Source organism: Hyaena hyaena, unplaced genomic scaffold, assembly GCF_003009895.1.
Source record: "Hyaena hyaena isolate Hyena2069 unplaced genomic scaffold, ASM300989v1 scaffold_92, whole genome shotgun sequence".
NCBI lineage: Eukaryota > Metazoa > Chordata > Mammalia > Carnivora > Hyaenidae > Hyaena > Hyaena hyaena.
This window is the reverse complement of record NW_024080723.1, coordinates 3,413,624-3,557,802: the sequence shown is the minus strand read 5'-3', so window position 1 is coordinate 3,557,802 and position 144,179 is coordinate 3,413,624.

Here is a 144,179-nt window from a genome sequence, read left to right as displayed (position 1 = left end):
ACTATTTTAATTAACTCTTTTTGACAGTCATCAGAGCAAAGTAATCTACCCCCAAAATTCTTTTTATATTAACACATAATGCATCAATGGAGAAAAATATAAAGTTATCTAAAAATGTAGAAGAGCCATCCAGAACTCTTTGCTACCTGATTGATTTTCAGATCTGTCAAGAGAAAGTCACCAAAGTCCTTGCATAAGAACATAAGCATTTAAACATCGAAGACAGATCACCGATGTGAGATAGATTCGTCAAGATTTCCCAAGTTAAGATAATATGTTTTTATTACATGTTATGGTTAGTACATAAACCAGGACTTTATAGACCAAAGAATATAGAGATCTTTCTTAGCTATGGGAAAAACGACAACAACAACAGAAACATTGCGAGGGAATGATTCTGATCAGATGACTTGAGTTATAAGTGAGACTGTCTTTAAACTTATTGCTATCATCCAGAATTGTCCCACTTTAAACACATTCCTACTTCTCTGGTGCTGGGAGAGTATAGGTTGGTCCCCCAAAGCCCTACCTCTTGATGATCAGACTCTGATGTAGTCTCCTCCCCTTGAGTATGGACATGACTATGACTTGCTTCCAAAGAGTAGATTATGGAAAAAATTACAGAATCTATGTGACTACACACTTAAAACTGTAGTGCCTCATCTTTTGGAGTCTCTCTCTCCTTTGCTGGCCTTGCGGAACAAAACAACCTTGTTGGGAAACTCCATGGTGTACAGTACTGTGGGTGGCCGCTAGAAGTTGAAGACAGCCTCTGGTTCACAGCAGAAGAAAAGAAAAAAACAAACAAACTAAAGTTCAATCCAAGGAACTGAATTCTACAGCGACTGAATAAGCTCAGAAATAGACCCTTCCCCAACAGAGACTGAGAGAACTGTGCAGCCCTGGCTGACAGCTTGAGTGCAAACTGGTGAGTCACTAAACACAGGAGCTAGCTAAGCCATGTCAGAGCCTCAAACCGTAGAAACAATAAGTGAGAAAATAATTGTGAGTTCTTTAAATGTGTTAAGCTTGTGACAGTATTGTTATGCAATAGATAGCTATACAAAGACTATAGTTTCAGAGAAACAATGATTAATCCCACGACAGGCATTAGCTGGTTGTTCTTAAAACAAATTTTTCCAATCACAGATGGTAATTTTGGGTTTATATTCATGAACCCACTCTCTTTACCTATTTGGTATATATTTAAATTTTATGTATAAAAGAAATCCTCTGCATGTGAATTGCAACTCTCAAAGGATTAAACAGCAATAGAAATGTCTTAGAAAATATGCCCTTTGCCTCCTTAATGAAGTATTTATTTTCCGGATACTGTGTCACTACATGAAACTGTCAAGTTGTGAACATATTAATGACTATAACCTGCTGTGTTTCAATTACTTCAGTTTTTACAAGTTTTCCACTATCAATGCAAAATGGAATAAAGAAATCTATGATCAGGGTAATTACTGCTTCATTATGAAATTTCAGGAGTTGTTAATAATGATGTTCAGCATACTCTATTTCCTAGCCTTTAAAATTTTTCTTTTCCATAGACCAAAAGAAAAAAAAAACCCTTCCCAGCTGTTCTAAAAATACAGAACCAAGTGTTGAATTAAATAAGCTAAATGTCTTCTTCTGATAAATGAATGCTCACTCACATAGAAATTATAAATGTTGCTTAATTGCTTAAGATAAAGATTCCTTTCTGATATCTGATATCTTACTTTAGGCTAACATTTTAATATCGACTATAGTTCTGCCATTTGTCATTCACAATCTTAAAAATAGAAAGACAAACATTTAATATTTTATAAAATAAACTACTAATACACTCATAATTAGAATTATACTAAAGTTATAAAGTTAGAATTATACTAAAGTACTAAAACTTAAAAGCCTTTATTATGACTTCGTTTATGAAAAAAAATAAATGCATTTTTTACGGTTATATAAGACAAAGTAATGTTCAAATATCGGGTTCTGGCTGTGTTTGACACACAAGTTCTATGAAATAGGAAAGGACCCAACCTCAGTATCTTTGATCAGTTCTTCTAAAACCTAAACAAATAGAAGTGTGTGTGTGTGCATGTATGTGTGTGTGTGTGTGTGTGTGTTTTCATTGTCCAATGTGGATAGAAAAGCATAGAATATACACTATGGCAGGAATAAACATAGTTTTTCTGTAAAGGGCAAGATAGGAAATATTTTCAGCTTTATGATGCATAAGATCTCTGCTGCAACTACTCATCTCTGTCAGTGTAGCATGAGAGCAGCTATAAACAATTTTTAAACCATGACTGAACTCCACAAACACATTACTTATAAAAACAGAAGGGAAAGAATTGGCCCTGAGAGCCATACTCTGCTGATACCTTTTGTAAGGGAATTCAAAAGAGAGGATTTTAATAACCAAAAGACCTATTGTCTATCTCATCATTTGATAAATTAAGACATGATAAAAGTTTGAAGGTTGAAGCTGAAATTTTTTGAGGGTCTGGCAGATTGTGAAGTATTTAGAAAAGTTACCCCCAAAAAACAATTCCTCACAACTTTAATACTTTGATAGATGATAGATAGATAGATAGACAGATAGATAGATAGATAGATAGATAGATAGATAGATAGATAGATATAGATATACATCAGAAAGAAAACTGACAAGTACAACATGGACTAAAAAGGAAATTTAGAGATTAAAATATCCAAGGTGCATAAGCACTGGGCAGGCAGTTTCCATGAGTGGGCAAAGGCTTAATATTCCTCAGTGAGAAATAATCTGCTCAAAAACACACACAAAAACCACACCAGATTTGTTCTTGTTACCATTACTTCCTCCCAAGAATGGCTAATAAAATGCAGCCAAATAAAACCAAATCCTCTTTCCTTAATTTCTGCAAAAATTCTATGGGGTCCCATAACACCTTACTTTCCTGGTTTATCCTTTCTTACTGAACTCCTCCATAAATTGAGATGTGCGTAAGTTAATTCTAAGCATGCTTTACTCTCCTTGTTTTACTGCAAAATCATGCTACCAAATATCTATCACATAATCCAGACTAGGCATTAGCAAGAGAGATTATAGGAAGTTACAGTCTCTGAAATGAATATTTAATGGATTAGGTTAAATAGATTTAAATAAAAATAACTTATTTACTCCATACTATAAGCAAAGATGCCCTAGAAGAATCAAAAACCTTTATAATACTGGAATAAATAAATACTGGAATAAATAGTAGTAATAGTAGTAGTAGTAGTAGTGGTGGTGGTGATAGTAGCAGTAAAAATAACAAAAGCACTTTTAATATTTCACATTCTGTTTTTTCATAGATTGGCAACATGGACGGAAATTTTATTTATTTATTTATTTGAACCTGTTTCTCTGGATGTAATTCAAAATGAGAAAACAAAATGCAAGTTCAGTTTCTGATACTTGTAAGATAGAAGACCAAACACTGAAATATGGAAAGATACGGTATAGCCATTATGGAAGAGATCTTATAACCAGTTGTCTTTCCTATATCCCACTACTTATCTCTTTTAAACACCAAGATAGATAATATTTCAGTTTCTAATTTCCAGCTGATCATTTTTATATTAAAGTGTCATCAGAGTTAAATTTCAAAGCCCCTTCTCTTCTTGTCTTTGCTCATATACTTTAACTTCAAGAATCTTCTACAATCCTAATCTACCAAGACTATAACTTTTAAAGTCTGCTAATCTATTCTCTCTTTTAGCCTATGGGAACGTGTCATTCTCTTCCATTTCCCTGCATCATTGGAGCCACTTCTATAACTGGTTCCTGAGATTCCATAGATTTTCAGTAGTTATCTATAGAAGGCCATTTATTGTGGGACAGGGAATAATGACATGGACCTAAATTCTCAACTCCTCAATACAGTTCTTTTGTAATGTGCCTTATCAAAAAGAGAGAGTAGGCATCTCCATTCTTTGACTTTAGTCAGGTCTTGTGTTTTGCTTCAGCTAGTAGAAAAAGAGCAAACCTGATGCCACTAGAAACTTGATAAAGTGTCTTTGTATTTTGGCTTCTTGTCCTGGAGAATGTGCCACCATCAAGAGAACATTCCCAAGCAACCCTGCTAGAATGATATGAGAGACAAGGGGAGAAACACAGTTGTCTATGGTAACACTCTCCTAGACCAGGAAGCTTCAGCCAAACCACTAGCATCAGCAGATAAAATGATGTAAGATAAGTAAGATCAGCGGAGTCTATCCCAGATCAGCAGAATTATACAAACAACCCCTAAACTCAAGAAAATAATAAATTTGGGGTTATATATTATATGTAAATAACTGAATAAAACATTGATAATCCAATGGTCTAAAATTGACGATTTTAAGGTCTGGATAAGGGATAAACATAGGGCACTTATTAGTGTTAAATTTGGTTTATTCTGTTTTAATGACTCAGTCTTTATATGTAAAGATATCCACTTAAACCATGGTTTATTCTACTTTCACAAGTGTAAGAATTAATATTTGATTTAAGAAAACCTAATAATAAGCATTTTAAAATAGTACAAAAAGAGCTCTCTGTCAAAATCTTCCAACTTTCTTTCTTCACCAAGTAGTAGCAGTCTCCTGACTTCTACTTTTCCTTTTCATCCTGGATACCTCTTAGCATAGTGCTAACAGTTAAAATCAACTAGCCCTGATGCCTGGCCCTGTGATTTATGTGAACAGGTCAAGATAAATAGGGTATGCATTTGCAGTGTCTTTTGCTGTAATATGTTCTCAAAACCCAGACTCATTGTGTTCTCCTGATAAACAAGAATCAATACATTTTACATTTGGAGAAAAAGAACTAAATCACTCTTACAATTCTTGATTTCCCTAATCTGTCAACAGATAGATCTTATTGATACTAGTCATGTCACTCTATCAGGCTGAAGTGAAAAGGAAGTGAAAGATACTTTTAAATTTGATTATTTATTTATTTATTTATTTGGGAGAGTGAGTGAATTGGGGAGGGGCAGAGAGAGAGTGGGAGAGAGAATTTTAGGCAGACTCCTTGGCCACAATGGGGTGGGGCTGGGGGCCAGACATGGGGCTTGATCTCACAAGGGTGAGAGCATGACCTGAGCTGAAATTAAGAGTCAGCTGCTTAACCGACGGAGCCACCCAGCACCCCAAAAGTGTTCTTTTTTTTTTTTCCAAAAATGCTTTTAAATTCTAAAAACCTATATAGAGGTTGAAATGACAAGCATAACAAAAAAGAACTTTACCTGAAATCTTTGTAATACCATCGGTTCTAAGTTAATTAATTGTTGTGGTTATAATAGTTTGAAATGTGAAGTCAGGAGCTTAGAGAGTTTTTATAGATATTATGAATACGTTTATGAAAATGAGTGAGTAAAGATTCAGCCTGGTAAATTCAATTAATCTGTTTTAACTTGAATTTCACTTTTCTTATCCATCACTGTAAGATCAGAAGGGTCAGCTAAAAAATAGAAAAAGGCTAAAAGTCTGGAAGGCACTTGACAAATGTCAAGTAAATACAGCAAAATAACCTCCATCACCATAGACAATATTAGAAATGGGCTCTAGCATAGAACCATAAGTACAGGTTTCGGGAGCTTACATTGAATTCTACCCCTCGTTTACCTTGCAACCTAAAGAAAAATAAATTTCCATCTTCTTTATACTTCATTATGTCCCCTTGGAAAGGTAATGCATGTTAATCTTAGTGTGACTGAAATTCCATAAAAGAATGACAGTGTGTAGCATAAATGATTATGATCACCTAAAATATTTAAAAACCTTAGAAAAATAAAGGGATAACAGTAAATCAAAACTTTTGAATTTTTGGCAAGTTCTAAAAATATGTTTCCAAAATGGACCAGGATGCATTTAATAAATGGGGTTTGTCCACATTTTTGTTTAGTATTTAAAGTTTTCCATATGGTATAAAGATATGCATGAAATATTCATTATATAAAAGTTATAATATTCATTATATAAAAGTGCCCAAACAAGACTACAAGTATTTCAATGAGATATTTGCATATGTGTAAACATAAAAATTTTTTTCTGTATTTCTATATGTAAAGGAAAATAAAGTGATCTTTATTGATCACTTTACCAATTATACTTGGTATATATAATTACCAATTATACTTGGTAATTCAAGTATATCTCTAAAAGAAATACAAAATGAAGAGAAAAGCAAATTTCATGGGTCTAAGACAAAGGAATCATTTGAAATAGGCTAAAGATGGGGAATCTCATTTTTCTATTTTCTACAAAGCTTCCATTTTTTCCTTGAATTTTAGACTTTTATATATACTTCAGAAATTATTTCAAGACAGTCAAATAACATGAAAACGCACAACTAGTTGAATAGAATAATAACAAATACTTTTTCCAGTTGAACCCATGTTTTTCCTGTCCTTTTCCTTCAAACCTCAATATTGAATCTTTGAATTCTGTAGGACTGCTTTTTAATTTCTTTGGAGTACTCATTAACCTCTAGGATATAATGAGTGTTGTATATTTTCCAGCTTTTTCATTTACATTCTTCAGTTTCAAATGGAAAATTGAGATGCCCAACATTGGTATTAATTCATTTTTGTAGTGAGCATTCAGTGAATTTTATTTTATTTTATTTTTTTGGTAAATGCAAAAAATGATCACCTGACATATTCTAATTCTTTCACTTTTTACTATTTTCCAGTCTAAACAGATTCCTTGGATTGTCGTATTTTATTTCTAGTCACTACCAGCTGAAAAAACACTGCCTTCTTATGATAATCATTATATAGAAGTGCTACAGAAATGTGAAATGATATTGTTTCCTTGCCATTCTGATCTCCCATCAACAATTTACAATTTTGAAGCAGCATTAGCACAATATAGTAAGAAACAGCTGCTTAATTTACCTTAATTGTTAGGCAATATCTCATTTTATCTCTATAGCAAATTCAGCAGATCATTGAGAACATATGTTTATTGTATTTCTAGTGCTCACAGAAAACCACATTCTGCTTTACTCTCAGACAACAAAGGCTCTAAAGAATCATGCTTTGCAACTAAAAGCCACAACCGCAGACTTTCCCCAATATAGGATTTAGTCATTCATTGTATTACCTTGTGACAGATGCCCCAGATACAAGCAATTGGAAACCAGAAACAATTCAGTTGACCCTGCAAAACTACTGCTTCCCATGTATGATCAAGATTTACACAGTGATAGAGAAAGCTAACCTGATCGCATACATTTGTTTCCATGAACGTTTCTGTCTGTGGCTCTGAGACTCTGCCCTTAGTGAAATAGTGAATTCATTGAGCTTTAAAACCCTCTGAAGTGACTAACAGACATTATTGAAAAATGTTTCAGAAGAAAACTCCTCAACACATTTCAAAAGCATTGTTTTTCTTCCTTTCTTCCAGGCAACACAGATTTTGTGATATAAAAGGTGAAGACTGAGTCATAATTATTTTATTGTGATTGTTTAATAAACGGTTACATTTGATATACTAATATTTTATTTACCTGTGTTCATAAGTAACATTGTTTTATAATTTTCTTTTTACTCACTGTTTTTTTTTCAGGTTTGGTACCAGCATTATAATGAGTTATTATATAGTACTATCCTTCTTTCTTTACTCTGGAAGAATTGTGTAAAATTGGAATTATCTGTTCCATGAATAACTTTTAAAACAGCTGTATGTATGTATGTATGTATTGGTGTGCAGAATTTTAAATATCTTTTAAACTCCTTCAATGGCTTAGGGACTGTTAGTTTTCAATTGTGCTTAAGTCATTTTTGGGAAATAATTGGTAAATAATTTGGACAAAGTTTGGTCATACTATTGGCAGCTTCTATAATCATGCTTTTCTCTTGAATTATTAATTTGTGCTTAGTTGGTTTTTAACATGATCAAATGTGCTATAAATTTTTACATTGTATTAATCTTCTGAATTGACTGTTGATCTCTCTTACTTTATATATATATTTCATTAATATCTGTTTTAATTTTACTACTTAATTTCCTTTAATATTCTCACTTTTATTTTATTGTTCATTTTTAAAATTCTAAAATTCTACATTTATCTTATTAATTTTCAGTTTTACACCTTTGGCAGTATGTGCATTTAAGGCTATATAATTCCTCTGAAATATCATTTTACCTGAATTAAACCATCTGCATGAAACATTTTGACATGTGACATTTTTATTGTCATTTAGTTCTAGGTGTTTTTAAAAATGTATAAGTTACTAAACATGAGTTTTACCGAACAATGGAGGTTTGCATTTAAGTTATCTTTTAATTTAATAATTGCATTGTACTTGGTGCATATAGTTTGTATAATGTATATTATTTTATATTTATTGTGAATATTTTACAGTCTCAAATCTGATAAGATTTCACATGTTCACATGTGCTGGGGTACCTAGGTGGCTCAATCGGTTAAGTGTCTGACTTTGGTTCAGGGCATGATTTTGTGGTTTGTGAGTTCGAGCCCCACATCCAGCTCTGTGCTGACAGCTCAGAGCCTGGAGCCTACTTCAGATTCTGTGTTTCCCTCTCTGTCTGCCCTTCTCCCACTCATGCTCTTATCTCTCTCTCTCAAAAATAAATAAATGTAAAAAAAAAGTTTAAATGTTCATATGTACTTAAATGAATATGTCATCTCTTGTTTTAAGCCCCACTGATAAATGTCTACTAGGTGAAACTAAGTCATTTGGCATCTATATTATATCTTTTGCATAATATATTAATGAAATATTTAGTATATACTATATATTTGTATAATTAATTTAATAGGAGATTTCTTTTTTCCTTTTTTCTCTTTTCCTTTTCTTTTCATTGTATGTTTATAGTTGTTTTACATTGCACCTGAGATACAAATTCCATTCATCAACACAATTAATTATTTTAAATTAGCTGAGAAAATAATTCTATGAAAAGGAAAACTACTTTAGGTAATTATATACTTATTTTTCTTCAATATATTTTGTAATATTTTCCAACATTTATTTATTTAAATGTTTATTTAAAAATAAAGTGCCCTTTCTTTTCACACACACACACACACACACACATATTCAATCTGTCTCTCTGTCTGTCTCTATTCTCCACGTTGTAAGTCATAAGATCACTTTAATTAGTTAAAAAGCATTTTTGTTTGAATGTTGGGCCCAAACTTATTCACAGTCCATTTAAGTGAGAATGTCTTATGCCTATTGTTATTATGTTTCTTAAATAAAAACAAATTTGGTCTTAGTTAAGTAGAGACTATATTTGAAAGGATTACTGATGGAGGTTCTGCAATAGTACTATATGAACTTCCAACCAGGATATCTGCGGGTGTTTCAGTCATCAGGTAGGAAAAGCTTTTCTTTCCTAGAGAGGATAAAACAAAGTGAGAAAGAATCCTTTGTGGGGGACGGATGGTGTAATCAGAGGACCAGGAAGTGTCTGGCTTGTTTTGTAATCTACCAGTTCTTGAGAGAGGCTTTACTTTACAGAGCGGTCATTTTATATTTTGATGCTGGCCCAGGCTTTCAGGGGTGAGTGGGTTCCAAAGTTCATGAACCTAGGGAAGAAGAGAAGCTTAACTCAAGTTTGCTCAGGTCAAATTAGCAGGTGTTTTGTCCAGATTGGTTAGTCATTACAATCAGTTCAGCTAATCATTTATGAGACAAAGAATGGGAATTTGTAGTTTGTATATGATCTTGTCCTAAGTAAATTAGGGGACATCAGTGAATGTTAACTAAGTCCTTGAAGATGAATGGTTCTTTGTAATTAGCCATTTCCTGGAAGACAAAAGAATGGGGAGATGGCTCAGGTTAATTTTTAAATTGTCACTTTAAACTACATTTCCAAGAAGTTGTTTGAATGAAAAACACCCAAGTAATTATATTAAAGTTGTTTAAATTAATATTTTTCATAGCTAAATTTATTTTAAATTTGAAATAGTAAGCATTATATAAGTAATATAAAATGAGAAAGTCATGGGGGATGTAAAGTACAGAATGGTGACTATAGTTAATAATACTGTATTGCATATTTGAAAGTAGCCAGGAGCATGGATCTTGAAAGTTCTCAGTATGAAAAAATAATTTTCTTGTAACAATGTAGAGTGATGGATATTAAGTAGACTAATGGTGATCATTTTGCAATATGCACAAATATCGCTTCATTATGTGTATACCTAAAACTAATATAACCTTGGATGTTATACCTCAACATTATAAAAAACAAAAGTATATTTCAGTATTCCTATCCTTGGTATCATAAAGCTTGACAAATGCATCTGGTAGTTTTTGAAAATAAGGTTAAAATAAGACCACAGATAGTATAAATGTATGCTGATGTGCAGGCCTGTTTTAGATATGAGAAGAGTATGAAGTTCTTACTGAACAACTGTTTTTTTTTGTTTTCCAGTAGGTGATTTCTAAAAGGTTTTTGAGGTCTGAAATTCAAACTTTAATGAAAAATCGGCTTAGCTTTCAAAACATAAATGTACACCTCACGTTACTTGCTGTCACTACCAGTCATCAGATCAATATAGATTTTTTCTGAGCAGAGTTATTTTGTGAAGTGTATAGAAGTTATAAGTGAATAACTATTGGAATTAAATGCTAAAATGTGATATGATTGGCTGATACACACAAGAAGATTTATTTTAGAAAAAGAGTAAGAGCGAAGGGAAACATTGGCTGAAAGCCGGCTGATAGAAATGAACATCAGTTTTTTTTTTCTTAATATGTTGAAATATCCAGTTTAGGTTGGACAATTTCCCTAAGAAATCCTAAATAAGGTGATATTTCAGCAAATTCAGGCATCCAAAAAGACATGTTGCCAAGTAAATGGATCACCTTTAAACTAGTTGAACATGTTTTGAACTCCCAATCACTTAGCTTTAAAATAAATTGTCAAGTTATAAAAAGGAAGTATACTTCTGGCTTCAAAACTTCTCTGAAGACACTAAATTTCAAAATAGATGACCAAATGCTAGCAACGTTTTTCATTACTTATATTTCATATGCTGAAAATGTAATAGTGGGAGGCAATTTAGGAGATAATGATCATGAATTGGAAGGGAATGAAAGAACCAGGAAAATGGACTTTAAAAATGTATGCATCAGCAAGCTCAGACAACTGGGTGGAATGAACGCATTGACAGAAAGTCTATAGCAAAATTGGATACTGGCAGTTTCTAAGATGTAATAATAAGGGCAAAGAAATAAACTATACCCATGAAAATAAAATATCAAAGAGTCACCTGGTAGATGATTTGAATAAGGTGTGAACTTTTATAAGAGGTTTAGATTGGGAAAAATCACAAAGATAAGTATGTCCATGTAGTACAAGAATTTGTGGATGGTGTTAGGAGAACATAAGTCAAAATAAATTGCTGCCAGCATAGGATCTTAAAAGTAAAGAGGAATGAAAATTAAATTAGGCATGGAAAAATAGGTGATTATGTATGGCACCAAAAAAGAAAACCTGCAGTTATAAAATAAATAGCTAAAACTTTTATTTTATTAATGGCTTTATCCTTTCTCCTTATTAAAATATTATGATATATAGGATCAGACACATGAAAATTACTTCTTACAAAGGAAGCATTTAACAATTTATCATCACTTAAACTCTCTGAAACATTGAGTGTTTACATCATATGTTGTGCAATTAAGTGCTAATTTTAAGAACATTAAATGCTTGATGAGGAGTTAAGGTGGAATCTGGGAAAGGCAGAGAATAAAATTAAAACTTAATTAAAGATTACTTCTTAGAAAAAACTGTTGTATGTGGTAATGAAAGATAATGAAGATTTTAGTTCTAATTAAAACAAAACAATTAATAAATGTCATTTGTCATTACATCTCTGTATCGTATAAAGTTATAGGGAGAGCAAATGAATTAAGCTTGTTAATAGGCAATTCATATATTTTTCCTTAGCTATCTTGCTAACTTTAGAAATTATAAGGGCTAGGGGGCATACAAACAGGTTAGAGCCAGGTAGGCAATTAGCAAGGCCATTGTATCCTGGATAATTGATCATTGAGAGCTGACCTTAAAAGAAAACTAAAGGATTGAGGACTCCTTCAAAATAAAGGGGGGGGGGAAACCATAAAAACAGGTAATAAATAACATCAAAGAATTTTTAAGATTAAATTTGATTAAAAAAAAGAAAACAGGTCAATTATCATCAGAATTTTTTTCAAAAGCATAAGATTTAGAGATTTTTAAAAAATGTAATAATTAGAGGACAAATATACTCCATTTCTGTTACCACCAGTGAAATCCAGGCATCAGTTACGTCAACAGACAGGTATCTCTGATTTTAGTGTTGAGTTCACAAAACCATTCTTTTTTTTTTTGTATTTTTTTTGTCACAAAACCATTCTTTACACAAAAGAATCTTTCTAGTTAGCAAATCTGAATTATGTCCTTCTCCTTTATTCTCTAAATGTTTTGTTATATAACACACCTCAAAATAATGTACAGATATTTATTTAAATCTCACATTCCTGTTTCCTATTACAGACCTAAGGAATTAGGATTCTCTGAAATGCAGCTCAGAAATCTACATTTTTAGAAAGCTTCTCAAGTGATTCGTAAGCATACAAACATTTAAGAATCATGATCTTTGAGACAAATTTAAACACTTAGGTGGAATTTGCTAGATCCTGTATTTTCTTTTCCTACATTCCATAAGATTCAACTCTATTGCATTCCACTTTATTGATATCTTTCAATTTTCAAATCCATAAGCCCTGAACTATTTTTCCTCCCTCCTGGAACACATCTGGATCCCTTCCCCCACCCACCTTCACCTTTTACCTCCATTTAACTAACTACTACTCATCCGTAAATAATCATACAGAAAGTACTGTCTTCAAGAATGCCATCTTTAACCAGTAGATTTCAGGTTTTGCTGCATTTAGAATCACATGGGGATTTTTAAATGCTGATGCCCGGGTCTTAAAATGAATCAACTGGTTTGGGGTGCAACCTGGGCATTGAGGTTTCTGAAAACTCCCTGAGTTGTTCTTTCTGTAGCCAGGATTGAGAACCACAGATCTTTTCTGAGTTTGAATTTCCTTTCATGGTTTCCACCTATTATTTTGGCTTATACTTTCCCTTATCAAAACTTTTATTTCACCTCATTGAAATTATCATGTTTCTTTCTTTTAATTAAAAAAAATATGTTTATTTATTTATTTTGAGGGGTGAGGGGCAGAGAGAAAGGGAGAGAGAGAATCCCAAGCAGGCTACTTAGTCTTTGTGGGACAAGAACCAGGAGATCACTACCTAAGCTAAATCAAAAGTAAGATACATCACTGACTGAGCAACCAGGAGCCTTGAAATTAGCACATTTCTATTAATCACTGGGGATAGGAACCTTATAACTGTCCCAGGATCTGCCCCCTATATATGATCCTGTTTATGGAGAGAGAAGGTAGATGTAACTCAAGAAATATCTTTTGAATAATTTATTAAAATGATTCGATTCATCACAAAGCATATTAAATATTATTTTGATTGCCTTTGCCTTCTACACACTTCTAGCATATAAAATTCCAGAGGTGATTGTGTTTCATTTATTTTTGTATCTTCAGAAACCAGAACTATACATTATCAATGAACACTTAAAGAATAAAAAAGAAAGTGAAATGTAGTAAATTGGAAAGTTTAAGAAAGTTAAGATAATGAAATCTCTTCAAGTAATCTAAACTGTATAGGAGCACTTCTTTAGATATTCATTTATAGGCTGATTAACTTTTAATGAACATACATATTCATTATTTAATTAAAAGTACTTGGGAAAACTTGTTTCTAAATATGACTAAGGATCAGAATCATTTAGGGACATATTTTCAAATGTTGATTCTTAGGTCACTGGGTTTAAATTTCAAGATATATGGCCAAGAAATGAAATTTTGAAATGAAATAAAATAAGAACAAAACCACTTTTTTTCAGTATTTCTGTTGGTTCTCAATAGAAACTGCTTTTTGGAAAAAATGACCCAGGACCCTTATATAGAAAAATTTTATTAGTATATTGAAGTGCTTATTTTACTTGAAAAGAAAGCTACTTTGTTTCATTTAAACTGTTCTGTAAGTTTTATTTTTAAACAGCTTTTAATTCCATTGATTCTGTTTCATTTCCTACAAATGAATTTTAGAAAGATTTACAACATCAAGTCTCTAATAGAATGGTTTTGTTTTGCTATCAAGCTTCTGCATCTAAAAAAAAAATTAGAACTGGGTTTTGAGGGGTGGTTAGAAGTTTGCTAAAGAAAAAAAAATCACACTAGAGAGCAAAGTTTCAAATGCATGAAAGAGCATTACATTTTCAGGGAATGTTGAGATGTTCACAGAACACACAGCCAATGGGAAATGGTAGCAAATGAGTTTCCAATAAATTCTGTGAAACCTCTAAGCAGTCATCATCAGACAATATAAGCAAGATTTTATTTAAGGGATTATTGTGTTTATAGGTATAGCTATAAATGTAGGTGATATAGGTATAAAGATAGAGATCTACAAATTAACACTAGATTGGGCAAAATCAAAATTTCATATGTCTTTGTTCAGAAGACTAATTAATTTTATTAGGGCATAAGTAAATTCAGCAGTGAATGAGAAACTAATGACTTTTGATACAGAATGAATTCAGTAGTAAAAGCTAATTAGAAGGGAAATGAATGCCTAAAATATCCCTTGTGTGCATAAAGGAAAAGTGTAAAGATTATTAATTGAAATTAAAATTTAACAGTAGACTAATGTAACACGATATAAAATTCCATCTGTTACACAGCATCCCAAAAACAAAAATACATGGGGAATAGTTCATCTTTCCTAGGTTTTGACTGGTTAATTGCTGGCTAATAAGAATGTATGTGTATAAAAAATGGTGTTGATAGTAAGAATTCCAATAGATATTTTATTTTAATTTAATTCTAGTATAGTTAACATACGGTGTTATATTAGTTTCAGGTGTACAGTATAGTGATTCAACACTTCTATACAGCACCCTGTGCTCATCGAGGAAAATACGCTCCTTAATCCCCATCACCTGTTTCACCCATCCCTCCACCCATCTCCCCTCTGGTAACCATCAGTTTGGCCTCTACCATGAAGAACCTGAAGAATTCCAATATACATTGTTGTAAATTTTTTCTTTCTCCTTCTCCAGCCTAGTCTCTTCTAAGAAAAGACATTCAGTTAGCAAAGTGTAAGGATAAAAAATAGTTATAATATTAGAAATTGCATACTCCCCCATAATATATATACAAATGAATATTACATACATTTATATGCATACATGTGAATTTAATATAAATTTTAGACATAAACATTGAAGATACAAATGAAATTTAATTTTTTTTTTTTTTGTCGTAGACTCTAAGTCTAAAGTTCTCTCTTGGCCAGCGAGAGAGCAGACATAGGATTTAAATAGGAGAAAGATGGCTAATATCGGGGAAAACACAAGATCCCTGAATAAGAGTCCTTGACCCTTTTTTATTAGGATCAGAAAGCTTACACACCTGGTGATGGACGTGCCCAAAGAGACGATGAAACTGTGAACATTCAGTTGAGGACATGAGGGAAAGGGGGTCTTGAAGATATTCAGGGTTAGGAATTTGGGTTAATACACAACAGAATCCTGGCACTGGGCAAGTTGTGCAGAAGGTTGTTTACCGCAGACATGAGGCACCACCTCTATCTTAGCTAGCCTAGGGGATGAGACAGGTAGGGCAAACAACTTCAGTATTAACAAGGCATGTTTTCTTTTGTTAATCATGTCAGCACTGGGCAGATTCAGCTGCAGCTCAGTGCATCAGTCTATAGCTCTATTTACCGTTTACCTAACTTGGCTCTTCCTATCATTGTGAAAGCAGCTTTCTGCTCTAGTACTAAATTGGGGGGTGCTTTGCTCTAAATGCCAAATCTTCCTTGCCTTATATACCTTTGTATTGGGGTGTTTGCACCCCTGTCTGTTCTGGGCCCTTTGCCCTATTCTCTCTATTCTGGGGGCTCTGTACCTCCTCTCTTTTCTGAGAGCCTTTGCACCACCCTATTCTTGGTGCCTTTGCACCTCCCTATTCTGGAGTGCTAATCTTCTTTACTGAAACTTGGCTGAGAGCATCCCATGGCTTTGTACTTCTTTTTGCCTTGTTAACCCATTGCTGTAAGCTCGGGGGATTCCTAAGCTTATTTCCCACATGTTTTAAATGTTTATTTTTGAGAGAGAGAGGGAGACATTGAGCATGAGCAGGGGAGGAGCAGAGAGAGAGACACAGAATCTGAAGCAGGTTCCAGGCACTGACTGTCAGCACAGAGCCTGACATGGGACTTAAACCCACAAACCATGAGATCATGACCTGAGCCGAAGTCAGATGCTTAACCGACTGACCTGCCCAAGTGCCCCAGATTTAAAATACTATCAATAAGAAAAGTATTACATTTTTTCCTGTTTATAAGGCATACATAGATTATTGGAATTAATAGACTTTCTACATTTTTCAGTTTTCCACAGTATCATGAAATATGCCTCAAGTTTTCTGCATTTGCAACATGACTCTAAAGTGTAGCATTTTGTTTTTTTTCTGAATGTATATAATAAACTGTAGAGCAACAATTATGTCTCACTATGAACCATTATGGAAAAATAATCAATCATATTTAGAATCAAGAAATTGCCACAAGATTTGGTGTTTCCATGAAGCACTCACATTACATTTATTTAAAGAGGAAAGTTAATCTTTGAAACTCCACTGTGTTGGACATAAGCAAAGTATATGTTCTAAAACATTAGGCCATATATACTGACACCCATAAAAACATGGCATCAGTTCAGAAACAAAAGATTTAAAGGAAGATAATAGTTATCTCAATATGTTAGTTTTAAGATCATTTATAGCCACTATAAAGAAACAAATAAATAAAAAGAACCAAAACCCAATTAATAGAAGCCCTCCTAACTTTCCAGGTACAGGAAAGTTATTACCTATGTTATTATGCAGCCATTTAAATACTAAATGTTTAAATATGCTAAAATTCTAAATACTAAATCCTGGAAGTAAAAAAAAAAATTAAGCTACCCCATCCTGAATTTTTTGAAATGCAGGAAAGAAATAGAAACTGTACTGTGATTGGAATTGGTATAAGTCACTTAAGTAATATGTTGCAAAAACATGATCCTATGGAATACAATGAAATAAAATGTATTTTGGACTCTACCTACCCCTCATTACTCCGATCTTGTTTCCTTCCCAGTCTATATTTTTGAGCAGTGTTTCAAATGACTCCCAACTTTCATTTTCACATAGTTCGTATTTCTTGCTTTTCCTGATGGTAAGAGTGTACTTTTTACATATAGAATGTTACCTTTCTACCTTTCTTTCTTTCTTTCTTTCTTTCTTTCTTTCTTTCTTTCTTTCTTTCTTTCAACCTACCAGTAGCTGCTTTAACTTTCTTAGGAGTAAATCAAACACAGGTCCTGATTGTCCTCCAAAAGTAGAGAACACACATTATGCTCTCCAGGTGGTCCTGTTGCAGCCTGTCTTTACCTCCACTGGACTTAAAGCAAGGGTAGACACTTCCATACTGTCTGCATTGGATGTGGGAAGCACAGCTTCCTCCAAGGAACCCTTCTAGATAGAGTCCTCCCACCTCTACACATGGATTCATCTTGTACATATCGGTATATCCTTGACCTACCTGAGAGGTAACAGAGTCAGGTAGCTGCCTCTAAAACCTTATGTTATACTTTCTGCACCTCACTTTAGTATTCAACAAGAAAGGTTTTCAGAGATGCTTCAGGGTACTCATGAGGACATACATAGTGAGAGATTAATATCTCTGAGAACTGTGTGATTTCCAGGACTAAACCTTTGACCTACATCTTGTGAATCATTGGACATTTCCTAAATTCCATAGAGTTTTAAGGGAAGTTAGATCCTATAATTTTTTTAACTGGAACTTATATGCTCTTATAATTCAAACGTATGCCTGTGAAAACATAAGGTACCCATTATAATGACAAGAATTCTCATGAATTCTCACAATAGCATTGTGGGTAATCCTGTATGAATAAGAATCCCATTTGCTTTAGAAGATAAACTAGACTATCATAAGGACAAGACATAAGATGACTTATCAGGTGTCATGGTTTTATGTCTGAATTCTAATAAGCATTAGTTGAAGAACAAGGACAAATCAGATAATTACTCTGAATCAAGTGTGTGTACAATATATCTCTCATAATTTCTGTTTTGCCTATCTTAGAGGTTTATTTCAGGTCACAAAAGAAAATGTATGAAAGTGATTTGTAAATTGAATTACTATATAATAAATGTTCCCAGGTATATAATTAATATTGGTTGACAAACAGTATGGAAATAGTATATAATTTAACAGATTTCCAAGTTTAACTAATTTGTCAACTAATATGCTAGATTGATGGTCACCATAATCTACTAGTTCTTTCTTTTTAATTTTGTAAACATCTTCACAAGTGTTTTGAGGATTTTGAATGATGTGGATGGATTCACAAGATTACAAGTTCTATGAGAACAGTGTATTAGCCGGAAACATAGAATTAACAATCTCAGGTAAGAACCACTTTGACTTTGTCAGTCACCAGTTTTCCCCAACACCTAGCATAATGTGCATATGGTAAGTGTTTAATAAATATTCATTAACTGGTTTTAAAATTGATAATAAAACAACATAAAAAGGTTTCCCTTTATCTTTAAGTCTAAGAAATTTTACATACATTTTAGCAGTTTTAGTCTAAATTAACTTTTTTTTAACTCATGAAAGTGTCAAAGTTCACTCTTGAATGCTGACAAAAACTGAGGACTGATGGGTGTGGGGGGGGAGGGGGGATGGGCATGGAGGAGGGCACTTTGGGGATGAGCACTGAGTGTTATGTAGAAACTAATTTGACAATAAACTATTTGTAAAAAAAAATAAAAATAAAAATAAAAAGACATTGACTTCAAATATTAAAAAAAAAAAAAGAAAGTGTCAAAGTTCATAATATTTCATTAAGACAAAATTGTTTTTTACTGAACTACTTTCTTAGAAAGTATTATGTATATACAAATTGCAGTAAATCTACAGACTTTGCCATATAACTTGCCCTACTCTCACTGGAGAGATGGAGTCCTTTGTTCCTTCCTTTGGATCTGTGCTGGCATTGTAACTTGCAATGGCTGTTATAAGGTATCAGAAGTGATCAATGTCCAGTTCTAAGCATAGCTTTCAGAGCTTTGTATGTATTCTCTCTTGTACATGTTCCTCAACATCGACACAAGAGCATGGTTAGGTTGGCCTATTGAAAGAGTTCTCATCACTCTAGGCAGTCTAGTCAATAATCAGATAATAGACAGCTAGTAGACATCCAAACATTAAATGTGTGAAGTAGCCTATCTGAGATCAGAACTACACACTGAGTCCAGTCTATGTGATTGACCTGCTGTTCTTTGTGTTACATAGTTCTTGTTTTAAGCCATTGATTTTAATAGTCTTTTAAAGTTTGTTTATTTACTTAGAGAGAGAGAAAGAGCGACACAGCATAAGCAGGGAAGGAGCAGAGAGAGAAGACAAAGGCTCCCAAGCAGGCTCTTGCCTGACAGTGGACAGTGGACAGCCTGACAGGCTCTTGCCCACTAGGGGCTTGAACTCACAAACCTGAGATCATAACCTGAGCCAAACTCAAGAGTCAGACACTTGGCCGACTGAGCCATCCTGGTGCCCCAAGCCATTGATTTTAGAGTAATAATTATATAGTATTATTGTGATAATAGAGAACTGATACATAAACTCTACTGGTTACTTTTATTTCTCTTTAACAATTTCTTGATATCAATCAGTATCAGTCAAAATATGCATACGCATGAAATTTATTTAAATGAATGGTAAAAAATACATATATATAATATATATAAATACATATATAATGCATTATATATAATATATATATGTGTATGTATATATATGTATATGTATATATATATATATGTACTTATATATATATATACACTCAGTGTTCCAGGGGAATTGGAAAAGCACCCTGCAATAAAAATCATCTGTTCCAAAAGTGAGATAATGAGCTATAGGGTAGCAGACAGTGTGAAATGAATATTCACAAGAAAAAAGATATATATGCTGCTGAGTTACTGCTCATTTTCTTGCTCAAGTTGCAGACATTAGTTCAACCTTTACTTTTCACTGCTGTGTTTGGTTTCATTATGCACAGTTAAGTTCAAATAAATATGCCTTTAGCAAATGATTTTCAGGCCTTCAACTAAAATGCTTTCTTAATTTTGACCTGCAAGGCTTGCAGCTCTGGTCTTTGTAAATACTATTGGAAATGTTTTGCAATATAACATCTCTATGTCTATAGAGTATCGTTTTTCTTCCTTTAATCTACTTATTAAGACAATCATGTAGAACACCCTTGATGATAGAAAAAAGCTAGTAGTTTTTTTTTTTTACCCGTTTCAGTGCTTTTAATTCTCCCTACACTTTGCTGATAGAATCAAACACCTAAAGATTAAATCTGAATTTATTACTACCAAATTTTAAAACCTCATCTTTTGTACATCTCTCAACCTTTCTGGACTTCATTATTTTACTTTTACCTATTTGCTTACTCTCTGGATTTTCTGTCACACGGACATCCACGTAGATTTCATGCTAAGAGGATTTGCTCTGTGGAAAGGAGAGCATTGCAGTTACATGGCAGAGAGGACTTGGCGAAGGAGGAAAAAAAAATGTTAGCCACGCTGTCATCATACTAATTTATGTTTAATTTCAGATCAAAAGAGGAAGGGAAAAGCCAGGGCATGGGAACTAAAGCTACAAGTGCAGTGATCATTACAATTAATGGCATGGAAGCTACTGGTTGATGTTGGAGCTATGCCTCAAGCCTCCTCTTGGCCAGTCACTTGACCTTTCTGAGCCTCAGTTTCTTCATCATTATAATGAGGTGTTTAGCCTTAGAGATTACTAAATTCCCTTCAATTATTATGTAGAAAAAAAGAGCAGAAGATGTGCTTTTTGAGAACAGAAATATGAATATAGCTGGCATAACCAGCTATGTGACCTTGTATAGGTCCCCTTTCCACATTGAGCCCCAGTTTTGTCATCCGTTAAATAGATCAAAAGGTTATTAAAACAGTCATATAATTAAAAAGGTGTCAGGGTGCCTGGGTGGCTCAGTCAGTTAGGCGTCTGACTTTGGCTCATGTCATGATCTCATGGTTCATCAGTTCGAGCCCTGTGTTGGGCTCTGTACTGACAGCTAGTTCAGAGCCTGGAGCCTGTTTGAGATTCTGTGTCCTCTCTCTGACCCTCTCCTGCTCACGCTGTCTCTCTCTCTCTTCTCTCTCTCTCTCTTCTCTCTCTCTTTCTCTCTCAGAAATAAATAAAACATTAAAAAAATTAAAAAGGTGTACTGAAGCAATGTAAGCAGTAGGCTCTGAATAAATATTAATTACTGTCATAATTTCTGTGTTTGAAATGAGTTGAAAATTAGCAAAAGAAATGGTAGCAATTTAATGTGACTCTATTAGTATATTTCATATTCTATGAGAAAAAAAACAAGGTTAAATAAGTAAATAGCAGATTGACTATGACAAATTATCACAATGAAAATAGTGGAGCTAGTAATTTTACTTAGCACTTTTTAAAAAGAATCTTAATTTTGAAGTTATTAAAGACTCACAAGAACTTGCAAAAGTATACTAGTATGTCTAATACTGTTTTTTCTTTTAAAGAATTGTTTAAAAGTTTTTATTTATATATTTTGAGAGAGAGAGCACAAGCAGGAGAGGGTCAGAGAGAGAGGGAGAGAGAGAATCCCAAGAAAGCTCTGTGCTGTCAGCAAAGAACCCAGTGCAGGGCTCAATCCCACAAAGTGTGAGATCATGACCTGAGCTGAAATCAAGAGTAGGATGTTTAACTGAATAAGCTACCCAGGACCCTGGTATATTGTTTTCTTTTAAAATTGCATGTCATTTACTTCATATCCTTCTATAAATTGTAGTTTTGCTAACACTTAATGGAATTCTGCTTCCATGTTTTTAGATGCTACAATATGCTTATAACTGTCACTCTGGCTCCATCACCCTTTCTATGCTCTGATAAGAAAGGCTTGCCTTTTATAAGACCCCCTTAATCATAGGCACAAGGCTTTGGAGAAAAAGTTTGATTTTTAAGACATTCTTCTTTAGCAATAGATATCTTCTACATTGGTTATGATGAGTAAGATTATTATATGTGTAGATTATTGTATGTGAAACTAGACCAGATGAACTCTCTGCTCTTGGAACTTGACCTGTCGCTAAACATCAGCAAACTGAGAAAAAAGAACCATGTATGTGGCACACACGTGCATACATAGACACACACACAAATAACATAGAGAAACTGGTAAAATACACATTTCATTTGCCATTGAAATGTTTGAACTTCTTGTGGTGGAGAATGAGATGGTCATCTGCAAGTTTCTTTAGGAGTGAGCAAGATCCCATATAGGGTTGCTCGCTTCAGCTCTTTGGTAGGATTTCTTGGGGAAGCCAACATCAAGTAAAACCAAAAATATCCTGAAGCTAACAAGGTAATTTTATGTTTTTCTTGCCCGTGGGTAGCAGGAGGCCATGCTAATAGGGCAACATCACTTATAGTTACCTTAGATCCCATGCTGGTTCTGAAAGGTTTTCTCTCTGTTTTAGTGATGTGAGATAAAGGACACACAGGGATCCAAACACACACATATGCACGTGCACACACACACATACACACACACGGTGTCCTTTTAGCAAAATTAAAACTAGGCATTTAGTCAACTTCACTGCCTTCATGGCATTCATTAAGACAGTGTTTTTAAAAATGAGATGGTTGTGTTGGTGGCCGTGGAGGTTTAACTGTGTTGACAACAGCATAACAGAAAAGGCTTTAGTGGTAAAGTCACTTAATGAAGCAAAGTGGGAAGATAAGGAGACTCAGTCCAAGGACACCCTGTTTGTTGGGGTACCAAATTCAGCCTAGGACTTATAATGAAAATTACTTCTCTGTGATAAAGTAAGAAAGGAGTTTCACCAGAGCCTGAGACAAAGGTGTGTGTCTGCAGTTCAAGGATAAGAGGCCACAGGTATACTTGTACTTTTCCCAATGCTTTTCTCCTTTTCACACATACAGCTGATGGGCTGACTATTAAGGAGTTAAAATCCACTGCAGAGATTGCTAAACTGTAATATGCCCGTCCCTTTATACTACCCTTTAATGTGTCTCAGCTACATATAGCTTTGGTCCAAGTGAAAAAAAAAAGTTTCCTTTTTAGAAAATAGTTCCTTATTATCATGTGACTTATTAAGCATTCTATCTAGTGGTGGATACCTTCTCTCTTAGGCCAACCTAAATACACTGCTACTTTGAAACTTCTTGCTAATGCAATTTAGTTCTGCTATTCAAAAACCTGAAACATGTGCCAGAATGAATTTTCTTCTATAATGGAGCTTTGCCTTCATAGTGATGTAGTCTATGATTCATTTCTTATCAGTCGGGACAGGGTTGCCAGATACTGACAAGACTTATCTGTGTGTTTGTGCTCATTAGGTCATTCGAAAGATGATGTTAGCACACTTTCTAACCAAGAAGCATGTGAAGAATGAAGGATAAACAAGTTAGAGGTTTTAAATGTAAAGCTATAGTGAGAATCTGTAAGTGCGACAAACCTAATCATATCCAAGAAAAATATGAAAATGAGAAAAGAAAGGTATGAGAGAATAAGCCAGCATATTTATAAACTAGAAAGACAAAATGCATGAACTGAAGAAAAGTATGTATGTAACTCACTTGGATTTAAATATAATTAAAAAATAAAATAAAATAAATATACCTTTGTAAAGCTTTATAAAAAAGAAAATTTGTAGATATAAAGATGTGTATATATAGATGTAAATATATTCATAATGTTTATGATTCAATCACTGTGTTTGAGCTTAATTCTTGGTTGCAAAGGTCTTGAATGACCATGTTGACTATTTCTTTTTAAATAATATTTAAACTTCCTGGGATTTTTTTTTTTTTTTTTTTTTTTAGGATCAGTGAATTAAAATATTTACTATGGCAGTGGTGGGGTGGCTCAGTCCATGAAGGGTTTAACTCTTGATCTCAGCTCAGGTATTGGTCCCAGGGCTGTGAATTCTAGCCCCACGTTGGGCTCTGCCCTGGGTGTGAACCCTACTTAAAATATAATAAAGTTTAACAACTTAATTTAAAAATTAAAATAAAATAAAATAAAGTAAAGTAAATAATAAAATAAAATATTTACTACTGGTTATAGATCCTAGGAGCAGCACAACATAGGTTGAAAGCATATTTCAAACATAGCAGTGGAAAATATTGGGTACAGAAAACTTAACTGACTTGTTCCATCTTAGTCTTGAATGAGTTTTGAGCCACCTAAGGTGAGCTGATCAGATTCCTCTATCATGAGGAATGACTAAAATAAATATTTGAGTAGAAACTGTTACATTACATCAACAACTTAAAGCAATATTTATCAGGATGACTTTTCAGAAAGTAATTTAATAGTTAATAGAAAGGAAAGACTTTGAGAAGGAAAAAATGTAGTACAAACAACACTTTAAAACCAAGGGTTTGGGGAGGAAATGGACAGGTTCCAATACCATCTCCACTCGGTGCTATTCTGCAGCAGCTTAAATAAAATACATAAGCATTCCTAACTTTGTTTCCCTGTTTGAGGGATCCTTATCTCATAGAACTGTGTGGGAATTAATAAGATAATATCTTTTGCTTAGGATAAGCTCTGATAGATTATAAATATATAGTAGATATTAACTTTCATTATCTAGAAATCAGTTGATTGGATTATTTAGTCCTTTATTCATTCATTTTTTTCCAATGGAATTTGTTGAGTACTATCTACAATATGCTAATCAGTGTTCCAGATTCTGAATCTGGTATCTGAAGATACCAAACAATAATTGAAGCTGCTTTGAAAACAAAACCTTAAAATTGCTAAATAGAAACACATCTGATTTAATCTTGTGAAAAGATGTAATGTGAAAAAAACATTTACTTATTTTGATAAAGCTCAGATACTCTGTATTTATTTAAAAATCTTTTAAATTGATAGCATGCCCTTGATTCAATTGTTTCTTCTTAGAATTTTATTGCGTTAGTAGCTAATTAATAAGAATAGTAATTGCTTTTGATATTATGGGTTTTATTACATTAGTAACTTCAAATTGATGATGTATTAGAAAAGTCATTAATGTATTTGTAAATATTGTTACATTAGAAATAATTAGCTTCTTTTATTATACTATTGATGACAAGCTGATATGTCACCATTATCTGTATTCATCAGTATAGGTACATGTAATTGCAATTCATTAATTTCACATGAGGTACTTATTTAGTATAAAGGTTAAGCATTAGGTATTATAGAGACTATAGAAGCTATATAAATATTTTATTTTTATTATACATTTAATGACAGAACTAATTATATTAATTACATTATGTATTTGAACTTCAAACTCTTCACAGATGAATTTGTTTTTACTTGTTTGTTTGCTTGGTTTTAATATTTTTTCCTTCTTATATTTCTTCTATAGACCCAAAGAATAATTTGGGAGGGTGATAGTTTATGGAAAAACTTAATTAGAACATCTGTCAATCATAAATGATGGCTCGTCCATACCCTTCTTCCCAGTCCTGTTTTTGTTTCGTTTTGTTTTGTTTTGTTTTGCTTTTGCAAGATTAAAGTTTCAGAATATTATACCTGGACTTCATTGTCCCAGCTGTGAAAGATGTTTCTTCCAATCGATTTAAGTAAATTGCCAATGATGCTCTACCGAGGTTCTCCAAAACTCATCAGATTTCCCTCAGAGAATTACCTCTTCCATCTCAATTTCCTGTTGATAGCATGTTTCCCTCACTTACCCAGCCTAGAACCATCTTTGATCATTTCTCCCCTGCCTTCTCTACTTAGATGTGTCAGTCAGACTTCAGATGATCTTTGCACCTAAAAAGTTCCTGTGATAGCACCCAAGCGTAGCCTTCATTCTTGCCTAAATTACTAACTGGTTGCCCAGTCTGTTTCTCCTATTTCAAATCAGCACACTTACAGTTCTAATGAGATCACCTCCCAAATTGAAAGCATTATAGACTCTTCATTGATTAGCAAACTGAAAAGAGCAGTCTCACTATTTATGATCCTCTTGTATTAAATCCATCCTATATGCCCAAACATTTCTTTTCACTTGTTCAAAGAATCTACACTCACCACAAATTTAACTGTTTGTATCTTTGCCTTCCCCAAACAGGCTGTGGATCTTGATCATGTGTATATAATCTTCACTTATGAAAACCCCATTAAGGGCCATCTTACCTGAGTTTCTCCTCTCTTCTACCCACTTAGTGTAATTGCTCTTGACTACATTCCATGTGAACACTATTCTATCACTGACCTTACTATAATGTGAATAGTCACTTGCACACTTATTTAAGCACCTTCCTCCTCCTTTATTTATAAAGGTATTATATTAGCTGGTACAAAATTCATTCAATTTCATGGATTATAAAAATTACTTTTTGAATTTTGAAACAAAGGTCTAGATTATTACTTTAAAATTATTGTCAGCTTATTGTCAGCAATTAATGCACATTGGTTCACTTATGTTTTGAAAAGTTTCATTTAAAATATTTTGAAGAAGCTTAAATACATATGAAAATGATATTGGCTTCCTTTCCCTCTGTTATGTTTTCTCTGAGATCATTTCAGCACTTACAGTTTGGTCATAGCATAATTCTATAGTTACCACTTTGCATTATAGTCTAGACTTATCCAATATGAAGTGTCACTCAGAGGTCCAATTTCATAACTATTATAATTCTGATACAATGGCTAGGTTTATTTTGCTATCAATGCAGATCCTGAAGAAAATAATTGCCAGTTTGATTAGGTACCTAAGTGGCAGACAAATTTTCATATCTGTAAGTATAATGAAATGCATTCTATAAAGTGCAAGAATGACTTTGAGCATTCGGTGTCACTTTAGGCTTTTATATCATTTTCTTATTCTGCCTGATAAGAACTTTGTGAAGTCTGTTACAGGAAATATAAGTCCATTTTGTATCTGTTTATTTAAGTGATATGAGAAATTGAATTATTATCATTAAAATATTAGCTCAGCATTCTTTTACTTTTGAATAAAAAAGAAAAATTATCAAAGGCTAATTTATAAAATGAATCAGTTATATAAGGTGGCATTATAAGGCAAAAACAGAAAGTAGTTTCAGTATTCTGAGTAGTTTGAAACAATCATTTATTCATATATTTGTTGAAATGTAAAAGCAAACCAAAAAAAAAATAAAAACCAAAAGACTAGAAAGTGCTTAACCATTACTTCTATGATAGGACTTCCTATGATAGGACTTCCAAGTCTCTATTCCTACATCCAGTGGAGCTTTTAGATTTTACTTTTTCCACGGGTGGGAACCAAGCAGTAATTACTTTGTATTCCCAGATCCTAACGGAGTGCTTGCTACCTAGAGTCTTCAATCTTCTATTTGTCTATTTGTTTGCTTGCTTATTTATTGATTGGCCAAGATTGAAACTCACTGACAAGTTTTGGCTAAATATTATCAAACTTTTAACTTGACATTATTTAATGTTCTACTAGAATCTCACACTCATTATTTCTACAAGGAAATCTATTTTACCCACACTCTGTACCAAAATCAGTTTCCTTTACTGTCCGTGTTCCCATTAGATTTTCTTTTGTAGTCTTCAAACGTACTATAAATTAGGGAAACTGGAAAAATCAACTCCAAAATTCCCATCACAAAATTGAACAGGATTGTTGTTTTATATGTCTTCTCTCTTCTCTCTCCTTTTTCCTCTCTCTTCCCTTCCCTCCTGCTGAATCATTCTATAGCAAATGCCAATCATTATGTCATGACATTTTACTGATACATACTTAGCACACATCTCTAAAAGCACAGGCTTTGGTAATAAAGGCCCAATTAGATGTATCCACAAAGCAAAAATAATTTATACTGTATACTTCATATTGTATACTTCTTCAGGGATATAAATCTTGTCCCACTTTTGGTTAAAGTTGATCAGTGAATTTAGGTGGTGACATCTGTTGTTGTCCATTATACAGTTTCACATTCATCTTTCAACTAACAGCTTTATACACTGAGAGGTATTACCCAAATCTACTATTAAGGGCTATAAAATGTTGATTTTCTAGTTTAATTATGTCTTCTATATTTATTAGTTGGAATGTAATTACAAAACAGATATTTACTCATCAACTAAGTGATGTTTATACTGTATGACATGGTTTATACTATAAAGACAAAATTAATGCTTTAATTTTTCCACTTAATTGAAAATATTAACTTATGTAGTTATATTTATTTAAGGTGGTGTTCCCTGCATTTCTTGGTTACCTTTTTTGTCTTGTGTGTGTTAATATGAGCTCATGGAGTTTTTTTTTTTAGTTTAATGAATTTTGATCAATTCATTATTATTATTATTTTAATGCTCTATTTTTTAATCATTGGTTCATGAGAACCCCTTCAAATGGACTCAATTTTTAAATTTTGTCCTGCTTACTTTATTTTCTGGTACAGCAAAATGTCCCTGGGTGTCTTGGATATTTCCTGCTCCAGCCTGGATCAGATTATTCTGTCTTGGTTTATTTTAGAGGAAAGCTATAGAGAAAATAATTTCTATGGGAAGAATACACATTGGTCTTATGTTCCCATTGCTTCTAGACTTTTTAAGTTGCTGAAATTAAAATATAGGTGTTTTTGAAAAGAAAACAACTAACATAAATTCCTATGTGAAATTCCTAATTCAAATTTAAAAGTATAGCAGTGACTGGCTGGCTCAGTCAGAAGGGCCTGTGGCTCTTGATCTCAGGGTCATGAGTTCAAGCTTTATGTTGGTGTAGAGATACTTAAATTTAAAAAAATTAACATTACAGTATTTTTCTTGATTTTTATTTGATATACCTTTTCCATTTTTTACTGATGTGTATGTTAGTCCCTATTAATATTACCATAATTATTTATTTATATATTTTTCACTCAGAAAAATATTCATAATATTAGTATTACTTCTAATGATCAGACTAATAAATTAAAGATTTCTTTGCAGTGGTGTTTGTATTTGGAATATATTTTACTAGGATAGATACTTAAAACTATCTAAAGTCATTAATAAAAGTATCTGTTGGTGTGGTTATGTCAGTAATCTGGTATACAACAAAGTTCTTTCATTTTAGTTTATTCTCAATATTATGAGATTGAGATATTCTTTGAGAGAGAGAGAGCTTGAGCAAGGAAAAGGGAGAGAGAGGGAGAATCTTAAGCAGACTCCTGGCCCAGCGCAGAGCCTGAGGCAGGACTCAAACTCCTGGACCTCGAGGTGATGACCTGAGCTGAAATCAAGAGCTGGATGCTTAAGCAACTGAGGGACCCAGGAGCCCCAAGACAGAGATTTCTGTCTTAGGTCATACAACCTAACCTCTGAATGTGAAAAATTATGATCAAAAAAGTAAAATATATGTTAAAATGTATGCAGAAATGTTAGTCTTCCATGCCTGTCCCTTCTCCTTGTTCCTTTTCTTCTGATAAATAACCATTTTTAAATTAGCTTTTATATCCTTTCCCAGTGTGTTTATTTTTATTAATTTATTTTTATAAGTAAGAGAAATGCATATATATATGTATATATGATCACCCTTGTTTTAAAAATGGTAAAATATTACATATACTGTTCTGTAATTTGATTTTTTTTATTTTTTTAACATTTATTTATTTTTGAGACCGAGAGAGACAGAGCACGAGCTGGGGAGGGGCAGAGAGAGAGAGAGACACAGAATCTGAAACAGGCTCCAGGCTCTGAGATGTCAGCACAGTGCCCGATGCGCGGATTGAACCCATGGACCGCGAGATCATGACCTGAGCCGAAGTCGGACGCCCAACCGACTGAGCCACCCAGGCGCCCCTGTAATTTGGTTTTTAACACATATAAATATGTACTTGAGATTTTTCCAAATTATCATATAAACATCTCCCTCTTTTCCTATTACAGACAGGTAATGTTCTGTTGTGTTGATATACAGACTCTCTGATGGTGCAAGCTACTTCTAAACAAAAGATTGAAATAAAATCATCTGCTATAACAGAAGGTGTTAAAACATTGTTAGATGCCTAATAAACAACTTAGAAATTAGTAACACAAACATTGAAAATTCCTATGGGCTAGGGGCATCTGGGTGGTTAAGCTTCCAACTGGTTTAGCTCCCAACTACTGATTTTGACTTGGGTCATGACCTCACCTCAGGTAATGGTCTCACAGTTCTTGAGATCAAGCCCATTTTGGGCTCTACACTGACAGTGCTTAGTCTGCTTGAGATTCTCTCTCTCCCTTTCTCTCCTCCCCACCCGCCCCACTGGTACATGCTCTGCTCTTTCTCTTTCTCCAAAAATAAATAAATCAACTTAAAAAATTCCTATGGATTAAAGATTTCTGAAATTCAAACTAAAAATACTATGAATTAATGATTATGATAACATCATTTTATTATTAGTGATTAAATATTTATGTCTTTTGTTTCATTTAGCGAATAATTTACTATTTGCCAGGTAGTGTAAATAAAACATTTGACCTTGGTTAATCTAACATTTGTCTTTGTAGATATGGAAAACCATATTTACTAAGATACTTAACTATGAATGCTAAATTTCTTAATCTATGAAGCTCACAAATTGCAGTAGAATTCAGAAATATGGACAAAAGACTAAAATACATATTGTCAGTTGGTGGATACTATGGTTAGGATATTTAAAAAAGGCTATGTGAGCAATGAAAGGTGTTACTGATTTTACTAAGGGAGTTGAGATTTGACAAGTGAGTTCTCTCTGCAAAAGATTTCTAGAGTTGTTAAAATTTTTGCATACTTTCACATAGATAAGCTCTATTTAAATATACATATAACACACACATATCATATGACTTCACTCATATGAGGACTTTAAAATACAAAACTGAAGAACGTAATGAAAGTGAAGCAAAAAAAAAATAAAAACAGGGAGGGGGCCAAAAACCTAAGAGACTCTTAAATATGGAGACCCAACAGAGGTTTACTGGAGGGGTTGTGAGAGGGGGATGGGCTAAATGGGTAAGGGGCATTAAGGAATCTACTCCTGAAAGCATTGTTGCACTATGTACTAATTAACTTGGATGTAACTTTAAAAAATGAATTAAATTGAATTAAAACATAAAAATAATAAATAAATAAATACACATATAACCCAACCATCAGTCACCCTTCCTGCCCTTGCTACCTCCCCATTTAAGAGCACTCCATAATCCATTGGGTGATTTGTCTCAGATCCATTCCCCAGTGGAAGTTAATTATGACATTCATACTTTTCCATGCTTCTCCCAAACCTGACACTGGCCCCTTCTCATTTTCCTGCTGGTAATTCCCTCTCCTCATGCACCACGGCTATTTCCATACAGACAATTTCTGTATGTAACTAAAGTAAAAATATAAAGCCAAAAGAAATTGGAGGAGGCAAGGAATAAAATCTATATAATAGATACAACTAACCCATTACTTAGATAACTATCACATGTACGATGTTAACCCTTAGAAAAATCTTTGTAAGTTTTTGTAGACATGGTCTTATAAAAGATGATGAGTGGCCTTTATTTTAGTAGGAGCAAGGAATGAAACCTGTCTGACATGGGTTAAAAAATAAGAATTTGCAGAAAAAATTAAAAAAAGAAGTGTATTAAACTTTTTATTAACTGTTAAGGAAAATGGGAATGGAAAGCAGTAAGCACTTACTAAACACTGATAATATTTCTAAAAATGTATTGACTTGGTTAATTTCTATCTCCAGCAAAGCCTCAAAAGGATAAGGAGTTAGTGTGTCTTCATTATAGTAGATCTAATGCCCAGTATAGCAAATGCATGATACCATGTAAGTGATTCACAAATATCTGTTAAATGAATGTATAAATTATTTACAACATTTTGATGCAATTATATTGTGTTTGATCAATAAAACATTAGTTGGACACAGAATACCTTAGGATTCTTATACTTTAAAATATAGATTTTTGTGTATCCCTGCCTACTTTCTGCTCAAAATATTGAATTGCATGCTTTTTGTTGTCATTGAACAAAAATTAGTATTTCTTTCGGAAGAGGAGGCTTCTGTGCATTAATTTCAACACAATAATTATGTTATATATTGCACAAGAGTTGAAAATGTTTACACTCAAAAGTCCGAATAAAATATTTACTTTGGATTTCATTATTTTTTTTCTTCCTTGTAATTTAAACTTTACCAATAAAAAGAAAAGGTCATCATGACCAAAATAATACTTTCTGTTAGTAGTTTTCCACATTTGGGGCTCAACCATAATCTCGTTTTACTACTCTAAAAATCTTATTGAGCTTGCTTTTGGCAAGGCAGTATGTGCCTTTGACATCATAAATTATATACTAATGGAATAAATAACTTTTTTTAGAAAAACAAAGTGAAGCATGGGATTATATTGGAAATTAGATGCCAAGGGATTCAAACAATATATTCCTGCTTCTACGTTAGACCATTTTTATGAAAGTTTTTAAAAACTTTAAAAGGTAAATAAATACATAAAAATAACCAAACTTCATTTCTACTCAGCCTGCTCACTGTCATGACAGAACTGAAAGCCACTACCTCAAATAAATTCTATTTACCATTATTTCTCATAACCTACCCTTGCTGCCAAATATAAATCACCATGCATGTAATTTACTTGAAGCAAGGATAATAATAAAGTCTCTTAAAATACTGTTTGTTGTGGCTGCTGTTATTGGTGAACAACTGTAATGCATAAAATTGGGGAGAAGTGACATTTGAGTACTTTCAGGTTTCATCCTAGGTCTCAATTTCCTATGTTAACAATGGCTGGCAATGACTTTGACCTTCTTCCCCTCTGTTCTTTATTACTTGGATTGTCTAGATGTGTGTACATTATCTTTTAACATTTCATCAGTATGTAGCATACACCAAATGAAGAGGAAAAGAAGCCAGGGGCACATGGTCATTGTATGAGTGCTGATACCATGGAAGGTCTCTTCTCCTCCCCCAATAGAATCTAATTCCCTTACTGTCCTTTCTTTCATTTTTTTTTAATGTTTATTTATTTTCAAAAGAGTGAGAGAAAGAGAGAGAGGCAGACCACCAGCAGGGGAGGGGCAGAAAGAGGGAAAGACAGAATCCCAAGCAACCTCTATGCTATCAGCACAGAGCCTGAAGCAGGGTTTGAACCAAACCAAAACCGAGAGTCGAAAGCGCAATCAAGCAACTGAGCCGCCCAGGTGCCCCTCCCTTACTTTTCTTTTTGTCAAGATTCATGTCTAAAGGGATGGTTTAGAATGCAGTGTCATTGTTTGCCCATGGTCTCAAATAACAGTCATTATTTAATTAATTTTTAAACATTTATTTATTATTGAAAAACAGAGAAAGACAGAGCACGAGCAGGGGAGGGGCAGAGAGAGAGGGAGACACAGAATCTGAAGCAGGCTCCAGGCTCTGAGCTGTCAGCACAGAGCTGGATGCAGAGCTTGAACCCACAAACTGAGAGATCGTGGCCTGAGCTGAAGTCAAATGCTTAACTGACTTAGCCACCCAGGTGCCCAACAGTCATTTTTGTTAGTAGCGTGGATGCAGGTGAGTTCCCAGAAAGGCATGAGGAGACAGGATAATACCTCCTTCCACAAAGTTCCAGGCTTAGCATTTGAGCCACAGATTTTTGGTGTGTTGCTGGTTATTACATAAGGACAGCAAATACTTCAACATTTCCTTCCCTTTACTTTTCATCTTTCTGTATCCGTATGTCTAGATGTGATTCTCATTAACAGATAGGGCCCAATTTTTCCTTTTTCTCTTTCTTTTCATTTCAGTCTGGTACTTTCTGTCTTTCAGCTGAAGAATTTTGTCCATTTACAACACTGTCATTAAAGAATTGTTTGAGTTCATTGCCAAAACCTTATTTGGTGTTTTGTCTTGGACCTTCTAATCTGCAGTTTGACCCACTCTTACGTTTGTCATTTCACACACACACACACACACACACTTTTTTCATTTTTAAAAATTGCTTATGATTCCTGTTCCAAATTGGGTCCTCAAGAAATGAATACCAAAATGGAGTTTAGGTGTTTTAGATGTTAACTAGGTCTTATCATCTTGAAAGAAAGGGTATGGAAGCAGAACTGGGAGGAGGACCAAATGGACCCGTAATGCGGGCCTGTTGAAGATTTAGCCGGCCTTCATAGGACTTGGAAACAAGCATCGCCTGACAGAATAGGCCACATGGCGCGAGAATGTGAACCTTTACACTCTCACCTCGGCCAGTCAGCTGCCTCGGGGGAACGCAGGCAGGCTGTAACTGCAGGTGAAGCTGCTCTCTGCCGGTGAGCAGACCTCAGCTGAAGGCTGTCTGCTCATCTCATTCCCCACAGGTGCCAGTGAGTCTTCAGAAAATCTCAGCAAGCCATCTCTGTGCCCACTAAAGAAAACTAACGTCAGAGTTGTTAAGTAAACACTCTATTTGTTGTCTTCCTGAGGACTGCAGCCCGGGAAACAGTTTCAGACATCTCTGTGTCCACTAAAGAAAACTAACCTCAGAGTCGGTGAGTGAACACTTTATTTGTTGCCTTCCTGAGAACTACAGCCAGGGAAACAGTCTTTGAGACTGCTTAGAAAAACTGCTCCAAAGTTTGTTAGCCACACGGAAGTGTATAGACAAAAGTGGGGGAATGGTTATTTGTGCCTGCAAACAGTACTCCAAATACTCGTGTGCCACAAAGCGTAATTTGTTACAGTTCTAAAATTTAAGGCTTACTGATTTCCACATAGACACAAGAAAGACCCTTAGGTCGTCTTGGTACATGCCTCTGCTCACTGGTTTTCTGGCTCTTCCCATCTCTGATTTCTTTTGAGGTCCCTTAAGACATCACAGACTCTTCATGACACAGACATCAGTCACTTTTGCTATGCACTGCAGCTTTAGTGCACAATTGTGTCCTCAGCATTGTGCATAGTCCCTTTTTAAAACTTGGATAGTCTCTTGTTCCTTTGTTAGCCATTTCTTTTATTAAAATGTTAATGTTTATTTTTGAGGGGGGTGAGTAGGAGAGAAACAGGGGAGACACAGGATCTGAAGCAGGCTCCAGGCTCTGAGTTGTCAGCACCGAGCCCGACACGGGGCTCAAACCCACTAATCCCGAGATCATGACCTGAGCTGAAGTCGGAAGCTTAACCAACTGAGCCACCCAGGAACCCTGATTTTTCTTTTATTTTTTTTATTTTTTTTTAAATATTTTTATTTATTTCTAGGAGAGAGAGAGAGAGACAGCGTGAGCAGGGGAGGGTCAGAGAGAGAGGGAGACACAGACTCTGAAACAGGCTCCAGGCTCTGAGCCGGCAGTCAGCACAGAGCCTGACGCGGGGCTCGAACCCACGAACCGCGAGATCATGACCTAAGCGAAAGTTGGACGCTTAACCGACTAAGCCACCCAGGCGCCCCTGATTTTTCTTTTATTTTAAAAATCATATTCTTATTTCACTTTTTCAGTATTATAGTTTTTATGGTTATGATACTGTAACTTATGCTTTCCCTTATAAATTGAAGGATGGATTCATTTCTATTATTAATTTGTATTTCTGGAAGCTTCATCTCAGATAACTTTTTGAAGGCTGGATTTGAAATACAATTATTCACCAAGAGCGCTTCTTCCAGAGGCCTGAAGCTAAACACAAGTTTAGGATGAATTTGCTTTGTTTTGGGATCTTTAGGATGGGAGAGGTAGATAAAAAGGTAAGGTAGATCAAGACCCTCACCCATATGAGTGTAATTTGGAAATTCTCAGACACTTTGAATTGTTTTTTAGCTTGACTGAGAAATAAGACCCAGTCTAGTCCATACTATCTTCTTGTGGGGAAGCTTTTTTATCCCATTCACATCTATCAAGAGACTGCATTACAGAGGTCCTGCTCTCTAACTATGCTGGTCTTACTCCTGGATCCTGTTTTCTCTGTCACAAAAAATCCTCTCATCTTTTATTACTTTCATCAGATCTAACAAAATCAGACTTTGAAGAATGTACCTGTATTTCTCAACTATATACAGCATCCCCCTCTAGTATAATATTATAGCTGACCCTAGAACATGTGGGGTTAGGGACACTGAAGCCCTTGCATTAAAAAAATCCATGTATAACTCTTAACTCCCACAAAACTTAACTGCTAATAGCTTACTGTTGATTGGAAGCCTTGCCTATGATATAAACAGTTGATTCACATATTTGCATGTTATATGTATTATATATTGTATTCTTACAAGTAAAGTCAAACAGACGAAACAAAGTTAATTATGAGAAAGTACATTTACACTACTGTACTGTATTTACAAACAAAAATGAATATAAGTGGACCCACATGGTTCACATCCATGTCATTCAAGGGTCAACTGTATAATCTTGTGAAGTGCTCCCTGAATAATTTAAAATATGTGTATGCCAGAACAAAGAGCATGTTAACACAAAATATAGGCTCATGAAGAAAATGTCAATATGCCTTATCTCCTTCAATCTGTGCCCTATTTGCTAAGACTATGTCAAAAATTAACATCTATAGCATGGATATCAAAGCTTCCAAACTTTAAGAATTCCTGTTTCCTATATTTACCCCTTCATTGCATAATCTGAGTTCCAGAAAAAAAAATCACTTTAAAAAGTAAGTATCTAGGGATACCTGGCTGGCTCAGTTGGAAGAGCTTGTAACTCTTGATCTTAGGGTCATGAATTCAAGCCCCATGTTAGGTGTGGAGCTTACCTAAAGTTAAAAAAAAAAAAAAAAACAAGTAAATATCTTGATCCCAAATTTTTATGCAATATTTGCAATTTTTATTATGACTTATTATTTACCACATAATAGTGAGAGTATTATAGCATAAGCTTAAAATCCTGTTTTAGTCAGTTATGGGCTTTGTGGCCTATTCATATTGCATAATCTCTTTAAGACTTCCTTACCTTATCTAAAAAAAATAATAAAAACAGTTCCTATCACTTATTATTATTTAGCTTCAAAACTGGGAGGATATTCAGGTGTAAAATATACTCTGGAGGAAAGCATATACAGTTTCACTGAGAAATTGAATTTGGAAGATATAACAGGACCATAGGTATAAATGTGGTAAGTCACATAAAGCTTGCCCTCACTCATATGAATATGTCTTTTGGAGCAAAGCTTTCATGATAAGATACAGATTTCAACCCTCTTGTAAGTTTCCTCCTTTAGGAGGGTTTACCTTCCCTCGCACGCCATCAGAATTTTACATATTAGCCAAAACTGTCACAACAGGTAGACACTTAAGTCATTTATCTTCTTTGTTCCTAAGAGTGTGATAGGGACTAGTTAAACTGTAGCGATGATCTTAAGGTACAAATTAGTTTACCACTAATCTATCATGGACATAAATGACAGATGTCTAAAAATACCAAAGATAGGAAACTAATGTCTAGAAAATGATGTAACCTCTAACTTCTCTTAGAATAACAATAACTTACTGTGCCTAATGAATTAATAGAGTCACATCTGCAGATGGCCTGAGATGAAAATTATCTATTCAGTGGCAATATTATTTTACTGTCATTGTATTAGGAACAATAATAAGCATTGTTAGATATGCAAGGTTTGCTTTTCTTCTTTCTTTTGAAATTCACACACACACACACACACACACACGCATACACACACACACACAAAGGAAAAACCTCCTATTTCAGTAGCTTCTATAAATACAGGTTATTAAAATAAATTATGCCTCTGTTTAGAGAAGATCACATTCACTTATAAGTAAGAAAGCAATCATTTCATGTTTTATCATCATCTACATTATTGTTATCATGCAAATGAATAAGCCTATACTTTAAATAAATGTAAATGTGCTAGATATTTTATATTTAAAATAGAATTGGAATGCAAACCTACACTCTTTTAGGAGTCCCTCATAATTCAATAAAACCTTATTTCTCTGGAAGATACCTATTCAGAAAAAAGGGGTAAAATAAAAATTATCAAAATAAATGCTCCCATGTAAATGTCAAATGTGCCGATGTCCAGGACGTAGATGACCATTGTTAAAATAGCATTTTATAGGGAATTTTGCTTTTCCCTATAGTTTTGCTTACTCTGAATAACTAATTATGTTTGGTGATAGTTTTGTGGACTTTGTTTAGCGCATCTATCCCTCTGAAAGTAAGTTGGATTTTTATGGATGAGAGAGTGAAATATTCATTACCTAATAGATTTTTAAAAAACCCTCTCTTCCTCTTACGTTATTGATAGTATACTTGTATTAAAGTGTATGTACAGTTTGTGGAAGAAATTATGAGATTAATGCAGCAATTATAATTGACAATTCTATGTTATTACAGTATAATATACTAATAATATAGAATGATAAGCATAAATACTATTATCTTGAGTACTTTAACACAAACTTAAAAGGATTTGTTTTGATGCTATCGCACGTGTATTCTAGAAATCAGTTCCTAGTATTTTTTTCCTTAAATTGCTTTTGCATATGCTCTGTGAGTCTAGCTAAGAGGATAATTTCCTTTCTTGCCAGGGTTAATTCTTACCAGTTATTACTTTTTTGTTATCCAAGTTTTACTAAACCTCCTCTAATGTTCTTTCCCTACTCATAGATATTAGACACATTATCATTTTTCTCATTCCTGTTTTTCTCTACATTTTCAGTTAAGTTCTTAGTATTTGCTCTAAACTCAAAGTTTTTTCAGAATATACTCCTTAACCTTGCTCCCACTATAGAAGATTGATTATTCCCTCAATATCCCTTTCAAAATATGAACAGCTAATTTCTCATCAGTCCAGACATGGCTTTCTGTTGTAGTGAGGTGTTGACCCTCAGACTGGCACAAATCTGATCCTGCTATAATTTGTTCAGGATTTCTGCTCTCTCAGAGCTAAGGAATATTAAATTCCCTTTTATAAGAAAAGGGTTTTTTTTCATAGTGAAGATAAAACCTTGTTTCCTATTATAAAGAATAAGTGTGCAAATTGTTTCCTCTGTTACGGAGGGAAAAAAAATGTGTTCAGAGGCTTCCATTTTTATCAGGTACAAATAACTAATGTGTTTTGAATAAATAACATGTTTTAGGCAGGAAAGTATAAACTTTGTAGATGTTTCTTCTTATAATACTTTCAAATATCTTTAAAGTTAAATAAAATACATATTCTTTCTATAATACAAGATAGGGGGACTTCACTCCCAGAATACTGTGTGCTAAATTTGCATTGATTTTTTCATATTTTATTAATAGGAGGATCCCTGAGTCCTCTGCCCAGTACTTAATTATACTTTTCTTTTTGCTTTTTAAAAATTAATCCTATTTCCTGAAAACCAGAAACATCAAATTAGAAGAAAGCTTGAGGAAGCTGATAAAGTTATGAGATAATGTTAGCTGACCTACCAGTAAGATTAAGAAAGGATATCAGGAAAAAGCATGTTTAAAATGAATTCATTTCTCCACATCCTCATCAGCATCTACAGTTTCCTGATGTATTCATTTTAGCCACCCTGACTAGTGTTGTATATAAGCTATTTTGACAATAAATTATGTTAAAAATAAATAAAATGAACTCATGAGAATAGAAAACATATCACAACCTCCAATTCTTTTTTTTTTTTAACAATTTATTTATTTTTGAGGGAGAGATAGAGACAGCATGAGCAGGAGAGGGTCAGAGAGAGAGGGAGACACAGAATCCAAAGACAGGCTCCAGGCTCTGAGCTAGCTGTCAGAACCAAGCCTGACATGGGGCTCGAACCCATGAACCATGAGATCATGACCTGAGCTGAAGTTGGATGCTTAACCAACTGAGCCATCCAGGCACCCCCACATCTCCAATTCTTTAGTGAAGGGGAAGGCAGATGATATTCAGTAGTTATATATACCATTGCATCTAATATCTAACATCCATTTAATGTTTATTATTCTTATTTTTTGGTCCCAGGCTTAGTGCTTTAACAGTGTTGTCACAATTTAGGCAAACAATTTTTGAAGCAGATAGTATTATTGTCTGCTTTTTACAAATGAGACAATTACAAGATAGAGAAATCAAATACATTTTACAAGGGCATTCACAAAATAATTATTACTACTGACATTATTAATTTAATGATTTCAAAGGAAATACAAAGAGTTATAGACGTTTAGAAATAGACTTGATTCTGCTAAGGTGATGGAAGAGAGGGAGCTTTATGCAGGAGGCAGCTTTTGAGTCAGACCTTGAAGTATGGGGAGACTGGAGATGTAACTAGATGGGTGAAGAGTGAGAAAATCTCATCCCGAGGAAGTTGGAACATGACATTCAATTTCATATCCATGTGTGATATCCCCGAAGTGAATTCTCCCAAACTTTAACTAAAAAAGTAATTTTATAAAAAAGAAGACTACAGGGAGGAAAAATAAAAACAATCAAAGTTTTCTTACGTACATTATTAGAACTTCCTCTTAACGACCTTGCTTTAGAACAGGTGAACAAAATTATCTGTTTTATTTAGTGTAGCATTACAATTATTCTTCTGGCATTCAGGACTTCCCAATATCTTTTGTTGGTAATGAATATCAAGAACCTAACTGGAACCACATCTCTTTAGACTTTCTTGAAGTTATGTGTAGAAAATTAGACACCTAATGAGGTGCATCTCATAAAATATTTGATAGACTTCCTAAAAATAGGAAAGCTATCATGTACAAGTTTGAATCATTTGACACAAAAAGTAACTTAAAAATGTAGGCTCATACCCAGTCTGTTACTCTTGTCCCTCTACACACAGCTTTGGGACTTGAAAGCTCTGAAAAGAAATCAGGTGTGGTACGGCTTTAGTTTGCCTCCTATACCTGATCCTGCCTGATGTCAAATATGGGACTGAGAACTGGTGAGGCCTCTGGGAAATCTGCCTGCCCTTCTGGTCACTCTGGGATGGGAGCGGAGAGAAGAATGAATGGGCATGGAATGAAGAACAGATGTCTCTCATTTAATTTGTGCTATAATAGTTTCTCTATTGATTGTTGCTGTTGATCTGTCATCTGTTCATCCATGCCTATTGACAGGATACCATCAAAATGTCATCTGTCTCATGGGTGTCTCAATCAGATTCTTCAAAAGGTTATCGTTCTACTATGTCTTAGTATAAAGCACAAGTTTTGTCCCCTTCATTTCGTAGTGCTTATTCGGTAATAGCCCCCCCGGCCTCTTGCTACTGAGCAGTTGAGACCATTCATTTACAACCCCATCTCTTTTCTTAACCTCTCTCTCTTCTTAATTCTCTTTGCTTAGGCTAAGCACCCAGCAACCAATAGATTTGCTTACTAGGAACTGCCCAGCTAGAGAATAAATGTGAAATACTCTAGATTATTATGGATGAAAGGAGCCTGGAACCAAGTATCATCTCCAGGACACCAAAAATTTACTACAAGGAGTTCAGTGATGTGAGATTCAGGACCTGATTCAATAAACAGAGCAGAAAAGTTGACTTTCAGTATCATTACAAGGCCTGCTAGCATAAATGTGGGTGGACCAAGGAGACTAATTATGAAGTGATAAAAGTGACAAGGTATGCAAATACCAGACTCTGGCTGGTTGTATATGATTTTGAAATTTCAAGTCTGTGTTCTAGTTAATGACTTACTCATTATTTCTTTAAGAAGCGAGTATCTATTGATGAAGACAGGTACCTCTATTTTCCTTCGGTCTCCCACCTTAAGTTCCATGGCAAAAGTAGTGAGCTTTCTATCTAAATTAGACACTATTTCCAGTAACCTGTGAATAAAATACATATTATTCCTAGTTCTGATACATGTGTGGCTTAAATGCTTGCGTGACTGCAAGTGGCTTAATCCAATTAAGATTTTTTTTAGAATGGTAGAAAAATGATTCAAGTCCTACTTTAAATGTTATTCTCTCAAGAGACTTGATTCACCTCAGTTTCTTTTTAATTATCTCATGGTTTTCCTACATCATACAGATCAATATCCATGTTGCATCCATTAATTTACTTATTCACTGCCTTTCTCCTCCAATTAAAATATAAACCCTTTGAGGACAGACAGATACCGAATCTAATGTATGGACTTTAATTACTCATACTCAGGACAGTGACTCATGTATAGCTGGTGTTCATTACGTTTCTATTTAATGGATAATTATAAGCAGAAATAAATGGACAAAGGCTATATATCGAACCCTTAAGAGTGTTAGGAAAACAAAGAGTGTGATTCTGTCAAGTAGGAACTCAATAAAAACTCAATAAATATTGACGTAGTCCCTTATTTCACCCTCTAAACTTACTAAATAAGTCAGTGCTCTGTGAATTTATGCTGGTTGAGTAATCAAAGTGTGAATGATTGGGTGAATACAATCTCTGCTTTTATATGTTGGTTTCTTTTATTCCTTGCATTATCCCACATTTGTGTGTATATTTTGTTAAAACATCAATTAAAAAAATCTTCAACTTCTCCCACACCTCAATCATATTTGTTAATGGAGCTAATGATATATTCTTTATTATTTGTCTGCAGATTCTCTTGAGGTGAAAAAAAAATTCTATTTTTTTTTTTTTTGGAGGAGTGGGGGTGCATTGGCTGGTGTTCACATTTTCAGCGACTAATTTTACAATTAAAGAAAATACAACCTGGGGTGCCTGGCTGGCTCAGTCGGTTAAGCGTCTGACTTCGGCTCAGGTCATGATCTCATAGTTCGTGGGTTCCAGAACCTCATCAGGCTCTGTTCTGATGGCTCAGGGCCTGGAGCCTGCTTCAGATTCTGTGTCTCCCTCTCTCTCTGCTCCTCCCCTGCTCATGCTCTGTCTTTCTCTCTCAAAATAAATAAACATTTAAATTTTTTTTTAGAAAAAGAAAATACAACTTAGTTTTATTGTGGGGAGAGAATAGATATGACAATAAATAAGAGTAAATATATTTCACCCATATATACTTTCAATTTATTATCCACTTAGTGTTTACAAAATACAAGTTTTTTTCTTATTTGGAAAGTGGTTGGAATCTCTCACTCTAAATTATATAAACAATATGACAAATGTAATAAAAATATGAAAACATATTGAGAAGTCACGTGTAATCCTCCTTCTCTAAAAGATTACTTATCTTTGTTTTTGTTTAATTTCTTCTAGTTTTTACTCTAGTTTTTACTCTTCTAGTTTTTACTCATATATATATGCATATAGTTTTTATAGTTATAATCACTAACTGTACATATATATATCTACCTTGCTTTAAAAAAGATTACTACTGCTTAACTATTTTTTAATGTTTTTTATTTATTTCTGAGAGAGAGAGAGAGCATGAGCAGGGGAGGGTCAGGGAGAGAGGGAGACACAGAATCTGAAACAGGCTCCAGGCTCTGAGCTGGCTGTCAGCACAGAGCCGGACGCGGGGCTTGAACCCACAAACTGTGAGATCATGACCTGAGCCGAAGTCAGACGCTTAGCCGACTGAACTACCCAGGTGCCCCTACTGCTTAACTATTTTACTATATAGACACATGGATTCTAATGAGGATTACTGCCTAATAATGATTCCAGTCATTGGATGTATTTCTATATTTCTAAGTAACTGTTTCTATATTGTTGAATTCTGTTGATTTCATTAAGTACACGATGAGCATATGGCCTTTCCTATTCTTTACTTATTCCCACAAGTTCCTATAAGTAGAACCACAATGATCAAAGATTGAAGCAGCAATTTAGTTCACGTAACTTTGTAAATGTTCTATTGTTGCTAATGTTTTACTTTTCACATTGGATAGTTCATCTCTGATCCTATAATATAAATTCTATTTGCGAATTATTTCAAATACCATAATTATTTACATCGTTCTGAACTCTAATAACTTGATCACTTTACCAAGAGCAAAGGAGTTTTAATATGCTCTTTATATTTAAGTCAAAGAAAATGATCATTTTACTCTTACTAAAAGACAAATATTGGATATGAAATAGGATACACTCAGAAAAATTTGAATTCTAATTATCTACTTAATGGGACTTTGAGGGGAGCTAAAATAATTAATTATGGTTTTACAATAAAGTAAAATGAGGATAACATCCAAAGAAGTAATTTTATATATTTAATGATTTCCAAATATATTCTTATAAATGATATAATTTAACAGAGGACATACTTTATCCAAGTTAAGAAACTAGAATGTATTTATTTGGAAATTAAAAGAAAATTTCTCTGTCATAAATTTTAAAACATCCACTAATAGGAATACCAATCCAATAATCCAACTTCATAATAGTTAGACAAAAACAAAGCAACAAAAATGACCTTTTACTTGAAATCTCTTCTCTGGCATATATTTAACCTTACATTTTATCTGATCAATTAAATATATTTTACCATGAGAAAGTAATTAGTGTTTTAATTCTTGTGGGTTTCTCACATCGGAGCCAAGGAGACTAAAACTGAATCTATCACTCTGAATTCTACTAAGCATATTCATGCCCAGAGCATTCACCCCAATCCTCCCTCATAGCTAGATCTTTTTTTTTTCTTTTTAAATTTATGTTGAGAGACAGAAAGAAAATGAGAAACAGAAGCAGGGGAGAGAATCAGAGGGAGAGAGAGAGAATCCGAACAAGTTCCATGTTTAATGTGGATCCCAATGTCGGGCAAGATCTCAAAACTGTGCAATCATGACCTGAGCTGAAAGGAACATTTTTATTAGTATTTCAGTACCTAACAAAGAATTAGCAAATTTATATTTAAAACATTATGTAGATAAAAGAAAAAAGGAACTTAGTGAAATCAATTTGGCCTAGCTCAAAAAGCATGTTATTAACAGGGCAAAAAATAGAAAGTTACTATGTTGATGGCTTTATTCATTTTACTAATATATCATTATAAATGACACATTATGCTAAATTGAGATTTTATTCACTATAGAGTTTTAGTGAAGTTTAACTTTATAGGTATATGTAAACTCCGTTTTAATATTTGTAAGGAAAACATAATCCTACATGAAATGATTAAGAGACAGCAGTGAAAACAACCAAATATTTCATAAATCTAACTTTCAAATCTATTGAGAAAGTATCCTGTTTCAAATTGTGTATAACCTTTTGACATGGAATGATACTGCTTTCCTAGATCTCATGTTTTACTATATACCTCTAGGAAAAAGATAACATAATTCTCTAGATCTGTAACAGGGAGGAAAGCCATAAAAATGAGGGTAATTAAATGTTTCAAGTCTGGACAATAAACTTAATAAATCGTCCTTTTTTGGACAAAGGACACTGACCCCATCATAGTTTCTGTTACATCTCCTCTTGTGTAAAGGAACATGTTTCATAAATAATTTCAGAACTTGTAAAAAAAAATATAACGTTGTGTTTGGAGTACTCTAAGAAAACCTTTCTCTCTGGGATCTTGATAAGTAGAAAAAGAATGAATGTTGGACTCAAATGAAGTCCACTACTTATTATATGATACTTTTAAGTAACTAATCTAGTGTATCTCAAAAATCGGGCCACAGCCACCTGTATTGGTATCATCTATGATATGTGTTGAAAATGCAGATTCCTGTGCCCCATGACAGGCCTAGAGGATCAGAATTCCTTGGGGACGAGTCCCTGATATAATGTGCATGTCTGCAAACATTTGGGTGATCTTATGCAGTATCCTTATTTTACATTCAGGAATGAAGCCTACTTACAGATTTGTTATAAGAGCTAAATAATGTTGATAAAGTGATTAGTAGAGAATAAGTCCATACCTAGTAATAATTCTTTACTCTTTATTTCCTTGACAGGGATTTTATTGTATACATATATTTTTTTTCTTGCTCCTTTTTAAATCATGCAGTAACTTTGGAGCATTTCTCTGCTCCATTATCCACTTTCCTGGACAATTTTTCCACATGTAACCATGTCAGTGAAAAGTCTAGAGGGAAGAATTGATTGTGAGATAATTGGGCTTGTTCTTCCTAATTTATGAGAGAATGGTTGGTCACTGAATTAGATAAACATTTGAAGGACTCATGGGAAAATGGCCTCAATGTAGAAAGTAGGGTAGTTTAAGCTCTGTTGTCATTGATCTGCCCAAACTAGGAGCTAGGTTTTCTCCACAGGATAGGATCATAATTCAGAAAGATTCGCAGTCGGGTTAGTGGATGATACTGGAAAATTAGGAGGAAGGTATGTGATGCATATTCCTTCTAAATTGTTTTTCTGAGGATACAAGTTCTACTTTGGATAGGAATTATAATTTCATGCTCTTGTCCATGAATTCTTCTCCAGTCACAAACTCATTCCTCAACCACATCCCATGGCTCCTGGCGTCTCTAATGCTTGCAAATAAACTTTTTATTTTTATTTTTTTGCTTTTGCCTAAGTTTTTTTTTCCATCAAACACAAATGCTATGTATGAGCCTATGAAAATCCTATTCATTTCTCAATTTATTTTAGAGATCACCTGTTTAGAAAGCCCTTCAATTATTTCCCCAATTTAGAATTTACGACCTCTTCCTTTGTGATCACATCCTCTTCTGTGTCCACACTGTAGTGCCCAGGTCTTTGTTTTCTGTATTCTAATGTTTTGACAACTGGGACCTTGCTGACTCCACAAGGATGAAGCCTCCCAGGGTAAATCAGTTCCTAGAGACACTAAGTAACTTGCCGGCCAGAACTCTTTTCAGATACATATCAATGAATCCAGAGCCTCAGACACCTCCTCTGTGGGCTGGCTCTCACACTCAGGGCCGCTATTCTCCTGCCCTAATCATCTCAGTAGTATTTCTCACAGACTGTCTAATGTTGCTATAATACCGTATTGCAATTTTATATAAGTATATACACACTGAAATCTTTATTTAAATTTTTAATGTATAATCTTTATTAATTATAAACTAAACATATATCATAAATTAGACACAAAGGAAGCTTCAAGTGAAAAAGAATTCAGCAACAGAAATTTACTATAAAAAGTGTTGATTTATGGAAACTAAATCACAGGTGTTAAAGTAGAAATGTATTTTTTGCTGCTATCAACTTAGCTTATTATGGGACACAGTATGATTATCACTGACAAAATGTTATTAACAACTAAGCCATTGTTTTAAAGGGCAGTCTCCAAACAGCCTACATTAAATGGGTCATTTATAGACAATTTTTCATTGAGATTTTGTTGCTGAGTTAATGAACTCCTCTTACAAATTGATAGCTATGACATATGTTTTTAAAATATGAATGCCTAACAAAATATATAGCTATTTTGCTTTTGGAATGTCTACATGTCTACATTCTTTTATTATGCCTCAATTATATAACATGTTTCCCTATTCATATATCAGTCAAAACAAATTTTAATTGGTCTAATGTAATGTTATATATGTATATATATATGGCATTCATATATTTAAATTCAAATATACTAATTTTCAATGCTTTACCTACCAATTAAAAATGGAAATTAGTGCCTATTTGATTTTAAATATTAATGTGGTGTTAAGCATGGGAATCATATGGCAGCACTTATAAAATTTGTGTGCAGGGGTGGATTGTGTAATATTTTTTCAAATGTGAAGACAAAACAGAAATAATTTTGATGATAATTAAACTTCTAAGAATAGTGCCACGAACCAATAGAAGTCTTCAAAACTCATGTGAAATACCAGCCTATGGATTATGGGGAGTCACTGAACTATTTAAGAAATGGAAGGATAAGACCAGATATGCCCTAAATGAAGGATGGAAACTATAGGTGAAATATGACCAGCATTAGCATTTCTTAATTTACAGCACAACACTCCCAATTTGCAAATTTAAGTACTGATGAACCTGAAATCATTAATCACATTGACTTGGAAATGACCTCAGATCCTTTCGGGTTAATGCTTCAAGTTTGTGCTTTTGCCATTAAAAAAAAATCAATTAATGTAACCATAAGAACTGTGGTTAGAATATTTCACTCATTTTGAATTATTAAATTGATTTTTGCTTATTCTGTCTGGTGCATTTGCGACTTATTAGAAAGGCAGAAGGTTATAATAGTAAACGCTTCCAGATCCTTCCAGATCTATGCACTTTGAAGACTTCAATAATCATTTTGCACTCAATATCAATTAATCTCACTTTGCTGTTGATGCCAACTTTACTGTTACTTTAAACATATTTTAAATTATAGTGCAATCATTAATATAGAGAGGAATAATAAGAGTTTCCAGTAAATGTTGCACTATATGAGAAGTTTTGAATTGATTTGTTCACCTATCTTAATCTAAAAACACCCTACAGTAAACAGAACACACTATAGCAGATTTTTGTTCTTTCTTTGATATTTCTCAATAATAGATATATTTATTGTTGAAACCCAATAAGAGGTTTAAAAATAGCCCCCCAAATATATAGTTTAGCAAAACTTTAAACTATAAACTTTGGAAACAATTTTTACTATAGGATTAAAAAAATCTCCTTCAGTCAGTTCTCAGACACAAATTACTTATATACTGTGGTTTGAACATATTGAGTGATATATTTATTTTATGACTCATTCTTGAGAATTATAAAAATTATTATGTTGAAATACTACAATTAAATCTGTCTAAACTATTTTTTTTCTCTCAGTTGACTTGATATTGATGTCTCAGATATAAACTGACCCAGTAGTCTTAGGAAATATTAATCTTTATTTTACTTTGAGATATTTACTTGACTAAAAGTTTCTTTGTCATTGAATGTATTGCATCTCACAGCTGAAAAACAGAAATATATTTGCTCTCCCTCATTGAGTGTATAATCTCACAAGTCTTTTTTTTTTTTTCTACAATGATTGCAAACCTCTAGTTGTGCTTGATAGATACACTTAATTACATTTTGGTGCCATATAAGGAAAATAATTCACCTTCATAACTATTTAACTTTTATTCCTTTGCCCACAAGCATTTTAAAACATAAACCTTATTTTAAAATAGTTTTAGATTTGCAAAAATGTTGCAAAGGCAAATTACGTATCTGTGGGTATCTTGTATATCCCATATTTAATTCCCCCTAGTGTTAACGTTTTACATTAGTATGGTATATTTGTGAGAACCAGGAATCTGACACTGGCCTGCTATTATTATTTTTTTTTTAATTTTTTTAAATGTTTTATTTATTTCTAAGAGAGAGAGACAGCGTGAGCAGGGGAGGGTCAGAGAGAGAGGGAGTCACAGACTGAAACAGGCTCCAGGCTCTGAGCTGGCAGTCAGCACAGAGCCCGACGCGGGGCTCGAATCCACGAACCGCGAGATCATGACCTAAGCGAAAGTCGGACGCTTAACCGACTAAGCCACCCAGGCGCCCCTGGCCTGCTATTATTAAAGGAAGACATTAGTCTTCACCTAATAAGTCTTTTTCTGTCCCAGGATACCATCCAGGATGCTACAGTCCTTTCAATTGGCATGTCTACCTAGGTTTCGCTATACCATGATTGTTTCTCACTCTCTTTTCTTTTGAAGACTGTGGCGATTTTGAAGAGTATTAGCTACTTCTAGACTATCCTTCAGTTTGAATAGTTTGGTATGTTTCTCATGATTGGACTGGAGGAAGGGGTTTGAAGAAAAGGTGCCATTCTCATCACATCACAGCAAGGATACATACTATCAACATGACTTACCATTGTTGGCATTAGCCTTGATCAGCTGACTAAGATAGTGTTTGTCAGGTAAAGTTACTCTTTTCCTCTTTTTCATACTGTAGTATCTGGTAGCAAGCCACTAGGCACAGCCTATCCAAAAGCATGGAGAATTATGGTCCACTTTGTTGAGATGGTAATATTTACATAAATTACTTAAAATCATTCTGCACAAGGAATGTGCCTATTCTTCTCCCTTGCCACCTCACTTGTTTATTCAATTATTTATGTATATCAGTCTGGACTCCTACATTTATGTTATGCTTTGGGTTATGATCTAATATTATCTTTTATTATTATACCCTTATTATTACAATTACTGTTACTATTATTTTTATTCTGTATCCATTGTTTCAGTTTTGTCCATTAGGAGTTCTTTCAGTTAGCTTCTGTGTCCCTTTAACATATCTTCAGTCACTTTTTTGAGCACTTTCTTATTTTCTGGCACTACAAGACTCATATACTTTCTGCCCTAATCCTAGAAATAGCCATTTTGCCAATAAGACTGGATTCTTTTTATTGAAAAGTGGCATTAGAACCCAAAGTCTTGGCACTCGATGTCCTCATTCCTGTGGAAGTGCCATTTCTTTTAGGCCTTAGTGAACAGACTTAGGAGACTTATGTGTATATATGAACTCATGTACACATATGTATCTGTGATTATTTCTCTCTCTGTTATATGTGTATAGGTCTATGTTAGGCTAACCATAAATTCATACTGATGTTTCCAATTCTACTTTAGTACACCATAGTTTATCCTAGCCTTCTTACTTGCTTATTTATAATCTCTCACTCCCACTGTAAGGTACCTGGCTCCCATGTCCTCCATCCATTTACTTACTTGTTTATTTCCAGGATACATTTATAGTGGTTTCAGAATTGTTAATCCATATCCCCATGGGAGAGAACTTTTCCAGAGTATATTATATATACTCTTATATATATATACTTATATATATACTCTTATACATATATATATGTAAATATATATATATGTGTGTATACTCTACTTTTTTTTTAATTTTTTTTTTTTTTGTGTGTGTATACTCTACTTATGTAGAGTTCTTTATCTTTAGTTTTCAATTCCACACTCATTTAAGCACCCTCTAGTCAGTGGGGTTATAGTATATAGTTATAGTTTAGTGAGGCTATTTTACTGCAGCCTACATTGCATGCTGGGATGCCCTAATTAATTTTTTGAATTTGGACACATTAAGGTTGACTATTTTTTTCTGTAAGGTTCTATAGGAATTGACAAATGACAGTGCTATGTAATCATCACTACAGTAGCACATCAAATAATTTCACCTACCTAATTAGGTGATATTTAGGATATCCTAAATCCTAAATATCCTTTATACTTTATGTATTTAATTACCACTCTCCTTCTTAAACCTTGCAACCATTGATATTGCTTTCATTTCTATAGTTTTCACACCAATAAAAACATCCCAGTGTGTAGCCTTTTCACACTGTTTTTCATTTACCAATATGTATTTAAGAGTCATCCAAGTTGTTGTGTGAGTTAATTATTCACTCCTTTTCATTGCCACATAGTATTCATTTATAGAGATGGACCACCATTTGTTTATCCATTCTATATCAAAGTGTACCCTGGTTGATTCTCATGTATGGTGATATGAATAAAACAGCTATAAATACATGTGTGCAGCTTTTTATGTTGAAATCATCTTTCACATCAGCTCATGTAATATCTAGAACTCCACCTGTGTTGATGAAACTATGGCTAGGATGATAAAAGACAGCTAGATTTTCCAGGCTCTCTCCTTCAATGAATGATATGTTTAGCTGTAGTATATATCTACTGAAGAAATTCTTTGAATTCCAGACACACCAGGGCTCACATGTTAAAGTAATGACTCAAGTTGTTAGCAAAATAACTATCGACAAGTAGCAAAATAGACATAATTAATATCAATTGAAGTTAAACACATTTTAATAGTACCTTTAAAAATCTTACTAAACTGAGAGAAGAACCAAAGAGAATTTGGTCATTATGTTAACTCAAAGCTATGATATTGAAAAAAAAATTTTTTTTTTGCCTTTACATGTAGTGCTACCTATCATAAGAGTTCCTATGGTACAGAATGGGTTAAAATAGTCTTGAATACCTGAAAAATGTATCAGTCTTGGACAATCACTTATATAATACTACAGCAATATTTCTGATGAAGAAAGTGTTTTGTGGACTACGTTTCTCTGAAAAGAGGAGATTAGAGTATCTATCCTGCTCTGTGATAGATTGAAGCTATGTACTCACCAATTTACTTTTTCTCTAAATTTGCTTTATTATCTCAGAAAGGATGAGGAAGAGCCAGTCTACATCTGTCCAGGAAATATGAAATTGGAGACGAAATTCTTACTGTGGAGTTTTTTTCTTTTCTTTTCTTTTCTTTTTTTTTTTTTTTTTACCTACACTACCATACTGTTCTTTATTTAACATCCTACCCTGTCAGAACACAAATATACCATTAAAATGAACTTGATTGTATTCATTTTAACTGGTTAAAAACCTATTAAATATCACCAATTTGATTTTGAATTCACACCGAGAAAATGATTGACTCATGTATAATATTCAAACTCCTATGCATTTAAAATTAACCAGTGGAAATCCTTTTCCTCATAATTTTGTTTTTCATTTTGTAATTATTAGGGTATATGTATTTTATAATGTGTGTCAGACAGAAAATATTTTCCATTCATTATCTTATTTGACATTTTTAGCCATTGTATGGCTAAACAGAGAGGAAAATGAGGCATAAATATAGAGGTTAAATACATTGCTCATTTTGCCAAGCTAGAAATTTATAGAGACAGGTTTGTCTGTTTCCAAAGCAAATTGAATTCTTATCTCAACCTTATAATTACACTAAGTATGTTCCAGAATACAAATAGTTTACCTTGATTTATAGATAATTACTGGGAGAATAAAATACACTCTTGTGATTTTTCTTGGCTTTTGATTTTCTGTGACTTCAAAATTCAATTTTCTGGAATCATACCTACTTATCTAGAAAAGTACTAAAACAAGAAAAAAACAAAATTTTCTACTCTCTTTTTTTCTTCCCTTATTTTCCCTTCAATTTTGTATTTAAAACTCTCACTATGATTATTACAGATATTTTAAAATATTGATACAGTGTTTGTCTTTCTTGACTTAATAACACAGTTGGGGAGAAAAAGCTTACAAATATTTTATAATTCAGATCAGTATAAATATAATAAACTATAATTAGGATATGTTAGTATTGGGTCATGAATATGTAAGCAGATTTGTGGAACAAGAAAGACAAAGACTACATGAACAAATATAAAACAAAATAACTTCTGAGAGATATCATCAATCATTGCGGAAAGATAGATTATTAAATTCATTTAGCTGTAGCGTTTCCTCTCTCTCCAGGGAAAAATTAAAAGCTTGTTTGTGTTCAGACTAGGTTACAAAGTAAAAATTTGTATGAATTAGATATGTATAAAAGATAATTCTTTAAAAGTTTTAGAAGGAAATATAAAGACTATGTTAATAACTTCAGAAGGTGAAAGGAATTTAAAACAAGAAATAATAAATCATTAAGGACATTATTGAAAAATGTGATTATGATTAAATTAAACATGTCTATATAATAAACAAAGTCCAAACACTCGTCACAAATTTTGTGAGGATAATTACAGAAAAAAACGTACATACATATGATATAAAAAAGGAAAGAAACACGGGGTGCCTGGGTGGGTCATTCGGTTAAGTGTCCAACTTCAGCTCAGGTCATGATCTCACTGTTTGTGAGTTCAAGCTCCGTATCAGGCTCTGTGCCGACAACTCAGGGCCTGGAGCCCGCTTCGGATTCTTTCAGCTATTCAAAACTATTTTAACCTCTCTCTCTCTCTCTCTCTCCCCCTCCCGGGCTCACACTCTTTTTCTCTTAAAAATAAATAAACATTAAATTTTTTAATAAAATAAATGTGAAAAATCAATAAGGAATATAACAAATTATCTAATAGAATATGGGTAAAAAATCTGTGAACAAGCAAATCATAGAAGATAATGGGGGATGTCTGGATGGCTCAGTTGGTTAAGTGTCAGACTCTTGGTTTTGGTTCAGATCATGACCTCCTTGTTCATGGGATGGAGCCCCTTAGCCCTGTGCTCTCCACACGGAGCCTGCTTGGGATTCTCTCTCCCTCTTTCTCTCTCCTGTTCTCTCTCTCTTGAGATGTCTGTCAGATAAATAAATATTAAAAAAAATAAACTGGAATAAGTATATTTAAATATTTTCAGTTTTATTAGTAATCAGAGTTGAAAAATTAGAAAAAAATGCAACCATGAGACATCATATTGCACCCATAAGTTTAAAAAATCATATTCTGACAGTTATGTGAGGGTTGGCAAATATGTAAAGAAAGATGGACAATTATATCCTGATAATTCAAAATAAATTAAATCAACTAATTTGGAAAATAATTTGGAATTATCCAGTAAAACTGAAGATGCAGACACTCAGTTATTCTGCCTATGTATCCTGTAGGAAAATTATTGTACACATGCGATCAAGAAGGTGCTCATGAAACATGAAACAGAAGGCTATATCAATAGTTTGGATAAAAAAAAAAAAAGACGCAGGTAATTATGTCCAGCTGCTTTTGTCGAGACACATCAGTTTGCTGTTTACGGCCCCCTAGGGACCATTTCTTTGGCCTCTTGACCCCATTTCCCTTCTTATTCTTGTGCTACTAGCCAAGTCTACAACTCTGTCAGTGGGATTTTATAACTTTATACTAATCAGAGGTTAAGCCTGGTTCAGAATAGCAGATAATTGTGAATGGAAGATAATAGTTAAAAACATAGCATTGGAACTTAAAATGAACTTTTCTATTCTCTAGTCAAAAATGACTCTTAAAACATGATTTTTAAAATCTAAGGATTCTGGTGGGGTACTTTAGTAAGTAACTGCTGGTCTTGTGTTACCTCCAGGTATCCTTGCTTTCAAAGGTCTAATGTATTTGAATCCCCTATTTTGAAAAGGCTGTTGATCAGGTTTCCAAGTGAACAAGGAGGGCAATAATCATATGACATAAGAAATACTTAGTGCAAATGCAACCGTTGAATCCATAGAAAAAAACGTTTGGAGGGAAGAGGACATTGCCTTATCATGTGGCTTTCATGGACAAGAGGTTTTAGATTTATTTTTGATACCCCAGGGTAGTTAATTACAGATGGATAGAACTTTTCCTTCCTAATTGTAAGACCCTGTCAATAGCAGAAGAGTAGTATTTGATGGTGATCATTGGCCTACCATTGGGTTTCAAGCATTGGTGATACGTTCACTTAGCAGCTATGTGGAATGGTAGAAATTTGATGGCAATGCATTTTTATTAAAATTTATGTTTATATTTTATACTGATAAAATGATTTTTTCTCATAACAAAGATATGTTTTAGTATTTTGTCACAGCCAAGGAGAAAACTGCTCATGTCCTTCCGAGCTTAAAGAAAAGGATTATATTAAGTGGATTTTGCATGCATTGAACCTGTTTGGATAATCTTCCTGAATTATTTGAACTTTTAAATACATATACTGATTTTTAAAAGGTCCAATCTCCTAAGTCATTCTATTGAATTTATTTTCTTAAACCACCATTCTCAGCATGCTATTTCCTTACTCCAAAATGCATAAATGATTCAACTGTGCAGAGGAAAAAGCTCATATGACTTACTATGGCCTTCAAGGTCTACCACTGAAAATGACTTTTCTAAAAATATTTACCACTCATTAGCAGCATGAAGACTTCACTCCTACACAATAATCCATCCATAGTCCCTCAGATAAATCTTGTTCTTGCTCATTTCTCTGTTTTTACCTCTATCATTTTCTACATTTCTATGCCTACTATATCCACAAATCTCTTTCTTTCTGTTTCTATGCTTCATACTAAGGTGCTTCACTCAGATTTCCTCCCACCCCCTTTTTTTTTTTGTACTTCTCTACTTAGAGTCCCACCAGGATCATTTCCTGGTGTGTATTTCTGCTGTTGATATTTTATCTCTTGAAGCATTTTTTTCTTTCCATACTTTAAATACCATCTAAATGCTGATATGTCATAAACTTGTATTTCCGTTGATGACAGCACAACTGAGTTCAGGCTGCCAACTTGTCTTCACGTGCATGTCTCACAGGCGTCTCCTCAAAGTCACAAGATACACCACTGTGCTCTTGAAGTTCTTCCCACCAAATTGTTTCTTCATAATTATTCCCCTCTCTCTGAGAAGGAATCACCACACAGCCATTTTCTCAAGTCAGACACCTGTGTGTCACATGTGTTACTACCCAATGTCTAGCCTTCAGAAAACTTCATTTCTTTGATCTCCAAAATATATCTGAAATCTATACCCTTTTGTACATCTCTCCTGCTGATGACCTTGTCTGAGCAGCTCTCATTGTTTGTTTGGAGTACTAAATTTATGTCTAGCAGTTTTATGAGGCTATGATTTAAATAGCCTAAAATTTACTCTTTTAAACGTATAGGTCACTGATATTTAGTAAATTTATAGAGTTCTACAACCATCACTGCTATCCAGTTTTGAACATTTCCATTACTCCATAAGTTACCCTTGTGCATATTTGGAGACAATTCCCATTTTTGCCCTGGCTCAACCAACTACTGATCTGCTTCCTATTTCTATAAAATTAGCTAATTTTGATATTAAACCTAAATGGAATTTTATGTTTTATGTATAACTTATTTCATGTTTCATATTTTTGAAGTTCCTGCATGTTGCATTTTGTTCATTTTTATTGTGAATAATATTCTACTGTATGAATATATCACATTTTGGTTGGACACTTGAATAGTATCCACTTTTGGCTTCTGTAAAAATTTATAATTTGAATAATGCTGCTCTGATTATTTATATACAATTTCTTTGTAGGGATATAGATTTCCACTTACCTTAGATTCTTAAAAATGGTACTACAGTGTATCTAAATTTAGATACAGTGTACCTAAATATACTCTTACAGTTAAGAGTATACTCTTATAGTTAGCTAAGAATATATTTAACACTTACAGTTAAGTAAGAGTATATTTACCTTTTTAATAAATTGGTAAAATATTTCCCCAAGTGACCCTTTTACACTCCACCCAAAAATACATGAATTATCCAGACTGTCAATGTCTATACAGATATTGTATATTGTTGCTTTTGTGGGTTGAATTGTGGCCCTCCAGAAAAAGTATATGGGAGTTTTAACCCCAGTACATCAAAATATGATTGTTTTGGAGACATGAGTTTTACAGAAATAATCAAGTTAAAATGAGGACCTTTACAGAGATAATCAAGTTAAAATGAGGTTCAAGAGTGAGCTCTAAGCCAGTATGACTGATATCCTTATAAAAAAGGCAATGTGGCTGCAGAGACAGGCACCCAGTGGGAGAAAACAATACGAAGATGAAGACAGATCTAAAAGTCAAAGAAAGTGGCTTAGAACAGAATCTTCATTTAACAGCCATCAAAAGAAACCAACCATGTTGAAATGTTGATTTCAGACTTCTAGCTCTCAGAACTGTTAGATAACAAATTTCATTTTCTTAAGGCACTCTGTGGTACTTTGTTATGGCCATCCTAACAAACTAATACAATCTGTCTTTTTGATTAGAAGTCTTCTAGTGGGTTTGTAATGATAGCTCATTGCGGTTTTACTTTGAATGCTCCTAACGATTAAGGGTGTTGAGAATCTTCTCATGTACTTGTTAGCCACTCATGTAATTTCTTTAGTGAAATGTATACTAAAACATTCGACCATTTTAACATTGGGTTGTTTGTCTTATTATTGGGCTGGAATCTTTCTTTTATATTTGGGATACAGACTTTTATTAGATATATGATTTGTAATTATTTTCTTCCAGTCTGGTGCTTGGCTTTATAATTTCTTAATGATGCCATTTTTTTCATGCTGTTTAATTATTTTCACTATTTTTAAAAACAGCTTCATTGAGGTATGATTACTATATAATGAACTGACCTTATTTAAAATGTATCATTTGATAAGTCTAAATATGTAGACACCCATGGAACCATCACCACAATAAAGAAAATTAATTTATGCATCACACTCCATATAATTCCTTGTAGTCTTTTCATTCGCTGGTTCTGCAACAATGCAAGACAAGTATTAATCTGCTTTCTATTACTATAGATATATTTTGTCTTTTCTAAAATTTAATATTAGTAGAATCATGCAGTACCTACATCTTTTTTGTTTGTTTTGCAGAGGGAGAGTAGGTTTCTTTCACATATTATATTTATTTTGAGATTTATCCGTATGGTTTAATTTATTCATAGCTTTCTTTTTATTATGGAGTAGTATTACAGTGTGTAATAATACCACAACATGTTTATCCATCATATATTGGTGGTACCCTACCAGTGATGTTTTGTTATACTGGGTCTCCCCCCAAAAATAATAATAATTTTTAAAATTTCTGATTTATAGTGCAATTTCACTTCCATGTTGTAAAATGTTTCCAGTGTGTCTACTTCAACTGGCTAGCGAAATTCCTGAATACTTAGCTCTCAGAAGCTTGTACGAGCTGCCTCCACCATTGAACACTTCCAGCTGTATCCCATGTGTTTAAGTTGGAAGATATCCCCAGTTCCAGCTCTAGTATGGGTTCAGTTTGATTTAAGCTAAAGAACTATAAAAGTAGAAGTTATGCTTTACAGCTGGATAAATAAAAACAAAAGAGCAAATAACCTTTAAAAGCTGTTGACAACTATACCCTAACAAGAAAGTGATCTGACCTTGAGAAGAAACATACATTTCTGTATGAAGAGATGACTAAAGAAAGCTGGTGACTAAATGAATCCTTGCCTGACACCCACATTTTCCCAGATTTTTCAGTTATGTACACCAATCAGTTGTCCACATTGTTTAAGACAGTTAGTTTAGAGTGTATTTTGTGACACGTCTAGCTGAAAAATTTCTATGGTGAAAATATAATGACAGATTCTAAGATGTTTTGCAGGGTTATTCTGATATCAAGTAGTGACTATCTTTTGAAGCTTAAATGCTGGATATTGGATCATCAAGCATCTCTTTTTTATGATATAAAATTTGTGATGAGAGATTTTGACACTCTTAAACTTTAGAATTTGAAACCTAATTTCTCTTTCATAAGATCTGACTCTTGCATTTAAAGAAGTGGTTTTTAGGACAATTGTCTTTGAAATGTGTTTCATTCATTTGGAAATTGGAAGACAACAGGTTAACTTTTTCCTTAGTAAACCTTAAAGCAAGCAAAAAATCCCACAAAGACTACAACTAATTGTGGAAAGTTTTCTTGAGTAGGAAGGAATCACCGCAAGTAAAAGCAGATAGATTAGAGATATAAATATAGATAAATGAAAACTGATATGAAAATTCCTCCTTATTTTATTAAAGGGGAAAATTTTTAATTTATGAGACATGGTTATAAATAAATAGCACATATATTCCTACATAGTTGAAACACATTTTCTTTTTTCAAAATTTTTGGGGGAAATGTTTATTTATTTTTGAGGGAGACAAGAGTACAAATGGAGGATGGGTAGAGAGAGAGGGAGACACAGAATCCCAAGCAGGCTCCAGGCTCTGAACTGTCAGCACAGAACCCAACATGGGGCTCGAACCGAACCATTAGATCATGACCTGAGCCAGTCAGACACTCAACTGACTGAGCCACCCAGATACCCTGAAACACATTTTCTTTAGATTCATGGTCCAAGGTCCATTTTCTTGCCTCCAGTTAAAAACAGATCTGGCCCTCTTTAACTATCAACCCAGAGTAATTTTCTTCTCTTTTGAAAACAGCTAGAACTTTCTGCAATTATTTACTTGATTTTAATAATCCATTATCTTAGATTGATATTTCTGTTTTGTCTTCTATTTTCAAATTGTGAATTGTTTGGAAGGTCATCAGATTGTCTTTGGCATTCACTTTTGCATCGTTCATAGTGCATGGCAGGTGCTAAGTTTTTACTTGTTAATTTTAAGTATACTTGTTAATTTTAATTCTGATCTACTCCATGAAAATCAAAGGTTTTTTTTCTTTGTAATTGCATCTCTTGAAATCCATTTTTCTCCACCAATGAAGTACTGTAGGTTATAACAGCCAAATTGTAGAAAGCATATTTTAAGGGCTCATAATGTGGTAAATTAAATTTTATGGCATTCTAGTATTCATAAAGCAATCTTGAATATTGTGAATCTCCTTTACTCAACATCTATAACTATAGTGGCATGAATACTATTTTTAAGAACATCATATACAATTTTTTTGTTTTCATTTCATCCACCCTGTATACCAGTATTCTTTTAAATTAAAAATTTTTTAAAGTCAATGAACTTCTCTTAGAAAGAGTGTTAATGATATCAAATTGAAATAATATTTTTGGTAATGCATTTTTACACCTACAATTTTATGTTAGTGAAAGAACCATTATATTTTATAATCAGCAAGTGTTGGAGAATATTTTTGAACCGCTTGTGTTAAGTGAATTCTTAACCATTTCCTAATCATTTGTCACCATATTTCAATTAAAAAAACTTTTAAGACCACTTATATCTCACCTGTGTATTCATGTGTATATTATCTAAATGTTACTTTCCAGAACCTTTTTATGGTCATGAGAATCTTATTAAAAATAATCTTTTAAAAAAATTAAGCTTCTCTTCTCTAGGTATGATCAGTATATGTTCACAAATATTTGTGGCTAATTTTTTTCAAAGTGATAAGGTTCAATTATACCTTTATATGAATAAACACTTGAATCCAAAAAACTAGATATCCCCTGAAGATGACCGATAATGAAAAGAAAATTTAATAGCACAGAACAATTATATATATATATATGTATATATATACATATATATATATATATTTATACATGAGAAACTTACAGTGCACAAACACCTTGAAATCTGATCTTTTAAAGTGAGGGTTTAATTCATTAACTCATCACATTGACTACACAAAGCTCCTGATCCTGGAATGTACTAGAGAAATTCATACAGTAATGAATATCATAGTGATTTGCTGTCGAGCAAAGGGAAGTCTTCCTCAGTTTCAGCCATCTAACCACACTGTATTACCACACATGGGCTTCTTCTCAGCATTTTCCCATCTGAAATAAACATGAGGCCAACTCCCATAAAAATGATTTATTTTCTTTTTTAAAGAACATGCTTATCAGAAACCAGCATACTATAGCACGTTGAAGAGGAAGCCTAGGTTTCATTTCCAGTAAGAATGGAATAATCTATATGCCTTATTATATTTATGCTAAGCCCTATATAAAAATATAGAATTATTATTTATGGTCCTGTCAAGCTTAGGAAATACAAAGAGAAAAAGAAAACTCCATGAACCTCCAGAATTTGATATCATTGTGTTGAAGGTTATCCTTGTTAGGTTTCTGAGCCCAGGGCTTTTATGCCCATACTGTTCGTTAAAAAGAGGAAAATGTCAGAAAGGCAATGCTAGTTGTTTTATCTAGCTTGTTCTGATTGCTTAATTTAACATTGAACATTTGTGATTCTTTCTTTTGATATTCATTGCTTAGAATATATGTTTCCAATGTTTTCAATTAAATAGCTAGCTAAAAGAAATGTGCAAAATGAGTGACAAAGTTGGGGGTGTGCTGGAAAAATGTTAGTTTTCAGTTTTATCCCTCTTAATTTGTGTGAGAGCTTCTGGTAACGCACAGAAAATGCTGGGATCCTTTAACATTGATGAAATCTCATAATTTAATGACATGAATAAAAAACTTAAGTCATTAAAATGGAAAGAATTTTCCCACTTTCTACTGTAGGATTATTCTATGTGTGTAGTGGATTCTCTTAATCACCATTGTACTATTTTTTTCTCTCTCTCATGTACTAATGAAATGAAGCAAATTGAGGCTTTCTTTATTGTACTTATTGAAAACTGAATTGGTATTTTTCTACATATGGCTCTTTTTTAATGAAAGGATGTTTAAATATAGTCTCCATATTTTTTTTTCATTTGTGTACAGAGCCAACTTAAATGCATATCATTGGTTTTGACAGAAGCATAGTCCTTGTCTGATAAGAAGCTTCAGAGTAACAAACAGAGTAAGCGATTTATAGTGGAGTGGCAACATGCTGGGTATTCAGGATTAGGTAGTTATGAAAGTAAAACTTAGTTGTATCTTTAATATCAAGCTGTTCATTTATATACATTATAGGTATGCTATAATAATGTGACATGATTAAGTGGTCTTTAAGGGTTTTTTTTTTTAAGTTTATTTATTTTGAGAGAAAGAGAAAGTGCAGGAGGGGCGGAGAGGGAAGTAAAGAGAGAGAATCTCAAGCAGGTTCTGCCTGACAGAGCAAGGATGGAACCCATGAACCATGAGATCATGACCTGAGCCAAAAACCAAGAGTCAGACACTTAACTGACTGAGCCACTCAGGTGTCCCAGTATTATTTTTAACAGATATCATATAAATTACAAACTTTTTGAGATTAGTTTTTAGATTTTGTTCTATAGTTTACATAAACCTTTAATAGCAGATTTTTTCACTGTTGTTTCTAAGAAAAGAGAAATGGAAGTTGATTTTTTAATTTCTACTTGTGTGTAGTGTTTGAAAGTAACATTTTTTCCCTAAGATGAATTATGGGAAACATTTGAGAATGATAAAGTATCCTAAGATTTAGTTGATTTTCTGGGTCTAGCTTTGAGCATTATAAATTCAGTAAGGTAACACTCTTCAAATAAAATGAATAAACATATTAAGCCATATAAAATTTGGATTTGAACAAAATGGAATGACAGTTAATCCTCAAACAAATCTTAACCCCCAAATTAAAATAATAATTTGGAAATATTCTAGGGAACTGATAATACAGACAATATTAAAATTATTCTAGGGTCACCTGGGTGATTCCATAGGTTAAGCATCTGACTTGATTTTGGCTCAGGTCATGATCTCACAGTTTGTGAATTTGAGCCCTGAGTCTGGCTGTGTACTGACAGTGTGGAGCCTGCTTGGGATTCTCTGTCTTCCTTTCTTTCTGTCCCTCCCTGATCATAATCTCCATAATCAATCAATCTCTCTCTCTCTCTCTCTCTCTCTCTCTCCCCCTCCCCCCCCGTCTCTCTTTCTCTCTCTGAAAAATAAATAAATGTTTAAAAAATTATTCTAATACTCATTTGGGTACTTTTGTAAAATGATTGTTTAGCACTTTTGTAAAACTATATGCATATAGACTATTAGAATCAGAAATGCATTAATTTTCTGCAATACTTCCAAAAGTCCATTTTGCAAACTTGTTAACACTGAGAATGGTGTGACACATATTAAAAAAGTGGGCATATAAATGGATAAAAGAGAGGACTTATAAAGTCACCCCTATTTCTGATCCTGATAATAGTTTTTATAATTTAAGCGAAGAAAATATAAAATTTATATTTTTGTATAAATAAAATATACAATTAAATTTTGTATAATAAATAATAATTTTGAATCATTTTCTCTATGTGAACCATTGCGTTAATAGATACAAATATGTTATTAATAATGCTAATAATGTGCCAGAATGGATGTTTTCATGTTTATGGCTCTTTTTATTAATAAATACCTAAGGATTTTCACATTTCCCTCAAGATATTTGGAGAAACACTGTAGAACCACAGTTTTCATTTAACTGACAAACAATGATTGAGTACATAAATGTGTGCCCAGAACTATCTAAGATACTAATTTTTCAGCTAGGACTAAGACCAAAAGAAAAAAAAAAGCTTCTTCTAAAGGGAATTTGTATGTTGTGAAAAGTGTGATGAATATTATTAGAGGAAGGGCAGAATTATAAGACAGATTTATAAAGAGAAAATAAAACAAGATAACTTTATCTGGTCTGGGTTGAAAGGAAGAAGTAAAGAAAGCCTGAGAGAAAAATAATTAAACAGGGACTTGTTGGATGATTCATAGCTTGATCAAACTTGAATCAGGTTCCTGAGCCTTCTTCTAGTCCCATCTGTGTAATTCCTTGTAAAACTCAGTTTTAACAAGAACCCTCCTAAATCATTTTAACCAGATCCCCCAGTCTTCCATATCTTATCAAGTTCCCCATCCTTCACCATCCCCCATGCAATGTCTGATTAACCTGGCTTGCCTTCAGCAGGAATCCTCTTAGGTCTGTTTAGCTAGAATCCCGTTATTCCTGTTTCCTTCTGGTAATTTGCCATCCACGGACTTTCACCCTGACCCTTGCCTATAAATTCCCACTTGTCATCCAGTATTTGGAACTGAGTCCAATCTTCCCCACTGTGAAATCCCATTGTAGTGGTCTCTATACATATCGCAATGATCTTGAATAAAGTCTGCCTATTCTCCCTCTATATATATATTTATATATTTATATATATTTACATTTATATTTATATATATTCAATACATATGTATATGTTTTTTCTTTAACATATATTTTTTTCTTCAGAAGAAGGATCAAGTAAAGAGAGAGGTAAGTGTATTTGAGAGAGAACAGAATGTTTAAAGCATAGGAATGAAAGAGAACCTGGTACACTCATCAAGAGAAAGCCCAGGAAGATATTAAATTAGATATTAAATAAGAATAGAGAGTCAAAAGAGCCAAATATTAAAAATTATTAATGTTTATTTATTAATTTTCAGAGAAAGAGAGAGAGAGAGAGCACAAAAAAGGGAGGGGCAGAAAGAGAGTCCCAAGCAGGTTCCACATTGTCAGCACAGAGCCTGATATGAGGCTCAATCTCACTAAATAACTGAACTGCCTAGGTGTCCTCCAAGCATTGAATAATTTTACAAGTCATGTTAAGAAGCTGGAAATGGTTCCCAAAAGAAAATGGAAAGGTTTTATTGAAGGTTATAATATAATACCATGTTTGTTTCAACATGTCTTCTGATTTTTCATGAACATTGCCATTGTACCACAGATTGTGTCCAACTCTTCTATGGTTTAATAGTTTTAATAGTTGAGAATCTGGAAAGCTATGTCAGTCATTGGTTTTCAAGGTATATTTTTAATTTTTTTAATGTTTTATTTATTTTTTTGAGAGAGACAGACAGACAGCGTGAGCAGAGGAGGGTCAGAGAGAGAGGGAGACACAGAATCAGAAGCACACTCCAGGCTCTGAGCTAGCTGTCTGCACAGAGCCATACGCGGGGCTCTAACCCACGAACCGTGAGATCATGACCTAAGCCAAAGTCGGACGCTTACCCAACTGAGCCACCCAAGTGCCCCTTTAAGGTATATTTTAAAAGGAGTCATGTCTGGTGAGTTTCAGGTCCAATATTTCTGATTTTCTCTGTAATAGTGTATTAGCTTCCTAGGGCTGCTGTAACAAAGTACCACAAACTTCATAGCCTAAAACAACGGAAACTTATTATCTCACCTTCTGGAGGTTAGAAGTCTGATATCAAGGTGTTATCAGGGCCATGCTCCCTATAAAACTTGTAGAGGAACCCTTTCTTACCTCCTTCTAGTTTCTGGTGATTTGTCAGGAATATTTGTTGTTCCTTAGCTTACGGTACATAATTCCAATTTCTGTCTTCACAGTCACATGCTGTTCATACTATGTCTTTCTGTGTCTTTGTATGACCATCTTCTTCTAAGAACATCAGCCATGTTGGATTAGAGCCCATCCTACTCCAACATGACCTTATCTTAATTAACTGCAATTGCAGTAATCTTATCTTCAAATAAGGCACATTCAATAAGTCAAGGTACTTAATATTAAAACTACAGCATATTTTTAAGAGTGACATAATTCAACCCATATCAGTAAGACCATTATATCTATCACATTGTTCTTGATCTACTATTAATATAATAGGAATGATATAAATATGAGGAGCTAGTTTTTGAAACACTACTTGGAGAGGAGCAAGAATGTCTTACATTATAAACTGTTTGATATATCACTAGAAACAATGAATCCAGGTAGTGTAAAAAAGTGTTTTTTAAATCCCTTTTTCCCTCTAGGTCGTGCTTAATTTCATGATAATTATTACAAAAGATAATTAATTTCAAACATGTGAATAGCATTGTAAACATCAAACTAAACTAGAATATAAAAATTATGGATGGAATAGTATTGAAAGAATATTGGCTTGTAAATTTGAAATGGAAATGCCATTACCTTATAACCTCTATTCATGAGATAAAGTGACAATGTAAGGTCAAGGTATATATCTATATTTATGACTAATAAGAAGATTCCTAAAGTGGAAATTATGTAGATAGAATGACATTGAAAATATGGTAATTAAATTACAATTGTGTTATTCATTTTCAATGACATCTTAAGACATAAACAATGATGTTTCCCAATAAAATATTGTACTCATTAAGGATTCAATCAAATTTCTTTCCTAACAACATACTAAGATTAATGTTCTCATCAAGAGGGTTCTTAGAAAATTTATTCTGACAGTGATTTGTCATCCTATTCATTTTTGAAATCAAAAATATATACAACTATTGGTATCTCATTTAGTGCAGAAACGAAAAATCTTACTGTCAAGAAGAGTCAAGGTATTTTGATCTCAAATCTTTATAGGGGACAAATACCATATTATCTCACTTATTTATGGAATCTTGAAAGAAAAAAGAAAAGCCTCATAGATACAGAGAACATATCAGTGGTTGCCAGAGATGAAGGGGTAGGGAATGGATACAATTGGTGAAGGGAGTCAAAGGTACAAATTTCCAGTTATAAAATAAATAAGACATGGGGATGTAATGTACAGCATTGACTATAGTTAATAACACTATATTGCATGTTTGAAAGTTGCTAAGAGAGCACATCTTATAAGTTCTTATCACAAGAAAAAACAGTTATAACTGTATATGGTGGCAGATGTTACCTAGGCTTGGTGATCATTTTACAATATATACAAGTATTGAATCATTACATTGTACAACCAAAACTAAGGTAATGTTATATGTCAGTTATATTGCAATGAAAAAATATTCAAGGTGGAAGATAGTGAGCTTTGGTGGGTGGACAAAATTTTTTAATTCTCAACTAGAAAAGAAACTGTTTAGTAGTTGGTGACCATGAGAAAAATTCATTGAAAATCTAACACTTTTCATCCAAACTTTGGTTAGAATTCTATCTTTATACCCACCATCTATAGCAGACAGATATCTATGGATTCTGTCTGCCTCATAGCCATGCTTCTCCTCCTCCTCTCTGTGATAGCACTTCAGTTGAGTTCTAGCTTTCCATTCTGGTTCTCCCATTAATTCATTTCCCATTCATAAACCATTTTTGTGGGACCGTTATTCAAAGTAATCTGCCACCCCTAACCAGTGGTTATATGATGAAGGCATACCTGTTGCTCAAGAATTTAAGTCTTGAGCGACAGAAATAATGACACCATTGGGACTTTTTCATCGCAAAAGCATAGTCTTCAGGAGACCAATAATTAATTCTGTCTACCTAACTCTATGTGTATGTTTAAGCTCCCATCTTTAATGGAGAAGTGTTTCACCTTTCCATTCTCTTCTGAGTTACCTTATTTCCTTCTTATACCCTTTGCTTAAATTATTCAGGATTATGAATTATTTGTAGCAATAATGATGACAACATCACTTTAAAAAAGGAAAACTTTGATTACCCTGTTTCTTGTTCAGAAAAGTATATACACTTGTTGAACTTCAATTTCTTTACCCTCAAAATTAGAAAAGAATATTTACTTTTCAGACTGATTAAAAGAAATAAATGAGATCGTCAAAAGCTTTCAAGACAATGAGTAGCAAGTACAGATTCTCCAAGAGTAATATTCTCTTCTACATTCTTTTCTTGCATGCAAGTCAAGAAAAATACTACCTGTTGGGGAAGCAACATAATTCTTTTAACTAATTATATATTGTTTATACATTGTATTAATTCATAGTTACACACACACACACACACACACACACACTGTGTTTTTCTAGAGAACTCTAATGCAGATTTTATTCAGAATGACTGGTGTTTTTATAAGATGAGGAAATTTGGACACAGACATGCCCAGAGAAAAGATGATGTGAAGACAGGGAAAGACAGCCACCTACAAGTCATTGACAGAAGCCTAAAGACTTCCAAACACTACCAAAAACTTGATCTGAGACTTCGGCTCTAGAATCATGATAAAATACATTTATATTTTCAAGCCAGTTTGTGGCGCTTTGTTACAGCAATCCTAGCAAACTAATACAGATTTTGGCAACAGGAAGTTCAGTGTTGCTATAACAGACACCTAAAACTTGTGGAAGCAGCTTTGCAACTGGGTAATGGGCAAAGCCTGGATGAGTTTTGAAATGCATATCAGAGAAATGCCTTATAGAAAACTAGAGGAAAGGTGACCCTTGCTACAATATGGAAAAGAACTTACCCTAATTGTTGTAGTGTTCTGTGAAAAATAGGACTTAATAGGAGGTAAACTTGAATATTTAGCTGAGATTTCTAAGCTGAGTATTGAAGACATGGACTGGTTTCTCCTTGCTGCTCAGAGTAAAAGGTGACAGAAGAGAAATAAATTGAGGAAGGAATTATGAAACAAAAAGGAGTTAGGATTTGAAGATTTGGAAAATATACAGCCCATTCATGTTGCAAAAAAGGAGAAAATATGTTCTGGAGAGAATACCAAGGTGTGTTATGACAGTTATGACAGTTATCACATAACCCACAGTTATGACAACTGTGGTTTATGGATCCAGTCAATCACTTTAGCAGAAGCCAAGAACAGAGATCAGATTATTCAAAAAAGAGCCTTGGAAAGCCTTCTAGTGTGAGGGTGTCAAATCCTTCCCATTTGTATGGGAAGTTAACAAGGTTTTTGAGAATTTTATAATAGTAGGAACACTACTAGTTTGGCCTAAAGAGAACAGAAATGAGACAAAATGAAGAAAAACTGTTGAACTTCTGGGATTCTCTAGATCATCCAATGTTGCTCCTTGACTGCAAACATGAGTTATTCTTCAAGAAAAGGGAAGAATGGTACCAAAGGTAGCTCAGAATTGGCAAGGCTGACACAGGCACCACTGCCCCAAACCTAGGCAATGGAAATTCTCCCTTTGGAATGGAAATGTCTATTCTATGTCTATCCTATTCCCACACTGGAATAAATGAAGCAAGTAATTTGGTAATTGTAGATAATACTTGCATAATTCTACATTTCCTCTCAATTCCAAAAGTCACAGGTATTAATCTAGCATTATGTTCCTAAAATGCTTCTCACTATCTTCCTGTTTCTCTGTAGTATACTCATCATGAAAAAAAAATCAGGACTTCTATCATAGTATAATATTGAAGGGAGAATCTAGTTTTAATCTTTGTTTATTTTGAGAGAGAGAGAGCACATGCACATGTGTAAGTGGTAGAGAGGCAGAGAGAGAGAGAGAGACAGAGGGAGAGACACACACACACAGAGGGAATCCCAAGCAGGCTCCATGGGGCTTGAACTCACAAATCATGAAATCATGACTGGGGCCAAAACCAAAAGTCAGATGCTCAACCGACTGAGCTACCCAAATAGATAACCTTTTAATTCCAAACCCTTTAATGGTGACATATCTTTTCACAAATTAAATAAAATCTTCCTATCATGGTCTTTAAAGCTTTCTATAAATGCTTTCATATCAAATTAGTATTCTTTTCCTGCTTTGCAGCATTATGGTATTACCTACAGAGTGGGGAAATATATTTGTTTTTATTTTTATATAACCTACTACGTTTCTGCCAATTATATCATACTCCACTGCTGATATCTTCAATATGATCATTTATATTGATATAAAAGAAAGAAAATAGACAAATTTAAATAAAGCAATCATCTAAGTCAAATGAGCAATAACTAAAGTGTTTAATAGGACTGTGTTTTTATGGCTAGTAAGCAAAATTTAGCTAATTATTACATAACTCACTGAGCACCAATGGTTACATTTAAAAAAAGATATCCTAGAAACTTCTTGCTTCGGTTTAAATTTAATCTAAGTTTAAGTTGTGATAGTTCAAAAAAGTGAAACTTTTGTTTTGGGGAGTCAATTATTTTTCCATAGGAATTTTTATTTCCTGAATTGTCACTTTAGAAATTTCTGTCATTACTCTTTCAAGTTTGCTTTTCATTCACATTTTTAATTTGTTTAGATCCTTCAATAAAATAATATACTAATTATAATTTAAATCCTATGCTTACATAGACATTTGGAAGAGTAAGCTTTAGAGAGTGAATTAACAAACATTAAATCTAAATGTTAATGAAACATTACTAACATGATAACATAAAATATGTTTTGGTTTACATATATTTAAGCATATGATTTTTTTAATTAAAAGTTCTTTTAAATCTAAATTCTACAATGACTGGCTTATATTTAAAATCTAGTAATATTTACTTAATACCTTTCTAAACTCTTGGACCCCTTAATAAGTGTAATGATTAGGTAAATTCAAGCAACAGTTGTACACTACACAAGTTTATTAGGCATGTTTATGGATGCCATGGGACCACAACTTACATTTTTTAAACTTAAATCAATAAATATTACATCGCAGTTGGATAGAAAATGCAATAGTTAACTACTTTTACATTACCTGATAGACTTGTATGAGTAAGTTGCATGTACGCATATATAATAAAATTACAAAGATTGAATACCAGTTAAAAGAAGATATAGGACTGGGGTTTTTAGTATATCATAAAGACTTTATAGATTACTCAAATTCTGAAGGAAATATATTACTCTAAATATTTCTTTTAACTTGTATTCAATCTTATTATCTTATTTGATATTTTGAATCTTTTTTGCGTAAATTAACTCTTTAAATTGGAATCACTGTATATTTTATTGTTTGAACATTTAAAAGTCTATAGGTTAGAAAATTCAATCATTAATATAATTTGATGAATTACTCTGATGAAGAGAAAGTGTTGCTGCCAAAATTAATAAGCAATTTGAAGCATCATTGATTGCTTTATTTGCCTTGTAGATGAATTCACAGTAGAAATATACTTGTAAGATTAAAATGCTTGTGCATAATTTATTTTTACAAATAAATTAGTTTATTTTAATGTTATATAATGTTTAGTAAGTACATTAATCAGTTGGATATTTTCTAGATATGTATTTGGAAGATTTTTTATTGAAATTGCATAATAATTATAAAAATATTCATAAGCAAATGTTCCCAGTCTGGATTAGCACAGCAAATATTTTGAGATTTTCATATCTTGGAAAAGCTTCTGTTTATACAGAGATGCATATATATTTATCTAAGAAAAAGATATTGTAGAATAATTTATCATTGTTTTTCCTCTTCCACTTCTGTCTTTTTACACACATCTGCTAATGCACAAAATTATTAAGCTTTTCTACTTTCCCAGTCACTTCCTATCTAATTCTCCGTGGTTATCAGTGTTGTGTTGTCAGAATTATCACTAAGTTTATTTTAGACTCTATGACAGCTTTAGAACTATAAAATAAATTAATTATGTAAATTTTAAACATTAATTTGTATAATACTTGTGTCAGGACAAGAATTCCTGTTCCCTTTATGGGTCCTTCTAGCTGGACTGGGAATCAAATTGACATGAGGCAATTAACAGGAGAAAATCAAATTTAGTATGTGTATGTACAGGAAATCTACACAGACATGAAGTTTCAAAGACAGTAAAAAAAATGAGATATAGATGTCATCCTGAACTAAGGAGAAAAGGGTAGGAGTCTGGACTTCAGAGTAAAGGAGTGTAGTTCATAGTGCCATAAGAGTAGTAGATGTTTGATAATTAGAGGTTTGCCCTGCCATGCAGATGGGTCACTCATGTAAAACTGATCTAGGGTTAACAACACTTATTCTGGGAAAAGTCCCCAATTTAGATTCTTCTTTGGAGTTAATGAAGGAAAGAAAGGTTTTCTTGAGCCCATGAGGTCTCGGTTGCCTTCAACTCAAAATTGTCTTCATGCTAGTGTGGCCCATCTTTGGGCCCCTAGATTTATATACTTTGAAAACTGATAAATTGACTTATGTGCAGCAAAAAGTCTCAGTCACATGTTAAAGCAAAAGTTTATAGCTTTCTCAGGAATTTATAAAATAAAGAATAATGAAGTCTTGATATCGCATTATTTTTTCTTGCATGAAATTCAGTATAAAACCTTGGAAGCCTACAGAGCATTATGAACTACTGAAATAACTAAACAGTCTATGCAGACACATTTTTCACAGGGAGTATTTTTTTAGAATAGAATTTCAAAGAGTTTTATCTAAAGAAGGCTTAAGATAATAACATAGTTATGAAATACTTGTTCATGAATAGTTTTAGGTTTCTGTTTTAGAACTGTTAAACCTGGAGATTAAAAAATGCTTTTATAACAATACGTTAATGTTTTTCTGCATTTTGGTCATTTCCTTAGGTTATTTTGCACTTGAATAAATTCTTGAACTCATCCATTTGACATAGAAATGACTTGTACTTTGGTGAATTAAATCAATATTGTTTTAATCTTTATTCTAAATTACTCAGTCAGATTTGCATACAGAGGGAATGAAAAATAAAACCCAATAGATGAAGTCAATGTCCATGCACATATTGGATATTGTGGGCTAATTTGTCCAAAGATGACTAACATTAAATCTAGTCACAACACCTGACTAGGCAAGGTACCATGTCACGATGATCAGTAATCAAGTAAGGAGTAGGATGTTTAAACTTACTCACATCAAATATTTTTAGCATTTTTGGTTCCAATTATTCATTGCATAAATGTGCATAACTTTGTAGTCTGATTTGCTAAAAAGAATCTAATAGGAAAGCAGCCACCTTTTCAATAAATCCTTGCAGTGTCAGTGGTAGTCAATCCAAAATTAGATATATCATACTTGACAAAAGAGCTATGGAATAATTTCAGCCTCACTGTTGTCTTGTCTATGAGAAAAAAAGAGCACAAACGCCTTCTTGAGAAGAGAGTACAATGAAACAATAAAAATCCAATGCTAACACAATCTGTCAATTGTTAACAATAAGATATTCAGAGCAATCACGGTAGTTGCTTGACATTGGTAAGGGGTGGAGGACAGAAATCAATATTTATTTCTCTGAGAATACCAACCCGGGCTTGTGGTATTGATGGTTTGAACAGGATGCAAAAGCTTTTCACTGAAAGACTTTTCACCTTTAAAAATTTTTCCCCTACAAGTCAGTCTATGCATTAGGTTGGTTATTAAAAAGAATATAAAGATTCTCGTGTTCACTCTGAAATGTCTGGTTTCTAAGCATTAGTTAAGTGACTATGCTGTGTTATATAGATTGATCAGTTCCAAATATGTACCCTTACTTCAACAGGCAGCTGTGCTTAAATAGAATGTTTTTTATCCTTCGCTCTCAGCCTAAGATGCTGACTGATCACAGCACTTAACCAATCTGTTTTCTTCTTTGGCCTGACACCCTTGGGGACACATCTATGGATTAGAGAGACACTGTAGTGGGTGACTTTTGGTTGTTATTTAACTTTGATGCAGCTGAGACCTCTTTAACTAATGCTAGCTTGCTGACCTTTGGCTCCAAGTGGAAGGAATTCATTTGAAAATGAAATGCTTCTTGGAACATTCCCTGGTGTTGGAACCTTGATCTAAAAATGAATTGTTGTTTGCTCCCCATTGACCCCTGTTTTCTATGTACTCAATGACCTAACAGCATTTAAGTAGCTATCATCTCCTTTTAAAACAAACTAGGGTTAAAATGAGCAGATGCAGGATACTTGTTTCTTTATGAATTTTATTTGAAATGATTCTGCAATTGACATCAATAAAAAATGTTCCTTTTCTCTGAAAACTTTCATACCATTTCATTTTAATAACTAATGCAAATTAGTTTTTTAGGACAAGTCACATACAAATTATCTTTTTAATTTCTATTTTTTCCTTTCGATTAAATGATAGAATCTCAGAATAAAAAAATGATTTGTTAAGGCAATAAAATAAGATACTTATATAATAAAAGGAAGAAAATGTATTTGTTAATAGAGTCATGGCAACAAGAGGAATGTGACCAGATTAAGTAACTCTATAGGGTAATATTTCATTACTTACAGTAAATACAATAGCTAAACTTTTACTAATAGATTGCCAATGACTATAGTATGTAACTATATTTTAGCGCATATGATGTAATAAAGAATTTTAAAAATAAAATTACCGCTTTTGAGAGGATAGATTATGTATATACACCACCACTTTGTAGAGACCCAAGTACAGGTATTGTGTCAGGCATTCTGCATTCCTGCATTCTTTCTGAAATTGAATTAGAAATCAAGAGTCTACTATAAATATATTTAAGTCAATCATCCTTTACTGCATGTCAGACTGTTGGGTCTTTTGGTGACTCTGATTGGCCATAGGCCCATAAGGAGGTAATCTTGGGTTTTCTTTTGGCTTGACCCTCATCTTGGCTCTATGATGACCTAAGCGGGTACCTGATAGGCCTGGTTCTTCAAGCGATCTCTTTTACACTCTCTACAATCCAGGTGAAATAAAATCTCCCATGGCAAGGACTTTTAAGCTGTAACATGCGCCACTCCTGCATTTTTTGGGTTATGTGTATAATGCTAGGGCATCTTGAGCCAGATGTCAACTAAAGAGATCCTAGTTGAGGCAACAATCCAAGATAGAATCACTAACTGAATATGACTAAAACAACAACAACAAAAAGCAAATAAATTTACCACCCTCAATGACAAGACCCAGTATAAGTGCAAACGGGGATGAATGTGGATGAATGCGGTGTTTCTGTTACTGTGGAGGCAAGTCTAGCCCACCGTTGACTAGAAGAGCTAGAGGTGATTACTTTGACCTGAAAGGCCTTATGTTTATCCAGCTGTCAGTATGAACCCTTTCCATTCAAAGTAGGTAAGTTCCTAATGTGTTTTAGAGTCAAGAAAGAGTCAGCAAAATCCATGTTTATGTTTGATGTGCCCTGATTATTCAGTTTCTGAGTATCATTTTATTAAACAAAATTATTTTTATCTGTTATAAAAATGTCATTCTCCATTGATGCTCCTCATTTCATACGAGTTTATGCTTAGAATAAAATGTATATTAAGGAGTTCCCTGCATTTCCATTCTAACTGAAGTGCTCACTGTGTAGATAACCAAAAACAGCTGACAGAAAATAGTTCTTTTATTTGTTTGTTTGTTTTTGGAAACAGATCATGAGGAGGGGAGGAGCAGAGAGAGAGGGACACACAGAATTGGAAGCAGGCTCCAGGCTCTGAGATATCAGCACAAAACCCGACGCAGGGCTCAAACCCACAAACCATGAGATCATGACCTGAGCTGAAGTTGGATACTCAACCTATTGAGCCACCCAAGGACCCCAAAGTTGTCCTGACTAATTAAGAAAACTATATTTTGGGGGCACCTGGGTGGCTCAGCTAAGTGTCTGACTTTGTATCGCCTCAGGTCATGATCTCATGGCTTGTGAGTTTGAGCCCCACATCAGCACAGAGCCTGCTTGGGATTCTCTCTCCTCTCTCTCTCTCCCCCTCCCTGCTTGCTTGTCTCTCTCTCTCTCAAAATAATAAACATTAAAAAAGAGAATATATTTGAGTTACTAAGTTGGTTATTAAAAATACTCACATGGAGGGGCGCCTGGGTGGCTCAGTCAGTTAAGCAACTGACTTCGGCTCAGGTCATGATCTTAAGGTTTGTGAGTTTGAACCCTGCGTCAGGCTCTGTGCTGACAGCTAGCTCAGAGCCTGGAGCCTGCTTCGGATTCTGTATCCCCCTCTCTATCTGATCCTCCCCTGCTCACGCTGCCCTGCTCTGTCTCTCAGAAACAAAATTTTAAAAATATTTTAGAAATTCACAATACTCACATGGTATTTATAGATACATGAATCAATGGTACATTTCATATTATTAATTTATAATATGAAAGTAAGCATACATTTATATTTAAAACCTTTAAAATTTGCCTGAGTTAATATAATCACTAACCAATTTAACATTATGTATTTTCAGGGTTTTATTGTTTTTAAAACTGCATGTGATTGTTTTTTTTTTAACTTTATTTATTTATTTTGACAGAGAGAGAGAGAGAGAGAGGCAGCAAGGTGGGTGGGAGCAGAGAGGGAGAGAGAGAATCCTCTCAGGGATTGGTCTCAGAAACCATCAGACACAGGTCATGAACCATCAGATCATGACCTGAGCCAAAATCCAGAGTCACATGCTAAACTGACTGAGCCACCCAGGCACCCCTGCATGTAGTTATTGTTGCAGAATATAGTGTTTGATGAGAATATTTATAGAAGAACATTGAACCTATAAACCAAACACTTCCTACCAAGTTGTCTGATTATCTGTAGGACTATCATCCTTCACTTCAGCTGGAGAGGAAATTTATCACATTGCCTCCTAAGTGTTCTCTTTCCACCGTTATCCCTTTAACTCAATATCAGCAGAAACACAATGTGAATTTATTAAAATGTCCATCTGACCATACCAATTCTCTGCTCAAAACCCTCTGATACCTTCCTGCCCCATTTGGAGTAAAATCACAGGTAAACAAAACAAAACAAACAAACAAACAAAAAGACACCCTCAAAACAAAACAAAAGAAAACAAAACAAAACCAGGTGTAGAAGCCCTGAAGGGTCTTGGTCCCTCTTCCCTCTCTGATCCCGCCTCCTACACCTTTCCTGTCTCTTAGACTACAACACCTAGTTTACCCTTTTGTTTCTTACAGAATTATTTCTCTTTCAAGCAATGTGCTATTGATGTTCTCTCTAGAATATTCTTTCCCCAGATAACCATGTAGCTTACTTTCTCACCTAATTTAAGCCTTTATTTAAATATCACCTTTTTAGCAAGACTTGTACCAACCTTAATTAAAATTTTATGAGTATCATCATGATATTGCCTGTCCCACTTTTCAGTTGTATTTATTAATAGCTGTAATCACAGTCCCTAGAATAATATCTAACACATAGTACGTACTTAATAAATATTTCTTCAATAAGTTAATGGGTGACTGATTAATGGCATTTTATTTGGATTCCATCATGGTTTAGCAACTTTATCCCCCGGGTGTCCCAGCACTAGTGCACAAACTGATGAATTTTCTTTGTAGATACACTCCAGATTAGGAACCTCAGTCCTAATAATAAAGCTTAGTAAATGCTATGCTTCTAAAACATGTGCCAAACAAAATACATCATGACCTAATGATGTAACAGATAGAACAAGAACCAGAAACTAGGGTATCTTGGTATTAGTTCAAATTATGTGTTATCATAACCATATGATAAACTGATCAACTGTTTTCAGCCTTACCTCTTTATCTCTGAAGTGAGGACTCAGGTTACGTCAATCATTCTGATCCCTGGAAATCAGAAGTTTTTGGGGTGTGGATGAATTTGGGAAATTATTCAAAGAAATTAATGCATTTAAGTGTGCTTCAAGTATAGTTAGTGGATTGAATAATATTTAGGTCAATGAGATGTGTATACTTCTATTCAAATATGTAGATATTAATATGACAGTACAAATATTAAAATATATAAAACTGTATCAAAATATAAATTTTATAAGATCCTAGAATGTGTTGGGTACTGCCAAGTTCTATGAACATACTGTAAATGCTACGTGCAAATGACAGTAGTTTAGCCATCTTTGAATCATAAAATTGTTTCTTGAAATATCAGAAAGCAAAAGAACATGTAGAGAACTAGAATTTGCTTCCTAATTAACACTAGGTACCTTTTTCAATTCACCATAGTGAGTAAAAGATTCTTTTCAGCTATTCTCATCTTTGTCCAATTTTATGCTTTATAATATTTCTTTAATTCCATGTGATTTTCACAAGCCTTTTAGAGATAAATATGAGTCTCACTTTTATAATAAAAAATATCTGATCCTAATGGTTTTGGTTTATTATATCCCATGATGGTAATGTGCTTCTAAATTATGAGTATTTAAATTGATCTAATAAATAAAAACCGGGCAAATCATAGGTTAAATTTTTAGATATCTTATCATTTTCTTAGTTTGTTAACCTTTCAGTCATAAACTGAGACTGCTTTTCAAACTACAGTCAATATACACTTGACTTTTCAAAGGGTACAAATAGAATTATTTTGGCATATAATTCACAAAAGTCAAGTATGCTTGATTTTCATTTGAGTTAATTGCCAGGCTTAAATGAAAACTGGCTATACTTATAAAAACAATATGTTTATAGCTATATAATGAATATATTTCCCCTACTTCATGTTTAGAGGCTTGCTTTCTAAGATATTAATGAAGGTCTACATTTTTGAAGTGAGATCTACAATTGGACATTGCTACATTTTTATTTATAATGTTATTTCAATCTCTTTAGGGAGTTATGTGATATTTATACTTCCTTATGATTGACTGTATCTAAAAGTAAATATAGTGCTTATAGAATAAGTATATTTCAATGGTATTCATTTCTACAGAATAAATACTGCATATAATGCCTCTCAAGTCCTGTTTTTTCAGTTTTCTAGTCTCATCTTATTCATATTCCAAATACTAAACACACATTCTAAAGTACTTACTGTCAAAATCACAAACTTCTCTCATACCTCCATGCCTTTAAAACCTGGTAATCTTTCTGCTTCAAATGCCCTTCTTTTTAATTTTTCTCTTATTTTTTCCCTAATACCCCACAATATAATAGATACAAATGATCTATTATTGAACCCACCTAGATTATTTTCTTAAATCAGATGGAAAATTACTCTTTTACCACTTGATATAGGCATAGACAATGACTATGCATAAATTCAAATAGAAATACAAATGTAAGAGTTCCTTTCATATCAGTCACTATTTACTAGATTCTTTTTATGACAATGACTTTGTATAAGTTCAAATAGAAATATGAATGTAAGAGTTCCTATCATATCAATCACTATTTCCTAGATTCTTTGTTATGAGGTTGATGTCCATATATTCAAGATGCTTCTAGGCCAGTGAGAAGTATCTGAAACCTCAGAGATGAATATGATTTTATTGCAGAATGAGTAAAACTATATTTAAGAAATGCAGATTTGTTAGAGTGACAGCAGACAAGGATATGGATATGGAGACAAGGTAGGTTCTGAATAACCTTACGTGAAAATCAGTACTGGTGATATTTTTCCCCCTGGGTAGATGAAAGAACACCCCTGAAGATTGCCCACACTATAGAAGTATTTATATTTAACATGGGACATCTAGATTTCACCTGTTTACAGGAAACCTCCCCTGTTCCCTCCAAAACTCTGGAGGCTATGAATGTAAATTGTAGATTGTTATATTTTTTAAAAGTGCTTTTTGACATGCTATTCTGACAAAAGAGTCAATGTATTAAGATTTTACATTATTGGCTTTGCCACTTATAAGCCATGTGTTTTTGAGGTGGAGAGAGTTGGGGAATATTTCTTTAGGACTAATGCTTATCATGTATAAAATGATAATTATACCTCTTATATTAACTTAAGATTATATTGTGAAGATCAATTTATTTTAAGTGATTTGCAAAACATAAACCCCTATATAAATATTATTGAAATATTTATATGTAGGAATTCAAAATTAAAGATCTGGAGTGGATGAAATATAGATTCAAAATATTTTAACTGTTCTAAACTTTAATTTCCTTACCGATACGATGAAGGAATAAAATGTACAACCTACAGTTATTTTGTTACATAAACATGCAAATATAAAGTGGAAATAGTAAGCAATCAAAAATGTCACGTTTCATTATTTTTATTATTTGTAGTATTACATTTATAAATAGTTAATTAGTTCTAAGATATTTTCTCCTTTTTTTCCATTTTGTTCTCTAGGAGGGAAGGGAATCCCCTCCCTGTATAAGGGATATTTGTATGACTTGTGTCCCTATTTATAATTATTATTATGACTTTAGAGAGAGACAGAGAGAGTGTACAAGCAGGAGAGAGAGGCAGAGGAAGAGAGAGAGAGAGAAAGGGAATCTTAACCAGTCTTCTACACTCTATGCAGAGCCTGATGTGGGACTGGGATCATGACCTGAGCCTAAATCAGGAGTCAAATGCTCAACCAACCAATTCACTCAGGTGATCCTGGGTTCCTATTTTTCTTAAGTAACATAAACTTTACTAATTTGATATTTTCTAAAGGGATGGATCACATCATTTGAATGACAAAATTTAAATCTTTACTCATAAGAAGATAATTTTGTTCATGCAATTGTATTAGATCCATCTGCTTTTTAAAAATATTATAATACAATCATTTTTAAATGATTTAAGTTTGTTAAAACATGTTTTCTCTATGGATAAAATAAAATACTATAAAGTGACATTGCAAAAATAAGCTATATTTGGTCCTATAATTAAAGTTGACTTATGAATTACTATGGAACCTTACAGAAATGGTGGATGCAAATATTTTAGTAAAGAAAAAATAATTTTGCATGCCTATCTAGAACAGAAGTTGGAAAGTAAAGTTATATACGTATGTGCATTTTTTTAAAACAATACCTTTGTTCCCAGAAAGGCCCTTACATATTTATTTCTTACCTTTTAGGAGAAATATGACCTATTGATAATTCAAGAAACGATAAGTTTAAAAAATGAGTTTATTCAAATATTCATTACTAATAGTAGTGTCTGCCTTATTCTCATATATTAAAATATTTAAATTTTTAAGAATACTGTGGAAAAAAGGTTTTTGGCATTCTTGCAAAAAAACCTTCAACTAACAGCCGAACCTAAACTAATTCTATCAGCTCGTATTTTAATAATTAATGTGAAAATTATACATTTCACATTGTATTGCTCATGGAAATTAAGGTTGTTATTTGCATTAATTATTTGGAAGTATTTTATAGAGTAATTTAAGTGAGATAAAGAAGTCTTAAAAGACCATTTTAGTAGCTTTAAGAATTCTAGTCACAGTTTTATGGTACCTTAATTCACTGTGGAAGTGACCCAATTTAGTAACTACACTCTTTTTAAAAAATGAAAGAAATCATTTTGTGAAATATATTTGATACAACTCCATAATTACTGTGATGGTTAATATTATGCATCAACTGGATTGGTGTGAGGGCTGTCTGGATAGCTATAAGATAATATTTCTGTGTATGTCTTGAGGCTGTGTCAGGAAGAGATTAGCATTTAATCAGTTTACTGTGCAAAGACAATATGCTATCCCCAGTATGGGTGGGCATCATCTATTACTTTGAGTACCCAATGGAGCAAAATAAGGCAGAGGAAGGATGAATTCCCTCTTTTCTTAAACTGAGGTATCTATCTTCTCATGACCTCAGACATTGGAGCTCCTGTTATGTTGGACTCTGGCATTTACAGACACCAAAGTTGTGGAGCAAACACTTCATAGTAGATTATATGAGGTAATAGTGAGATAAGACATTTCAATTTCCACCCTTGATCCCTGGATCCATGAACTCTGTCAGTGTAACCAGTAGCACAAATATGCTGGTTAAGGATATAGAATATATATTGCATTCCAGAGGGCCTTGATCTCGTCCCACAATGTTTTGTTGTCCATCTAGGGCCATAAATGTCTTCTAAAAGACATATCACTGTTACTAAGGTCAACTATTACAAGGTGGATGGAAGAAGGTAAGGCCAGTATGGCATCCAGTTTTCAAGACGGCCCCCAACATATCTGTCTCCTGGCATTACACCGTATGTAGTTCCCTTTCATGTTATACTACACCATAGTTATTCTGTGTAAAAAGTAGAATATCATGAGTGATGATATGTCACTTCTGAGATTAAATTATATAAGTCTATGGCTTCCTGTTGGCCTGTCACTTTATCAGATAATTCATGTTATAAGCAGCCCAATGGAGAATCCCAGATAGTAAAGAAATGAAGTCTGCATCTAAAAGTCCTGTGAGTGAGCATTTGAAGGAACTCTTACAGAATGACACTCACAAGAGATACCTATTAGAGACTCTGAGCTAGAATCACCAGCGGTTCCTCAATTTCTGACCTCCAGAAAAAGTATAAGATAATAAATACTTGCAATTTTAAATTTATAAATATGAGGTAATTTATTACATAGAAGAAATAAGCAAGTGGCAGTAACTTCCACGAGGATGAGCTATACGTCCTTTACTAAAACTACATTCTTTGGTCAGAAGTGATGCCCATGTAGAATTATAGGCCAGTGAATAATGAATTATGGAAGTCTACAGAAAGTGGTTTAGGCAGAAGCACTGAGGGCAGTGAAGGCAAATTCATATTGAGGATAAGTATATTTCATTGAAAAGAAAGTGCTACTGTTCATGGTAGAAGCATTCCTATCCAACAACCTACTACCCATGTAAGTAGCTGATTTTCCCCACTATATCCATCTCCCTCCACTCCCACCATTGACCTGGTGTCATTTCTGCAGGTCAGTGATGGTCACTTCAAGGTTTTAATCAATTTATAAAATTAGAGGTCTCCACCTCTATTTAAGTGTGTCTCCTAGCAGCATGTAAGTGGAAATAAAAATGTTGTATCAAGTTGTCTCCCTCATTCTGAAGACAAGTATAACTCCTATTTATATCAATAAATAGTTCATCTGAAACATTATGATTGCATGAGCATATACACAAAAATATAATTACACAATATAAAGCAAAAATGGGAAGAATTTGAAAAAATGTTAATCCATTATCATAATGGGAGATTTAAAATGATCTCCCTCAGACATAATCTGTGTATCCTGAAGATACAAATTAGGAAGGAGAAGAAGGAAATTTACCTTCAAAGAATAATATGCTTAACTTTATCTAATGGTTGTATTACTTCTATGAGTAGATAGAATTCTTGACAGTTTGAAAACCAAAAGATAAATGAAAAAAGATTCTCAACAGGTTTTAATTTAGGGGATATACACACATACACTATTACAAATGTTTAAATATTTTTATTAATTTATATTTGATATATTTATTAATATATTTGTATAAGTATATATTTATATATTTTATATGTGTGTAATGAGATTCTCAACAGGATTTAATTTAGAGATGTATAAGTAAATATATATACAAATGTATTTTTATTTGTATATTTGTATATATATATTTATACATGTATATGTACATACTGAGAGTATTATACTTTGCTACAGATATACTTTTATTGGACAAAAATCTTCTATTGTGAAGGGAAAATATTAGTAGAAGTCTTTGTCTACCAAAATCTAAGAAGCAAGAAAGACTATAGTTTTTTAAATAATTATATACAAAACAATGTATTATATAAATGTGATTTTGTTCATTCTTAGCCACATTCTTTTATCTTTAAGCTTTAAAACAAATGAATAGATTTATGCTTATAAAATCACTTACACTTGTGAAAATGGAAAATAATCAGTCAATAATGCAAAAAGTACTTACATTAAATTAATTAATTGAATATTTTAGAGTGGAAATTTATTTTGTATACATGTGCCCCTTCACAGCATGGCTTAGGTATTAGTAGAAAGTTTCCTCAGTAAATGTTTCTCTGGTAGATGGTTTTCAATATAGAATATTATTTTCAATTGTCTGTCTCTGGCAAAACCTGTTTCTTCACATACATGGTTTGTGCAGGTGTGACAAATAAAAACATCAAACTGACCTCAGAACTTTTTCATTTATTTTTAAAAAGTAAGTAATTTCACTTGTTAAATCAATTTTCTGAGTAAGAGAATGAGGCAAGTTTTTATTATTACAATCATAGTTTTTCCATGTTTGATATAAGATAAAATAGAAAGTAAAATTTTTCCATAAAGATTATCTACATATTTTATGCTATTTTTATCCAATATAGAAAATATTTGGTATAATTGTTTCATAATAAACTTGTTTGTAGAGTATATACTGTACATTTTAAACAATCGTGCAACACAAATTACTTATCACTCTCATTAAATATTGGTTATTAAAGAAATAATGAGAGTGTTTTTCCATACTTTTCTGGAAAAAACCTGTGAATATATAGTTTTGCTGTGTAAGTTTATTTTTTTATTTAGTACATTTCTCTCAAAGTAAAATATCTTCTCTTAAAATCTTCCTCCAACTGTTATCAGGACTCATGTCCTTAAATGCAATTCCTTATAGACAAAGAATGCAATGACCACTTGTTTGTTCTCAAAGGCAAATAAAAATATAGACATATTGGAAAGAAATAACAATTATTTTATTTGCAGAGCTACAATTCTATACATTTTTAATGTTAATTTTCCTCAAAGAATAATATTTTGGAATAAATACTTCATACCAACTAGAAATGAAACTTCTTTCCTTGTTTTAAAGTTGATGAATATCCAGTCTGCTTTAGTACTAGACAAAGCTAGAGGATTCATGAACAGGAGCTCGAGCATTATGGGTTTAGACAATGGAGATGTATAGGGAGGAAATAATTATGGGGAAGATAAATGGGGCAGACAGTCTCTATTCAAAATGTGAGTTCTGTTATAGCAAAGTATTTTGTCTATTTTGACATTACTAGAACAGTGCCTGGCATATAACTGAATTTCCAACAAATAATTGTTAAATAAATAAATGAGTATTGAATATAAGTCAAATTTTCCAGTTTGCAATAAGTTTTAGCCAGTTCCAACTGGTTCTGGATCTCCTGGAAAGTCAAAATACATAAAAAAGAATAAATAACAGTATTTCTTCCCTAGTTTTTTTTTATGAAACAGTGTTTTAAAAATCATTGGTAGGCCCATCTATCATCTGTGGCAATACTGTCTCCACATTATTTTTATGAAAATTCCAAGCATCTATACAAAGGTATAATACAGTATATGCTTATCAACCAGATTCAACAAATATCAATACATTGCAACATTTATTTTTAAATGTATCTCCTATGAAATACTTTAAAGCAGGGCCCAAGAATCATATTGTTTCATCCCATAATACTTCAATCTAATATCTGAAAGAAATGTCAGCATAATTCTTGTATAACTGCAAAGCCATCATTACACCTAACAATATAAACATCAATTCCTTGTTTATGACCAATGTTCACGTAGTCCTAATTCCTTCTAATGTATCTACAACTAAAGTATTATGTAGTATGTTGTTTCAAAGTAGGACCCAAATGGATACATTCAGAATGTCTGTTTGAAAGTCACTTCCTGGTAGTTTGAAGAGACAGTCAGTATATAATACCCACTAATAACATCTGTTCACAGTGGTCAAAGTTGATGAATCTTGCTTTTGTTTTGATACATAACTTGTTCTGATCCAGAAATTTTTTAACCGTTAAAAGGTTCTAGATAGTAAATGTAATTTATTACATTTTACCATTGTATATATTTTATAAGATTAATGGTGTAGGAATAAAGGTTTTAAACCAGTTATTTTGCCAAATCATCATGTTAATTTGTTCTCTAGATTTTCCTGTATCTTGTTTATTCCACAAATAAGATATCACAAATGCTGCTTAGAAAGATGGAGCTATTATATAAAATATAAATATGTTTTGGGTGCCTGAATGGCTCAGCCAGTTGAGTGTCCGACTTTGGCTCAGGTCATGATTTCAACAGTTTGTGGGTTTGAGCCCTGAATCAGGCTATGCACTCAGTGTGGAGCCTCCTTTTGATCCTCTGTATCCCTCTCTCTCTCAAAAGTAAAGCATTAAAAAATAAAAGTATATAAATATGTTTTAATATGTGAAATACATTACTCAAGTTAGAATTGAAAATCAGAGGTACTACAAACAAATTGAAATTTTATTTTATCCATTTATTAAGTTATTCCACAGTTATTAAGAACCGGCCGCATTATGGACTAGACCCTGGGGTAATATTCTTAAACAGTATGTGCTTATCTTAGTGTGTTAAAACTAAATGGTTGTCTGTGTACGTGTGTGTGTGTGTGTGTGTGTGTGTAACAGAGTTGGAATGTGGGAAGTGAAGAGGTTCAGCAGGAACCAACTAAAAAGTGATAAGAACTACACTTATTAAATATGCATATTGCACTATGGGTGCAAAAGAAAACCTTTTTATGGAATGAATAAAAGTTTGCCCCATAACAGAAAATATCATATTAAATAACAAAGTTGTATTAAACCACTTGATTTACCTCTTTGAATATGAAAGGAAATTTGTTACTTAAAACTTTATCATTTGAACACCTCTTCTATTTGAAACATATATTACCATCCAGCTTTAGAACTAATTTTGCCCTGACAGTGAAGACATGCCTTTTTAGCTCTATTGCCAACATGAATAAATTGACCTCTCTGGTCTTCAGGTTTCTCACCTAAATATTGAGCGACTGTGTTGGGGTTTAGTTTTCCATAATTCCTTTCAGTTACACAGATCTATGATTCCTTTTATATTTTCACTTGAGAATGACCATAATATTATTTCATTTTAAATCTTCAATTTTCAGATTACAATTTTAAGGTTCTATGACTATATGCTTAATACACGCTTCAGTGTTTCAAAAATCACAGTAATTATGTAAGGCAAAAATATATAATAGTAGTAATGGCTTATGTCCTAAATACATATTCTACTTTTCCTTCAAATCTCTTAGGAGATTTTTAAATTTGTTCATTTATTTTGAAAGAGATGCAGAGCAGGAGGGACAGAGTGAGAGAGAGGGAGAGAATCCCAAACTGGCTCTGCACCATCGGCTTAGAGCCCAATGTGGGGCTTGAACTCAAGAACCTTGAGATCATAACCTGAGCTGAAACCAAGAGTTAGATGTAAACTGACTGAGCCACCCCTCAAATTTCTTAGTGTTTACCACTGGTTAGAAACACGTTATCTGGCAAGCAGCAGAAAAATCAACACCACCATTTGGAAAAACACAGATTCATGGTCATAGTATCTAGAACTTCATATTCCTAAATTTGTGTTCATCTGCAGTAATTTATAATTTTAAAGATTGCATCACTAGATTCTGGTAGGTAGTTAAGTTGGAGAATTAATAACATTTCTTTTACTTATATATTATCCTCATATACCTTATTGAAACTGATAATAAAGTGTATGTCCACAGTTATTAAATCTTCAACAAAGCCACATGAACTTTGAGGATCAAATCATGGATAAACACAAGAATTCCACGAATCTTTAAAAATGAAGGAGTTTACTTTATTAGAATATCAGTTTTGGGGGTGCATGGGTGGCTCAATTGGTTGAGTGACTCTTGATTTTAGCTCATGTCATGATACCAAGGTTGTAGAATCGAGCCCCATGGGAGGCTGAGTTTGTAGCCTGCTTGAGATTTTCTCTCTCTCTCCCTCTGCCTCTCTGCCCTCTCCCCTGCTCACTCTCTCAAAACAAAATAACAAGCAAAAAAAAAAAGAATATCAATTTTCATTGTATTCATATGTGGTTATCTGAATTGAACATTTAAATGATGAACATATTAATATTAAATAATTGATAATTAAGGCAATTCATTATAAAATCTATAATATAAAGCAAACGTAAATGTTATAAAAGATGAGGTGTTTTAGTGTTTAATTTAACAAAAATTATTCTTCATGGGGTTAAGAATTACATATACTGGGGGCACCTGGGTGGCTTAGTCAGTTAAGTGGCTGACTTCAGCTCAGGTCATGATCTCACAGTCCATGGGTTCAAGCCCTGTGTCGGGCTCTGTGCTGACAGCTCAGAGCCTGGAGCCTGCTTCAGATTCTGTGTCTCCCTCTCTCTCTGCCCCTACCCTGCTCACTTTCTGTCTCTGTCTCTCAAATAAAATAAAGATATTAAAAAAATGTTTTTTAAAGAATTACATATACTGTACTATAATAAAATGTAATAATCTTAACTAGTCTCTGGAATAACATATAGAAAGGAATTACCTTGCATTCTTTAAGAAATAAGTTATAAAACTTATGTTCAAATTATTTCTGTCTTAAACCACTACCACAACAAACAGCAACAACAAATATCCAATGTTGAATTACTCTGTCTAGTCTACATTAACAACTAAATTATTGATGCCCTAAAATCACTACTGTAAGGCTTCACCACCCTTGTATTTTAAATGAATCAAGCCTTTAATTCAATATATAAGTATTTAATAGCCCAATGGGGAAAGGAGGAATTTGTTCAGCCTATATTATAAAATAAGTCTAGAAATTTGCTTCCTTACTCTTTTACCATCCTGTGCTCCCCTCTCAGAATGTTGGGTCTCCTCTGTGTTGCTCCCCTTGATCACATTTCTTTCTTTACTGAAGTCTCAAGCTTGTGGGATATCTGTCTCCTTTCTTCATTTTAATTCCTTTAGAATGTGGTTAAGCGATTTGTCCTTGACTTTCCTATGAGCATTTTGTTTCAGTCAAAATTTATTATCTTTTTCTTATCAACTTTCTCCTGTCTAGGACTAAGGTTTCACTCTAACCTCAAGGTCAACCTCAAGTGTTATCTGTAGTATCCTCTAATGTACTGGAATCAGCTGAGGCATTTTTATTTTAAATTAAGCTCTTACCATACCCATCTCCTAGGGTCTTTAAGGAGTCCTGATGGTCTTATATGTTCAAATCATGTCAGATTAGGATTTCTTGGTTCTATGGAATCTTTAATCTTGGCTCTTTTATATTGTATCCCTCCCCCCATTCCCTTTAAATACCACTTCACAAGGTTGAGCACTTCTCTGAGGAGTGTACTGTTTCCAAAATGTGTGTTAGTTATTTTGAGAGTACAGAGAAGTGTTACAGTATTAACACTGTAACACATAACAGAAGAGTGTATGGCTGAATATTACACATCACTGTGGTTCTCGCCATGGGAAAACTCTCACTCATTACTTTCAATGGTACGATCTCCTGCCCAACCAGTCCCTTCCCGCACAAACCTTGTTGCAATTTTAGGCCAAGTATTTTAATCCAAAGTGGTCACTGAGATATTACATCTAAATACAATCCAAGTGCCATTTCGGACAACTTATGTTGACAATTTTTAAGCTAAACACCTCTTTTGTCTTTGACAAGTATGTTCCTCATTCTCTTGCCATCCTTATAATGAGCTTTGCATTTCTCTTAACTACTTAATGCTAATCTATCCTTATGAGGTCATTTCTATTAAAGATGTCCCAATTCTCTCACTCCTAGCGTCTTCCTCCTAGCTGCATTATCTGTAACAGTTCTTGTTGTTTTGCTCTTCATTCCCTCACAGTGGGACTGGGGACATAGCTTTTTAAATTAATCTTTGCACTGTCAATTTCTCCTTCCAGTCCATGCAGATGTTGGCAGAAAAAATTGGAAGGCAACAATCTGTGTATGAATAATACTTAAGATAAAACTTCAATTTAAAAAAAATAAATTTTTTATCTTCCTTATCTATATGCCCCAATTTTAAATAATTCCATAGTGCCCGTAGTATAAAAGTAATCATTGTTTACCTATTATTTCAAGATCTCTCCATCCAGTGTTATGTGCACCCAGGCTGCTGCTCACCGTGGTCCTGAATGCCCCTTGGGATATTCCTGTTCTTTGTCTTTCCCTCTGCATCTGCATCTGCCTGTCTTAATGTTTTCCTTTCTATTTTCACCTGCATGTTATCCATTCCTTAACACTGAGTATAATTTTACCTCTATCGTTATTTCTTCCTCATTAGTACTGGTTTAAACTCCATAAAGTTTTCCTAACTAAAATAGGAACGTAGATTCAGGCAACTAATCAGTTGTAGATTTAGGTTTTAATAACTATAGATGACTGGCCTAGCACCAGACTCTGAGAAGGTAATTCCACAACCAACCACCACTGTAAGTTTTAGTAATAACGAACGAACACTTGGGGTGCCTGGGTGGCTCAGTCTGTTAAATGTCCGACTTCAGTTCAGGTCATGATCTTGTGGTTTGTGGATTTGAGCCCCCAAGTCAGGCTCTGTGCTGACAGCTCACAGCCTGGAACCTGCTTGAGACTCTGTGTTTTCTCCTCCCTCCTTCCCTCTCCTATAGGTGCTCTGTCTCTCTCAGCCTCTCAAAAATAAATATATGTTTTAAAAAAATGAATACTTACTGAAGTGTTCCTTGTCAATGCCAAACAACTATTCAGAACAATGAAATCCTAAAAACTGATTCAGTATCTCATTAAATATAGAAGTTACTTCCTATTTTTCAGTTTTAGTGATCAAAAGGTGTTTTCCAAATGGATGCTCCTATTTGTATTCCTCAGTGGCATCGGTTACTAACACATTGTTAATAACATTAAAAAGCAAATCGATTGCTATTTTATCTTAAAAATGAACTATTAAAGGTAGTGTTAAAATAATTGAATTTATTTTTTATTTTTTCAATATTTTTTCTGTTTTAATGTTTTATTTATTTCTGAAAGACCGAGAGAGAGAGAGAGAGAGAGAGAGAGTGAGCAGGGGAGGGTCAGAGAGAGAGGGAGATAGAGAATCTGAAGCAGGCTCCAGGCTCTGAGCTAGCTGTCAGCACAAAGCCCGACAAGGGGCTTGAACCCACGAACTATGAGATCATGACCTGAGCCACAGTTGGACACTTAACCGACTGAACTACACAGGTGCCCAAAAATAATTGAATTTAATGTATATCAATAATTGCTATTTTTAAATTATAAATAATTAAAAATATTTGAAATCTTTGTTGATATTTTTCTAACCTGAAATTCAATGCAGTATTTCATTGTAATACAGAAAGGTGCTATCTGTCTCAGCTTTGCAATTAAACATTACAAAAACCATACTTCATATCTGACATTTGCTTCTAGGTGATATAATACATGATGGTGTCTCCAGTTATATAATTTTAAAAGGTGACAAGCTGCAAATTCTAAAAATAAAATTTATATTCACATAGTGAGGAAAGAAATAAAATTCCAGAAGAGACATACATCCCTGCTATGGACTTGAAGTAACTGATTATAGTTGAATTCATCTTTTTATGAAATAAAATAAATCTAGTATAAAAATAAACTGTGGGTGTACCTGCAGTAATCTATTAATTATACTTCCATCCCTTAAAGTTCATAACTTACAGGGGACTTCATTCAGCATCTTGATTATTTTTTTTATACTTGCCTTCAAAAGTTCCATATTTCAGACAGGCTTTAAAAATATGTATTTTACATCTTTTGTTGGATTTATTTCTTTTGTAAGTAATCTTCCTGGCCCATTAATTCTATCACTTCCATCTAGATTTTATTTACTCTCATCATAAAAATGGACATTGACTTAAGTAGTATTCCACCTTTACTGATTATGACAGGTACTGACTCTTGGTCTATCACCCAGGTTAAAATGTTTTTGAAATGTGAGTTAGGTGGACTTTGAAAATGTAAGTAAGGTAAGAAAAAGGGTTGTAATGAAAGACATTTGTTTTATGAATAAGACAATGGAAATGGTGTCTAACAAGCATTGTTAGATAGCAATTAAATATTTTGATGACATATATCGTTGCACTGACATAAAATTGTGTCTGTTTTTAAAAAATAACAACTTTTGATTCTAACCAAAGAATGCCCACTATAAATCTTCCGAACCCATCCTCACTCCACATCACTGTTGTTTTTTTCTTTACCTTTCCTATATTCTGCTGTTAAACAAGTAATTCCATCATTCATCATGAGTATTGCTGTTATTTAAAATTTCTGTAGTTATATCTAATTTGTCAGGGAGTTAGCCTAGAGTACATTCTGTCATTCAGAGTCAAGACTATCCTTGGTTATTATCTTCTGGCTATTGGAATGGTATTCTGTGAAAAAGAATTTTAGAAAGCAGCAAGGCAAACTTTTACAGACAACTGGTTAGCACCTTTATTCATTCTGTACCTTGGAGCAAGAGATAAGCCAATACCAAAACAGACTGCAATGGAGTCTGTGGAATATTAGGTGTCAGCATGCTTCTTGTGATTTGTATATTAAAAGAGACATTGAGGTGCCTGGATGGCTCAGTTGGTTGAGTGTCCAACTTTGACTCAGGCCATGATCTCATGGATCGTGAGTTTGAGCCCTACATCCAGCATGCTGCTGTCAGTCTGTCAGTTCAGAGCTCCCTTCAGATTCTCCTCTGTCCCCAACTTGTGTTCTCCACAAATAAATATTTTAAAGAGACATTTATCCTACTGTAAAAGGAACAAAAGGAATTCACAGTAATTCTGATTATAAGTGGAACTCAAATATATGCAATGATAAAATATTGCACTGTTTTTCTTTATTGGAACATATTATGTAGCCCTAAGTGGTCATCTGTAAAGAGGGAAAGTCTTTATCTGTCTTCCGTTATTTATTTCTCAAGTTAATGCAGCTCTGCTCAATCAGGGATTCAACACTTTCTTTCTTTACAGATTTGAACCATATTCCATATCTAGTCTACTTCGGTTGTCACAACAAAATACCATAAACTGGATGGCTTAAAAGAATAAATTTATTTTCACATAGTTCTGGAGATGGAAGTCAGAGATCAGGATGTCAGCATGATTCAGTTCTAATGAGAGCTCTTTTCCTGCCTTGTAGTTGACTGTGTTTTGCTGTGTGTTTACATGACGTTTCTCTGGTGCCAATGCATGGAGAGAGGAAGTGCGCTCGCTCTCTCTCTCTCTCTCTCTCATTCTGTTTGTGTGTGCACGCGCACTTATCTCAGTCTCTTACTATTCTTTCAAGGTCATCAATCCTATCAGATTAGGACCCCACCTATATGATTTCATTAACTTTAATTAACTCCTAAATACTCTATCTCCAAATATAGTCACATTGGGGGTTAAAACTTAAACATATGAACTTGGGGATGGGGAGATACAGTTCAGTTCATTGATCTCCAGTTTACCTCCAAAATTTACTCTCTGTAGCTTACCCCTCAGTGCTCATGGTTCAAGGTGATTTGCTTTATCCTTACTGTTCAAAAGTTTCCCATCTTATAATTGAGCAGGAGGCACATCACTTTTCATCCACATAAACCCAATAGCTAATCCATAATACATTTGTTTTTTGTAGTCCTTCTTCTATTTCCAATAAGCCTGATGTTCTCCACCATCCTAAAGCGTCTGGCTTCAAAGAACAGAACCTGGACCAATACTACTGGTCTTAATTTATGAGTTAGTTAAATTTATTTTTGGTGCAGATAACAGAAACTTATTCTGGCTAGTTAAAGTAATGAAAAAATTATTGGAAGGCTTCTGTGGTATCTAGCATATTATAAGAAACAGCTGAATTACTATAGCTGAGAATGTAGTAAAACCCTGTGTCTCCAATGGAACTCATCAGTAAACATTCAGGGGCCTTCTCTCTAGAGTCTGCAGAAATGAAGCTTGAACCCAGTGATATTTCATTTCTATGTTTATGAGTGGCAAATATTATTTTTTAAAAGTTTTACATAAAATTTGATTAGTCCATTTGGATAGGATGCCCACCTTTGAGTTAAGCACCAATAGAAATAGACACTCAGGAGAATTGCATACTATATGGCTTCTGTGTTAGGGGCTGGTCTAAAAAATCCAGCAGTAGTTATGAGCTGGAAAACCAGTGCAAGAGTTATTTATATTAATTTTGAAGAATTAACACACATAAAAGAAATATGACAAATATGGTAAATAATAAAAAGTATGAAATTTAGAGTCACAGAGGTTTCGAAGGAAAAAGTTCAAAGTTAAAAATTCAAAACACTATATTCCTTTATATTTTACAGTTTAATAGCACCATCATTATTATCATGGAATATTGCCATTAGACAAAAAATATGCAATTAGGCACAATGTAACATTTTTTCCATGGCAAAACAGAAGGGATGAATATATTCAACTTATTCACTCTGTGTCCTGTCTTCTCCTGACAAATCCCACTAAGTTTGATAAAAACTAACCATCATTTCCTAGTGCTTTGCTTTGCCCAATAGATTTTGAGTATGTTCAGCCTTTAGAGGCATCCATATCACTCCTGTTGGTATAACTGCAACACAATTCACTCCTAAGCTCAGCAATCTGAGCCTGGTAAGTGAAGTTCTTAGATTATCTCACTCCTTAAAATTGACAGTGACAGCATTTGATACAAATTTTAGAATCTATTGGCAGACACTGCTAGGTAGTTGCACATTGACCATAGTATCCTAGGATGTTGTGGTGATACTTTGAAATTCTACATTTTCTTCAGAACTAGTTTTCCTCATTTTTCCATATAAATTCAAATTCATAATATTTGTGTATCATTAAATCTGAGGAAGATATTGTACTTACCTTAGTTATTAGATTTGCATATTCTTCAGTCTGTAATCTATGTGAATGTATATGTATGCATGTATGTATATGTATATTTTCTTTAATTGGATAGTGCAGAGAAGTATTATCCAATATAGTAGCCAGTACTGTAATGTGGCTCGTAAGTATTTGAAATGTGGTAAGTCTGACTGAAATGTGCTATAAATGTAGAATAGGCACTGAAGTTTGAAGAATATGAAAGAATACTCAGCAATCGGAGATTATTATGTGCTCAAATCATATTTGGAAATACTGATCTAAATAAAATTCATTATTAAAATTCCACTCCTTCTTTCTTGCCTACATTTAGGGGCACCTGAGTGGCTTAGTCAGTTAAATATCTGACTCTTGATTTCAGCTCAAGTCATGATCTCATGTTTCATGGATTCGAGCTCTTTGTTGGGCTCTGCACTGATAGTGCAGAGCAACCTGCTTGGGATTCTCTTTCTTCCTCTCTTTCCCTCTCTCTCTGCCTCTCCTCCACTCATGCATGTGCGTGCATTCTCTCAAAATAAATAAAAATACCTTTAAAAATAAATAAAAATGTGGTATTTAGAAAAATTTAAACTATAGATAGATAGATGATAGATAGATTCCATTTTTTTCTATTGGACAATGCTGGTCTAAGGTGAAAGCATTTGTTACGTAAATGTTTAAAGAAAATATCTTTCTAATGGTCAGAATGTAAGTCTAATGTTAATAAAATAATGATATAATAGGCTTATAATTTTTTCTAGTCAAAACAAAACTGGCATTATCTCCTTCCCAGTCATGGTTTAATCCTCTCTTAAGGTATGTGCTCATAGAATTTGCTGATGAAATTATTTTTTAACTAAAGAAAATGTTATTAATACCAGTAAGGGTATGCTTCTATTCCCCACTAAGGAAAAGATGGTTTTAATACTGGAAAATTATTTTTATAACAGCTGGCAAATATTTCTAATATGTTGCTCTGTGGAGTCAATTTGCTACTTAAAAATACATGGTTTTGTAATGTAGCTAACAAAATGACATATCTTCCTTTGAGGAAATGCCACCCATCCATGCCCTCACCTGAACTCCCCTTCATTATAGATCAGCTGGAGTGCAAAATATTGTATATGCACTAGTGAGTTATTTCATTGCTTCTTTTTGAACATAGGCAAACATGAGATAAATGACTCCTTTATGATATGGACTGAATGTTTGTGTCCCCCCAAATTTGTATATTGGAAGACCTAATCTCCCCCAACATGATAGTATTTGGAGATAGAGCTTTTGAGAGGTAATTAGGATTAGATGGGATCATGATGGTGAGGCCCTAAAGATGGGATTAGGGCCCTTATAAGAGATTCCGGAGAACTTTCTTTCACCCTGCTGTGTGCAAGCCAGGAGTATAGTTGTCACCAGAACCCTTCCATGCGGGCTCCCTGATCTTACATATCCAGCTTCCAGAATTGGGAGAAATAAATTTCTGTCTTTAAGCCGTGTAATCTATGGTGTCTATGGCAGCATGAATTAAGACATTTACTAATAGAACTCATAATAAATATTACATATAGTAAATCCCTCATGTTAAAAACTCAGGACATTTCTGAGAATTAGTTGGGTTTCAAGAAGAGTTTCATTATCATTCTTAGAAACTGCGTCTAATTATTACCTAATTAATTAGGATTTTTTTTTTTACTGGAAAATCTGTTAACATATTTCTATGTCTCTAACAAAGTATGTGAATAGGGTTAAGGATTCTGACAACATTGTATCATTTTTGCAAAACTTTATGCAATTTGAATAACCAAAAGTGTAAGTTATGAACATATTTTTCTTACATATTTACTATTTATTAAATTTTCTGCTTCCAAGAAATTCCTTCACAAATTTACATATTGGCCTATTATTTCTTTATATCTTCAATCTTTTTTTAGGATTTGAATATGTTTTTGATCACAATCATGTCCCTGGCTGCTTGACTAGATTTTCTCCTTAAAAAAATTAAATAAAGAGCTGAACTCTTCGATACAGAAATAGTACAAATTCAGTAACCTGGTTAGTTAGATGAAATTACTTAGTTTTTGACCAAAATCTTGTTGTTTATTAGCTAATTTATTACAAATTGAACTTTGAAATATTTCCAATATACTATTGAGTAAATGGCTCAAGTATTTAATGACAAACTTGCTACTTATTTTTCCTAGGGGAAAAAAGGATTTTTATTTTTTTACAATCACTCCTCCAGGCTTGTTCTAATGAAAACATAATTAAATTGAACAAAATTTGGAATTTCAAAAATCATTGTCCCATCAAAGGTTAAATTCTGTCTGGTTTCCTTAATCTTTTCTTTTTATTTACTTGTTCTTTATGACAGAGACAAACAGAAACATTTTTTAATGAGAAAAAGAAATTCTCAACAGTGCTTTACAAATGGATTCTGCAAACTCTGAGTCCTAAGAGATGCTGTCTTCTGTAATTGGATTGAGTATTCTCGTCTGTGTGTTCAGACAGGAATGTATTAAATCGCACTGGCTGCCCCTAGCTAGCCTTTAGTGCTTTTGTTGCTGGCTCAGATCTCAACCTAGAAAACCAATACATCCTTCTCTATACGTGAAACTGTCTTTATTCTCTTGCTGTGTTCATTGGTCTTGTAATGATTGAGTGGATCCCCTTGGTGTCATTGTTATTATTACATCTCTCAAACAGGTATAAGGTAAAATTAAATCGTCTTTCATAGTCTGAGGTCAAAAATATGATTTCTTCACTCTGATCATAAAACTGATGTTGGATATTAATTCCATTTTTTGAGGGGAGCAAAGCACAAAGAAACCTTGGTCTCCAAAATCTTTTTGGAGCCGAATTTTGCAAAAAGACAACTTGTCAATCGATTTAAAAAATCCCACCTCCTAATGCCAAGTTAAAACAGATTTTTTTTTCTTTTTCTTTTACACTAGTGAAATTTTAGCATTCTTTCCAATCCAGGAGCCAGGTTCTTAGATGTCAAAATTCATCCTCAAGTAATTCATTTTTCAATTAGGCCTAGAAAGTTTATAAAATGAATATACTGAAAAGGAGATAATCCTATGACTATTCTAAATGTAGCCTTCTATATATCAACTAATAGAACTATATCCCTGTAAATAAACTTCACATTGGGCAAATTAAGTTCATTTGTAATGAATAGTTCACATAGTTGGTTATTATTTTTCTATGTATTTGTGTGAAGTCAGAAATTAAGAGTGATTTCACAAAGTATGGATTATATTCTCTTTCCTTTTGCAATAGTGATCAATTTCCAGATACCTTTTCTTCAACAGTAAGTAACATTATTTTGCCTATAATTCAGTAAATTTTCTTTCCCTAAGAAAAAAGTCTTTTCATTTGGAAGAGCTGTTATCTTTTCTCAGTTGTCTCCACACAGGAAACTGCACAGCTGGCAACCCATTGTTAGGCACTTCTTAAGTAAATTACAAAACAATATCTTATTGTATAGACCTGAAATTCACAGTTAAAAATAGAAAAGAAAAATAGTTAAAATAGAATTCAATGTGAATTTCTGGTTTAATGCCTTTTCTTGTTTCTGTTTTAAGTATATATGTTAAATCCTTGACAATGTCTTAAAGAATTGTAAATCTTCATGTTCAGTAGACTGTATGGCATGAAGATATATTGTCATTTTTATTAATTATAAAATAAGAGACAAACAAATATCTTTAATGTATCAATAATTTCAACATGATTAATTAGATTTGATATCATAACTATTCTCAAAATTGGGATGTATATGTTCTCATTGTTACTGATGATTTTAATTATTTTCCAAAAATTTATTGTCTGAAAAAAAATCCTGATTTAGTGTGTATAGCACCATGAGTATACTATAAAAATGACCTAAATGCAGGAGTTGAAAATATGTTCAATATACTTAAAAATACTTTTAATGAAATAGCATCCATGTTAAGTATATAGTTTCATACAAATTCTGAAAATATCTATAACATATTTCTTTATATATTTGTAGGAATATGTAATCTTGCACAAAACATTATCTCAAACATTTAATATTTGCCACAAGATGAGAAAAATCAAGCAAATGTTAATGTTAAATGTTTTCAAGATTTCTCAGTCCATTTTCTCATTTTATTTTTTAATATTTAAAATTTTCTTATTTTAAAACCATGTCTCTTCCTTCACTTTTCTCCTTGCCAGTTAAGTGGCAAGTCAAAAGGAATAAGGCAGAAAGTAGTAGGCAGTGCTTTCAGAAAATAGAATTTGTGATAATTCTGGAAAAAGAAACATAATTTTTGTTTCACTGCTTCTTTTAAAAGCAAGGATAGACTAAATTGTGTTTATAAGCAAAAAATTAAATAAAAGTATTTAAAATTACCCAAATAGTAGTTGGTGCCAGAAACAATTTGTTATCATATAACAATAAAAATCATGACTAATTACTAATAAATATATGTCAGGAATATGTTCTGTGACCTCATTGCTATTTCATTAACGTACAAAATAGTCATATCATGAATTTACTAGTTTTGCCATGTTTCAGATAGGGAAAAATATCTGATGTCCCCGACATAACTTTAAAGCCCAAGGTTTGGGGGACCTGGGTGGCTCAGTCGATTAAGCATCCAACTTCGGCTCAGGTCATGATCACACGGTTTGTGGGTTCGAGCCCTGCATCCGGCTCTGTGCTGACAGCTTGCTCAGAGCCTGGAGACTGCTTTGGATTCTGTGTCTCCCTCTCTCTCTCACCCTCCCATGCTCATGTTATCTCTCCTTCTCTCTCAGAAATAAATAAAACATTAAAAAAATTAAAAAAGCCCAAGGTTTTAAATTTTAATCGGTTTACATAGTCACAGAATCTAAGCAACCATGGAGAGACAAAGATAACAACAATAAAAAAATCTAATTGTAAACACTGTCTTCAATGTTTCACAAACTGGGCCAGGTTTATATAATAATAACTTCAGATTATTAAGTAAAGTGCCCAGACATTTCTTGTCTGCAGAATTAGTTGGCATTTCTGAGGCCATCAATTTTGAACAGAACTAAGCCATTTTAAATTACACTGAAGCAGTGTGAATGTGTGTGTGCTTGCATGTATGCATGTGAAATTAATTTTCAGCCTTCTAAAAGTGTTTTTTCTAATTACAATGTTCTTTGAATCCTCAGTAGCAAACTCTAGATATGTTTTATGTCTCCCCCATCAAAATTTTATGCTTCATGGGGTGCCTGGGTGGCTGAGTCGGTTAAGCGTCCAACTTCGTCACAGGTCATGATCTCGCGGTTCATGGGTTCGAGCCCCGCGTCGGGCTCTGTGCTGATGGCTAGCTCAGAGCCCGGAGCCTGTTTCAGATTCTGAGTGTCCCTCTCTGTCTGACCCTCCACTGCTCACTCTGTCTCTCTGTCTCAGAATTTAATAAAACATTAAAAGAAAATTATGCTTCACCTCTGAGACTACTTTACCAGTCACAAAAATTCACAAGTTTAAAACTGAATAAATTCATTATGTTTAGAAATATATTATAAATGTTTGGAATTAAATATTGAATGCCAAATCCATCTTACTATCAATTAATAGCTTTAAAGTGTATCTTAATGGTTTCAGAAAATATATTCATAAGGAAGCAAATAAACTATACTTCTCCCACTTATTCAGTATCCCATAGCTCTCCCATGATAATATCATCAAACAAACTAATCTGAATCCAAATTAATTTTTTGACTGCCAGCTACTTGACAGTTCTTGTGCTAAGGACTGAAGGGAAAAAGACTGGTAAAAAAAAAAACAAACAAACAACATATTCATCCTTAAAAGGTTTTCAGTCTGGTACACAAAATGGGGAGAAAGTGAGAGGTATTGAGAGCTTGCCACGTGCCAGGAAATAGAAGTCACTGAATACATATTATCTTGGTTGGCGGTGCAATGTAGTGGTTAAGAATCAGAATTGAAGCTAAACTGCTTGGGTTCCCACTTACTAATGAGTGGTCTAAAGCAATCCATAAGATCTCTCAGTCTTTTTCCATCTATAAAATTGGACAATAATCTTGTAACTGAAATCAGGGAAGTCAAATACTGAGTTGACAACGTCAGAAGGGAGGAAAACTAGACCCTGAGTCACAGAGAGAGAACCCCAGTGGACCCACATCTAACTTGGAGGCAGAAATATTATTTTGTGGTGCTAAGGCACTGCTATTTGGGTATTTATATGGCATATCTGTAAACAGACCAACATAGGAAGTTGGTATCTTCAAGTATTGTGCTACCATAGTAAAGTTTTAAACCATGTGCCGTAGGCTTAGTGTTGAACAGCAGCTTTACAGCAAACTCAACCATCCTATTTGATTTGTCTATTTCTACCCTGAAGTTGAACAATATACCTTATTCAAATGAACGTTTAATTAAAACCTATAAGAATGCAAGGGATTGAGTGTCTTAAAAATAAACAAGACACTTAACCTGCTTCAAGGGACACATATGATAATAAAGAAGATAATATGCAGGAAAATAATTGGTATTTAGAATAATGTATCCATATTAAATAATACAAGTGCTAGGAGGGCAAAGAGAATGTACAATAAACTAAGCTTGGAGGTATCAAGGAGGACTTACAGAAAATGAGGTAACTAAATAACAGTTTAAAGGAAAACCAAGTTTGGCAGAAGGGAAGGAAATAACATAGACTTGTCCAAGTAGAGTGAACAGTAATGTTCAAAGGCAAGAAAGGGGCAAATATAGGGAATCAAAAGAAGCAATAGTGCAGGAATGAGAAATGGCACAGTGATGGGACTGGATTAGTTTGCAAAAGCCAGATAATACAAGTTTTTGTGAGGACAGAGATAATTTATTTCTTATAAATAACAGAGTTATTGAAGTTCCATTTGGGGATCAGTTAGAGTGATGTGTATAAAATATAAATACATACACTACTGGATATGTGAATATATTGGAAGAGAAAATTGGGGGACTATCCTAATGTTTGCCTTTTGATAGCTATTTTGAGTAACCTATAGATACATAAGGAATTATGGCTATTAGGTAGGAAAATTGGATAATTTCATTACATTACAGGCATGAAGTTCATCATTGTGTCAAACATGAAATCTGGAGGAAAAAAAGACCTCTAGAGACCAAAAAGTACTGTGGTACCGATCTCCCAACTCCTCTTTTCAATTTCCCTATCCTGTAATGAACAGTATAGTAATTTCTACAAAAAAAGTAGAAAAGCCATTATTTTAATAAGGTACATTCAGGTGTATGTGTGTGTGTGTGTGTGTGTGTGTGTGTGTGTGTGTGTGTAAACAAAAATGATAATATGAAAATGTGATTGCTCTTCTATGATGCCTTTATTTTCTAATTTGAGATGGCCAGATTTCCCAATTTATTTGTGCTTCATTATAACATAAATTATGTCCATCAATGTGTTTGTCTTCAGTTTTGCAAACTGTTATAGAGCAGGTGTCATGTCTTTAAAAGTGTTTCTGAGTAATACTAAGCATGAAAGCATTTACCTGAAGGAGCTTAATAGGTACCCATCCAGATGCTCACCATTTGTAAACTACTCCCTGGGTGTAAGTTAGGCACTTTGGAAATGTGTCAATGTGTTAATAAGCACTACTCTGATTCTTACTCTTTCATGTAACTAATGCATTATAAAATAACAACTTTAGTAAGCTTGAACATGATCACAATTATGACCCAGTAATGACCATATAGTTCTTTGAGGAATGTGCTAGGTACCATGAGAAGTTCATTAACACCTTTGGAAATTGGGAGTTAATTGATGGTGATAAAAACTCAATATTATTTGCAAGTAGCATATATACTTTATTTCTTGGTTAGCTTTTTTTTTTAATGCTTTATTTATTTCTGACAGAGAGACACAGACAGACAGACAGCGTGAGCAGGGGAGGGACATGAGAGAGAGGGAGACACAGAATCCGAAACGGGCTCCAGGCTCTGAGCTAGCTGTCAGCACAGAGCCTGACGTGGGGCTCAAACCCATGAAACATGAGATCATGACCTGATACGAAGTTGGATGCTTAATCAACTGAGCCACTCATGTGCCCCGCTTGGTTAGCTTTTAATGTATTATTTAAATTCCACATTGTTTTGTTTAGGAAGATTTAAGAGATATGCATTCTAAGATTTTTTGGATAGGTCTCCATCCTATCATCCAATTCAAAAAATTGAATATATAATTTTATTTTTCAGAACATGTTATGAGTAGTCTATAGAATATTTTTTTCACTAACCAAATTTTTCATTTTTTGGCATAAATAAATGGTATTAGTTTACCTGTCCATGAAAAAATGTGATTTTCCTTCAATAAAATGTGATTTTCACATAGAATCATGGCTTTATTTCTTTTATATTCTCCACAGCTCACAGCATATCATTTTTCAAACATTTAAAGGTTGAAAAGTGAGACCTATTAGAATTAACAGCGTTGAATGTGCAAATGTATTAAAAATTTATAATCATGCAAAAAGGCCCACATAATCATGAACACAGATAAAGGTGATTTTAATTTTAGAAGCAAATGATTGTAAATATTGAAAAATAATCCTGATTTCATCATTTGAAATCACCCCACCATCAAATTTAAATAAGATGAACAATCTCCACAGTTCATTTTATATCTTAGTGTATGTAAGTTAATTGTTTTTATACATGTGAGAGTCATCATAATTGAATAAGTCAAAATTTCATCATCATGTAAAGCCAGATGTATTTAAGAATCTGCAATGTAGTATTTTCAGGAGCCGTACAACATCGTGCTGCAGTGCCATAGCAGAGTGGACATATAGCTAGACTTCCTTTCATTCTCATGCTTGTAGTTATGTTTGTAGTCATAATAATTGCCAGGAGTTTTAGAGCTAAAACACTTCAACTGGCTGACGTCCCTTAAAGATCATAAACTAAGAGATTATGTGCCTGTACTTCCATGTTCACACTGATATCCTCCTAATAGGCTTTTAAAATCAGAGATCTGTATTGTTTTGTTTTAAACAAATCAATAATTAATATTGAAATCCAAGTAAAAATAATCATTAACACTTTTCAAAGTGTAGAAAGCTCAATATCAATGAACATACCATTTTACTAAAACAAAGCCATGGTTTAAGTCATTCTCAAAGACCAGCTTCAAAGTATGGATATGGACACATATACTATTTTATGATTTTGTGATTATTCACATGGATCATTAATGGACTTAAATGATTTCTATTCTTTTTCTTAAAGTTTTTTTTAAATCTCTTTATTTATTTATTTTGAGAGAGAGAGAGAGCAGGGAAGAAGCAAGAGAGAGAATCCCAAGCAGGCCTGAGCTGTCAGTGTGGAGCCTGATGTGGAGCTTGAACTCACAAACTATGAAATAATGACCTGGGCCAAAACCGAGGAGTTGGACACTTAACCAACTGAGCCACCTAGGTGCCCCTTAAGTGAATTCTATTCTTAAGACCCACAATAAGTTGAATTCAGATACACTTAAATGCAATATAGTGGTAGCAGACTAATATTTTGGTTATGAAGGCATGTGATTAATTTTGTTGATTATAATAAAAACTGAGTACAAGTGTCTAACTTTTATGACTGCCTTGAAGAGAAAGTTACAATAAGCTATGATATTCGCTTTGTTTAACTTATTTCCAAATTTTGTGGTGAAATACGTATTTTCCTGAGTTACAGAAATATTATCAATAACCTTATGTTTTAAATTAAAAACTGTCAAGACCGAAAGGGAAGATCGGGAATGGGTAGTTATGTCTTGTGCTCATGAAAACAGAAGTTATGATTTGTAATTGTATCTAAAGAATGAGAGACTAAATCCTAAACTGGAAGCTTGAGTAGCAACAAAATGTCCATGAAATGTTATCTAAGTGCCAGAAACATCTAATTATATTGGCATGTATAGATCAGTCCTGATGAAAGGCACATGAACAGGGTGTAAGTACTGTCTGTTCAAACACATCTTACAATCTCCTTCACTGAAGATTTTATTAAAGAAGTCAAATTCAAAGTAAGAGCCAGCTAGAGAGCTGAATATGTCCATAATACAAATGTTGGCTTAAAGTATATGAATACTTTAGCTGGGCGTGTGTGTGTGTGTGTGTGTGTGTGTGTGTGTGTGTGTGTGTTTTCAAGGAACACAACCTCAGAAATATAGATATTTCCCATTTTGAGAAAGTTTGCCTTATACTACTCTGTTTTACAAAATAACTACCTTAGAATATTAGTCCCCTTTACCTGTGGTTTCTTTCTGTAGTTTCAGTTATCCGCTGTCAGCCACAGTTTGGAAATAGATGATCCTCATTCTGACTCTACATTCATCTCACTTCAGCTCATCATTTTATCATCATCTCACATCATCATGAGAAGGGTGAGTCCAGTACAATAAGATATTTTCAGAGACCATAATGATAAAATTTTTATTACAGTATATTCTATTTTATTATCAGTTATTAATAATCTCTTGTGTCTTACTTATAGATTAAACTTTATCACAGGTACATATGTAAAGGAAAAAACATAATTTTTACAGAGTTCAGTATTGTCCTCAGTTTCAGGCATCCACTGGGGTGCTTGGAATGTATCGCCCATGGATAAGGGTGTAGGACTCCTGTACCTGTTTCACTGAATGAAAGAAACCTGGTGGACATTTCACACACACACACACACACACACACACACGCACACACACACGCACACGCACAAAAGAAAAACGCTAGAAGTGTTCAGCATCTGTTCTGCAAGCACATGATTAGAGGCAGCATTGACCTCAAGCAGCACAAGTGGTGCCCCCTAGCCCCTTTCCTGGGAACTACACTCAGCATCTTAGCCTGGAGCTGCCAGAGCTAGCTTGGAACTGTCTGTGAGCATCTGTGCTTCATCTCAATTGATTTTGTCCACCTGTTGGCGAAATATGTCCTAAGGTACCAGAAATACCTAAGAGAGGTTACTTTTGGGTGTCTGAGAATGCTCAAAATTTTTCCATATAAACTAATGGGAATTGTTTTATTGCTTTATGACACTTAGCTTACAAAAGGTTTCATAGGGACCTTCTACTTTTTTTTTTTAATTTCTTAGAAGAGTACGTTTTAATAAAAGATTTGACTTTGCTAGCACTTGTTTTTCTTTTTTTTATTTCACCTATTTCTTTTTTTTTTATTTTACAAATAGTTTATTGTCAAATTGGTTTCCATATAACACCCAGTGCTCATCTCCACAAGTGCCCTCCTCCATGCCCATCTCCCCCCTCCCACCACATCCATCAGCACTCTCAACAATAGCTAAAACATGGAAAGAGCCTAAGTGTCCATCAACGGACGAATGGATCAAGAAGATGTGGTGTATCTATACCGTGGAATACTACATGGCAATGAGAAACGATGAAATCTGGCCATGTGTAGCAACATGGATGGACCTTGAGGGTGTCATGCTTAGCGAAATAAGTCAGGCAGAGAAGGACAAATATCACATGTTTGCATGTATAGGGACCTTCTACTTTTGAATAGTCAGGGAAACCTACATAAAAATTCTTCAAATAGATATTTCCTTAAACTCTGTAAGACTCAAACCTAATCCCATCCACATTAGACTTCACTATTTATGGTATGCATGTATATGGCAAGGTGTAGAAAATTTTATAAAATAGAGTGAATTTCTTTTCTCATTAAAATAACTGGAAAGTGTATCTTTCTGCATTCAGAAGAGCTCAAATTGCGTTTTATTTGCTTTGAATTAATTTCAGAGTGATGTTAGAATTCAACTTTTGCTGGGTTTGGTTGGGAAAAAGAAACTCAAAGACCTAGTTAGAACTAAGTCAAGAGATTAAAGACCTAAGCATTTTCTACAATATTTGTGGATTTCTTTAATGTGATCCGGATATAAGATTAATGCCCATATTTTGTGCTCATGATTGGTTCTTTTAATTCTTGGTTATATACCGATTATACACTTCAGAGATATAATTCTCTATTTACTGTGTTACCATGTTTCACTTGTCATCTAACCCATAATGTTATTGATTCAATATATTTCCAAAAAGTGTACAACTGTATTTCCAAAACTGTTTGGAATTATATTATCAAAAATTTTGAATTTATTATAATATTAAACCTAAAACTAGAGGAAAGCATAATATAAGTAGAGAGTAAATGATATCAAATGAAGAGGTGATAGATGATAGATAATAGATAAATAGATAATGATTTTGTAACTTGGGAGGTACTGTTTCTATACAGTAGGGATGTATATGTGTATTAACTCTGACACAAATCCTAGATATACTACCATGGAAGTCAAACTGAATTATTTCCCAAAATGGAAAAATAAGTGAACATTTAACTTATAACATATTTGTGAAAGGTGGTTGAATTGTTCCAACATGCATTTTAAATTTACAATAATTTTCTATGTGTATTAACCTGTCTGAATATCAATACATAGACATATTAGTCTAAAATTATTGTATATCTTACATGTTAAAATACCAGGACACCTATTTTAAGAAGCAGATTTTGTTAAATATTTAACTTTAGATGATTCACTTTAGATATATCAATTTAAAATGAATAGCAATGTCTCCATTCTAATTTAACTGACATTATTTGCCATAGGCATCTATATCAACAAGATACTTTACCAAATGATAAAAAGGAGTAAATCCCATACAATTCCAAATTATCCATAAATAATGTAAATTGATTATAAACATAAGGTGAGTGTAGGGTCAATCCAACTTGTCTTATAAAAATTATTTTAAATTAATAGAATAGTTCAAATATAAGAATCCAGAGATTCACCTTTTTTTACTGAGCAATTTTGCAAATCCTCTTAATAAATAAAACGATGACATTTGGTATAATTAGGTTCAAAACCTCTCATGAAATACCATCCATTTAAACAGTTTGTATTTAACAGACTACCACAGCTTTCGAAAAAAATTCCGTAATGAACAGTTAAAGCAAATGTCATCTCTTACTCAACCACTTATTTATTTAGTGGAGAAAACATGAATAGAAATTCAGATACATTAGGACAGTATAATAATCCCATCACATTAATAATGCAGAAGGCACAAGGAGGTTAATTACATCTAAAGTGAACAGGTTTTGTTCACGATGTTTTTTCTTTGGATTCTGCCCACTCCACCTCTATAAGCAAATGCACTTTCTTCCCCTTGTCTTCTAACAAAATGTTGCACATGTGGGCATATCGTCTTTAATACAGATGATTAAGACACTCCTTCCAAACTTATTACCACCTTCAAGAAACTAGGATGGCATTTTCCTGATGCTTTTGTTAGAACATTTAAAACTGTTTTTACCCTATGAATGTTATTTGAATATACAGAGGAATTAATCACATCTAAAAAGTATTATGTGCAGCTTACATTATATACAATATTATCTTCTTCATTGAGTGAATGATTATCTCGTTCACTAACCAACATATACTGCACTGTGTATTAAGCATATTATCATCAATACAGCTAAATATAGTCCTTGCCTCATGGTGTTGCAGTCATTGAGAAAGTTTGACAAAAGTCAAGTAACAACAACAAAAACATTAACTACAACAATAATGACAGTTTTCTTTAGGACAAATTACCTTATCTATCCATAAGTGATGAATGTCCTCTACTTGTATTTATCAAGTTAATTTAAATTAATGTATATACATAGCCATATTATTTATGTTAAATATAAAAAGTCATGATATTGTCATACTGAGGCTGAATAGGATTGTTATAAAACATGGGCTCTGTTAAATCCAGGTGCACATGTTAGCTCTACATAATCTTGGACAAACTGCTAAACAACTCAGACCTCAGTTTATACATTCTAAAATGGGGATAATTATGATATTTCACACGGTTGTTGTGAAGGAGGTATGAACTGACATTTGTAGAGCATTTGAACAATACTGGGCACATTATAGCATTGTAATGATACTTATTAAATGAGAAAAAAAGAATAAATCAGTAAACTAACAATGAAAAATAGTATATAACTTACTTCACATGATGTGAGTGAAAGAATTCAACTTTTTGGTAATTTTCAAAACATTGTCCAATGAAAGAATCTCTTCAGACACATGTGAAGTAGTACACCCACTCAGGGTGCATACTTAGAGTCAAGCACTGGTATCTATGGTGAACAATCATTTAAAGATATGCATTACATAATTAGAGATAAACCAGGTTCACCCTATATTTGATGAATTTCAAATTATGAAAGGGTATTTCTTGGGAAGGATGAATTAAAAACCTTAAACCTTAAATGTTTGTTGTGTATGGGTGTATGTGTCTGTGTGTGCCATTTATTGCTTATTTTGATAAATTTGTATTAGCTTACATTAGTAGGTCATTATGAGTATAATTAGTTACGAAAAGATACATACCTTTCTCAAAGATAATGCACTTATCTTTAGCCTTCTGTATCACCTCAGTCAGGTGTACCTGGGTGACTCAGTTGGTTGTGCATCCAACTCTTGATCTCAGCTCAGTACTTGTTCTCAGGATTGGGAGTTTAAGTCCTGAACTGGGCTTCATGCCGGGTATGAAGCCTACTTAAAAAATAAAATAAAAAATTTCTTGGCCTTCCTGTAAAGTATGATCCTTGAGAAACTTATTGCCATTTTTTCTTCTATTTATGACAATCGCAACATTATAGGTTCAATGCATAAGTACCTTAAAAATTATTTGTAAATTGATCTTAGTCTCTGTCCTGTTTTTTTGTCAGGTCAATGGCATCCCAAATTGCACATATTTATTTTCTCGAGATTATCCTTATATAGTGGAGATTTATTGGTCATACTCTGCCCCCTTCTTTTAGAGGCTTTTATGATTCCACTGTGGTTGATTCATCTAAAAATAATATTTTTGCTATGGAGAAAATGTACTTTTATTTGCATATGAATTGATTCCTCTGAACACTTCTTCCAAAACATGTATTAAAAATGCAATAATCATATATTTCTTGGAAAATCCACCATTAACATTTGCACATCTAGTAAAATATAAAAGTTTTTAAGATCCTAAAGGTTAATTCTATATCTTAAAAGAAAAATTACTCCAGGCTTCAATTAATCAGGGTTTTTTGAATAGAAAATCTTATGTGTTCCATACATTAAGTTATGTTTTTCATGTCCCAATTTCTTGAAGCTCAAAAATGAGAAATTGTCATTTTTGTCAAAAACTTAATTATATTTAACACAGTTTTTTGTTTCACTTACCAGTTAGATGTAGGAAATTATTAGATGAAAAGGCTATGATTTTTAAAAACTGACAAATTATATAAACTGGAAAAATAACATAAACATTAAAAAAACAGAAATCTCATTCTGTAAAATATTCATTTGATACATCATTGACTTATTCATTAATTGTCAATAATACTGAAAAAAACAGAAGAAATTCTATTTTTCAATTTTTATATAAAATTCTAAAAAGTATGATTTTCATGCTACAAATGCTTTTCACATATATTGCATGGGATGATTAAAAGTTTCTCTGTAGAGAGGAACAAATGAATGTGTTAGGCCCATAGTTCAAGTAATTTCAGTCTATTTGCACAGACATTCCAAAGAGACTTTATTATATTTGGAAGAAATCATTATGCTGTCCATGAGTATGTCATTTAATTTTAAAATACCCTCTTTTCTTGCTAAGAATGGTCTTATGGACATGAGTAGCATTCAAAAGATATTTTGAATTCACAGTAGTAAAATTAAAGCTGCCATGATTTAAATGTGTGCAGATCTTAGGAGAATGATAGATAGCTAACTCATCTGCATATAATGAATATGAGATCATAGAGAAATGTGCAGACCATTTCAAAATCTTGCTTTTCTAACCTTTTTCTCCTGTTTCCTAGAAATATAAAATAAATCAGATATATAATATGAAAGGCCAGGTATTTTTTAACAAAATATTACTTTTACTAAATATATTCGATGTTCCCATATTTATTTAAATAATTTCCAGTCCATTTTGTTTTTTAGACTGATGATAGTATTATAGTATTTCACAAAACACATAATAATATACTTATTTAGAGTGAGATAAGTTTATGTTTTTTTTTTTTCCTAAAGAGCTGATTTTCTTTTCTCATATAGCTATCCATCATTTGTCTCTGCAATTTATTTCCCAGGAAACTTGGTATCAAATCAGTTTTAATATTCCCTAATTATATATGCTATCAGTTAAGATGCTTTATATATATATATTAATAAATCTATTTTCCAGTACAATGGAAAAGGATCACCTCTTGCTTCTGGATGGAGGTGATCTTCACTGCAACCAAGGAAGGGGTTGCATTTGGGAATTAGGCTGATGGAAGGATGAAGAGAATCTGGAGATCTTTTGTGCAATCTTCTGAGAGTGGATGCCTAGGCTCCTTTGTTGGTATGGGTGGATTCAAGCCATTGTTTTGTGTGCATGTGTGTGTACATGTGTGCGGTTTTTTTCTGAAGTATGGCAGAATTTTCTAACAGTTGTCCACATTGCTAGACTCCTTTCCCAGTAATTGGCCAGAAAAGCAGGCTTTGGTTGTGGCATTTTGTTGTCTGTCAGTGGCTTTTCCAGTTAGCTGGCTTGGTTGTCAATCATATATGGGACAAACAACAACAACAATATAAAGAAAAGAAAAAAAAAAAAAAACAGAAAACTAACCATCTTGTCATTTCAGTCTTTCATAGTTTTCTTAGGTTTGTGTTATCTATACTATCCAGGGTTTTTATTTGTACTTAATGGAAAGAGTAGGGAATACTACATTTATTTCATCATCTTAGAGATCTGGTAGTGACTGATGACATTTGCCTCCATTTAGGGGTAATAAAATGACATCCGGTGTGTAGAGTTGGTGAAAACCACATCAGAAGCAGAAATGAGTCACTCTTACCCTCCCAACAAAGAAGTGTCAATGGAAGCCTATTGGGGAGTTTGAATTCTCAGACTCTCATCCCAACGCAGCAGTAACAGGAGCTCACTTCCCAAGGCTGGGTGTCAACTGAGGCTAAGTGGGAAATCTGGGTTTTTAATCCCACCTGGGAGTAAGAAGGTGATGACTGAATTTCCCCTGCTGTAGCCATGTTTAGCAAACAAAAACACAGAAAGTTTAGGTAAGCTCCAGTCTCAAAATATTCAAAATGTCTAGCTTTCAGTCAAATTACATGCCATACCAAGAATAAGGTAGATCTCAAACTAAATGCAAAAAGACAATCAAAAGAGACCAGGAATGAGAAGAAAGATATGCTAGAATTATCTTGCAAAAGCCTGAGATCATTTGTTTAAGAGATTCTTTAATGAGTAATAGTGAACATACTAGAAATATTTTTTAAAGTCTTGGCAAAGAAATAGAATATATAAAAAAGAACCAAGTGCGCATTTTAATACTTAAGAATAATATGACTGGAAGGAAAACTCAGTGGATAGGCTCAATAACATAACTGAGGGAAACTAGACATAGATGATTGAAATTATTCAACTTAAACACAACAGAGGTAAAGTATACTACAAGAAAATAAACAACCTCAGGGACTTGTGGGATTATAACAAAATATTTAACATTTGTGTCATTGGGACCTTTGAAGAACTGGGTAGACAGATCTGAAAAAATACTCAAATAACACTGGAAAAATTCCCAAATTGGGAAAATATAACAACACTTGAATATACTGGTTCTAATCATATGTACAGGAAATATTTAAGATAATTATGAATGGAGGGGAGTAGAGGTATATACAAAGGGACATAAGAATTCTATACTTTACCATAAGTGGTAAAATGATGACACCCATTAGCTGTTGGAATTTGTCTATCAATATCTATCAATGGATATATGTAGGTAGGTAGGTAGATGGATGGATGGATGGATGGATGGATGGATAGATAGATAGATAGATGATAGGTATAATGTAATACCTAGAAAACTGATAAAGTCTATATAGGGGGATACTCAAAAATACTATAGATAGGGGCGCCTGGGTGGCTCAGTCAGTTAAGCGACTGACTGACTTTGGCTCAGGTCATGATCTCATGGTTCATTGGTTCGAGCCCCACATCGGGCTCTGTGCTGACAGCTAGCTCAGAGTTTGGAGCCTGCTTCAGATTCTGTGTCTCCCTCTCTCTCTCTGACCCTCCCCTGCTCATGCTGTCTCTATCTCTCTCTCAAAAAAAAAAAAAAAGAAAAGAAAAGAAAAAGAAAGAAAGAAACAGAGAAAACATTTTTTAAAAATTTAATAGGATTAGGAGGAACTTAACGGAGGACCATGGAGGAGAAGAAGGTGGGAAATAAGAGGGGAGAGGGAGGGAGACAAACCATGAGAGACTCTTGAATGTTGAGAGCAAACTGAGGACTGAGGGGTATGAGGGAAAGGGGAAGGGAGGTGATGGACATGGAGGAGGGCACTTGTGGGGATGAGCGCTGGGTGTTATATGGAAGCCGACTTGACAATAAACTATTTTAAAAAATAAAAAAATTAAATACTATAGATAAAAATTGAACTCTAAAATTGTTCAAATTACCCACAGAAATGCAGGAAAAAGAAATTAAAAACATAAAGAAAATCCAGGAGATAAAAACAGCAGACCCAGCCCTAACACAAGAATAATTAGGTAATATGTACACCATCTAAGTATATTAATTGAAAGACATATGGGCACACTGGATTAAAAATATGGTCCAACTATACTTGTCTACAAGAAACTCACTTCAAATATGTATTAATCAAATTGAAAGTAAAGCGATGGAAAAAGCTATATCATGCCAACAACGTATTAGGTGTAGCATATTAATGTAAGATAAAGTAAACTTCAAAGCAAAAGAAATTGTCAGAGAAAAGGAGACTTGCACCAAACAATAGAACTGCATACTGTACTGGGTAAAACTGGACAGATCTAAAAGGAGAATGAGACAAATTCACAATTTACTTGAATATGTCAGTGTCCTTTTCAAGACAATAGACAAAATAATCAGACATGAATTCAAGAAATATATAGAAAAATTCAATAACCTCATTTAATCAGCATTTATAATATGCTCCACCTCTAAAGGGTAGAATATGTGTTCTTTTCAAGTGCACAGATTTAAACCAAAAGAGGTCATATACAAAATCCTCAACAAATTTCAAATGACTGATATCATTAAAATGTGGCTTCATACCAGAAATCAGTAACAGAAAGATAATAGGAACATCTCCTAACACTTGTAAGCAATACACTTCTAAATAACCTATGAGTAACTGAGGAAGTTTCAAGGAAAATTACAAACAAAAACAACAGCAACAAAAAAACATTGCCTGAATGAGAATGATAATATCACATGTCAGAATCTGTGGGATACAGTTAATCGTACTGAGAGGGAAATTTATTACACTAAATGCTTACATTAGAAAATAGAAAACTATGCCAGTAAATTATCAAAGTTTGTTCCTCAAGAATTTAGAAAAAGAGGAGCAAAATAAGCATGAGAAACCAGCAGAGAAAATAAATAATAAAAATAGCAAAATCAATGATGTTGAAAGCAGAAAAACAATAGAGAAAATCAATGAGATTTAAAGCTGTTTTTTAAAATCAATAAAATGACAAACCTCTACAAGATTGACAGAGAAAAAATGACATAAATGACCAATACTATAGACCTTGCAGATATCAAAAGATTATTAAAATTTCTTATAAACAACATACATTTGACCATTCAGTTGAAATGAGCCAATTCCAGAAACTACCACAACTCACCAAATTTCTATTAAGATAGAAATATAAAGCCTAAATTGACTTTCTGGAGAAATCTGCCAAATGTTTAAATGAGAATTAATGCTAATTCTACAAAAGGTCATCTAGAGTACAGGTAACATCTTCTGTTTTATTTCATAAACTAGTGTTACCCTGACATGAAAACTAGACCACTGAATATGAAGAAATAACTACAGATCAATTATTCCTCATGAATATGGTGGCATGAAATTCTTAAAGAAAACATTAGAAAATAAAATTCAGCAGTGTATACAAAGATTTATAAAGCATTACCAAATATAGCTTATTCTAGGGACATAAGGCTAGTGTAATATTTGAAAAATCATTGTAATCTACTGTACTTGCAAGCAAAACAAGAAAAATCACATGATCATAAAAATCAATGCCAAAAAAACACTTCAAAAATTCAATGTCTATTCATGATAAAATCGCTCAAGAAGGTAGGAATAGAGGGGAACTTTCTTAACCTGATAAAAATATGTACAGAAAACCAACAGCTAACATAGGTTAGCTTTCACTTAATGGTGAAAGACTGAATGCTTTCCCCCTAAGATCATGAACAAGTCAAATATGTGTGATCTCACCACTCTTATTCAATGTAGTGTAAGAAATTTTAGACTGCGGAAAGGAAGAAACACTAGAAATAAACACAGAAATTTTAAAATAAGAAATGATAATATCGATATTTGCAGATGCCTTGATTGTCTAAGGCAGAGAATTCCAAGGTGTGTACAAAAAACTCAAGCTCCTAGACATAATAGTGAGTTTAGGAAGGTCTGAATAGACCAGATAAGCAAAAAATTAATTGTATTTTTTGTACTGGCAATGGACACATAGCAAAATTAAAAATATAATAGCATTAAAATTTCTCAAATGAAATATTTATTAAGTAAATAATATTTATCAAATCTTACAAAACACACTCAGAATTTGTATTGAAAACTACAAAATATGGTGAAATCAAAGAATTTCTAAATAAATGGAAAAATATAGTCTCTCATGGATTCAAAGACTCAACACTGTGTGGGCATCACATCTTCCCAAACTGATATATAGGCTTAAAACAATTTCTAGCTATATACCAGCAAGAAGTTTTATAGATATAGAAAACATTATTCTGAAATTTCTATGAAATGGTAAAAAAAATAACTAGAATGGCTAAAGTAACTTTGAACAAGAATGAAATGGGGAGGCACCTGGGTGGTTCAGTCGGTTAGGTGTCAGACTTCAGCTCAGGTCATGATCTCATGGTTTGTGGGTTGGAGCCCCGCGTCCGGCTCTGTGCTGACAGCTCAGAGCCTGGAGCCTGCTTCGGATTCTGTGTCTCCCTCTCTCTCTCTGACCCTTCCCTGCTCACACTGTCTGTCTCTCTCTCTCTCTCTCAGAAATAAATAAAGCATTAAAAATCTAAAAAAAAAAAAAGGAAAAAGAATGAAGTGGGAGGGGGTACATCTAACCCATTTCATGACCTGTTACATAGTGACAATAATCCAGACACTGTGGCATAGGCAGAGGGATAGACACATAAACCAGTGGAAAACAATAAAGAAAACAAAAATGTACAAAATTTGCAGAATTAATATGGACACGTGTACACAAGAAATTAAATGGAGAAAAGAGCCTTTTTAACACAGGATGTAGCAATTGGATTCCCTAGGGAAAATAGGAATCTTGACTTAATTCTCACACTTTATACAAAATTAACTCAAAATAGATCACAGACTTAAATATAAAATGAAACTATATAACTCAAAGAAAATATAAGAGAGAACCATTGGGATCTAAGATCGACAAAAATGTCTTAGACTTGACACCAAAAGTACAATACATAAAAGGAAAAATAGATAAATTGGACTTCATAAAATTAAAAATTTTACTCTGTGAAATGACCTGTTGGGAATAAAATGACAGTCTACTGAGTGGGCAAAAATTTGCAAACCATATATCTGACAAAGGACTAGTATTTGGAATATATTTTGAAAAACTCTCAAAACTCAAGAGAAAAAATCCTATTAGAAAATGTTCAAGGAGCACCTGGGTGACTCACGTCATGATCTTGTGGTTTATGGGATTGAGCCAAGTGTCCAGGCTCTGTGCTAACATTGCCGAGCTTGCTTGGAATTCTCTTTCTACCTTTCTCTCTGGCTCTCCACCCACCCACACACTCTCTTTCTCTTTCTCCCTCTTTCTTTCTCTCTGTTTCTCAAATAAATAAACTTTAAAAACAGAAATGAAATAAGAAAGAAAATACAAATTAAGAAAATTAAAAAATGAAATTAAAGAAGAGCACAAAAATTCTATTCCATTCATTCCATATAGAGAAAACCCTTTAATACAAGCATAAAATAGTATGTCATTAACATGGTTAACTTATATCTTCTAATCTGAACAATGAAAATGATACAAAGTCTTTCCTTCTGTTATCATTTTAATATAAAAACTAAGATTGCTAACTTTTTAATTACTTTTTTAATTTTAATTCCAGTATGGTAACATACAATGTGATGTTAGTTTTAGATGTACAGAACACTGATTCAACATTTTTATTCATTTCTTAGTGCTCATCATGTACTCTTTAATCCCCATCACCTTTTTCATCCATTCTTCCCACTCCTCTCTGCTCTGGTAACTGTTTTCTATAGTTAGGAGTCTGTTTCTTGGTCTCTCTTTGGTCATTTGTTTGTTTCTTAAATTCCACATATAAGTGAAATTGTATGGTATTTGTCTTTGTCTGACTAACTTTTTTCACTTAGCTTATACTCTCTAGCTCTATCCATGTTATTATAAATGGCAAGATTTTATGAGTTTTTTATGGCCAAAAATATTTCATTGTGTGTGTGTGTATATATATATGAAACACAGCATATATATATATATTCATCTATAAATTCATTCATCTATAAATGGAGACTTGGGCAGCTTCGATAATTTGACTATTGTAAATAATGCTGGAGTAAACATAGGGGTGCATGTATCTTTTTGAATTAATGTTTTTTGTATTTTTAGGTAAATAAATGAAGTAAAGCAATTAATGGATCGTATTTTTATTTTTAATGTTTTGAAGAACCTCCATAGTGTTTTCCACAGTGGCTGCACCAGTTTGCACTCTCACCAACATAAGTGCGTAAGTGTTCATTTTCTCCACATTCTCGCCAACACTTGTTTCTTCTGTGTTTTTTTAATTTAAAATTTTTTTCAAGTAGCCTCCATGCTGGTACATTGTGGGGCTTGAACTTACAACTCTGAGATCAAGAGTCTCATGTTCTACCAAAAGCCAAGCAGGTGCACCTGTTTCATGTGTGTGTGTGTGTGTGTGTGTGTGTGTGTGTTTTATTTTAGCTATTCTGACAGGTATAAGGTGGTATCTCATTGTAGTTTTGAGTTGCATTTCCCTGATGATGAGTGATGTTGAGCATCTTTTCATGTGTCTGTACGTCTTCTTTGGAGAAATATGTGTTAATGTCTTCTGCCCATTTTTAATAGGATTATTTGGGTTTTGGCTGTTGAGTTGTATACATTATTTATACAATTTGGATACTAACCCCTTATTGAATATGCCATTTGCAAATATCTTCTCTCATTCACTAGGTTGCCTTGTAGATTTGTTGACTGTTTCCTTTGCTGTGCAAAAGCTTTTTATTTTAATGTAGTCCCAATAGTTTATTTTTGCTTTTATTTCCCTAGCCTCAGGAGACATACCTGGGAAAATGTTACTATGGCTGTTGTCAGAGAAATTACTGCCTATACTCTCTTCTGGGATTTTAATGATTACAGGTCTCAAATTTAGGTCTTTAGTCCAAAGAATAGCTAACTTTTGTTATGTGCTATGTGCCAGACTCTGTTCTAGTGCTTTATTTATAAATATACACTTAATTATAATATAATCTTATAGGTCAGCTGTTTTCACTATCTCCTTTTCACAAGTCAGGAACTAAGAGATGTTAAGTAACTTTCCCAAGGACATGCAACTAATAAGTCTAGGATTTGTGTGCACATAAATCCACTATACCAATTTTCTCCCATAATGTAGGACTAGTAGCCATTGCATAACAACAATGGATGATAAATCTATTATGGTAATTATCACATAAAAATTTCAGCAACAGAAAGAAAGCCAATCAAAATGTATTAAGTACATGTAAGAGTATGCATGTCTATATACTAGCTACAACATTGAATACAATTCCAGTAAAATGAGCTATGCCCAAATTCTTACAGTATCACTTTTCATTAGTCTGTTGATGCTGGATGATCTATAACCTACTAACAGTGTTTAGCAGTATAATCCTTTTGCTTAGAATCTAAAAGCCTCTGACAAAGACCAGTTATCAAATATTTCATTAATTATAGAAAATGGGCTAAAACTGGTATGTTTGCAAACAATAGAGCTTTCCTTGTTAGAGGTAAAATCAACAATTCTTTTTAGAAACGAAACTAGAAATCATGTGAGATTACCTGGAAGAAAGTTTAATTAAATAAAGATCATGAATATTTTTGAAATTCTACAAGGCATTTTTAGTTCCTTGAAAAGCATATAAAGAGAAATTGTAAGAAAAAAAGTCCTTCACACAAGGGGCTTAATTTAGGATAAACAAGAATCAGGTAAGGTGTATATAAATATAAATATACTTCAGTGTCGGAAATGTACAATTGAGAAAGTCCATGTGATGCATGACTAAGAGAAAAGGAACTCTGTTCCTCAGTTATGACTGAACTTCGAAAGATTCGTTTGATTAGAGCCCAGTTAGAGCTTTTGAACATATTCTTGTTGAAGTGGAGAGAGACAATGATTAATTTGGAAGCTTTTAATAAACCTCAACATACAATTGACCTTTGAACAATGCAGAAGTGACAGACACTGACCCCTGTACAGTCAGAAATCCATGTGTAACTTTGACTCCCCAAAAGCATAACTACTAATAGCCCGCTGTCATCTAGAAGTCTTGCTGATGGCATCAACAGTCCATCAACACATGCTATATGTATTATACAATATATTCTTATACAGTGCAATGAGGTAGGCTAGAGAGAATAAACCAGTAAGAGGAAAATACACTTACAGTAGTGTGTGTGTGTGTGTGTGTGTGTGCGTGCGTGCGCCCGTGCACGCACGCACAGTGCATGAAGTGGGTGCCCTGCTTTGATGTCTGTCCTTCCGTTGGTGCACTACAGCTTTTCTTCTCAGAACTCCCTCAGCCTTTGGAAGGGCTAGTGGAACCTCTTTGCCTGCTGATGTAGAGTCCAAGTAATTCATACACGTGGGAATTGGTGAGCTCAGCTCCATCACGTCCATAGGACAGTCCTGAGGGCAACTTACACAGCACTATTCTTTTACCCTGAAGCCTTTTTTTCTGTAGAACTTTAGAATGAAATCACATTCTTTCAAGGCTCCTTCCTCCTCACTATCTTGCTTCTTCCATTTCTTTACTGGTCTTTCTTGGGAAAACTTTATAAATACATCATGTACACATATATCCTTGTTTTAGCTTCTGCCTCTCTAAATTCTAAAACATGGTTCTTAAGATTTTGAAGAAAGGTGGAATATCAATCCTGAAGATGGAACTTAATGAATGAGCATTTTGTATAAAAAACATATCATGTAAGCAAGAAACCATGGAGTATTTTCAACGGACAGTAACATTTCTGTGTGTTGAATGAGAGAATGTTTGCATCTATCAAGAATGCTCATGATGTCCATAGAAAATTTTGTTCTTACTTCAGTAGGCAAAAGTGAATCATGTAAGATTTGGGGTTACTCAATTTAATGATGACAGTGGCCTTAGGAGACAGGATTAGTATGTAAATGCAGAATTTAAACAGGATGAGTATGAGTTTCTGGGAGCTGCCTCTTCTAGAACCCTCAGAAAGGAATGCAGCTGGCCCACATTCTGATTTTAGCCCATGGAGACCTGTATTGGTTTTCTGTCCTACAAAAATGTAATATAATTTGTATTGTTTCAAGCCACTGGGTCTGTGGAAATTTCTCACGGAGGCAATAAAAAACTAATAGGCTCTCTTAGTATTTCATTCTTATTTTTATCATATACATAATACAAAATGAAATAATACAAAGAGTCTTATAATGAAGAACTATGTGAACACCCCCCTTTCCCAGTATATGTCTCACAATAGTAAGTCCCAATTCCCAAGGGGAAACTTCTTTTGACATGTTCTGATTTATTTTCTTCAAATGAGTTTACTTCAAAAGTGTCTTGCTTTTATAAGGGATATGGTAAATCAAGTTGAGGGGTTTTTTTTTTTTTTTGGTTCTTTTCTTAATTGAAGTATAATGAACATACAGTGTTATATAAGTTTCAGGTGTACAACATATTGATTCAACAATTCTATACATTACTCATTGTTCATTGTGGTAAGTATAGTCCTCTGTCACTGTACATTGTTACAATATTACTGACTATGTTCCCTATGCTGTACTTTTCATTTCCATCAAGTGTGCCTATTTAATTACTGGAGACTTGCACCTCTTAATCCCCTTTATCTATTTCATCTATCCCCCACCCACCTCCAGTGAAATAAAAGGCTTTAGCTTAGTTATACTATCCAACTTCATTCTTCCTCTCTTTCAATTTTTTATCTGGTTGAATTTCTCTTGATTACAGCTGTAATTCTAATGGATGTGATTAAATGCCAATTATCTTTCTTTCAGTTTTAGACAGACATCTTGACTCCCTGCTTTATTAGGTCTTGTGGCAGAGATTTGTGAGATATTCACCAATTGTGTTCTACTTCTTTCTGGAAACATGTCTGGATAACATTCCCAATCCTTTTAATTTAAATGTAGTCATGTGACTGAATTCTCAGCCATGGAGCAGGTGGGGAGACTGATTGTATGTTTATAGGGTGCTCTCATGCATGCTTCCTATGCCTGTGTGTTTTCATCTTCTGCCATCTAGTTGTAGATGAGGACGATGTTCTTAGAAACAAATTAGGAAGATGGCCAAACTACAGGATAAATAGATCATGGGTTCTTAAGAAACTTCTTGGGTTTTTTGTAATTTTTTGGTTTTTGTTATTGGCTTGTTTGTTTTGTTTTGTTTTTCCTTTACATGAGTAAGAAATACACTTCTAGTATATTTTAGCTGTTATATATTTCAGGGTTTATTTGTATAACAGTTTATACTGTTTTATATTACAGGATTATATTACTACCTCCACCTTCCCCTCATCTCTCTTTTATCTTGAGGAAAAACAATAGTGTAGATAAACAGTGAAGCAGAGAGAAGAGGTGATGAGAAAACTTTCTGTATTTCCTAGACTTTGCTATATTATACCTGAGTCTTCCCTTTCCTTTAATTCTCTAAGTGATCATTACACTTCTAATATAAACATATTTTACCTTAATTAATCAAATAAATGGTTATTATATGATGCTTGTGACCAAGAGTTTTAACTAGTATGACAGGAAAACAAAATATCTTTACAAAGATACATTACCATTTTTATTAGTTACAGAAAGACATACAGGACATTATGTTTCTCTTTCTCTTTTGTAATCTGTATTGGCTTTAAGGGAACTGAGAGAAGTAATTTATTTATGAAGCAACTATATACGTTCCTCTCATTTTGTCAGTTCTCTGATTTATCTCTGAAGTTTCCCATTTTTCATTTTAAGTCACCTCAAGTACTTTATTGAAATAGAAAGGGTATAAATAAGTACAACATGTCCATTTTTATTTTATTTTTCTTCTGATCTATAAATTTAAATGGGAGAGCATGATCACTCTACTTCTCCATTTTCATATATATAATTAATGATTAAATTTTATCATAAGATATAAGGTTAATTTTCATATTATGTTTTTTTTTTTTTAAATTGTTGATTCATTTTGAGGGAAAGAGGGTGGGGAGAGGGCAGTGAGAAGGAGAGAGAAAGGGAGAGAAAATATCCAGAGAGGATCCCAAGCAGGATTGAGGCAGAGCTGCAGGAGCCCACCCAGAGCTCCAACACAGGAGCCATGGGACCATGACTTGAGCCAAAGTAATAGTCATATGCTTAAAGGGCTAAGACACCTAGGCGCCCCTCCTATTATGCTTCTTAAGAGCCTGGGTCTCCTAGGAAGTGTTTTTAAAGTTTTAGAACATAAATATTTTCTGCCATATAATAATTAAATTGCCTGACGAACTACTTCATAATTCTCTTACATATTGGTTTTCCCTATTAGACATTAGATTTAATAAATTGTGCCTTGCTAAAAATATTTGACATTCTGTAATAGAAAAAGGAAACTTCATAGTATTATATTATGGATAATAGTCAAAAACTGATACTGTCCTAACTTTAGGAGGAAAAGGATTATCCAAGATTAAATATTAATATCATTGATAATTGTTTTAATATTTAATGTTTTAATTTATTTATTATTATTTTTTAATGGTTTGTTGTCAAGTTGGTTTCCATATAACACCCAGCCCTCATCCCCACAAGTGCCCTCCTCCATGCCCATCACCCCCCTTCCTCTCTCCCCCACCCCCATCACCCCTCAGTTTGTTCTCAGCATTCAAGAGTCTCTCATGGTTTGCCTCCCTCATTCCCCCTCACTATTTTTCCCCTTCTTCTCCCCCATGGTCCTCCATTAGGTTCCTCCTAATTAACCTATACATGCAAACATAGAGTATCTGTCCTTTTCTGCCTGACTTATTCGCTCAGCATCACACCCTCAAGGTCCATCCACGTTGCTACACATGGCCAGATTTCATTGTTTCTCATTGCCATGTAGTATTCCATGGTATAGATGAACCACATCTTCTTGATCCATTCATCCGTTGATGGACACTTAGGCTCTTCCCATGTTTTGGCTATTGTTGAGAGTGCTGCTATGAACTTTGGGGTACATGTGCTCCTATGCATCAGCACTCCTGTATCCCTTGGGTAAATTCCTAGCAGTGCTATTGCTGGGTCATAGGGGAGTTCTATTGTTAATTTTTTGAGGAACCTCCACACTGTTTTCCAGAGGGGCTGCACCAGTTTACATTCCCACCAGCAGTGTAGGAGGGTGCCTGTTTCTCCACATCCTTGCCAGCATCTCGAGTCTCCTGGTTTGTTCATTTTAGCCACTCTGACTGGCGTGAGGTGGTATGTCAGTGTGGTTTTGATTTGTATTTCCCTGATGAGGAGGGATGCTGAACATCGTTTCGTGTGTCTGTTGGCCATCTGGATGTTCTCTTTGGAGAAGTGTCTGTTCATATCTTCTGCCCATTTTTTCAGTGGATTAATTATTTTTTAGAGAGAAAGAAAAAGGGAGCATGAGTAGTGGAGGGAGCAGAAAGAGAGGGAAACACAGAATCCAAAGCAGGCTCCAGGCTCTGAGCTGACGGCACCGAGCTGGAGGCAGGGCTTTCACTTACAAACCAGGAGATCATGACCTGAGCCGAGTGGGACGTTTAACCACTGAGCCACCCAAGTGTCCCTTATTGATAGTTCTTTATCCTTAAATCCAAATTTTTGTGACATATGTTCAAGTCAAAATTAATTCTTTTTAATAACAATATAAGTTAATTTATTATTAATTTTCAAAAGTATACAAATTTTGTGACAGAGATCAGTTAATATTTCTTACAGTCCCTGTATAAAAAAAGTGCTAAGTTTTAAGCATAAGAATCCTATTTCTGTGTGAAACAAGAAAAATACAAAACAAAGAATTTATGTGGTCACTAGATTTCTAAGCAGGAGCACACTTCGTTAATTATTCTAGACTTAGTATAAGCCAGTATATTTATTGCCTTACTTAATTTTAAAGCACTTAATATAATCTGCTGTGCTACAATGCATACTGAGTTCATTTATTCATTTCTGATTGGTAAATAGGGAAATGAAGGCAATATTTTACCTGATGTTTCCTAGTTTCTATACAGCATATTCTATTATGTTAGTATTGTGGGCCACCAAGTAGTAGGAACTAAATGCACAGTACAGTAGCTAAGTGGAGACAGAAAGGTGGCAAGAGCTGTGTACAATATCATACTTCTAACGTTCTGTAGTTCAGTCTCGTGAGTTTTGTTTCTTGTCTCCACTATTTGTAAACTTAATCCTTCCTACACTCCCTCTGTCCAGCTACCTTTACTTTTTTCTCTAAAGATGAAATTATGTGCCTACTATTATCGGTTTAAAATCTTTTAGCTTTTTGACAATTTTAGTTACAAAGCTGCAGTTTCTTTGAGTGGAAATGCTCCTAACTATATTTTCTCATAATTACATTACAGTTAATGTAAAAGTTTAAGAAATACATATATCATAGGATAGAGAAATACCTCTAATTATTTAACATTTTGTATTTAATTGTAGACAACCCCTGTATACTTGTGATATCTAGAAAATGCATCAATTACTACTACTACTATTATTATTATACTACTGTTATCATCACTTTTACAATGGTACTACCATCAATATTACCACCACCTCCAAACCTATTACTTATTGACTCACTGTTTTAGCATTATTTAAATATTGCTTACATCAACTCCATAAGATATCTTACAGATTAGCTGATTAGGACTTTGTAAGGAAGAGAATTGTTTCTTTACACAAAACATTTTCGTAACTTGATGTGTCAGTTTTTTTCCACAGTAATCAATTCTCCTGTGCAAGCTGGGTGTCTTGCAATTCAATTCAGAGCCCATACTATCCACCTGTAGATAGCTTCACGTTAAGTAAGGGCTCAGTCCCAAAAGATTGTCCCCACTTCAGATTCCAGTTGAAAGGTCCAGGCTGTCCTCTGTACTTCCAATAGACTAGCTATAAAGCGGGCTTCTCAGGATCTCCTCCTCAGGTTCAGTAATATTTTAGAAACACTCATAGAACCTAGAGAAGAACTCACTTATATTTACCATTTTGCTGTATAATAAAGGATATAATAAAGCACATACATAATCAGATAAATAGGTGCATAGACAAGAACTGAAAGGATGCTGAGTAGAGGAGCATCTGTCCCCATGTAGTTGGGGTACACCACTACGCCAGCATTAAATGTGTTCACCAACCTGGAAACTCTCTGAATGCTATGGTTCAGATATTATTATGGAGACGTGATTGAGACTAACTCAATCGCTAGGTCCTTTTCCCTCCCTGGGGAGGATGAGTGGTAGCGAAATTTCCAAACTTCTAATCATGTCATGGTCTTTCCAGTAACCAGTCCTTATCCTGATACTATCCAGGAGCCCACCAAGTATCAGCTCATAGAAGAAAAGATGTTCCTGTGATTCAGCACATTCTAAGGGATTTAGGAGCTCTATGTGTGCAGCCAAGGTTAAAGACCAAATATTAGAACAAAAGATGTTCCTATCACCTTTTTTGCTTAGAAAATTGGTAAGGTTCTAAGGAGTCTTGTGAACAAAATATATTTTTCATTATATCACAATATCACAGACTTACAAGAGGAAACAGTTTTCCAAAGATATACAAAGAAAAATCCAGGTATTGTATTGTGGTGTCTCTTAAGTCAAATGCTTGCTCCTAAACATTAGGATATATTGCTCCATCAATGTCTTTGATCAATCTTAATAAATATAAACACAACAGTTCATTTTGTTAATTTTAAATAAAATCCATGTAAAAAAACTCAATTTGAGACTGAATTTCCACACATTCTTCTGCAGACTTCAACAAATCCAGAGCTGTTCAATGAAATGGTTTCCTTGGCCTTAGAAGATGTCTACTGGATAGTCTATTTCGGACTATTATTGGGAATGAACACAATCTGTATGTAGGAAGCTTGACACAATTCTCTACTGAGAAGTTGAGTAAAAACATGAAGAAGGTACTGGGAGAAGCCTATTGTATTTTGGGAGAAAAAACATTGAAGCTTTCCTAATGGAAATATATCTAGTCCTATCAAGCTTGATTCATAAGGACAATTGCAATTATTGAAAAAGGAGAGATCCTGAGTAGAACTCGGTTATTACTTGAATTTGCACTGGGTAGAACAGTATTAGGACATAATATATGGGCAAAATCATGGTGAATGTACCAGGCTGGTATAGCTAAGCCAGATGGAGCCACGTAGAATAATTGTGACACACGGAAGTATGTGGAAATGAGGGTGGTCTAGAGGACTAAGGAGACATGTTAGAGATTTGGAGTCATTCTTTCTTACTGGAGAGTGTGGGATGCAGATATTTTTCTAGAAATTCTGTATGAAGAGTTAAAGACAAGAATCAAGGTGGGGAGAAGAGTTGTAACAATGTATTGTGAGCTTTTCAATATATTTCCATTTTCATCCATGTAAAATATATGTATAGGATATACTTATATCATATGTATATATAAGTATATGATATGTATATGATATACTTATAACCTTACTAACATCTGAAATATGAAAATAATATTAAATGGTATTTACAGAAGGATAAAATAGTATCTTTAATTCCATTTTTATCATAGAACAAGTGACTTTATTTTTAACTTATTCACAAAGGTATGCATTTGTGACTTTTCTAGTAATGTGTGACAATATAATGATAAAGCTACATTAATATGGTAGAGAATGGGAATGTAGTATAAGGCCTATTCAAGTCTTTTTCTTGTCATAAAGGGGGGATAAAAACACAGTGGTCAAAATATCACTTTATTATAATTTATTTTTGTATTTTGAAATGAAAGCATATTTGAAATAATTCTCTTTAGGAAGTACAATATAAATTGCAAAAATTTTAATCTTTACTAAATTCACTTGCAAACAAACTTTCATATAAATATTGTGGGCATCTATTCATGAGGGAAATAACTGAAATGAAGTCTTTGGACAACTGAATAGGATTATGACAGTTGAATAAAAGGAAACAAATGAGTTAGGCAGGCTTTTCACCCTGGTGTACTGCTTGTAAACATTTTCCAGACCATGGTTTAGGAAAGCTGAACTCAAGCCCTGAGCTCTGGTCTTGCTGACTTAAAAGGGCAGAGATAACATGCAGTCTTGCTGAAGTGCTTAGAATATGTGTCGTGGGCCATATGGCAGAAGAGGAAGCACCACTGGGAGGTATCTCCAGGAGTTTGCATGGGGGTTCTTTGAGTCCTTGGCAATGACTTAGCTGTCATGCCAAGCAAAAGCAAAGAATTGCAGGCCTGACAGAATACTTGATGTGGGAGTTAGAGGTTATCAAAAACAGTGAGATTTTTTTGTTCTGGGATATTTTGGTGTTCGTCCTAATACAGAACAGAGATCCTGATGAGCCCTTTAAGGCTTCCTTCTAGGAATCCAGAAAGGTCAGATATTAGAAATAAAGAGCAAATTCTAGAGAAGAAACAAATACTAGCTCTAAAGAGACAATGGTAATAAAGTAGCCATAACAAAGCATTAAATAGAGTCTGAGAGGAACAAGAGGGTCCTCAGGTATTTTAAATGCCTGCCATTATAAAAGTCAATAACCCTTAAAGAAAGAAAACAGAATCTAGACTCTCAAATGTTTCACTCAGAATGTCAAACAGATAGTAAAATATTACAAGAGAATAAGGAAAATGTGATTCATGAGCACCAAGTAATATAAGTAATATATCACCAAGTCATTGTTCTTTGTTCACATTTTATATAAATAGAGCTGATATTAAGAGCACTGATAGGTGACCTCAAAAAGTAATCTACATCAAAATATGTGTCATGAAAAAATTACGAAAGGCAATATAAGCAAATCTCAATTTCTCTATCCTAAAATAAAAAGAACTCAGCTAGGTTGACTCTAAGATTGTTTTTAGTATTACTGTCTTATGATTTTTGAATCTGTGGAATAAATGACCATTAGTTTTACCCAGTCTAGTGGACTCAGTGCCATTAATGATTCAGGACTAGCAGATAAGATATAAGGTACATATACAATAATAAGAGGAAAGTATTAAGAGGCTTATGTAAGAGTTGGCTGGGGTAAAAAGAAATGACTATTTATCTGTGGGGATTAGAGAATATCTGATACTTTTTCAATACAACAAAGTCCATTCATTTGTTTTCAAATAGCAATACCCTTAGGCTATAGTCTCATAAATAGAAGACCTATTTCAAACACATATCCCTTAAGGTCAGAAAAATTTAATAACACATAGAGACAATCAACTAACAATTAAATAGGAAGTTTATATATTTTTAAAGCTTTTAAATCTTCCAAAAGATATTCTCCTTAAAATCTCAGTTTAAACACAACACAACAAATACTTTATCTTATTCAACCCCCACAACTGGATTGCTGACTCATTTTGCCATAGAGTCCTTCCAGTAAGTTAGAACACTCAAAAGCAGAAATGCACATGGACTTCTGAGTGATGGGTTCTGAGTTCTTCCATACACAGTCTCCTATCTCCCCTTCTCCTGATGGATGTTCTGTAACTGTAACCGCAATCACTCACTTGGTGGCCTCACAGGACTCAGTTCTGTGGTTCACAAAGTTAGTCGGTTGCATAGAGAATGAGAGATGCTGAAATCATACTTCAACTCTGTCTTATCATTGTCTTCAGTTCTAGCTTCTTCTAATAAGTTAATTGTCCCCTTACCTTCCAGTACTCTTGCTATTAAAAAGATTCGTCTTCACGATGCTCTCAGCATGTATCAAAGGATTTTATGACTGTCAAAGAAATGTTTTAAGAAATTTTATTTTGATGTTATGTTTTAAAACATAACAATTTTATTATGTTTCAGTTCACATCAATGTCACAATTAAAATCAAAAGATTTTTAAATATGCTGTCTTACAAAAATATATATGTGCTTCTCTCATATGCACACTATACAGATAATATATAGCAAACAAAATATCAAAATAAGTTTAAAAGTTATTTTCTTCCCTCAACATGCACAGTAAAACCTTAGATTGCAAGCAATTTGTTCTTCATGGGTTCTGCAAGATGAGCAGACATTTCTAATAAATTTTAACTTGATAAACAAGCAATGTCTTGCAATACAAGTTGTACATGATACCAAACTTCACATGATCACAACTGAGCCAATGGTTCCCCTCTCTCTCTCTCTCTCTCTCTCTCACTCACCCTTTCTCTCTCTGTCTCTCTCACTGCGGGATTGTGGGTGATTCTCTCACATGCTTGGATGCTTGGTTCAGGCTGCAGTGTTTGGCAAAAATCAGTGATTTTTCATAACGTTGGAAGGTGCCCACAACTAGCACTAGTGTATTTTTTGTTACTTCAATGCACCTATGGACAGTACTTTGCTTTTCCATGCAAGCTCAGGAATGCTTTACTTCATTCTGGGTCAGGCTGCCTGCAGATATAGACCCTTTCCTCTGCTGCCTTATCACCAATTACATTAAATACAGTAGATGACAAGAGTTTATTAATACTGTACTATAGTCAATATCCATTATCCATTAGTGATAATGAAAGTTGTCCTACACAATAACTTTCCTCTCTCTTGTCTCCCTCACAACAGCCATGAAGGTTTTCAAATATAAGTGCAGGTTAATTTGTTTAGTTTTCTTTATATTTTATATTTTCTTTGTTATTTTGTATTATAATCATTTATTTGAATGATTTTGGGTTGTGGGGCACATTATCTGAGTTTCCATTATATCCTATGGGGAAATCCACTTTGATTTACAAGCATTTTTCAGGAACTAATTATGCTTGCAAAAGGTTTTTACTGTACTTAAAATGTATGCTTTATCATAACGATTTTAAAATGAGCCTAGAACATTATTAGCATCCTTCATAAGTAAATATGCCATCCAATTTCATTAATATTTTTCAAATTAAACTTGTCACAAATATTTATCGAATACTTACTGACAACTCAGAATGTTAACCTTTTTTGCAAATGAGAGCAGCATTTTTTGGTAAGTTTCTTTCCCAAACCTATATACCTAAGGCATAATACATGAGCACTTCTAAGGCAACAAATATTCAAGCTCCTGGTTGGCAGTACCATGTGGAAGTGAAAGACATTTTTGGTGCAATGGAGAGAACAGAAGCAGATTCGTGATCTTAATTCACAGTCATGATGGTGTGTTCTTGTAATTAATATTCAGTGAACACTTAATGTAGTCTTCCTGATGATTTATAAGGTACACATTATTTTCGTTATATCTCTTTCTGCTGGTATTTTCTATTCCCTGCAATGTACGCTGATACAGTTAGGAATCCTGATGATTCTAACATACATAGACTAATAACAGTTTGCAAAGTATTTCATTTTTTGAGTGGTTTAGAGGTATGGAAAATCTACTGGTAAATATTTGGGAAATTTTACAGCTCATTTCTTAACTCTTTGCTTACCAATCATTTTCTTCATTACCAACTCATTTAATTGACAAATGATAACCAGAAAGGTATTTTTACACTAGATTTTCAAATATTACTCTGTGTACAGTAGAGAAAATTCTTTACTTTTCAATACTTATGAGATAATCAGAATGCCTACTTAATGTTAAGACTGTTTTTTTTCCCCTTGGAAAGGCAAAGACACAAAAACATTTGCCACAATAGTAATAATTTGGGATTACTCACTGAGATCAACTGGCAATAGAGAAAAATGGATATTTTTGAGTATTGCAGAGCAAGTGTTTAGGTTTTTTAAAATGGTACATTATATCCAAACCCTTTCTTGAAATGTCACCAATGATCACCCATTGCTCTAAATTTGTTTTCCCATTGATATGAACTTGTTACCCTCACCCAGCTGTACTGACAGATGGTTGGTAACTTCCTTACCATTATACCTTGAGTTACTGCCAAGTATAACTCCAAGGGATTTGGGTTATTCATAAATACCACTGTGATGTACTAACATTAATGTAGCATTAGCAAGGTTTTGAGTCCTTAGTGCATAGTATATTGAGCTTAATATCCTTATCAATGTACTCGGAAAATATAGTGTAGATTATATAGCTATTATGTCAGCAGGCAACTGACTAAATTGTAATCAGAAAGCAATAAACAGGGGTCGGGCTGGAGGCAGGGGATATAACAACTGGTGTCCTACAGGATTAATCTTTAACTCAGGGTTTTATGCTTCATCACTGTCCAAAATGATGGAATGGAAAGTATAAAAATTCTGTTTGTAGATTGTACCACATTAGGGAGGCCAGTTTTCACCTTGGATGAGTTGATTAGAATTCAAAGTGTCCTTTACAAATAGAAGAAAGAAGATATAAGTAACAGGGTAAAGGCCAGTGTAATAACACTTGTGGAGAAGAAACAATGTACTAAATCCAAGAAGTTCAATTGTTGATTCCAAGATATTACAGAAGGAAAGAAACACCTCACAAGTTCAGTGAAAAGTCTACTAAGGTTACTAAAAACACAAAAATCTGAATAAACTTGACAATGTGATTCAAAGTAAAATAAGGTTTACTTAGAATCTATTCTTTATTGGGGTCTTCTCTTGACCAGAAAATATATTAACATTATTATTATTATTATTATTATTATTATTACTATTATTCTTTAATGTTTGTTTATTTTGAGGGAGAAGAGAGCAAGCAAGAGAGAGAAAGAGTGTGAGTGGGGAAGGAGCAGAAAGGCAAGTAGAGAGAGACTCCCAGGCAATTTTCATACTCTCAGTGCAGAGCCTGACACAGGGCTTGGTTTTACATAGTATGAGATCATGACCTGAGTCAAAGTCAAGAGTCAGACCCAGCCCAATGAGCCACCCAGGTGCCCCCAAATAATATTGTTTTGAAGGACTAAGATATATGTTTAAACAAAAGACAAATGGAGAGGACACTCTGAAGGCATGTGGCTGCTCCCTCACAGCTTTCATTTTAAAGACCCCAAATTGCAGATGAATTAAAAAAATCCTTCCCCGCTTGATTAAAAACTATGGTTATTCCATGAAAGATGACAGAGGAGATTATATTTAAGAAGAAATCAGAGACTTAAATGTACACAAATCTGGGGGGATTTTTTTTTTAATTTGTGTGAGAGAGAGAGAGAGAGACACTGTGAGCAGGGGAGGGCCAGAGAGAGAAGGAGACACAGAATCCGAAGCAGGCTCCAGGCTGTGAGCTGGCCATGAGCACAGAGCCGGATGCGGGGCTCGAACCCACACCGTGAGATCATGACCTGAGCCAAAGTCGGACGCTTAACCGATTGAGCCACCCAGGCACCCTCAAAAGGAATATTTTTAAAAAGACATTAATTCGGGGCGCCTGAGTGGCTCAGTCGGTTAAGCGTCCGACTTTGGCTCAGGTCATGATCTCACGGTTCATGAGTTCTAGCCCCGTGTCGGGCTCTGTGCTGAGGACCAGCTCAGCGCCTGGAGCCTGCTGCGGATTCTGTGTCTCCCTTTCTCTCTGACCCTCCCCTGCTCATGCTCTCTCTCTCATTCTCTCTGTCTCTCTCTCTCTTTCTCTCTCTCTCTCTCGCCAACCCCCACTTATGCTCTGTCTCTCTCTTTCACTCTCTCAAAAATAAACACCAATTTTTTTAAATAAAAAAAAATGGGAAATGTGTTATTTTCTTGCCTCTGTCTATATCAGCTTTCCCTTTCTCCTGCTGCTCTGCCTGGGGTAAAAGGACCCCAAGGCCTTTTTTCTCCTAGGATAACCTCATTCATTTGGAATGCATAGCTCTCTGTTAGGCTTCAAAGCATGGTTTTTGTAGTTCGCATGAGTGTTCCCATTCTTACGTCAGAGTAAGAACTTTTGACACTTTCTCTATCCAATGTTTACGCAGCCGAAGCAGTAGTCCATGGCCCCAAGCACACAGTCTGACAAACTAATCTCATTACCTAGTTTCCTCTTATGATTTCCATTTCCCTGTATTATTATTTTAAATTATTCTACTGCAAAGAACAACTAGCAGCTTAAACTCGCCTATGGCAAAGTAGAGTCAGCATAATACAGTGTAAAACATAAAGAAAAATTGTTATAGGTTACAATATTCATTTGTCACAACATTTCCAAAGTAAAACAGTTAAATAGTTATAGTCTCCACCTCCTGTATAGACTCAGTAAGTCGAAATATTACAAAAACAATCCTTTCCTTCCTGGCTTAATTTACTTTCTAGATGCATATTTGCAGTACATTGTATTGAAATGGTATGGATATATGATCTTTTCTTGCATCAGACTGTAAAGCAATCAAGAAAGGGTCACTGTTTTGTTCAACTCTATTTATTCTCTTTGTCTATCATGAGAAACCAGCACTGATGATTGGATGTGATTATAAAATAGTGAGCAAATGTTGATACATGTATATTTCACTATGTGTAGATTTTTTTCCAGCTCACTGAATATATCCTTTTTCTTTTTTTACCTTACTATGTATATACATCTACCAATGTATACATGTAAACATATATTTAAAAGATTTTTAAATTTTTTAATGTTTACTTATTTTTGAGAGATACAGAGAGAAAGAGAGATAGAACAAGCAAGGGAAGGGCAGAGAGAGAGGGAGACAGAATCCCAAGGAGTCCCTGTACCATCAGCACAGAGCCTGATGTGGGGCTTGAACACACGAACTGTGAGATCATGACCTGAACCAAAACCAAGAGTCCGACACTTAACCGAATGAGACACCCAGATGTTTAAAGGATGTTTTAAATGAACTAGGAAATCTAGTATTCAGAGGAACCATACTGAGAAGGCCTTTACTGCTTGAAAGGTCCATTTGTAAGATGAAAATACATTCCATAAATAAACATATATTGTGTTCAAACTTTTGTACATATTTTTAAACATAGTTATGTACATAATAGCATTTTAAAATATTTTAAAATCTGTTTTCTTTTTATTTTGTCTTGTTTGCAGAAAGCTAACTGTATACCACGACCAATACCATGACTTTAGAAAGTAACAAACTTGTTGCTGTAGTTACTGGCTAGAATTTTCAGGATTCTTTTGAGCTCTTAGCATCTCTAAAGTCTCTCCCTTTCTCTGTCTCTATCTGTCTATACACATATATATATTCCTTCCCAAGCCAAATTGCTTTCAAATGTATTAAAAGTCAGATTAAAGTAAGCGAAGGAAAATGCCTTTCACTGAGAGATAATACCTTCGAGGACAAATAGGAAATTGAATTGATGGAAAAGAATAAATTAAGACAGTAGCTTCAAAAGAGGGTTTTTTTTTTTCAGTTCCGCTGACCCTTCTTTTGCTCTAAAGTGTCTCACCAAAAAGTGATGAGTTTATCACAATTTGCAGTTATATTACTATGTGTAAGGCTGTTGCGGGCTTGGCATTGCAAGAGAGGTCTGGGTCCAATTTCACCTGTCCTGTTAAGTTCATTTCTAACACAGGTAGCATCTTTATACGTTTCTCCTCTTAAATATCAGAACAGAACAGAATCATTCTAAATGGCTTCATGAGTGAAAGTGAGACTACAAAAAGCTTCCCATGAACTCTAACTGCTAGAAAATGTTCCTAAAACTCAGGACAACAATATGTTGGGGGTGGGGGGGTGGAAACAACTTAATATAGTGAGTGCAAAGCTCATGTAAATTATAAACTCTTGACTAGAGCACTCAAGTCTGAACTACTAATGTGAAAGTTTCCCATGAATGTACCCTTTAATTTTTTTATTTATAAATTTTATTTCAATGACATAAGACCCGCTTTATTTCAGTCATAAATGGATTCAACATCAGTTTACTCCAAATCTGAGTTCTCTAATCTTTAAACTATTTTCAGACAGTCTCATAAAGTCTTTTTGACTGTGACTATACCAAATCATGTGCAAACTATTGCCATGATTTCATGACACCTCAGAAACGCCTTCTATCAGCTCTCAATTCTGAGTGACACTAATATTACTATTTGATAGTAACAGTTATAAGCATGTCATTCGCAAAAGGGAGAAGAGCATTAAACAGAAGTTCCGAAACTCATGGACAAACTTTTCTACTTTATACCTATGTGTCTGTTTTCCCAAAACTATTGGAGGTTATTTTGTATTACAAACGAAAACATACACCTCCCTACTATTTTAAATGCAGACAGAATTCATTTTAGATATTATTAAAGCATATATACGGGAGTAAGCTATTATAGAAATGATCAAACAGAATTCATCCACATTTTGATTAAAAATACCATTGTTTTCAATAAATTCTATAAATAAAATGTTGCATTTTAAGTGCCATCATATAATTACAAGCATTTAGGATACTTTAAAGATTCTAGAGTGAGTCCCACATCTAGCTTTAAATTCCTCAGGTGGATTAATAAGTCACTTTTCAAACCACATTATGAAACAGTGCTGGTGCATTGCCCACCCAAGTCCCTCAGCCCACTCCCTCTCTACGATATATTTACCTTCTCTCTCACTGCTCTTGGATCTTCCCTTGTTTTCCTTTATAGATGAAACTGAATATGGTGCTGCATATAAGGCCATTATGCCAATTCCTAATAACCTGATATTGCAATAAATTTATAGTATTCTCATCTTACTCTCAAACTTGTTTTTAGAACAACCTGTTCAAATAATAGAAGATGAAGAATATTGACTCAATATACCTGGCTATTCCATAGACATGAAGCTTTTTAATATCTCCAGGTTTCTGTACAGTAAACCTGTTCTTATATTTAACAGTAGAGAATGGAACAGACTAGATATATGCTATATTATTTCAAATTCCAACCAATATCTGGAATGTCTTTTAATAAGACATTCATTATAGTCTTATTAAAGATCATACAGATCATACAGTATATCCTACTGAAGTAAGATGTCTCTTTCTACAAATTAATAGACTTTCAAGGCTTGAGGACACAGCCTATGCCGCAGCCTATAATTGTGCAAAGAGACCGAGACAAGTGCTGCACACAAATAGAGATAAACAGAGATGTATAAAAATGTTTTAAAATTAGAAGTACACATTGCTAACATTTAATGAGTTTGAAGCAAGTGATGTTGGTTGATTTAGATAATACTTGTAATAGCTGGTATCTGTATAGCTTTTCTTTAATAGGAAAGCTTTCTGGAAACATTGTAGAATGGTATTAAACTCTTATTATAAGTTTGGGGACTTACATTTATTTATAATTAGTGAATATAAACCTTATTTATAAGTGAATCAGGAGAGGGACACTTGGGGGGGTTAGTTGGTTAAGCATCTGACTCTGGATTTCGTCTCAGGTCATGATTTCATAGTTCCTGAGACTGAGCCTCACATCGTCTCTGGACAGCATGGAGCCTTCTTGGGATTCTCTCTTTCCTTCCCCTTGTCCCTCCCCACTGCTTGCATGACTATGTGCATGCTCGCTCTCGCTCTCGCTCGCTCTCTCTCTACCTCTCCCTCTCCCCCTCTCTCTTTCTCTCTCTCAAAACAAAAATTTAAAAATAATAAGTGAATCAGGAGAATAAGCTATTTTGTCAAGTGATTCCAAATAGTGAATTATAAATGTTACACAAAATAAGTCAGTTTATTTTCACAGAATGAGCTTTGAACATTAAAAAAATAACTTTTAAAATATTTACAAGTAAATTTTTAGCATTTACCATCTATTTTTGTGCCAATTAGATTCTTTAATATCAGATAATTATATTATGGAACTAGTAAATAAGGGGATGTATCATATAAATGGTTGATGGATAGGTAAAAACTAATTTAAGAAAACTGTGTAAAAAGAACAAGTATGAATTTAGAGTCAGAATTCTGATTCTTGGAAAGTATTTGTGGAAAAGATTAAAAATAACATTTAAAGTTTCTATCATAGTATTTAGCACAATATGAACAAATAAATGATAAACATTTAAATATACTAACAAAAATAATAAAACATACTACACTCAGAAACATTTTTAAACACTGTCTCTGTGGAGTACAATAAATTGCCAACAAACTAGTATTCTAAGTTACATAAATAAATCTAAGTCTCAGAATCAAAATTGCTTTAACTCTCCAGAGCCCCCGAAATTGAAAAGCATGAGTCAATATGCTTATTTCTTAATTACACAACTACATAATGGAGAAAGAGTAGACTTAATAAGTTAAACAAAATAATAATTTTAAAAACATTATAAAAAATAACTGTGCAAGTATAACCCTAGTGTACCTTTGTCTCTAATTATTGTGAAGAAGCCTTATTTTCTAATGCTTCCTGAAACCTGACTGTTGTTATATCACAGATTCCTGAACTTAATCTCAGACTAGATCTATTTAATCAGAATTTAATCAGCAGCCTTGGAACATGAATTCTCAAGTTTTTTTATTATCTTTTTTTTAAGTTTATTTATTTTTAAGAGAGTCTGAGTGGGCAGAGAGAGGGAGCGAGAGAGAGAGAATCCCAAATACGTCCCACACTGTAAGCGCAGAGCCAGACACTGGGCTCAAACCCATGAACCATGAGATCATGACCTAAGCCAAAACCAAGACTTGGATGCTTAACCAACTGAGCCACCCAGACGTCCCCCAAGAGAAAGCTTAAATTAACTTAAATATGAAAATACTCTATTTTTCTGCTCACAGAGATGTTTGTATGTACATATATATAAATATATGTGGTATATAACACATAGTGTTTATTTTATAAATATAATATGGTACCTTTAAATATAAATATCTATTTCTAAGATCAAGTTAAGTAGATAAATTATACATTATATATATTTATAAAGTTAAATATATCTATTTACGTTTATCCCAGTAAGAAATGGTAGGGATCAAACAAAGAGAAGAGCCTGTCAACTATACAAATATACAGCAGTCAAGAAGTCACATCTGCATGAATGCTTATTCAGGATACAAACATTCGCTATGCTCCCCCAACTTTCTTATACCCTCTCCCATCTTCTAAGACAGTTTTGCTTGGACAGCTCCAATCCAATTACTACCCTTATAACCTATGAAAAAAAATTCTGTTTTTGTAATCTCGGTTTTTGTTTCAACCTTATTGTAATTTCTTTTCTTCTCCTCCATCATGGTCTGAGATATGGAAACCAGCTACTTTTCTTTGATTCTTTGAAAAAGTTCCCACAAGACACCTGCATATGTGATATGTCCCACTCACTACACGTTTTGTTTTTTTAATTATCAAAACCCAATATGATACATACTACATTCAGAATAGCATAAAAATCCCTGTTCTTGGAATTCTTTTACTTATATTTCCACTGTGTCTAATCACAAGCTTCAGCTCTAAACTTGTTTTGTGTCTTTACTTACCTAAGACTTTGCTCATTCTCCTTGCTAACCTCAGGCTCCCTGGGGATTCAGTTTTTTATATTATTATCTTTATTATTGTACAGAACAAACTAATCCCATTTTGACTTCACTTCCTGGGTCTTTCTATCTTTATATTATTCAATCCTGATTTAATTTTCACAGCTAGGCAAAACAACCAAACACACATAAAATAAGGCCATAACTCAGGAAGTGGCAGTGATTAGCAGCGTTTTTAAAACTTCACTTATCCTTTCTTCCTTACTAGTCCTAGTAGAAGAAACACCTTGAAAATATAGTTTTCCACTTGAATATTTATGCCATCCTTCTGTAATGAGACACTAAGTATAGTCCAAGCTGGCTTTTTTTTTTTCTAAAACATGTGCGGACACACACACACACACACACTCACGCACACACACTCTTGCAGTCCAACTCAGGAAATGTGGTATTTGTGAATTTGATTGGATAAAACACTTTAATGATGTGAAAGATAAAAGGATTCAGTGTAATCCAGTGAAAAGATAGCTCAGAATCCATAGGCTATTTGAAATTATATGATTATTTTTCTTTTCTGAATTTCAATTCCTCATCCTATAGATGTAATAATACGTGCCTCTAATAAGTGCTTATAGTCCCTGGAATACAGCAAGCAGTCACCACAATGCACCTACTCTATTACAGAATTTAGACTTAAAAAGGACCTTAAATATCACCAGATATAAACCCACCATTTATCATTTCTATTTGTTATTTCTATCCATATCTATAGCTATCTATGTCTAAGTTTATATCTATGTCTATATCTGTATCTATATAATCTATATCTATATAATCTATTTCTATATCTATCATCTGTATACATAAATATATACACACAAAACAAGAAAGATGTATTGATTTGTTCAAAAAACATTTATGAAAGGAATGAAGGGAAGGAGCATTCTGGCATTAAGATCAGAAAAGTGAGAAACTCTGAGTGAGGACAGAGTACAGTGCGTTCAGAAAACACACTGAGGGAGCTATACTCTGAAGTGACACCACATCAAATGTCACTTCCAAGGCAAATGCACAACTAAGATGAACACAACCTAACAACTACTCACATTATCTGAATTAATTTAACCTCCTGATTTGTTTATTTTCTTCTTTGAAACTAAAATAGTCTGTCTCTAGTGAGAGTGTTGAGTGTTTGAAAATTTGAAAACTCAGGGGTAATGACAATATAATACGGAGACATTTCAGGAAAAGGCAGCCTTCCATGGAATTCTGAATAGCTAAGGAATAAGAGAGGAACAGTCAGATATCGCCGAAGGCAAAATATTTTGCTTTCCTAGGGTTTTTACCTATGTTTCATACTGAGGGTTTGATTTTCATTCAAAATGTTATTATAGTACAGTAAATTGATTGTTATTCTGTTCACCAAAATCCCAGTTGATTGAAACCATTCTTTAATTTTTCCAGATGCTTTATTCTTCTGGAATCCCTAAGAATTTTTAAGCACCTATTGTGCACCTGACACTTGAGGCACTTACATTTAACAGCAGACATTCAAGAAACAACTTAAAATCAATACAAAGAACTAAAGAACAATACAAGGTAACATGAAGTCAGGTGGTAGATTGATTGGTACAGCTTCAAGATATATAAGCATTCAGAAAAAGGAGATCATGGTGACTGATGATTTCAGGAACAACTCATAGAGAGAAAGAAATTAAGGTCCCCATAGAGGAAGTGCAGGATTTAGACTGATGTAAGGGAGGGGGCAGGGCTTTTCAAGAGAAAGGTATTATAAAGTGAACACAATGAAAGAAACATGAATATAACATATGCTATTTGTGCAGCAATTGTATTTAAATTTGTTTTGTTGTTGTTCAGTTTTTCTCTGATCCTCATTTCTTAGTCGAATTAGCATTTTTCTTGGTTACTTATTCTTTCCTTTTCTCCCTTTTTGGGCTATGATTTACACTGTAAAATATTTCATTTTGTAGGAAAAGTTAGTCCATTATAAATAAACAAATACATGTGCAAGTTATTTAAAACTAAAGGGCATGGAGTTATTCCAACACACACCCACAAAATCTATCTGAAAATATACAGAAGGAAAATTGCAAGATAAGTATGATGCTAAAACAGATTCTTTTTTTCATTTTAAGGATGATCTTTTGTTAAGATAGATGGTAAATGTATCCTGTTACAGATATAATGGAGAAGAGGGGAGGTGGGGGCATATATAGATCTGAAAATAAAGAAGATTAATCAATGTAGAATTTCTATTGATTTGAGTATTTTCTCTATTTTTAAAATAAAATTTATTTAGAAAATGGGACAATAGTGAATGCAGAATGATGCTCCATGAAAGAAGAGGAGTCCTAAAATACCCCACTTTCTGCATTAAGGTACTTTCAGACTAGGGCAGAGGATACCCGTGATTACAGAGACAAATACCAGACTTTGAGGAAACCTAGCTGATTAAACATGTAGGGCCTATTACTAAGAGAGAGGGTCCTTTGCCAACCAAAATTTTGTCTCTGTGCTGTGGGGGATTATTATGTTTTGTTCTCTTTTATGTAAGTGTGATGAGTTAAGGTTAATTTAATTCCTCCACCTAAAAATTAACAAATGAATTTTAATAATAAAGCCTTAATTAAAAATGGAAGACGTTATGCTTTTCATAAGTAATGTAAATTATTATTTCTCTTATAACCATCATTTTCTAAAATTAGAGATTCAATTATTTGGCAGACAACAATACATGTTATACCAGTATTTCAAGTTTTCATACACTGTAATTTTATGGAATTGAAGAAAGTAGGTTTTACCAAAATCAAAATGATATAAGTCCATTTTTCTCCTTAACTCTCAACATTTATTCAACAATTTTTCTTCACTGCTTGTTGTAGTCTGCTTCTTCTTTGATCTGTCAAAATAAGTAGAGGAAGTACATTGCACACAAAATACCAAAGATGTGAAACAATGGGTTAGCAAGAAATATACAGATGTACTCTTGAATAATAGTGTAGACCAAAAATATCTTAAGAGTATAGGCTTTGATTTTCTTATTTCTAAGGACCAAAGTTATTCCTGCTTTTCATTCCATACATACTTATTCTTATCACAAAACAACATAAAATATAATTGATATTGGCTACACTTATGCAAAGCATTTTTTCATACTTGAAAAAACAAACTAAGAGTATTTCCACTCTCATTAAAAAGTAAAATGAATTGAACTAAGAAAAATTACACTTTCTAGAAAGAATTAATGAATAATAAAATCAAATAGTAAATAGTGAATATGATATAAAGTAAATGTTGTATGACAAATTTATGCTTGTCTATAAAATTTAAAAAAGCAATATTGTATAAAATTGGCACAAAAATAAATACTCCATTGACTTGGAATAATTAGCTCTCATATACTTCTATAGGAAATTTTGGACATTTGAGCTTTTTTCTTTTCTTAAAGCCATACTAGAAGACATTTTAATATATTCCCTCATATTTTTCATTTTTTATGGACAATTTTTAATACTTATTATGAGATTAAACAAAACACTGAAATACCAGCATTATTTATTTGTAGCCAAACCTGTTGTGAGACAGATTTTTCTCTTTGCAATTATGCTAACATTTAAATTTCCCAATAAGTCTATGGTTTACTGTGCAGAGTAGCATGTTTTCAAAGTTTTAACAGAGCAAATATTAATTTGCATTACTCTGTGCTAGGATATCTAATTCTTAAAAATGTAAACCTACATCCACCTTAAGCCTCTGTCCCATTTTTCTGTTCCTTTTTCAAGCCAAACTCTTCAACTTGCCAAATCTCAAAACTTAAACTGTGAAATCACTCTGGGTCATTTCCTTTGGGACCCAGACCATTGAGGGTCTTGCCTAGTGACACTCCATTAAAATAGCTGTTGAAAAGATCAACACATTGATGTGGTGATCTCCACATTGTTTAACTCAATATCTAAGTCCCTTCATCCATCTTACTTGACCTGTTATCATCTGGCAAAGAATCTTCTTGAAATTTGTCTTTTATTCCTTCTCACTCTCCTTTGTTGGTTTCTTAGTTCTTAAATTCTAAATATTCTAATATCCAACAACTCAGTAATTTTATCAATTTTCTTCACAGTTACGCTGATTCCACAGGTGGTTTCATTCACTGACAACTGTAAATATCAACTATGCCCTAATGACTCATAAAGAGTTATACTGGCCTACTTTCACGTCTGACCTCTCACTCTCATGACCAACTTTGCCAATTTGACTATCTCCTTATCTATGATGACTGTCTCAAATTTATATACAAAAAACCACCAAACTCCTAGTTTCCCATAAGCTCCTCATTTCCCTCCCCACCTGAATCTGTTTCCTAGGACTGCCATAAGAAATTACCACAGACTTGGTGGCTGAACACACTAGAAATTTATTCACTCACAGTTCTGGAGGAAAGAAGTCTGAAATCAAAGTATTGGCAGGGTTTTGTGTGGTTTTGTTTGTTTTCTCTGGAGGCTCTGAAGGTGAATCCACTCCATGCATATGTCTCCTAACTGCAACTGATCACCAGAAATCTTTGGTATCCCTTGGTTTCTAGACATATCACCCCAATCTCTGCCTCCATTTTTACATTTCCTGCTTCTCTGTGTGTCTCTGTACTTTATTTCTTATAAGGAAACTGTCGTTAGGTTCAGGGCTCATCTAACTGAGTATTATTTCAACATTTATCTTAAGAATCTGCAAAGATCTTGGGGCGCCTGAGTGGCTCATTTGTTTAAGCATCTGACTCTTGATCTCAGCTCAGGACATGATTGCACAGTTTGTGATTTTGATCCCCACCTCCAGCTCTGCACTGACAACACGGAGCCTGCTTGAGATTCTCTCTCCCTCTCTCTCTGCCCCTCCGTCCCCCCCCTCCTCAAAATAAATAAATAAGAGAAAAAGAATCTGCAAAGACTCTATTTACAAATAAGGTCACATTTTGAAATTCCAGGTGGACATGGATTTGGGGAAAGGATTATTCAAACTACTCTACCCTATTTTACCCATTTCATTAAATTATAATTTTATCCTTTCAGTTGCAAAGGACAAAGTCCTCAGAGTGATCATTCACTCTTCTTGTTCTCTTATATGCACATTTGATCCCTCAGATCATTTATGATTTTTATCTTCAAATTCCCCTCAGAATCTGACCACTGCTTACTGTTGCCATCACTTAACTCTGGTCCAAACCGCCATCATTTCAAATCTGAATTATTGGGACAGCCTGCTACCTAAATTTCTTGTCCATCTTGCCACTGTAATCTGTGTTGAACACAGTTGGAGAAAAGCTAATGCCTTTAAAATTTCTTCCCTTTCCTTGGGCACGTTAATGCAGGTCCACTGCTCTCCACAGAGTTCCTTGAACACGGATAGCATTCTCTCTCAGGTATTTTGCACTTGTTGCTTCACTGTTTGGAAAAAATAAAATGTGTCTATGTCCTATATTTCTCACTCTTCAAATTTTTCATGTTTCTGTTCAAATAGCACTTTCTTGGGGCACCTGGGTGGCTCAGTCAGTTAAGCATCCGACTTCGGCTCAGGTCATGATCTCGGGTTTTGTGAGTTTGAGACCTGCATCAGGCTCTGTGCTGACAGCTCAGAGCCTGGAGCCTGTTTCAGATTCTGTGTCTCCCCCTCTCTCTGCCCCTCCCATGTTCATGCTCTGACTCTCAATAATAAATAAACATTAAAAATATAAATAAACAAATTAGCACTTTCTCAAATAGATCATCTCTGACCACCTTAAGCAAATATATTTTTTTCAACCGTCTGTTTATTCTTCTCCTTTCTTCACAGCTTTTATAAAAACCCAACTTTACATATTTATTTGGTTAGGTATTCACTCTCTTATCAGTACCATGTAAGAATCTTGAGGTTAAGGACTTTGTTTTATTCCTAGATCCATAGCTATTCCATGGCTGGTACTCAATTGATATTTGCTGGATTAATGAATGAATGGATAAATCCATCTCAAGTTCTGTCTTTACAACAGACAATTCAACTCCACTTCCAACTCACTTATGCCTGTCAGAAATCCAGGAAGATTCTAGCTGGCAGCAGCTTCTACACCATGCTCACATCTCAGTGAATCAATTCCTGAAATAAACATCGACTTAGAAATAATCCTACTGTTAGGAGATGAAAAGGGATAATTTTTTTAACTTATGCAATAAGATAACATATTTTTCAGAGAATGAAAAATGAATTGTTTATTAATTTAAAATAGAACACTTAGAATTCTAGTCTTAGCATTCTCTTTCT